This window comes from Ictidomys tridecemlineatus, chromosome 3 (assembly GCF_052094955.1).
Source record: "Ictidomys tridecemlineatus isolate mIctTri1 chromosome 3, mIctTri1.hap1, whole genome shotgun sequence".
NCBI classification, from domain to species: domain Eukaryota; kingdom Metazoa; phylum Chordata; class Mammalia; order Rodentia; family Sciuridae; genus Ictidomys; species Ictidomys tridecemlineatus.
In genome coordinates, this window is record NC_135479.1 from 84,629,655 (window position 1) to 84,751,550 (window position 121,896).

The following is a 121,896-nucleotide window of genomic DNA, read 5'->3' on the forward strand; positions in this document are numbered from 1 at the left end:
ACAGATCTATCTCACAGGGTTGTTATGAAGATTAACGGGTCAATACCTCTAAAGAACTTATATAATGACGGGCATAGCATAAGTGATCCATAAATGTCAGTGGTCACTATTATCAGTGCTCCACATGCAGATCCTCTGGTTGAATGGATATTGTGGAAAGTGAGGAAGAAGCTAAACTTGAAATATGGGTGTGTATGGTATGGGGCAGGAAGAGATGCAGAGAGGCAGGATCCCAGAGGCAAAAGTAATGACAACATAAGACCCTCCAGAAACCTTGGGTGGGACTGTGGAGACCTCTGGGTCATAGAATGATCTCAGGAGGCTGAATGCTCTAGGTAACAATGGCATGTACACAGATGTGACTTTCCACCTCCAGGAGAACAATAAGCCTTTAGACACAGAGCAATTTCATTTCAATCAGAGGATAATCAGGTTCTTTTTCCTCCTTTCAATTTTCCTCAGAAAACAAACAAATATATTCTGCAAAGACACAATTATGACTCAACCATACACCAAAACAGTACACCTTACCCATCAGGACACTTAGATTCACAGCTCACAAACATCTACACTATGAGAGTGGTGACATCACATTTTTCCCTAAAAATACAATGTGGGCACGTACTTGACATTTGTGTAATGATATTGTTAACTTCAGTGGTGCCCAGAACAAAACACAGCTTATCCCAAAGGAGTATTAGAGCATTTATCACTACTGAGGTGAAAAACTACTTATATCTTCACTACTAGTTTTCAGCTTCTACTAATATTTCAAAAATTTGAAATTCTAATTTTTCAAATATCATATTACACAAAAAAGGAAGTATTGAGAATGTAGAAAGGAGACCATTAGAGCAGAGAAAGAGGACCACGGATAGACAGAGAGAAAAATTAGGGGAGGTATTAAGAAATGAAATTTATCAAATTATATTATATGGATATACAAATATGTCACAGTGAAACTTCCTATTTTATTTAATTAATATGCACCATTTCTTCAAAAAAGTAAACACTGGAAACAACCTATACATCCAACGCTAGGGAAATAAGTCAAACAAACATGGTACATCTACATGATAAAATGTATTTGCAATGATACATCTACATGGTAAAATGTACTTGCAATGAGTTTTCGATGAAGTAATAAAATATTTTTATTAAACAAAGTTAATTGAAAATATCCTGATAAAAATGTATGTGCAGTCTGATTTCAATTATGTAAAACGTGTACAATATTCAGGGAAGAAAGGCTAGAGGTAAATAAAGACAAATTTTTAACAATGGTAACTCTTAGAGGTTGAATCACAGTTTATCCCTATGCTTTTTTGACTTGGGGATTTTTTATTCTTCCTTTTAACTTATTTATGCATTTATTTATTTTTGCTAGACTTTTACTGTTAACAGCAAATTGAGATGACGGTATAGAGGTTTCCCACATACAGCGCCCTGACACCCCTCACATTCACAGCTTCCTCCATTGTTTTGGTGTTGTACATTGTATGGGTACAACATAAATAATATATATGTGACAAATACAAAATTACATGTACATATCATTGTAATATCAAACTGTAGTTTTCACTACTCTGAAAAATCCTCTATGGTCCATCAATTAACCCCTCTTTTGAATAGTTAAATTTATTTTCACTTTTCTCTTACCATTTTATATTACTTTTGTAATATAAGAAAAAATAAATACTAAAATTTAAAGGAAATCTTAATGAAGGAAAATGTAGGTTCCTCCATGATGCAGAGACCCCTTATGTAGGTATTCATCTCCCCTGAACAAAAGCACCCAAAGGTGAACATGTAGCTTGGGTGTTGAATACTGGGAAGTGGCAGAAAGCCAAGCAGGCTTATAGCTAGTCAAACAGAAACCAGCCTTCCCTACTTTGTTTGCCCTCTTGCCTCACCTCCTGATTCCTGAGAGCAGGAAACAGATACTGAATGTTGGCTCAGATAAAGCCTGTGCTTGTGGGCAAGTGAAAAACTTCCACAGCCATCAATCCATCTGCTTCCCAGGCAGGGGTTTCATCTCAATGTCGTGTCATCATGAAGTTATTACATACATTAGCCAAAATCATTTAATTTTATACTTAAATTTTTTCCTAAACTAATCAAAAGTCAGACAGAAAACCTTTTTTCAGTTCATGTACACAAATACTTTAGTTTGGAAAACACGATCCTTATACAGGAACTTTCTCAGAAGTGTTTTAAAACATGGCCATCTTCCCTCTCACCAGAAAGTCATGCAGAAATTCCCCAAGAAGGACTGGCAGTATCTCTTCCTTTAGTTTAAACTCCATTCTCCTATCAGAAATTTTGATTTCAAATTCATAAGTTATATGACTTCTCACAGTATGACACTCAGGTATCTTTTCTCCTTCTTGATGTCCTTTGAAACTCAAAATTTTAACCTCAACATAGATAGACCAATTTCTGTTTTTCACTTGTTGCTTATACTTTTTAAAATACTTATTTCTAATTTTTATAGTTGTAGATGGACACAGTACCTTTATTTAGTATTTTTATGTGGTAAATATTCTTTTAATGTCATACTGAGAAACTATATACTTATTCCAAGGTAATGAAAATTTATGGCTGTTTTCTTCTAAGAGTTTCCTATTTTCACCTCTTATATTTAGCTCTTTGATCATTTTAAGTTTATCTTTGTATGTGGTGTGAGGTACGTACAGATCCAACTTCATTCTCCAACTTCATTCTCTCATATATGGATATCCAGTTGTCCCAGCACTAGTAGTTGGAGACTATTTTTCCCTGAATAAAACATCCATTGGCCATATCATGAGGAAATGTTTCTGACTCTCAATTCAATTCAATTGATCTCTATGTCTATTCTGAAGCTGTAAACCACTGTGATATTATAGATTTACAATAAGCTTTTAAATCAAAAAGTCTGACTCCACTTTTCTCCTTCTTTCAAAGATGATTTTAGCTATTCTGGATACATTGAACTTTAGAAAAACTTTTAATTTTGATAAAGATATCAATTGGGTTTTTATGGATTGCAACTAATCTGAAGATGAAATTGTATGATTTTAAAATCTTAACAAATTTTAAATTTTCTCCCTGGGCAAGAAACATTGTTTTCTGGACAGCTACTCAACCCTCCTCTGAGTTGTGAATTATCACTCACCCAAACAACCAAGCCACCCTCTACAAAAATGCCCTCAAGGTTTGCCACACTTTAATAGGGCATAAATCATTGTACAAAATTCAACATTACTAGAACCCAAAGAGAATAGTAATTCCACATGTGTGCATTTGACTTTGATGAAAGTAACAACCCAGAGACGATTTAGTATCTCCAGTCCACAAAGAACTTATGCTCACACTCCTTGATCCCTAGCAGCCACCAGAAAAAGATTTGGGCTATAGAGGCTGCATGGCATAAGGTAAAGGCCACAGCCACCCCTGCCAACAGACCCAACCATGCCCTCTGGCCCACCTCTCACTTGCATGCAAACAGGTATAAGGAAATGATGACACAAAACATTCTTGAGTCTCCAACGCCTTGAAACATGTGTCTTCTCCAACAGCTGCCACCCACCCTCTCCACACACCTCAGAAAGGGGCCTGAAGACGGGAGCAGGATTCCTTATGGCCAAATCATTCAACTTTGGACTTAAGGCAAGAGAGTCCCCATCTACACTGGCCCAAGGTGTTGCAGTCCCATTGTGCACTGGCTCAAGGGGCAGGAGTCTCAAGTACACTGAACAGGAGAGGGAGGCACCTCAGTCCAGACCTTGGACAGGATGGCTGCCCGGCACCTGCTCTTTTCCTAAGGGCTCCCTCTTTTTTCTTCTTCCTCCTCCCTCCTCCTACATTAAATTTCTTTTTCTTTTTCCAATAAATCATTTCAACATCAATCTTATTATACAATCTGTGAGAAACAGAAATTTATTAAGACCAACTCTGCTACAGCATAGAAGAGCAGGGCAGGGGGAAGAGTCTGAGAGGAAAGAGTCTCTGATGTCGCTGGCAGGTGGGGGCAGAGGAGAGTCCCGGTGGATCCAGAGGAGCTCCTGGCTGGAATCGCATGGAGAAGCCTGAGTCAGTGGGCACGCCTCACTTCCGAAGCTGTTGTGGTGTCCGCTTCCTGACAGGTGGCCGCGCCACGATGTCGGGATGCTCAGACCTGCTGGGGTCTTCTGGCTGTGCACTGGCCCGCCTGTCTCACAAGGGCACGTGCCCTGGGGCCACTCTGAAGAGGAACCTAGGGGGTCTGTGGCCTCCAGCCATCGGAGCCACTCTTCTTTGGGCCCCGGGCCCTTGGAATTAGGGCATGCAGCAGCAGAGCTGGCGCAGGCAGGTGGCCATCCTCCTGGTGAGACCCCTCCAGCCCCTGCTTCTCTCCTGTGCCTGCCCAGTGGACAGATCCTGGGAGGCCGAGCTGCCGCCTTCTGCCACCCAGGCTCGAGGGTTGGGCCTGAGGTACATTCGCCACTGGGGCCCCGGGTCCTGCTGGGGGGCTGCACTGGGAGGGGGTGTCCTCACGTGGAGGAAGCAGAGAGGAATGGCGGGCACGCTGGCACTTGGCGCACTGCCATTCTGCCCTGATGGCCAGGCCTCCTTGGGTCGCTGCTGCTCACAGGGCAAGGCAAGGGCAGGCTCACTGGGGCACTTGCTGGGGCGGACACTGGGAGGACCTGCAGCCAGTCCTGGGCGAGGCCCAACCACCCCCAGACCCACAGGCTTCCTGGCCCAGAGCCCGCAGCCCGCCCCCTGGCGTCTCTGGTGCTGGAGGAGGAGGTAGGTGGCCATGGCCTCATCAAACTGGCGATTTGCCAGGGACAACCAGGCAGTACAGGGGTCGAAACCCATGTCGAACATGAGGGTCAGGATGGTGGGGTCTGGCTGCTGCCTGGGGAGTGGCTGGCTGGGACGACTGGGTGAGGGGTCCTCAGCCTGGCTCAGCCACGGGTGCCCCATTATCTGCTCTAGGGTGGGCCTCTGCCTGGGGTCCACCCTGAGAATTTGCAGGATGAGGCTGCGTGCTCCCTGGGACACGTGCCCCGGGATGTGGCAGCTTCCCTGCAAGATCTGCCTCCGCAGACTCTTCTTGGTGCTCGCCCTGAATGGCCTTTTCCCAGTGAGGAGAAAATACAAGGTGATGCCCAGGCTCCAGACGTCCGGGGGGGGGGGGCCTCGAACTCCTTCCTTTTCAGGATTTCGGGGGCACAGTATGGGAGCATGCCCCGGAACTCCTTTAGCTTCTGCCCAGGCGTGAAACTCATGCAAAGGCCAAAGTCGATGAACTTGAGGTGGTGGCCACTGGTATCCACCAGGAAGTTCTATGGCTTGACGTCAAGGTGCACGAAGCCCTGCTGGTGGCAGTGATGCAGGACACGCACCATCGCCCTGAACACTCTGCGGACCTTCTCCTCTGGGAGGCCACCAGGCTGTGGGATGTGACACTGGAGAGGTCCCCCACCTGCATGCTCCATGACCAGGTACATGTTGTCTGGGGTCTCGATGACTTGGAAGAGCTGGATCATGTTTCGGTGCTCCAGAGCCATCAAACCCCCTTCCCCCCCCCCCCCCCCCGTTCGCATAGCACGTGCTCCTTCCTCTCTGTCTTTGGCACCACTTTCACACCACCTCTGTCCGGGTCAGGAGATGGCGGGCTAGTACCACCTGCCCACACCTCCCCTCCCCAATGGCCCTCAGGACTCGGTAGTGGTCCATCAGGGCCCTCTGGTAGCAGGAGCTGGGCCCCTGCACCTCTACTCTATTCTCACTACTCTCTCTGCGCATCCCTGAGCCGAACACCAACTAAGGATGCTAGCTAAAAAGAGAAAATAAAAAACCCACAGGGAAACCAAAAACAACAACCGAAAAGCAAAACACAAAACAAACAAGCAAACAAACACCCAAATCAAAAAAACAATAGCAAACCACCAACAACAACAACCATCAACCACCAAACACTGCTATCTATCTGGGAGTCCCACAGAGCTTCCTGTATTCATGGACAAACACCCACTCACAACCACGCATTTCTATACCGGGTGTTTCGGGATCACCTCACAGTGGCTCCTTCTGAGATCGGAGCAAGAAATGACCCAGTGGCGCCAGGGTATAGCCCCCAGGGGTCATCCCACTTTGGGGTCTCCAGGACCTCTTGACTTCTGTGATAAGAAGAAGAAAAGACCCCAGAAGGCTTTTGTCTCCCTGGGTTCCGCAGGCGGATATTTGCCTGTTTAGGGTCCAACACCACTAGGATGCGTCCATGGTCTTGAAGATCCATAAGAACTTTCAGCTTTTAAAGACCTCATCCTATGGACACTCAAAGTATTCAATTCCCCTTTCTTCCAACTCACAGTGACTGGGGGTCCAAGGGACGGGGTGGCACTTCACCTACACTGGGATGCTGTAACAAAACCCTCTGCTGCCTAAGACACTCTAGAGCTAGGCATTAACACCTATGGGGTTGAGAGGGAGGGAGGGAGCGTTCATCATCATTTCCCCACAAGGTCCTCATCACATTTCTCGATAGAAACTCTGGAATGCAAAAAGCGGTGGGTTGAGTTCAAAGTGATGAGGGATCAAAGGAAGAAGCCCACAATCCTGGAACCAGCCAAAGTGTCCTTTCCACTGGGGGATGCAATGGAGATGTTCCCACACACTGGGTCCCTTCCTGCTGCTGTTATCAAAACCCCTTACACAGGATAGATTATTAACAAATAGAAATACACTTCCCACCATTCCAGTAAGGCCAAAGTCAAGGTGCCTTGCTGCTGTATCCTCACATGATGGGGGGGGGCAGTTTTGATCAGTGAACACAAATTATTCACAAAAATAAGTTTTTCTTGCCATAAGTTTTTATTTTCTTCTAAATAAATATTAAGCAAAAAAGTCTTCTTGTTGGACCAAGGGCTTCAAGTTATTTGTCTGTCGGCTCCTTGATTTTCCTACCTGAGCTGCTCCCTAAAAGCCATGCTTAAGCCAATTTTTCATGTAGTTTGTCAAGATTTTACTATTAATCACTCTGGGCAGAAGAGGCAAATTAAAATAATAATTACACTGGACTAACCAAAATCTGAAATTTCCCAAATCTCTTATTGTAGCATTAGTCATACATTACTATTCATGATTACTTTACCATTAGACAATTGATTTTATCTCTGACCATTAAACTCCATACAACTACCAGTTACCTTACTTAAGGAAGGGCTGGCTGATATGTCTACCCCTTTCCCTATGCATTAAGATACAGAATGAACGATGCCTCTGGATAGGACTACATGTATTTCCTTCTTTCTATGTAATCACCCAATCTATTTGTCAAGACTTCATCAACCAAAAATTAGAAAACTAATTCAAATTGGCTTGAGCAAAGGGTGGAAAGGATGGTAAGGGAAGATAGAGAAATGTTGGTACACAAAACTGAAAACATCCAAGAGCAAAGCCCTCTTCAGGAACAGTCTGGTAGAGATAAACATCATCAAGAGCTAGTTGCTTTCTCCATTTCTCCTTTCTACTTTTCTCCAAGTTGGCTTTATTCAAGATTCCATTTAGTGGTTCCTAGTATCTCCAAGCATTCATTAGACTTACTATCAGCAGTCACAGTGGAACCAGCCCCTTTTCTTTCCTAACTGTCCCAGAATTGACTCTCACCTACATGATTTGTATCACAGGCCCATCTATGATGCAAACACTGTGGCCAAGAAATGAAGGATACCAAGTGGGCAGGCTTCAGCCACATGCCAACCTTCAGAGAGAAAGCTATCTTGATAGAACTAGTAGACTGGATAAGAAGTTGTTCCTCAAAAGGCAAGCAAAGTGTGATGAGATTAATCAGCTGTCCAGTTTGCCTGAAACTGAGAGTTTTCTCAGAACCTAAGTTATAACCAGGACAGTCCTCAACAAACCAGGATGGTTGGTCCCCTGAGTACTATTATCGGATGATTCAAAAAGCTAACGCTTAAATCCTGTGACCTGTATATCAGAATCACAGAATTTTGGCTTTTCTCTCTTCCAGGTTTCATGCAAGCCCTTCCCTCCCTGTCCTCTGCTTTGAGCACAGGCCATCAGTTATCATCTTATGACAGATTAGAGTTGACAAATCATAGACCCAGCATTATGCTGCTCACAAATCTGAGTCCAAATAAGCCTGATCTACTCCAACCAGAGTATCTTGGGTAACCTCTGCCTACAGGTGCAATTATAAGTTTCTTGACCACTCAACTTCTTTTCCCAGCCCCAAACTATATATTTTTCTCTCTTCTTTTTGCTTCATTTCACTTCAGTGTACTTCTTTTCTCTCTTTTCTTTTTGGTTCCAGAATGTGGGCCACTCTAGTTTTTGAGCTCCATGTCTATTCCTCAGCTTCATAATCATCTCTCCCCAAAGCCATCAGCACTCTTACTTATCATTTTCTCTCTCAATTTTCTCACACCTGATTTGGCCAATAATCTCTATAGGGACTATGCACAGCCCAGGATTAGATGAAACAATCCAATGTAGTACAAGAATGTAATTTCAGAACTTCTATTTATAATCATTTTTGTATTATCCTATTTTTAACTTTCACATGATGATATGTTTTATAATTTATGTAATACATAAAATATGAGCACATGTATATAATTCAAAAATAATTATATGTATCTGGAGATAAGGACTGTACCTTATTTATTTTCATATCTCTAGTTCTTAGTATACTGCCTAGCTCAACAATTGACTTCTAGATAAATGCATCCATGAATTAATCAAATTCATCACATAAAATCAATCAAGATGTTCCTTAGTATCTGTCCACAGAACATTCTAATGGGTCTCTTATAAGTTCATGGTCATGGCCATTGGGGATATTTCATTCCTTCTTTTTTCTTCTTTCCCTGATGTGGATGATTTTTCCTCAAACATCTGTCCTCATTTCCATCAACCTACATCCCTACCCCTTCAACCAGATCACCAAGAGTCCTCAAGTTCAGCTATTGTTGTCCACATCTCCCAAATTTAGCAGAGTCACCAAAACTTACAACCTCACCTTCAGCTCAAGAGTCACATTTTTGGCTCCCATACCCTGAAATAAATCTCCCTCAACAAACCTCAGCCATGAGCATCTCACAGGCTGTAGGTCAGCAACTAGCCCTGCAGCTCCAAGATTCTGCACCCATGGTGGTCCATAGATTAGCCAGCTCCATGATGATGGTTTCCCCACCTAAAAAGAAATGAGAAAAAAAATGAAGATGATGTGAAACATAAATATAAATAGATATTCTAACTATTGATTATTTTATTTTATTCTGAGATTGTGGTTTTCTATCTTTTTATATTAAAATATTCTTTATATTATGATTATGGTATTTAGTTATTGTCCTTACTTGACAAAATAATTTTGGCTGTCCTCTGTGGGTCCCAAAAATTTCTTATATGAAAATTTTCTCATTCTTAAAAATATCAAAGTCTGGGGGGTGGTCACCAAACTATCAACAAATAGAAAACTTTGTATTTGATTTATTTTTAAAGTGGAGAGAAGAGAAGTTGATTCCTAAGGTAAACTGCACATAGTAAAGAAGAATTTGCAAACTAAGTCTTTCCAACTAATCATGCCTTAGCATACCTCTTTCTTAATGGAAGTTTTAAAAATGGGAGGGAGCATGAGGAGCCTGGGATTAAGCATCCAGAAGGAAGGACTATCTCAGAGGAAGATAGGTAAGATCCTGAGGATTATCTGGGATGACACCAAACCCTTGTTAAGGGCTGATTCTGTTTTAAAACTTCTGCCCTATGAAGGTCTCCTCTTTTTCAAGTACACCTTGATACAGGCCAGTGCTGCAACAGGAAAATCACAATACCATGGGTAGTGTCCCTCACTCTCGCTTCACCTTGTTTTATCACCTATGGGAAAGGTATGAGTTTTCCAACTGAAACACTGCTTGATGAACAAACACACACCTACTTCTTGTCTAGCCTGAGAGAATACTGAGTCTTTCCTTTTCCAAATAAGCATGAATTTATGAACTCCTTTCAGGCTTTCATTTTACTGAGAAAAAAAAAATATATATATATACACACACCACTAATTATTCAGTTGGGCCTCAACAGTCATAACTAGAAAGCCAATGGATGTGGGGCAGTATATTGGGTTATTCATTCTTTCTGGCTTTAAAATTGAATCTTAAATCAAACAGGGTCAATCACTTGGCCACTGATGCCTCCTGTCTACAGTCAGAGCAGTATTATCTCATTACTCCCACAAGCAAAACCAAGTGGAAATGAGTCACTGCTTGGCTGAACCTATTCTTGGAATGTCCACATTAGGCTGAAACTCGGGCTTCCATGACCATTTTTCTGAGTCATATCTGTCTCAGCAGTATGGGCTCATGAAAAGAATATGCTGAGTTTCTCCTAAAGAATCTATGATAGCGATTTCATCTGGAAAGAACAGATGGGCTCTCTCACTTCTGGAAATTTGAATTTATTTTTTTCAGAGCCTATATTCAGGGCTAAAGACCTCTGAACATAGTGATATTCAGTTGTTTTTTTTTTTTCCAAATGTCTCTATTCTCTAGGAAACAGAAGCCCAGCTTCATGAAACTAATAAAAATCCCACAATACTATTAGGAATAAAACAGGCATTACTTCATGTTTTATCATACTTAATAAGATTGCCTCTGATTGCCAGATTTTTTTAATTTTTTTTTTTTAGTTGTTGATAGACCTTTATTTCATTTATTTACTGTGGTGCTGAAAATTGAACCCAGTGCCTCCCATACAATCCACAGGGACAAGGCATAGTTGAAAGAGCTCATCAAACTATTAAAATGTACTTATTAAAACAAAAAGAGGGAATTGGGAAGGGGTATATATTCCCCAAAGATAAACTTAAAATAACCCTTTTTACTCTAAACTTTTTAAATTTGGATTCATCAGGGCTTAGTGCTGCGGAAAGGCATATGTGTCCAAAAAATGTACATAAGCCCAAGGTACTTTGGAAGGATATTCTAACAGGACAATGGAAAGGTCCTGACCCAGTAATTGTCTGGAGTCGGGGGTCTGTTTGTGTGTTTCCACAGGGAGAACAGCAGCAGATTTGGATTCCAGAAAGATTAACTAAATCGATTTCTACAGACCAAAAAGAAGATGATTTGGCTCAAATCCATAACAGCTCATATCTAAAACTCCAGTTTGGCTATCCTTATATCTGCGACAGAACCAGGATGCTTTTTTCAATATCTATTTTATTATTGCCCTTTCCCACATCATGAAGTTCTATTTTGTTTTTTGAGCTCATACAGACCTAGGTTAATGTTTTGCTGATCAGTTCTATTTTTTGACTATAGAGTTTTTAGACATTGCAATGGAGATTTCACCTGTAAAAAGTTATAAGGCCTTTACTATTATATTATGTGTTGTATGTATTATATTATGTGTGCACACTTGTGTTTTGTGTTGTATGTTTGTATGTACATATGTCCATATATCATATATGATGAGCGCTCATGAAAAATGGATCCAATTTTTTTTTAATTCACATGATTTAAATTGTTTAATTTAAATTGGGTAAACAGCTGTTAAGGATTGTTTTAATATTTGAACAAAAAAGGAGGTTAACAGATCTGTTTGTTTACTTTCACCTTTCCTTTTCATTATATTTAATAATTCTGTTCAAGATAATGTAAATTGTTCAGAAAATTGTTTTCTTTTAGTGCCTTCTGGAATGTTACATAATTTTTTCTTTAGCCATTATTGCCAGAATTCCTATCTTCATCCCAGTGCCGGTGAAGACAAAGATAAAACCAATCTACAGCTTCTGCAATAGCTATCACTGAACTGCTTGCAGAACTTGCCTGGACTATGTATCACTTGTATGCATTGTGAACTCACTTGTATGCATTGTGAACTATCTGTTGGTGCAGCGACTTGTGGTAGTGATGGGGTATTTTTGCTGATGGTGTCATCAGTGGTACAATTTTTCCAAAAGGAGCCATCAATTGGCTTGGTGTATCCTCCTCCCTTCTGCTTGTGATGGTCGTTCAGCTAAAATTTGGGGGCCAACAGAGGTGAGGCAAAGAATCTCACCCTCCCCGCTGGTATAAAGACCTATCCACAACTGTGGCTGTATGCTGGACTGGTAGTCAATGACGGGTAAGATCCAATTGCAATGGTACCAACCTAAGACAGGAGGCTGACGCCTTGAGGTCAGTTCATCCGATGACGGGTAAGGACCATATGTAGTATTGGACAACCTAAGGCAGGCACAGTCCCTAAGCCACATGCTTGTTGTTTAAACAGAGAGGGGGAGATGTTGAGAGCCACAGCTGAAGGGGCCCCAGCAAACTTCCAGCTGCCAGCAAACTTCTAGCTGCCAGCTGATTGGCTCCTCTGCGGTGATGCTCATTGGGCTGTTTCCCTGCCCTTTCAGGCCATGGAGCTGCTCATTGGAGGACTTTTTTTGGCTCCGCCCACACGATCCAGCCAATCAGCCTCAAGAGCAGGAGGAGTGGGGGGGTTGAGAGGCTTGTGGGAAGCCGGTGGTGGCAGTTGGGCTCTGAGGGAATTCCTGAAGAGCTTGTGTGGTGTGGCATGTGTGTTCTAAAAATAAAGTTCGTTTCTGCTTGATAAGTGGCTTGTGAATTGTGCCCAGCCAGACTGCAGCAGGAGGGAATCTTTTCAAACTCATTCTATAAGGCTAATATCACCCTGATACCAAAACCAGATAAAACACATCAAGGAAAAGAAAACTTCAGACCAATATCCCTGAAGAACATAGATGCAAAAACTCTCAGTAAAATTCTGGCAAATCACATACAAAAACATATTAAAAAGATAGTGCCCCGTGATCAAGTGGGGTTCATCTTAGGGATGCAGGGTTGGTTCAAAGTACAGAAATCAATAAATGTAATTCATCATATTAAGAGATTTAAAACATGAATCATACCATCTCAATAGATGCAGAAATAGCATTTGACAAAATACAGCACACATTCATGTTCAAAACACTAGAAAAACTAGGGATACTAGGAACATACCTCAACATTGTAAAAGCTATATATGCTAAACCCAAGGACAGCATCATTCTAAATGGAGAAAAATTTAAAGCATTCCCGCTAAAAACTGGAACAAGACAAGGATGCTCTATTTCATCACTTCTATCCAACATTGTCCTTGAAACTCTAGCCAGAACAGTCAGACAAAAGAAAGAAATTAAAGGGATACATAGGTAAAGAAGAACTCAAACTATCATTATTTGCCAATGACATGATTTTATATCTAGAAGATCCAAAAAATTCCACCAGAAAACTTCTACAACTAGTAAATGAATTCAACAAAGTAGCAGGCTATAAAATCAACACCCATAAATTAAATGCATTCCTATACATCAGCAATGAATCCACTGAAAGAGAAATTAGGAAAACTTCCCATTCATAGTAACCTCAAAAAAAAAAAGAAAGAAAGAAAGAAAAAGAAAAACCTGGAAATCAATCTAACAAAAGAGGTGAAAGCCTCTACAATGAAAACTTCAGAACACTAAAGAAAGAAATTGAAGAAAAACTCAGAAAACACATGCTCCTGGATAGGCAGAATTAATATTGTCAAAATGGCCATACCATCAAAAGTGTAATACAGATTTAATGCAATCCCTATGAGAATCTCAATGATATTTTTCATAGAAAAAGCAATCACGAAATTTTTTTGGAAAAATAAGAGAACCAGAATAGCTAAATCAATCCTTAGAAAGAAAAGTGAAGCAGGAGGCATCACAATATCAGACCTTAAACTATACTACAGAGCTATAGTAACAAAATGGCATGGTATTGGCACGAAAATAGACTTGTAGACCAATGGTACAGAATAGAGACAAACTCATATAAATACGGTTATGTTATACTAGACAAAGGTGCCAAAAACATTCACTGGAGAAAAGATAGCCTATTCCACAAATGGTATTAGAAAACTAGAAATCCCTATGTGGAAAAATGAAATTAAACCTCTATCTCTCACCCTGCACAAAACTCAACTCAAAATGATTCAAAGACTTAGGTACTATATAACAGAGACCCTGTGCCTAAAAAAAGTAAAAGTAGGCCCAAATCTTCACCATGTTGGCCTAGGATCTGACTTCCTTAACAAGACTCCTAAAGCACAAGAAGTAAAATAAAGAATCAATAAATGGAATGGATTCAAATTAAAAAGCTTCTTTTCAGCAAAGGAAACAATCACTAATGTGAGGAGAGAGCCTACAGGTTGGGAGAAAGTCTTTACTACATACACCTATTATAAAGCATTAATCTCTAGGATATACAAAGAAATCAAAAATATTAACACCAAAAAAAACCAAATAACTCAATCAATAAATGGGCTAAGGAACTGAATAGCGACTTCAGAGAAGAAATACAATCAATCAACAAACATATGAAATGTGTCCAAAATCTCTAGCAATTAGAGAAATGCAAATCAAAACTACACTAAGATTTCATCTCACTCTTATCAGAATAGCAATCATCAAGAATACAGGCAACATTAAATGTTGGCAAGGATGAAAGACATTGCTTGTGGGACTACAAACTGGTGCAACCACTATGGAAAGCAGTATGGAGAGTCCTCAGAAAACTTGGAATAGAACCACTATTTGACCCAGCTATCCCACTCCACGGTTTATACCCAAAGAACTTAAAATCAGCAAACTACAGTAAAGCAGCCACTTCTATGTTTATAGCAGCTCTCAATTCACAATAGCTAAACAGATGAGTGGATAAAGAAAATTTGGTATATATATACAATGGAATATTACTCAGCTTTAAAGAAGAATGGAATGATGACATTTGCCAGTAAATGGATGGAGTTGGAGAATATCATGCTAAGCAAAATAAGCCAATCTCAAAAAACCAAGGCCAGATGTTTTCTCTAATATGTGGATGCTAATTCACAACAGGGGGGGAGGAGCACTAGAGAAGAATAGCGTTACCTTAGATTAGGCAGAGGGAAGTGAAGGGAGGGGAAAGGAGGGAAGGGGATATGGGGATAGAAAAGATAGTAGAACGAAACAGACTTTATGTATGTATTACTTTATGAATGTATGTGACTACATGACCAATATGATTCTACAACAAGTACACTCACAAAGTTATATCCCATCTATATATGATATATCAAAGTGCATAAATATATTCTACTGTCATGTATAACTAATTAAAACAAATAAAATAAGTTTTAAAAAAACTAGGTAAAGACACATCAAGGGAAAAAAAACAGACCAATATCCCTCATGAACTTAGATGCAAAATTCCTATATAAAATATTCACAACTTGTATTCAACAGCAAATTGATAAGATTGTACATCATGACCACATTGAGTTTTCCCAGTATTGGAAGGATGGTTTAACATACACAAATCAAAAAATGTGTTCACCACATAAATAGAATTAAGGACAAAAATCCCACAGTCATCTTAACAGACACAAAGAAAGTTTTCAACAAAATTCAGAACCCGGGGCTGGGCATGTGGCTCAAGCAGTAGTGCGCTTGCCTGGCATGCGTGAAGCCTGGGTTCAGTCCTCAGCACCACATACAAAGAAAGATGTTGTGTCTGCTGAAAACTAAAAAATAAATATTAAAAAAATTCTCTCTCTCTCTCTCTCTCTCTCTCTCTCTCTCTCTCTCTCTCTCTCTCAAAAAAAAAAAAAAATTCAGAACCCACTGATTATTAAAAAAACATTGAAGAAATTATGGATAGAAGGAACTTACTTCAACATCACAAGGGTTATATACAACAAAACCAAAGCTAACATCATAATGAATGGGGGGAAACTGAAAGTATTTCCTTTAAAACCCAGAAGAGAACAAGCATGTCCACTCTCATCATTCCTGATCAATATAGTTCTTGAAACTCTATGAAGAGCAATCAGAGAAGGAAATTAAAGTGATACAAATAGGAAAAAGCAGAAGATCTCTGTTTGCTGATAACATGATACAATATCTAGACAACTCAAAAAACTATACCAGAAGATTTCTAGAGTTGATTTTAAAAAATAAGCACACACAAAAAAATTACTCCTATACACTAGTAATGAATCTTCTGAGAAAGAAACTGGGAAAACAATCCCATTACTATAACCTTAAAAACCTTGGACTAAATCTAACCAAGGAGTTTAAAGCTCTCTACGGAGAAAACTATAGAACACTAAATAAAGAAATAAAAGAATACCTCAGAAGATGGAAAATCCTCCCATGCTCACAAATAAGGAGAATTAATATTGTTAAAGTGGCCATATTGCCAAAAACAATAGACAGATTTAATGCAATTCCCATCAAACTATCAATGATATTCTTCACAGAGCTAGGGAAAAAAATGGTCCTAAAATTCATTTTGAAGAATAAAGACCCAGAAGAACCAAAGCAATTCTAAGTCAAAAAAGCAATACTGGAGGCATCACAATATCAGACTTTAAATTATATGACAGAACTATAGTTATCCCTCTTATTGTTATTTCATGTTTTCCATCTCTTTATTTCTCTATGTTTGTGTGTGATTTTCTAAGTTCTGTGTTTCAGTATTCATCTATGTTTGATATATTTTAATTACTGTTATTAATTTTCTATTGCCACCATAATAAACTTCCAGAAACTTAGCAGCTTCAAACAATATTTATTTATTATTTCACAGTTACTATAGGTCAGATTGTGGCATAATGTTGTTAAACAATCTGTGTAAGTTTTTATTAGGCTTAAATCAAGGAATTGACATGTGTATAGTCTCATCTGAATCTTGGGGTTTCTCTTCCAAACTCACTCTTAGCATGTGACCCTTTAATCTTCAAGTCAACAACCATGTATCAAATCCTTCTCATTCTTCCAATCTTTCTGACCTATCTTTCTGTTGTATTCTCTTGTTCTTCGGTCTGTCGTCTTCTGCTTTTCAAGGATAGTATGATTACACTGCACCTCCCTGGATATGTTCAACATCTCTGCAATCAGAAAATGCAAATCAAAACTACACTGAGATTTCATCTCACTCCAGTCACAATGCTACTTATCAAGAATACAAATAATTAACAAAAGCTGGTGAGGATGTGGGGGAAAAGACACATTCATACTCTGTTGGTGGGACTGCAAATTAGTACAAACACTCTGGAAAGCAGTGTGAAGATTCCTCAAAAAAACAGGAATGAAACCATCATCCAGGTATCCCAATCCTCAGTATTTATCCAAAAGAACTAAAATCAACATACTATAGTGACACAGCCACATCAATGTTTATAGCAGCTTAATTCTCACTAGCCAAGTTATGGAAGCAAACCAGATGTCCATCAATAGATGAATAGATTAAGAAAATGTGGTATAAATACACAATGTAGTTGGTTTTGTTGTTGTTGGTGGTGGTGGTGGTGGTGCTATGGATTGAACCCAGGGCCTTGTGTATCCCCTACCAACTGATCTACATCCCCAGCCCCACAATGTAGTTTTATTGAATTAGAAAAAAAGAAATGAAATTATGGCATCTGCCAGTAAATGAATGAAACTGAAGAACATTATACTAAGTTAAATAAGCCAAACTCAGAAAATTAAGGGTTGCATGTCTTTTCTTGTATGTGGAAGCTCAAGCAAAGTAAGGGGGGTTCAGATATAATAAGGATAGAGGGAAGATCAGTGGAATCCAAGAAGGAGATTGAAGGGGAGGGAAGATAGATATGAAAGGAGGGAAATGTACAATGAAAGTGACAAAATTATGCTATGTGCATGTATAAAAATACTTCAGTGAATTACACCTTTGTGTATATCTATAAAGTACCAGTTAAAATTAAATAAATAAATAAATGGAAGACCAGTAGAGTACAGGAAGGGGAATAGGAGAGGGAGGAAGGGAGGGTAAGGGGCGGCACCAAGGACTAAAATGAAACAAATTCATTACATGTCAAAAACAAACCCAACTTCTATGTATAACTATGCACTAATATCTTTAAAAGCATTAAAAGGGTTTTTTGAAAAGGAGGGGGTCTGATGACTAGTAATTTTAAATATATCTGTAAAATCCTATCGCCATGTAACAGAAGTACCACAAAGACCAGAGATTAAATTGTGCTACTGTACTGTCCACTGACTTTTTCTTTCACCTTTTAAAGCTACTTTCTTATGTTAGAGTTCCAAGACCATGATGTGGAGTATGCCAATTTAACCCCCAGTCACATACAAGACAGAAGCTCCATCTCAGTGTTAGGTGGCTAGTCAGGCCTGAATGCATGAGAAAGGGAAGGAAAAGGAAGGATGACTGAAACCACAGGAAGACTTACCTGACAAACACCTGGAAGAAGGGGCATGGTGTGTTAAGGGACAACAATTACATCCCCTTAAGAAACACTACTGTTTCAAGACCTAATCTCACACTACCAGGTGGCCTGGAACCTCCCTTTTCAACAAAATTGTCACAACCCCCAATCACCCTGGCAACCAAAACATCTAGACCCTCACAAATAAAGTTCCCTGAGAGCTAGTTAAAGGGCAATAAGCCAATTAATGGGGCAAAAATGGGGGGATCAATATCCTTAAAGTTTCCTATTCTATGAGCACCATACCATCCTCTCTTGGGGTAGTCCATATAGTTCCTATGCTGTCAGTCAAGAGGCAGACCTGGGAAAGACTCTCTGGAAACTTCCCTGGTACTCCAAATAAACTAGAGCATAGGAGGAGTGAGTACTCCATCCTTCTCCTCTCCGAGAGGACCCATTCTCTCCCTTGAGAGTGTCCCCTTTTCCCTATCCCTTCTAATAGACTCGTGCCTATTTCTCTGAGAAACATATCTGAAATCTTTCTGGCACTATTTCAAAAATTGAGGTGAAGGGGTACCTGTGTGGCTGCCTGAGTTTTGCAGTAGGCTTCTCCTCTGTAAATTCAGAAGATTTTTTTTCCCTTTTTTTTTTTTTCCATACATGAACCAGCTCCAGCTAAGCTTAATATGCTTCCTGGTTTTCTCCCTGGACCAACGAGCTGATTTTTCTAGTCCATTCACTGTATAAATTGCTGACTAGATTATCAAATAAATATCTTCAAATGATCTTTTATATTCCCTGGAGGCTCATGGAATTCTAATAAATCACCCTGGAGGCTACTTCAGAGAGCAAAGGGAAAGTGGGCAGACTCTTCCTTCCATCCTAAACTCCAGAGGAGCATGCCCTCTCACCTTCCTTCCCACTGTCACACAGTACACAAACTACATATGTGAGCATGACACATTAGCCTTTCTGATGGGATTCTTCTTTATAACATTATAAAATTTTGATATTCTGAACTTTTAACTTTAGAAGTAGTGAATTTGAGACATAGAAATATTAGTCAATGACATGCAATATATCTAGAGAAAAGAGTTGACACGTGAATCCAGAGTCAAAATAGGTAGGAATGACATTTGGATAAAAAAAAATATTTAAGATTTTCTTTTTTTTTCTTTTTTTTATTGTTGGTCGTTCAAAACATTACATAGTTCTTAATATATCATATTTCACTGTTTGATTCAAGTGGGTTATGAACTCCCGTATACAGATTGCTGTATCACATCAGTTACCCTTCCATTGATTGACATATTGCCGTTCTAGTGACTGATGTATTCTGCTGTCTATCCTGTTCTCTACTATCCACCTCCCCTCCCCTCCCCTCCCCTTTTCTCTCTCTACCCCCTCTACTGTAAATCATTTCTTCCACTTGTATTATCTTGTCTTACCCCTCCTTTCCTCTTATATGTTATTTTGTATAACCCTGAGGATCACCTTCCATTTCCATGTGATTTCCCTTCTCACTCCCTTTCCCTCCCACCTCTCATCCCTGTTTAATGTTAATCTTCTTCTCAAGCTCTTCGTCCCTACCCTGTCCTTGGTTATTCCCCTTATATCAAAGGAGTCATTTGGCATTTGTTTTTTAAAGATTGGCTAGCTTCACTTAGCATAATCTGCTCTAATGCCATCCATTTCCCTCCAAATTCTATGATTTTGTCATTTTTTAATGCAGAGTAATACTCCATTGTGTATAAATGCCACATTTTTTTTATCCATTCATCTATTGAAGGGCATCTAGGTTGGTTCCACAATCTTGCTATCGTGAATTGTGCTGCTATGAACATCGTTGTAGCAGTGTTCCTGTAGCATGCTCTTTTTAGGTCCTTAGGGAATAGACGGAAAAGGGGAATAGCTGGGTCAAATGGTGGTTCCATTCCCAGCTTTCCAAGAAATCTCCATACTGCTTTCCAAATTGGCTGCACCAATTTGCAGTCCCACCAACAATGAACAAGTGTACCCTTTCCCCGCATCCTCTCCAGCACTTGTTGTTGTTGGACTTCATGATGGCTGCCAATCTTACTGGAGTGAGACGGTATCTTAGGGTGGTTTTGATTTGCATTTCTCTGACTGCTAGCGATGGTGAGCATTTTTTCATGTACTTATTGATTGATTGTATGTCCTCCTCTGAGAAGTGTCTGTTCAGGTCCTTGGCCCATTTGTTGATTGGATTATTTGTTATCTTATTGTCTAATTTTTTGAGTTCTTTGTATACTCTGGATATTAGGGCTCTATCTGAAGTGTGTGGAGTAAAGATTTGTTCCCAGGATGTAGGCTCCCTGTTTATCTCTCTTATTGTTTCTTTTGCTGAGAAAAAACTTTTTAGTTTGAGTAAGTCCCATTTGTTGATTCTAGTTGTTAACTCTAGCGCTATGGGTGTCCTATTGAGGAATTTGGAGCCCAACCCCACAGTATGTAGATCATAGCTAACTTTTTCTTCTATCAGATGCCGTGTCTCTGATTTAATATCAAGCTCCTTGATCTATTTTGAGTTAACTTTTGTGCATGGCAAGAGAAAGGGATTCAGATTCATTTTGATGCAAATGGATTTCCAGTTTTCCCAGCACCATTTGTTGAAGATGCTATCCTTCCTCCATTGCATGCTTTTAGCCCCTTTATCAAATATAAGAAAGTTGTAGTTTTGTGGGTTGGTTTCTGTGTCCTCTATTCTGTACCATTGGTCCACCCGCCTGTTTTGGTACCAGTACCATGCTGTTTTTGTTACTATTGCTCTGTAGTATAGTTTGAAGTCTGGTATCGCTATACCGCCTGATTCACACTTCCTGCTTAGCATTGTTTTTGCTATTCTGGGTCTTTTATTATTCCATATGAATTTCATGATTATTTTATCTATTTCTACAAGAAATGTTGTTGGGATTTTGATTGGCATTGCATTGAACTTATACAGGACTTTTGGTAATATCGCCATTGTGATGATGTTAGTTCTGCCTATCCATGAACAGGGTATATTTTTCCATCTTCTAAGGTCTTCTTCAATATCTCTCTTTAGGGTTCTGTAGTTTTCATTGTATAAGTCTTTCACCTCTTTTGTTAGGTTGATTCCCAAGTATTTTATTTTTGGGGGGGACATTGTGAATGGAGTAATTGTCCTCATTTCCGTTTCAGAGGATTTGTCACTGATATACAGGAATGCATTTGATTTATGAGTGTTGATCTTATATCCTGCCACTTTGCTGAATTCATTTATTAGCTCTAATAGTTTCTTTGTAGACCCTTTTGGGTCTGCTAGGTATAGAATCATGTCATCTGCAAATAGTGATAATTTAAGTTCTTCTTTTCCTATTTTTATGCCTTTAATTTCTTTCGTCTGTCTAATTGCTCTGGCCAGTTTTTCGAGGACTATGTTGAACAGAAGTGGTGAGAGAGGGCATCCCTGTCTTGTACCAGATCTTAGAGGAAATGCCTTCAATTTTTCTCCATTCAGAATGATGCTGGCCTGTGGCTTATCGTAGATTGCTTTTACAATGTTGAGGTATGTTCCTGTTATCCCTAATTTTTCTAGAGTTTTAAACATAAAGGGATGCTGTACTTTGTCAAATGCTTTTTCTGCATCTATCGAGATGATCATATGGTTCTTATTTTTAAGTCTATTGATGTGGTGAATAACATTTATTGATTTCCGTATATTGAACCAGCCTTGCATCCCAGGGATGAATCCTACTTGATCATGGTGTATAATTTTTTTGATATGTTTTTGAATCCGATTCGCCAGAATTTTATTGAGGATTTTTGCATCTAGGTTCATTAGAGATATTGGTCTGTAGTTTTCTTTCTTTGAAGTGTCTTTGTCTGGTTTAGGCATCAGGGTGATGTTCGCCTCGTAGAATGTATCTGGAAGTTCTCCCTCTTTTTCTATTTCCTGAAATAGCTTGAAAAGTATTGGTGTTAGTTCCTCTTTAAAGGTTTTGTAAAACTCTGCTGTATACCCATCCAGTCCTGGGCTTTTCTTAGTTGGTAGTCTTTTGATGGTTTCTTCTATTTCCTCTATTGTTATTGGTCTGTTTAGGTTGTCTATATCCTCCTGACTCAATCTGGGCAGATCATAAGACTTAAGAAATTTATCTATGCCTTCACTATCTTCTATTTTATTGGAGTATAAGGATTCAAAATAATTTCTGATTATCTTCTGTATTTCTGAAGTGTCTGTTGTGATATTGCCTTTTTCATCCCATATGCTAGGTAATTTGGGTTCTCTCTCTTCTTCTCTTTGTTAGCATGGCTAAGGGTCTGTCGATTTTATTTATTTTTTCAAAGAACCAACTTTTAGTTTTGTCAATTTTTTCAATTGTTTCTTTTGTTTCGATTTCATTAATTTCAGCTCTGATTTTAATTATTTCTTGCCTTTTACTTCTTTTGCTGTTGTTTTGCTCTTCTTTTTCCAGGATTTTGAGATGAAGTATGAGATCATTTATTTGTTGGTTTTTTCTTTTTTTAAGGAATGAACTCCAAGCAATGAATTTTCCTCTTAGAACTGCTTTCAATGTGTCCCATAGATTCCGATATGTTGTGTCTGTGTTTTCATTTAACTCTAAGAAACTTTTAATTTCCTCCTTGATGTCTTCTAAAACCCACTGATCATTCAGTAACCTAATGTTCATTCTCCAAGTGACGCATGATTTATCCTTCCTTCTTTTATCATTGATTTTCAGTTTCATTCCATTATGATCAGATAAGATGCATGGTATTATCTCTACTCCTTTATATTGTCTAAGAGTTGCCCTATGACATAATATATGATCTATTTTTGAGAAGGTTCCATGTGCTGCTGAGAAAAAAGTGTAGCTACTTGATGTGGGTGGTATAGTCTATATATGTCAATTAAGTCTAGGTTGTTAATTGTGTTATTGAGTTCCATAGTTTCCTTATTTAACTTTTGTTTGGAAGATCTGTCCAGTGGTGAGAGAGGTGTGTTGAAGTCTCCCATGATTATTGTATGGTGGTCTATTAGACTCTTGAACTTGAGAAGAGTTTGCTTGACGAACATAGTTGCACCATTATTTGGGGCATATATATTTATAATTGTTATGTCTTGTTGGTGTATGGTTCCCTTGAGCAGTATGAAGTGTCCTTCTTTATCAGTTTTGATTAACTTTGGCTTGAAATCTATTTTATTAGATATGAGTATGGACACTCCTGCTTGTTTCCGCAGTCCATATGAGTGGTATGATTTTTCCCAACCTTTCACCTTCAGTCTATGTATACCTTTTCCTATCAGATGCGTCTCCTGTAGGCAGCATATTGTTGGGTCTTGTTTTGTGATCCATTCAACTAGCCTGTGTCTCTTAATTGGTGAGTTTAAGCCATTCACATTTAGGGTTATTATTGAGATATGGTTTGTTCTTCCAGCCATATTTGTTTATTAATGTTACTAAACCTGATTTGTTTTCCTCTTTGATTACTTTCCCCCCTTTACTGTCCTACCTCCCACTGTTGGTTTTCAATGTTATTTTCCATTTCCTCTTCCTGTAATGTTTTGCCAAGGATTTTTTGAAGAGATGGTTTTCTAGCTGCGAATTCTTTTAACTTTTGTTTATCGTGGAAGGTTTTAATTTCATCTTCCATCCTGAAGCTTAATTTTGCCGGATACACGATTCTTGGTTGGAACCCATTTTCTTTCAGTGTTTGAAATATGTTATTCCAGGATCTTCTAGCTTTCAGAGTCTGTGTTGAGAGATCAGCTGTTATCCTGATTGGTTTACCCCTAAATGTAATCTGCTTCCTTTCTCTTGTAGCTTTTTAAATTCTCTCCTTATTCTGTATGTTAGACATCTTCATTATAATGTGTCTAGGTGTGGATCTCTTATGATTTTGCACATTCGGCGTCCTGTAGGCTTCTAGGATTTGGGATTCTGTCTCATTCTTCAAGTCTGGGAAGTTTTCTCGTATTATTTCACTGAATAGATTGTTTATTCCTTTGGTTTGGAGTTCTGTGCCTTCCTGTATCCCAATGACTCTTAAGTTTGGTCTTTTAATATTGTCCCATAATTCTTGGATGTTCTGCTCATGGTTTCTTAGCAGACTTGCTGAGCTGTCTATGTTCTTTTCAAGTTGAAATACTTTGTCTTCATTGTTTGATGTTCTATCTTCTAAGTGATCTACTCTGCTGGTAGTATTCTCAATTGAGTTTTTAAGTTGGTTTATTGCTTCCTGCATTTCTAGGATTTCTATTTGTTTGTTTTTTATTACCTCTATCTCCCTGTGAAATTGATCTTTTACTTCCTGGATTTGTTTATGTAGTTCCTTGTCTATGTGATCTTTCATTGTCTGATTTTGCTGTCTCATGTCTTCCTTGAGACTCCAGATCATCTGAAGCATGTATATCCTGAACTCTTTATCTGACATTCCATCTGATGCAGCTATTACCTCTTCTAAAGTTGAGTTGACCTGCATTGCTTGTGGTCCTTTCTTTCCTTGTCTTTTCATACTGCTCACATTTCTTTCTGCTTGGTGTAACTGTTGTGTTTTTGAAATTTACCCCCTATTTATTTATATTGCTCTTGTATAGTTGGGACGTCTCCCTTGCAGGGCGAGTAGTGGCTGTGCTCCTCCTCTAATTAGGGTGGTCTGTCTACCACGCTGGTCGGTCGCAGGTCTGCCCCCACCCTGTGGGCGCGGGTGGCAGCTCTGCTCTGCCCCCACTCCAATTGTGGTGACGTAACTACCACGCCCTCGGGTCGTTGGTCCTGATCCGGATGTGGGCGGCGGCTCTGCTCAATCCCCACTCCAATTGATGTGATGTGTCTACCACGCTGGCAGGCCCCTAGGCCTGTTCCGACAGTGAGTCGCAGGTCTACCCTCCCTGCAGGCTCGGGCGGCAGTTCTGCACAGCCCCCACTCCCAATGGGGGTACCTGACTGCCTCTCCAATGGGTCGCAGAGCCCCCTCCGGACACTGGCGGTGGCCCTGCTCCACCTCCACTCCAACCAGTGTAACGTGACTGCCTCGGTGCTACGTGTCCCCCACGCTGGCAGGCTACCGGGCCTGTCCTGCCAGTGGGTCGCAGGTCTGCCTACCTTGCAGGCTCAGACGGCGGCTCTGCACAGCCCCTACTCCAAATGGAGTGACTTGGCTACCGCGCCGTCGGGTCGCTGGTCCTATTCTAGGCGTGGGCGGCTACTCTCTTCGGCCCCAGCTGCAGTTGGGGTGTTGTGATACCACGCCGGTGGGTCACTTGGCCTGCTCTGGGCGCAGGCAGCAGCTCCACTCTGCTCCCCCCCCCCGGCCCCCACAGCACCCAGCAGGACCCTGACCAAGAAGCAGTCACCGCAGGTTCCCCAGCCCTGGGCCAAAGCAGCTTCGGGAGCCATAACCCGGCCTGTCCAATCCCGATGCGCACTCTGCTGGGGGCTGGCTCCAAGGAGCGCCCCCCCCCCCGCAGGTTCCCCAGCAGCAGGCCAGAGCAGCTCCGGGAGCCAGAGCCCGGCCACGCCAAGCTCTCCAAACTCAGTGCACGCTCCTCTGGGCGCAAGCTCAAAGATGCAGTCCCCACGGGCTCCCCAACCCCGGGCCAAAACTGTTCCGGGAGTCAGAACCGAGACACAGGCAAATACCAGCCTGAAATCACCTGTTCCATAGCTGAATGCGCTGAGATCAGTAGAAAACAGGGATGATTACATCATCTCTCCAAGATGGCGGCTGCTGTCCTCCTCCATGGTCTGACCGGTGTTGGGAACCGAACTGGACCGCTTCTCTCCTCTGTCTCAAAGCCGGAACTCAGCACTAAGCGCGGCCATTGTACCACTGGCGGGAGCTCCCAGAATCCGCATCGCTGCACCCCCGCTCAGGCACCTCGAGGCTTCCCCGAGCGCGCCGGGGACTCCAGCTGCAGGGCATTCCCCCCATCAGGCAATGCGACCTTCTGTGAGGAGAAATCGCCCTCAACCGGGCTCCCGCAGCCAAACCTCGCGCGATGGAAATCTGTCCACTAGATTCTGGAGCACCTCAATTTCACTGGAAATTCCCAACAAGATAGCCTTCAGCCGTTTCACCTCGTCTTTCTCCCACTCAGTGACGGGGCGCACTGGGGTGATGCACTCCCTTCGCCACCATCTTCCTTCCCCCCTAAGATTTTCTATAACTAGAAACACTTCATGTAAGGAAGTTGGGGGTTAATTTTCTGACTAATGTGAAGAGAAACAAGGTGACAATTGCTAAATCTTTTGCTTATATTATCAGTCTGCCTTAGTATTTAAATATTTGCTAGTACCTTCTGAGTACTGTGCTCTACATACAACACTTAGCCTTTTACTTGTATTCCACATTTAATCTACAAAACAATCCAGGTATATGAAACATTATTATTTCATTTTGCAGATGAAAACAATGAGACTCAAAGAGGTTAAGTGACTTCACTGTCAGCTACAATTAGGCCAGGAGAGGTGGAATGGAGACTGAACCAAGCTGTCCAGCTCAGAGCCAAAGGCCTTCCAGTTATTTACCTCTGCTCTCTCCTCTCCTCTGTGGTCTCTGTAGATCAAGGCAAAGTGAACACCACAGAAGCTGCAGCATGACTACATTAACTGATCAGTTCCATCAAATCTCTACTACAGTTGGTTCTCATTATTCAGGTATTCCATATTTGTAAATTTTTCTAAAACCAATACCCATTGCACCTCTACAGTCAAAACTGAACATGCGCAGGGGGAGAGAAACAGGTTCCTAAATTACATGTTCTCAGTAGAGGTCTAACAAGTTGAGGTTCTGCCTCCTTTTTTCAGCTCTCATGCTGTAAACCAGTATCCTTTTGGAATCATATTTAACGCCACACACTTTGTATTTTCGTGCTTTTTATTGGGTTCACTATTTAAAATGGTCCCTGTGCACAGTGATGAAGATATATCTATTGTTTTATCAACAATAGGAAGCTGTTTTGCACCTTATGGAGAAAACTCATGTGTTAGAGGCACAAACTACACTGCTGTTGACTGCTAGTTCGATACTAATGAATCAACAGTGTATGGTAAATAAAGTGTCTTTAAATAGAAACACAAAAGGTTATCTATTGATGAAAATGTGGTGACCAGAGGCTCATAGGAACCTAACCCTATATTTGCCCCAATGAACAAGGATTCAGTATTTACTTACTCAGTGTCCTTTGTGACTTTATAGAACATAACTACTATGATGAGTAAGAATCAATGCTGATTCCTCATGCCTCCTAACCAGCTTTGCCTACATTTTTTGACTAAGATGGCAGCATGTATCTCAGTCCCTTCACTTGGGAGGGCCACATGAACAAAGCCATTGTGTCTCCAAGGATTTTCTGGCTTATCCACTGCAGTCCCCGCAGGACCAACCTGCAGTACCTCCCATGCAGCCACCTCTACACTTGCTTTACCCTCTACAAAGGGGAACCTGGCTAATCAGGAAAGAAACTCCCTCAAAAGGTAAACAGTGAGTAGAGTGTACATATGGTGGGAAACAAATGGCTCTTGGTACCATGTTATAGAAATTATCTCACTTAGGTAGATAAAGGAGCAAGGCAAGCCCAGGTGGCACTGGTGAGTCTCCCCCTCCATTACATGACCTATTTATGACGTGTGCACCAGCCTCTGCAAGAAAACACCATCCCTACGCTCAGCATTCTCAGAACTGGGCTGTCCTTTGTCCCGTGGCACTCTGTGTCAACGCTGTACCCCATTATGTCTGTGACTGCCTGCCAGGGCTTGGGATTTGTAGTTTCAATGATTGGGTTTGCAGGCATGATTGCTGCCACCTGCATGGATCAGTGGAGTACCCAAGACTTGTACAACAATCCAGTGACAGCTGTATTCAACTATCAAGGGCTGTGGCGCTCCTGTGTCCGAGAGAGCTCTGGCTTCACCGAGTGCCGGGGCTACTTCACCTTGCTGGGACTGCCAGGTAAGAGCCGGGTTCCTGGCTGGTTGGTGGGGAGGCTGGGGTGGTGAGGAGATGGTAGGTGTCCCAGACAGAAGGACCATGGGATGGGGGAAATGACATTTGTTTCTGACAAAGGTAACTGCAACCATCATAAGGGTTGAAACAGAAGTATAGGCACCTTAGGGAAAGAAACTTTCTGGAGTTGTTGGAGCTCCTGTTTCCCTAGCTAGAATATGCCTCCTTTTCCCCAGGGTCACATTTTTGTAATACCTCCTATGTGAGCAAAGTCATAGTCTTAATCATGCACAAGACCAGGACTCAAGAGATTAAGACTTTAGTCACTTTTTTCCTTTAGTCCCAAGATTCCCCTCACCGAGTTGGGGACTGCCTGTCTCCTGAACGATTCCATCTCCAGCTCCCAGCTTTCAGGGATGCCTAAGCAAGAAGAAACCATAGAATTGGGGCAGAGGGAAAGATCAGAGAAAGAGAGCTAGGGTTCTCTGGAGTGTGCTGAATAAGCCGCTGCTCTGGACTCCAGGTTTCTGACCTCCTGAAAAGTATGAATTACAAGGGATGAGATGCCAGACATCCCACCCAGGCCTTTGCATGGCAGATGAGCTCTGCCATGAGGGGAAAGGTGTAATAACCATGGTGTCCCTTCCCCAGATTGGCATGTTAGCTACACAAGGATTGTGTGTTTGATTGCTAAGTAGACTGGTCATTTCAACTTGAAAAATTCAAGTCATGTTAAAAGTGTCTTTCACTCAGAATAGAATAAGACAATGAACAAACTTGTCATTTTTATTTTTGCTTATTTATTCCTTCCATGAATAAAATCAAAGTTCAGACAGGGGAATTTATCATGTTGGGCATTGTAGGGAGAATCAGAAATAGAAACCACAGGGCTTCTCCCACCTAAAGTTGCCATTTGACTGTAGGGTCAAGATTGAGACACATAAGAAAGGTAACAAGTAGACCTTGGACATACGTATTCCTTTATGCATTCAATATTTATTTATGGAGTGCTCCCTACAACTTCAAATTCTGAAATATCATAATCTTAATCAAAAATAAAACACTCCCAAAATAGGGAACCATACTCCCTGATGGGTAATACAAGGTGCCAAGTGAGGAGGACAGAGGGTCAGTGCGAGAAAACATGAGATGGCAATGAATCTGCTCAGAAAAAAAAAAACAACTCAACCAAGGGGAAAAAGTCACACAGAACCTTTGAAAGGTGATTAGGATTTGGAGGGAGCAGCATTACAGAAAAAAAAATCATGGGCAAAGGCCACCCACATCTCACTCAGGAGCAAATGAGAGAATGACCACAGTGGAGAGGGTTTATGTGGGACAATTATAAAGATTATTGAGTGCCAGGCTATGGTGTTTGAAAGCCCAGTGAGAGGTTTGTTTGTTTTGTTTTGTTTTGTTTTTGTTTAATATGATGGTATTTCAAGAATATTAATCTGTAAGAGAATGCAGAATAGATCAAAGCAGGAGAACAGCTGAAGACAAAGGCCATTGAACCAGGGTGAGAGGGAAGGACTGAGGATCAACAGGAGAATGTGAGCCAGATGTGACCAGCTACCATTCAGTGGGTCTCTCTTCAATAGGGGCTAGAGGGAAGATGAGCTACTTCTATGTCTCTATGTCCTGTTGACCCCTTCTAGCTCTGGGTCTAGCCACCTGCTCTTGGGATCCTCCCTCACCTCAGACTCAAAATGCCCAAAACCTATCAGAATGTAGGACATGGGTCCATGCAGATCTAGAGACCACAGGGGAGAAAAATCAGCCTACAGCTGACCTCATACCACAAAGCTCCTATGAGTACCTGGAAAGCTGCCACACTACTTCACAAAGGGGAAACAGCAATGGATAACTGTATACTAACACTGAATAAGCCTTGAATATTTTGTATGGTCTCTACAAATGCCTTGTGATCTTGATGTGATTGTTATAGTACCCTAGTAGACAAGGAAACTGAGTTTAAATAACTTGTCCAAGGTCACCTACATAGGTAGCCAGGGCTCTAAACCTTTCCTGTCTGAGCCTAAGCTCCAGTGCATAGGCCTAATAGGAATCCCCAAAGGCTCTAAGACACAAAGCAGAAATCTCTCCTGACCCAAAGTGGAAATCTCCACCACATAGGTACCTTTCTATCCTCATCTCCAGCCTAAGTCTGGTTCTGCAGCCCCACCCAGACTTCCTCCTAGACTAACAGCAGCAGTCAACATCCCCCATATTTATGTTACAGATGAAGTATGCAGACTCACAGGGTCAGGGTGACTTGCCCATGCTCCAAGAGTTGAAAACAAGGCAGACCAAGACTGCCTATTATACCTTGTGTGCATGTGTGTAAATGTGTGTGTGTATAAATCCCATGACTAGATAGTTCAATAAGGGTTTTACAAAGAAAGTATTATAGAAATCCCATTTTAAAATCATTCTTGCAGACACTCAAAGTTGATTTAAATTATTAAATGTTATTTATTTTAATTATTATTAATCTATTTATTTCAAAGTTACTTTATTACAACTGTAACAATAAATTTAAATTCCTTATGCATGAAAGTGTTGCCCAAGAACCAAACCAAACTTGCAAATATAATATAAATTAAATCAAAACTAAGCTCAAATTTAAAACTTAATTTGGGTGAAGCATGCTGTTAATTTCCACTTAGGTATAACAGAACAAAGGATCTGCCTCAAGTCTCCTCTGGATTTCACCTTGTTTCAGTATTTTAACTTCAATATTACTGATGCAAATTCTCTATTCACATAGGTTTGCATTACAAAACAGTATTAATAACTTTGATGAGATCACATCTCACACTTAGCCACACCCTGGCAAGGAACCATCCTCTCACATCTGTGGTTATAAGGTATCTGTGACTCCATGGTTCCCTACAGTGGTCATATTCATTTGAGGAAAGGTTGTTTTGGGGAGCTCCTGAAATCTGGCTTTAATGGCCTTCTTGACCAATTACTTCTGGAATTGCACAGAGAATGTTCCTTAATGTGTATTTCCCCCAGTAATCACTGTAATCAGCTGTGTTCAAAGACATGATGGTGAGCGGCTTTTGGGTGGTGCTAATGAACTAACCACCAAGGCATAAGCCTTTGAACTTGCAGTACCACTGGATGGGGAGAAATTCCTGCAGCTCTGTTTTCTATTTGAGCTACAGAGAGGCTTTGTTTGTTAGCAATTGAGAACTTCATTTGGCTACCCCTGGTACAAATCTAAGCACCAACATAAACATAAACCATTAGTGACCAACAAGCAGATCTAGAACATTTGTTTTAATTTGTTTTCCATTGCCACTGAAATGAAAGCTCAGAATTTTAAATTTTCCATTAAGAAGCTATACACTCAAGAATGCAAACACAGATTCTCAGGCTCAAAGAGAAACAACAAGACACAATCAAACCCTCCAGAAAAACTCTAGGTATAGGTCACCTTCCTAGAAGTTGTCATTTACTAGCCTCATAACCAGCAGTCAACCTGTTCTGAGCTGACTAGGTATAGACAGGTTCTTTCATAGGGCACACAAGGAAGAAAAAGCAAAGGCCTTTGGTCTTCTCATATGCAAAAATAATTGAGAAATAAACAATAACATGGACTTGTAGCATTAGAAGAAATGTTTATTCATTCAACATTGTTGAGCATCTACTATATCCCAGACTGTCTACATATGGGTAATATAAATGTCACAGGGACATTTAGTAAACAGTCATTGCAATACAAGGTTTCTCAACCTCAGCATTATTGACATTCAGGGGTGGGGGGATCATGTACATTGCAGGATATTTAGTATCATCTGATCTCTAGGCCCTAAGTTAGGAGTAGCATTGCCCCCTTCACTCCAGTTGTGGCAATCAAAACTGTCTCCTGACTGCCAAATATTACCTAGGGGGCCAACTCATCCAGTTAAGAACCACAGGAATGAGGGGGTAATAAGTACCATGTCTAGTACAGGGTAGAGATCATGAAGAAAGGGAGGCTGCCAGAAGGAAATGGTGGTGAACTGAGTTCATAGCAACATGGTACCCAAGAGGATGAAGAAAAAGAGAGAGGGGTAAATGAGAAGAGAAAGTGAGAGGTATTCAGGGAATTGAAAAAAACTCAAGTCTATGTGTAATGGGCAGGGAAAGGGGAGGCAACACAGTACAGTGACGTGTTAAATACTTAATAATAATGTATGGACTGGGTGTGGCTTAGTGGTAGTGGGCTTGCCTAGCATGCACTAAGACCCTGGGTTCAATCCCTAGTACAAAAAAAAGAAATGAAAAAGGAACAATATGTTTTAGCATTTTGCAAGAATCAAAATGAAAAAAAATTTAAAAGCTTTGAGAAATTTCTAAAATACCTACATAGAAATACATACTGCAGGTTCCTTCATGAGAAAATTATAAAAATGCACATTTGCCTCTAATAAATATATAATAATAATAGAATTTATTGAGACATTTCTATGTGCCACTTTTCTAAGAAATTAACATTTATAAACCAACAATGTATACAATTATATAAGTTTAAGTAAACTGCCTAATCTTCACAACAACCCTGTGAGATAAGGACTATTATTATCTCCATTTTATACACATTTTATACAAGGAACTTGAGACACAGAGAGACTGAAAAATTGCCTGGCTGGGTGGAGTGGCACACATCTGTAATCCCAGCGCCTCGGGAGGCTGAGACAGGAGGATCACGAGTTCAAAGCCAGCCTCAGCAAAAGCGAGGTACTAAGTAATTCAGTGAGACCCTGCTCTAAATAAAATACAAAATAGGGCTAGGTATGTGGCTCAGTGGTTGAGTGCTCCTGAGTTCAAGCCCTGGTACCCAAAAACAAAAACAAAAAAATAATTATTGGCGGCACTGTAGGAGTAAACGGCAGGGTGAAGATTCAAACCAAGAGAACTTCTCCAGAACCTGGGCTCTTCTCCATTGTGAAAATTTTAATCTGGGCTTGGGATGTGGCTCAGTGGCAAAGCACCTACCTAGCATGCTCAAAGTCCTGTGTTCAACCCCCAGCACTGCAAAGAAACTTTAATGAAACTATCAGTAAAAGTTCTCTGGGAACTTGACAAAGTGAATACCTCTAAGAAGCAGTAGATAAGGAACTCTTAAAAGTTTTTGTTTATTTGTTTAAGAATAATGAAGTGATGAGCTAACTCTACCAGATGTTCAACTAAATTTTAAAGCTTTGATAATTAAAAAATGTGTTTTGGCACAAGCATGAACAAACAGATTATTAAATAAAACCTAAAATGACACGCAAAAGTGAATTTCGTGAAAGTTACAGAAAGTTTTACAAAGCAATGGGGAAAAGGGAAGGTTATTCAATAAATGCTACAAGATTAATGACTAGCTTTTTTTGGAAGAAAAAAAGAATGATAGTATCAACTCAAATGCATACCAAAATAAATCCCAGGTGAATTAAATGTAAAACACATAAAATTATAAAAATTTAAAAATATATAAAAGTATTTTATCTCCTAAATGGAAAATAATTTTCTAAGCATGAACACAATGCTTAGAGAAGGAAAAGTAATTTTGTTTGACTACATCATTCAACAAATATTTATTGAGCACATTTTATGTACCAGGCACCAAGAAGTACACAAATGAGACACATTGCATGTTTTTTCTTTCTAAAAACACAAATGAAACTAAAATCAAACAACTGAGCTGTTTTTATAAATATAAATAAATTTTATAATTTATAATTATTTATGATGTCCTAAGATCCTTAACAAACAGTTTATATAAGTTGATAGGAAAAATACTGAAACTCTAATGAATAACTGAAGTTTTTAAGGAAAAAATATTCTTAAATATCTGTTTAAAAAGTTCTAATTCAGGGTCTGGAATTGTGGCTCAGCAGTAGAGCACTTGTTTAGCACATGTGAAGCTCTGGGTTTGATCCTCAGCACCACATAAAAATAAATTAATAAAATAAAGGTATTGTGTCCAACTACTTCTTAAAAAAAAGTTCTAACTCAGTAATCAAAAAATGTAAATTAAAATAAGTAATCATGTATAATATCAAATTCACAATGTAGGTAAGGGTGGAGTAAGAGCTTTCAAATACTGCTGCTAGGAATAAAATTCATAAAAAGCAACATAGTTCTATGTAAAAATGAGTTTTTTGAAATTTCACACTTCTAAGAAACTATCCTAAAAGAATCAGAGCTGGCCAGGGGAGTGCACACCTGTAATCTCAGCAACTCAGGAGCCGGAGGCAGGAGGACAGCAAGTTCAAAGTCTGATGTCCTTGTTTATGGCAAAGGTTTTGTTGAAAGGAATCAAATGTAATGCTCTTGCACTAACTCGCTGTCTGATTCTGTTTAGTATAATAGATTTGGTACAATTTTGCAACTTAGCATGACTCTCTCAAAATAAAATTTTAAAAATGGTTGGAGTATAGCTCAGTGGTACAGTGCTCCTAGGTTCATTCTCCAGTACCAAAAAAAAAAAACAGTCACCAGAAATGCTGGCAAAGGGTCACATGTAAAATGTTCATCATAATGTTGCTTTCATACAGAAGAAAACTGAGGGAAGATACAATTTACCTATATAAGAATGGACACATGCTGGGCACAGTGGCATATACCTGTAATCTGAGCAGCTTGGGAGTCTGAGACAGGAAGATAGCAATTTGGATGCCAGTTTCAGCAATTTAACAAGATTCTAAGCAATTTAGTGAGACCCTGTCCCAAAATAAAAAATAAAAATGGCTTGGGATGTAGCTTAGTGCTAAAGTGACCATGTGTCAAATCCTCAATACGAAAAAGAAGAAAGAAGAAAGAAGGAAGAAGGAAGAAGGAAGAAGGAAGAAGGAAGAAGGAAGAAGAAGAAGAAGAAGAAGAAGAAGAAGAAGAAGAAGAAGAAGAAGAAGAAGAAGAAGAAGAAGAAGAAGAAGAAGAAGAAGTAGTAGTAGTAGTAGTAGTAGTAGTAGTAGTAGTAATGGTGGTGGTGGTGGTGGTGTAGGAGGAGGAGACACTGTTTAGGTGAATAATAATACCTTTATATATTAATACACTCATACTAAATTACATCTACAAAAGCTTACATAACTACAATGAAGTAGAAAAAACAAGACATCAAACCATATAATCCCTTAATCTCATAAAAAATATAGAAAGAGAACAGAAATGAAAGAAGTCTGGTAAATGTTTTGTATAGAGTTAAAATTATGAGTGATTTGTTAAAATTTTCTCTAACTTTTCTATTATGAACACCAAAATGTAGAATCAGAAATTAGGAATATGTACATTGTGGTAATCTATTGAAAGAAAAATTAATGTGTCAATTATTTCTAGTTAGTATAATTAGCTTTACTCTTTCCTAATTCCTGGCTATAATATTTTATATTGCTATTTGTACACCATTTTTGCCTAATTACCACAAAAGGTATTCTATTAATACTCCTAAAATATTGTTAACAGAAATAGTGGAAATAATTTCTCCAATGTCAGTAAAATAACATAAGCTCCCAGAAACTTACAATCTGGAATGATACTACTACAACCATAATTAAACCTGAGTGCAGGGAAGGTTTCCCTGAGGAAGTCAGAAAAACATTTTGTTCCATTTTAAAGGTGATTAAACAAAATTGTACCAAACCTATTATACTAAACAGAATCAGACATCGAGTTAGTGCAAGAGCTTAACATTTGATTCCTTTCAACGAAACCTTTGCCATAAACAAGGACATCAGATTTTCTTCTTGGATCCCCAACCATTCTTTGGCACAGACAACCAACACAATGGTCCACTCATTTCAGGGCACAAACATTGACAAGAAAGTAAAAACTCCCACCTTATATGTGTTTTAAAACACAGAAGTATGTAGATTTATAATTCTTTCTTAATTCAGTTTTCTTCCTGGGTTAAGACAGCTTTAGTTTACCCTTTAAAATTAACTTTTCCTTCTTTCAAAAAATAAATAAATAAATAAAGTCACTGCCACATTTCAACCAAGAAGAGAAACTTAATTCATTATTAAGTTATACCTGAATAACTTTTTTCTGATTTTAAAATTTGGCATAAAACATCTACATAAGGAAATTGGAGAAGAAACTGCCATGAATAAGAATACATAGCTTATAACAACCTATTTCTTTATTTTTCTGTTTCTGACTTGTTGTTTTGGTGGCATTATAATCAACATATGGGAAGAGGTTACGGATAAATACCATAAACTGGATAGCTGGAAACCAAACCAATAAGTTTTTTTTTTAATATAAAAGCCTGCCTTGCCAGGCACAGTAATGAATGCCTATAATCCCTATGGCTCAGGAGGCTGGGATTGGACGATCATGAGTTCAAAACCAGCCTCAGCAACTCAGTGAGGCCCTAAGCAACTCAGCTAGACTCTGTCTCTAAATAAAATACAAAAAGGGCAGAGGATATAGCTCAGTAGTTAAGCATCCCTGGGTTCAATCCTCAGCACCCAAAAAAAAAAAAAAAAAAAGACTGCCTCTTGATTCAATGAAAAGTAAGATGGCCCTGACCATGGAAAGAGTAGCAAAATAATTCCTGAATTATTCCAACAACACTTAACCAATTTAACTGGTCAATCCCTGTCCACCAGCAGAAACCAGTGTCATTTCTGGTTGCCCCTTCCCTGCCATTTAGCATTTTGTAGCTCAGCTCAGGGAACACGCAGACATCAGCACAGTTTCACTTTTAGTCATATAACTCTTCCTTGTGCCCTTATTTGGGGTCTTTTGACTCATGCTTCATTCTCTATCAACACTGATCACAGGTAAGGTGTGCAATCAAGGGTAATGTTGCCTCCACTCAGATTATTTGCCTTCTCTGTTTGCTGGGAATAAAGTCATGAAAGTAATGGCTGGGTGCAACCAAGATAACATTGAAATGTCCAGACAAAAGGGCTCATTTCCTGGAGAATCTGTCATGGTTAGAGATTGAGGGAAGGGGGCATGTATGTGTACATATATTTCAGGGCCTTGAAATCCAGATTTGCAGAGATCTAATTAAAATGACTCTGAATTCAGAGACCAGACATACATGACCCTCAGGAAGCAGCCAGTTGATCAATTCTCTTAAGAGAATTGTGTTGTAGAGACAGAACCCAACATCTGATCTCTTCAGCCACATGCTCTTTACTGGGATTTTACAGTTTCTATTATTTGGACCACTAAAGTGGAAGTCTTTCTACAAATGTAAAAGACAGTGTATGAGATCTGAAAGTCCTCAGTTACAGATGAAGAACCTGACCAACAAGGACTAGACCACTGACACACCAGGCGCTAGTGACATTGCCAAGAGTAGATCTTAAGTCTCTCAGTGACCAGGTCAGGGTCCTTAGCCCAATTATCCTTGGCCCCTCCTTGGACCTTCATAGCACCTTCTCTGTCCCTTTCTTGACCCTCACCTGATTCTTGTGACATGAGTGACAGAATAAGATGGAGGTCAAGGTATTTCTGGCTTCTCATTTCAGTTCCAGTACCTGTGAAGAGAGCATATCTCTAGGCCCTGGTTTCCTGTTCTCACAAGTAGAGATAACTTTGCATGCCCCCTCTCCACTGCTCATAAAAACAGAGGAGAGCTAGACTGGAAGTCAAAGTGGGAACCCCACCTTGGCCATCCTTCAAGCATCTGTGCATCAAGGCACTTGGACACATTCCTTAGCCTACTTTCACTTCATTTACTCATCTAAAGAACATATAGGAATAATAACACTTGGCCTGCCCATTTCTGTAAGATTAAAATGGAAAGATGTAAGTGAAGGGTAATATAGGAGTGGCCAAGCTCTGGTTTAAGATGGAGCTAGCTGGGAGCTTCCTAGGTCTTTTTTATTTTAAATGAGGTCAGACAGAGTGGTCTCAAGTGATGCTCTCAGTGGTAGTGGGCATGTCAGTGTTTTCCATAGAGTGGCCTATTTGGGGTTAAGCCAGAGCTGGGGTTGGGGAGGCTGGTACTACCCCTGAGGAGGGAGTCCTGTCCAATCAGCCCACCCAGTACTCGAATCCACTGGGGCTGTGTGGCTCAGCCAGACAAGTGCCTCTTGGGGCTGCTTCTCTAACAAATAAAAAAATAATGCCCTTGAATGAGGAGTGAAACTGAACTATCTAAGGAAAACAGAGTGAGCAAACACTGAGAGCCAAGGGAAACCATCTGATTAGCAGAGGTCCCCTCAGGCGCAGGTCGGTGCACAGCTTGGGCAGCAGGAGGGCGACAGCTTCTCTCTGGTAGCACCACAAGGCGAGCGTGCTGAGGCCATGTCCGCCACCACGTGCCAAGTGGTGGGGTTCCTCCTGTCCCTCCTGGGTCTGGCGGGCTGCATCGCTGCCACGGAGATGGACATGTGGAGCACCCAGGACCTGTATGACAACCCAGTCACTGCCGTGTTCCAGTATGAAGGACTCTGGAGGAGCTGCGTGAGGCAGAGCTCTGGGTTCACCGAGTGTCGGCCCTACTTCACCATCCTGGGCCTTCCAGGTAGGCACCATGCACCGTGGGCAGGACCCGGCAAGCACAGGCCAAGCAGCTATCCATCCTGCTGCCCAGAGTGAGCCACACTCCTGCCTCTGCAGGTGACCCTGGCCACTCTGGCCCAGGAAAAAAGGTGTAAATAAGAGAAGTTGACTCTCTGTCAAAGAGAGCAATAGGAAAAATGAGGGAAACCATACCAAGTTGAAGGAATTGCAAGTAAGAAGGCAGGCCACCAGAAGAACAGGTCTATTGTAAGAGCTGGCTGGTGATACCTAGAATAAACTGTTTCTCCAGGTGAAAATAAATTGTTTGCTTCCCTGTGCATGTGACTCACTTCTGCCTGCACAGACTGGGAGTGGGGAAGGAGGATGTTAAGTCTTTTATTAGAGAAATAAAAGTTTATCAAGGACTAATTTAATTATATTCAATCCAACTAAATTTTTCTTTGAAAAGGTGAAGTCTCTATAAGTGCCCAAAATATTACCATTACATTATAATTTCCTTTTTCTGCATTTGAAATTAAGAACATCGGGTATGTTCTTCCTAATAATCAATGTGTCAGAAGATAAAATTATGATTATAGTGATGTCAGCATGAAAATATAATTACAAATGTGATATCCTTTCATCCTCAAGGATAGAATAAGTTAAAACTTTGTTTCTAATGAAGATAATTATTTCAAATATATGTCATAGCAACTTTGCATTCTGGATATTATAGTTTGTCTATTTGTATTCATTTTTTAAAAAGCAAATAAAAAAATAGGGCAACCTAATCAGTGGATCCAAGCAGTGGCCAAAATATGTGTCTTTGAAACAAGTACCTTATAACCAGGTAGATGGAAATAAATTTGCAAGAAATTGTAAAGAGAATGTGGAGTCCTTGAAATTGAATTTCAAAAAACAATTCAACTAATTCATGTTCATTTTCAGAAAGAAGTAGAAGATAGGTGTCAGACTATAAGAATTGAGTTATTTAGTCCATGTGTGGAAGCCACTCATTGCAGAATCAATAAGATCACTGACTCCATGAAAGCAAGTGGGGTAGAACCTGGCCAGAGGCAAGAAAGCTAGAGTCACCAGTGATTGTGCTATATAATGAGGGGAGAGGTCAGAGGGAGGACATGTAAGACATGGATGGCTATGCCTAATTTTAATTACTAGGTGAAGAAAAAAGATTGACCTCATATTCAAAACTAAAGCATAACATCCCATGATTTCATGCTCAGTGTGACCTTTTCCCTAGGCCCCACCAAACATTACTAATCTCTCACTTTCTCTGCATCACAATTTCACACATGGAAGCTTCCAGATACTCCCATAAATGGCCAAACCTCATTGCCACTACCCTACCTTGCCTTATTCCATGGAGGGAATCCTATCCTTAGTGAGTCTACTCAATCTCTCTCTGCCTCTTGATAATTCTACTGTGTGGAACTAGACCCCCTCCCCTCTCCAACCCAAGGCCAACCCTCCACTGGCTCTGTAGGCCCCATACCACGCCACCTGGATGCATGCCCTGTTGATGGGCCTCTTTCCTTCTCCCTCCTTCTTTCTCCCTTCTCCCTTATGCTCTATCCTCCTTTCCTGGAAAATATACTCTTGATTCTGATCATTGTCAAGTTCTATGTCCCTCCTGGGTCACTGACAACCAGATTCAAAGACTAAAATTTTCCATCACTTCTCACTCATCACCTTTCTCAATCTGTCCTTCATCTCTTTAAAGCATTTGCTCCTTTGACTATGGCTCAAGGTTGGGGGAATCTTCAGTCACCAACTCTCAGTCTCTGTTCTCACCTCCTCACACATTTCAAAGTCCAAGCACCTTTCATGATTCTTGGTTCCCAGATTAACTGGGTACAGACATGACAGCCTAACACCAGTGCCATCCCACTTCCTTCACCTATCTTCCTTGACTTCTCTTCCTAGACCCATTGATTCCACTCCCCAAAATGCCCTGCTTCACCACTGCAACTGCCCTCTCCACCAATCTTTCCTGAAGTCTTCTCACATTCTCAAATTAAATAGAATCTCACAAATCAGAGAAAAACCAGAGCACTCTTACAGGATTGAGCATATGCACTCCTCATGCCTTTGCTCACTAATCTAAGAGGCATTTATTGCCTACCTGCAGAATGAACACAACCCCAAACCAGCCCTGTCAGCACCTATAAACACTAGTCAAGAAGACAGGCATGAGCATGTCTTAAAAGTATATCAAAGCAAAGAAAATACCTGTTATAATGTATGGAGCTCCAGGAAGAAAAGGTTAACCATAGGAAGTGTCAGGAGGGGAATGTCAGGATGGCCTCACTAAGGGGGTTCTGCTCAAGTATGAACCTTAGCTACTAACTTGGTTATTGAACATTTGTCTCTTCAGCTTCTGCTTAACAGGGTCTGTTAGCTAGACAAGAATTCTTTCCCCAGTTCCCAGCATAGGGCTGAATGGATGAGTATTCAGCAAATGACTGTTACACTAAGTTGAACTAAATAATAAGAATAGTTTATTTTAACTAATAAACTACTATGTGAAATAATAACAGGTAGAGAGTTTCCACCAAAACAGGACTTTGTACTACAGTTTTTGCAACTATGGTTCCATGTATAGAAAGGAACTTGGTCCTCATCCTGCCTAAAACAAATTCATTATTAGTTCAATCATTTATTAAACAAATATCTTTGGGACACCTACTACATTACAGGAACTAGAATGTCAGGGACTTCATTAATCAGAGTAGTTAAGGTCAGCTACTGCAACAAATCTAAATATCTCAGTGGCTTAACACACACACAAAAGTTTACTTCCTGCCACAAGTTTATTATGGGAAGAGCAACCTCCTGGTATCTATACTATTCAAAGAAAGTGGAGCAAGACCAGAAAGTCCTGAAGGGGGCACAACTGCTCCTAATCACCTTGGCCTGCAAGTGACACCCAAACACAGTACATTGTCCAGAACTAGCCTTGTGGTCCTGGAAATTGGGAGACATAGCAGCATACAGCTATTTGGTGCACATCAACTGCCCATGCCACAGGGACTCTTTGAATACTAACTGCCTAGGCTGAACTTTATCCACAAGGCTAATTTCAGTTCTGCAAGAACTTCCTTGAACATCAAATGATCACCACCAATGACAGTGCAAAAGAGGACATGCATTAATTTATATTAATTTTTTCAGACAAATGCTGTTGAATTCTGCTATGTGTAAAATATCATCTGATGCAATAAACTATGTGTGAATGACAGACATTTTGATGGGTGTGGCCTGAAATAAGGAAGAAGGTAGGGTTTGAGATGAGTTTCTGTATTATAAAAATTCCCCAGCTCTTAATATCAAATGAATACAATCACAGAAAAAAAGCACAATTTTTCTTAAAAAAAAAAAAAAGGAAGGAAAAGAAGGAAGATTTGGTAATACAAGGTAATTTTATTACAGTCAGGCCAAAGAGCTTACAGAGAAGAGTCACAGTTGCTCCCCAAGGAGTCTTGAAATGTTTCAAATCCACAATGGGAGATAATCTGGGCTCTTTTAAAAGAAATTTAGGACACAGTGAGATAAGAGGAAGGACTTCCCCAATTGTATTTTGAGGACAGCAAACATGAATGTAAGGTCCTGCTACTATACATGTAGGGGCTCTTGGAAGCTGTTGGTCTTCTATCAGTTAGTGTGTGACCAGAGGATCCTGGGTACCTGTCTTGCATCTCCTATAACACCTAGCATGGGGCACAACAAGTGACAGGGCTGGGGTGGGGAAGATGTGTGCTGCTCTACATCCTACCTCCTGGTTGTACTGTGAAAAGTTTGGCTGGAATGGGTCATTAGAACAGGGAATGATTCCCAGCAGCCACTCAGAGGTATACCCCAGTCTCACTTGTCTGAGTCACAGGAACAGGATTCTACCAAAATCCAGGAGAAACATTTCTAGGGACTCAGTTTGTATAAAAGGACAAACTTTAAGTCACTGATAAGTTGTGGCTAACACTGCGTCACCATCAGCTGGCTCCCCTGCTCATCACTAGCCAGATCTTGTGGCTGATTATCCTGATCCCCTCCTGGTGCCACTAGGTCCAGCCTTCTTCTTCCTCCTCTTCTCAAACTTCTTCCCCTCTCAATCACCACAATCCCACACCCATAACCGTTTCAAATACTCAGCCTGATTTTATCACCAAGTGAGAGGATTAGGTTTGTGTACACTCATTAAAAGGCAAAGGCAAGGGTTGGAGTCATGGCTCAGTGGTAGAGCACTTGCCTAGCATGTGCGAGGCAATGGGTTCGATTCTAAGCACCACATAAAAATAAATAAATACATAAATAAAGGTATTGTGCACACCTACAACTAAAAAAAATAAAATAAAGGCAAAGGCAAGAGGTTTGGAACACGTTCTTTTAAGAAACAGGAAAAAACGGATACTTATCAAGCCTGGCTGAAGTGGCATCTGATCATCACAACATCTTAAAGCAAGACATATCTTCATTCCACTCCGGAGTTGAGGAAACAGACCTTGGTGGGGTCAAATGGCTTGCCTAATGACATTCATGTGGCATCACATTATTCTACAGGTTTTCATGAGATATGAAGGACTTCCCTGTGGGTTCCTTGGGATCTCTAGAAAGTCTAAGCTCTTCCACCTTCTTCTGAAGGGCCAATTCTCTAGGGTCAGCCTCAGACTCCCCTCTTTGTTCTCCTTCCACCAGCCCTCCCTGCCTTTACTCTGAGGCCAAGCTGCCTGGAGATGTGGGTCTTCTCCCTGCCCCACCAAGGCCCCAGCCCAGACCTCTGGCTCCCAGTGAATGGCTACCTCATCAACCCCAATCTCCGCCAGCTCAGTGCTGCCAGCCCTGGAACTCATTCCTCTCAAATTCCCACTATGACCCCTTCTTTTTTCCTACATTATTCCTTGAAATCTAATATTATCAAACAACTAAATGAAAGTCTCTAAGAGTGAGGTCAAACATTACTATTTCTTTAAAGTTTCTCCCAAAGGATGCTCAGGTGCGGCCAACACTGAGAATCACACCTGAGTGCACCTCACCTGTTAGTCCACTGCTACTTTAGCAGAAGGAGATATTTTGCAAGAGAGAGGGAACACTGAGTTCCCTTTTTTCTGTTTACTCTTTTCAGCCTGAATCCTGCCCGCCCTTCAGGTTCGATAACACCTCCTTACTCACTGGGAATGCAGGAGTCACACCTTCGGGCAGGGAATCAGGCTCCAGAGCCAGTTAACTCCCTTGTTATCAGCTGATAAGACCAGCCCTCTTGATCAGAATATCAAATAAGAGACAGAATGCTGAAAAGAGAAACCTACCTGTTCCAGGGCAGTTTCTCTGTTTATCTATTAATGGAGAAAAATTTGAATCCCAGGTGGCAGAATCTTCCAGCTGGTAGGGAACTTCAAAGCACTATGCTGCAGCTCTCCAGGATCATTACTATTAGGATTAAGGGTCTCTAGCAATGATTAGCAGGGCACATTTCCCCCCACTTCCTGACACCTGTTCCCAGCAGAGTTCCCATTCCTCAAAGAACTCTTCGAGGGCCTTGATTTCCAAAGCAGGTAAGATCTTGGTCCATCTGCCCAAGCACACAAGCACAGACTTCTGGTTCGAACCGTGGCCACACAAGTTATAAAACAATGTTGCATCTTTTCTAACCACAGACTTACAATGGGACAAAAGTAAGCTAGAAAGAGTTTCTAAAATGAAAAGGAACTCAGGATCATAGTGGACCTCTGATTCAAAGCAGGATTCAGGGTTCATGAGAAATTTAGAGGTCTAAAGAGAACAGGAAAGCAATGAAGTCTTATTCATACTTGACCAGAAAAGGCAGGAGAGCACCTAAGAGTCTGAGACAAATGCTAATCAGAATAAACTAGCCAGGGCTCCAGTCCCAAGGACTCCTGTGGCACACCAGTAGCCAACTCTCCACACTGGCAAAACCACAGTGCTTCACTTCCCACCTACCAGCATCCCCACTAGTTCCCATCCAACAATGTCAGGGAATACCAGATCCCTCGGCCACAGCCACAGCATATACATGTTGTGTTCTGGAACAAATGTTAAAATCAGGCAATCAATAGAGAGTCCCTTGCCGAGGGTGGGCATAAGTGTAATTTCCCATAGAATGAGAAAAAGATACCTCACTTGGTTAGTTATTTTTCGTTTGGCTGGTTACTTGCTTATTTGCTTGCTTTTGGTTGTTTTATTTTAACCAGATACCTTGACAAGTGCTTTTCAAAAGGAATAAATTTTTTTTTCGCTGAATAGCTTCAGGCTTAAAAATATTAAAACTAGAACAGATTTTTAAACTTCTAACAGGCTCATGGGTAGAGTTGAAATTTGTAAGAGGCCTATGGAAACAAGATGGAGGGATGACTACATTATTTCTTTTTCCAAGTGTCCAGTTTCATAAGAGTAACATATAAACACAGGATAGCTCTGAGGCTGTTTCCTGAAGGGGGGGGGGCTGTGCCATAAATGTCCTCTACATCTCTGTCCTGAATCATAGGGCTGATATGTAGTTTAACCGAGTATGTTGAAGAGAACAAGGACCACCCCCTTAGCTACTGTCACCAAGTGGTTCTTTTGGGTTACTCAGCCAAGGTACTCTCAAGTTGAAAAGAAATTTGAGGTTAATACCTACAGTAAAAATAAAATCTTCTCAGGTTTTAAAAGGCATGAAGGCAGAAATTATTTCTCATGAAACTTTAGACCCTCTACAGCATCTGGCAAAAGGCACTGAAGAGTATTTGAGCTTTAAAATACTTGATGAATAAATGAATTCATGGGTGAGTGTATATTAATTGATAATATGAAGAGTGTGCCATTGTGTGCTATCTTGAACACACAAAGATATAAATGAATACACAAGTAAAAGATCCATGCTTGCATTTGCAGAAACCACTTCAGCAAATTCTGCATGATCTCCCTCTTCTTTTTCAATATATCTCATTGACTGCCAATTCCTACATCATGACACATTGCTTTGTGATACACACCTTAGAGTTTATGACTACACCACTGGCATTGGCTGTTGCCTGAGATGGAAATCTTTCCAAGGTGATTAGTCAGATAGGAATGCCCTCATCTTGAGTACCACATTTACAAATTATCTCCCAGGATAGGTTATTCCCTGAGATGATTCTGGGAGAATGTCCTTTATACATTTTTAGCATTGATTTAGATTACGACATTTTCTGGTCACATCTCCAACTTTGGAGAATACATTCTATTAGTTTTGTGATCCCTGTACCAGGACTCAGTACCTGTTTTTCCAGAGTGAAGTACCTCAAAGTCATGTGCTGTGATGAGAAAGAAAGATTTGGAGACAGCTCTGCAATTTATTTGGAACCCCAGATCAGCCTTTCCCTTGGTGTGTGTCCTTGAACAAGTGCCTTCACTTCTGAGTCTCAACTTCTTCAACTATAAAATGGAGTTAATATTATTATCTGCATTACAGGGTTTTTTAAATGTGGATTGAAATTTTTAATGTCTGAAAAGCTCCTAATAGTTTTCAGTCAAATGTAGCAATTGGCAATGACAATGAGGGCAGGACAGGGCCTCCTGTTCAGTTTACAGCATCCTCTGAGTCTTTTGCCTGCAGCAGTGTGGCCAGGTCCCCCAGTGTTCCCAAAGAGAAAAATATTATTAAGTATTTCTCTGGGTTTTGTTTGTTTGTTTTTTCTATTCCCAAGTTGAATTCTGCCAGGGTATCATTAACTGGGCTCACTGAGGGCAAGAAAGACACCTCCTTTGGATATACCCAACAGCCCCCTTATTACTACAGTTTTGCAAGGTCTTTAACCATCTGCATTTCTACTGGGTCTGAGTAGTAGTGTGACCTTCACTGGGCTTTTTTCTTCTTTTTAAAAAACGCCTTCCTGGAACACTACTTGCCAAGATATTAAAAGTTATCTCCAAGAGGTGAGATAAAGAGGTTTTAGGTTTTATCCCAGTTTATGGTTTTCTATAGGTTCTTCAATTTTTATAATCCATTTACTGCTTATGTAATTGGGGGGAAAATCAGCTATTTCAAATAGAAGAAAACCAATTCCTTTACCCTTCTCTGACTCCACATTGTGGGATTGGTGCATTTGTGGCATTAAGACTAGACACAAGAACCTGTTCCCAAGAGGTTTCAGCAACACTGTGCTCACTGTGACCCTTGAGGGGTGCAAACTCTCCATTGAAGATAAGGTCTTATAGGTTAGCATTTCTAGATACTGAGGAAACTATCTTTCACAAGTTAGAACCCCAACATAAATTAGTTTCAACAGATAAGGGGATTTTTAAAAATAATGATACCGTGATAGCTCTTGGATCCCAAGGAAAGAATGTGCTTGGATTTCAGGAATTGCTGGATCCCAGAGCTCAACTATCAGGACTGTACCTACCTCTTGAATTTCATCTGGTTGTCATTATACAACAGCTTTCTCCATCTGATAGAAACTCTGGGTTCCCAGCCCCATGCATTAGTTCTTCAGCCCCTGGAGAGGGACTGACCTGATGCTGTCTGTGTCCAAAGTACACACATCATGCATAAGGGTCTCCTATGTGCAGTTTGAGTCAAATGCCCATGCTGAGTTACCTTACTGTGGTCAAGGGACAAGATACTATGTTGTGGCTTGAAAGATCAGGGTCAACAGTACTATTCAAAATGTGTCCTGTGGACCACACTGCTGCACAAGTTGTTGTTATCCATCCCCTCTTGGGGACAGGTTCTTGTGTCTAGTCTTAATGGCACAAATGAACAATTCTGTTACCAAAACTGAAAATAAACATTTCTAAACTTTTACAATAATTTGACATTTCTGTGACACTCAAGCAAGTAATTTTGTATTTTGCCAAGGGCATCAATTTGTGACAGCACAGAAACTAAAATTTTGAAAAGCACAGATGTAAGACTTGGCAGCTCCTTCAGGAGTCATATGCTTCAGGGAAGAGAAAGGTATATCCTGGAGTGCTAGAACAATTGGTGTTCAGATCATTGTATATCTACACAGCTCTGTGGTCAAGTCAAGCAGACTGACCCAAGTTAGCAGACCTGCCCTCTGGAAGACACCAAGAACTAATTTGTCTTCCTTATAAAATTCATCAGACCTGTAACAGACATGCATAATGACTGTCGTTCCACACTTTTGTCAAAAACTCTGAGACCAGAGGCGGATCTGACCTGTTAACTACTGTCATCCCAAGCCCACCTGTGGGGATTCACTAAATAAGTGTTGTGATAGCCGCTGCCGTTTAAAGGATGCACTAGAAACAATATTGAACATATCTGGGGTGTAGTCACTATGGGAGGATCCAGCAGGATTTACAGCTTTAAAAAAATGATTTTTAGAATGGGGACTACTGATAAGCTGTGGTAAACATATTGAAAGGCCTGGTATTGATATACTGATCTTCTTTACATATATCTGAAACCTACAGCTTACCATGACCTTCATAGTTGTTTTTAGAAATAGACAAAATTGGTGTGCTCTTGACTTCCCATTTAGTAACCTTGGCTTCATACTATACTATAAAGTAATAGTGAATTTTCCTCAAGTGGACACAACTATATGACACTTTGAACTCAAATGGAAAGACAAGAGAAGAAAGAGATTCTGGTTAAGAGTGAAAGCAATATGGTTTCACTGTAATCTCTACAATAATTTAACTACTACTTTAGACAAATCATTTTCCCTTTCTGGACCTCAAATTATCAAGTTTGAAACTGAAGTAGATAAATTCTAAGGATCCTCCCAACTCTAACCATCCATAATTTTCTCCTTTGATACACATCTGTGTCCATATCCTTCATCAGTCCACTGTGCTCACTGTGACCCCTGAGGGGTGCAAACTCTCCATTGAAGATAAGGTCTTATGGGTTAGCATTTCAAAACATGTGACATGTTTTGCATTTTTTTTTTTTACAGTTCCACATCTTTGACAATGATGGGGTTCCTAGCTAATGGACATGCTATTCCTCAGAGGTGCTGGTTAGTTGTGGTTGCTGTTTTATAAGCCCAGAGCCTAATCATCTGTGTAGGGGTGGTCTAATTTATCTACTTGTGTCTCTCCCTTGTCCCACAGCCATGCTGCAAGCAGTGCGAGCCCTAATGATTGTGGGCATAGTACTGGGTGTCATCGGCCTCCTGGTGTCCATCTTTGCCCTGAAGTGCATCCGCATTGGCAACATGGAGGACTCTGCCAAGGCCAAAATGACACTGACCTCCGGAATTGTGTTCATTATCTCAGGTAAACATGAATTCCCGGTCTCAAACACACTTCTGAGAATGTAAAAAAAAAAAAAAAAAAAAGAATCATTGTGGTAGAGAAAATGTGCCTCCTCCCTCCTATGGAACATGGTTCAGACCCTTTGACACTGGGATTCAAGATCTGAGTGTGGAAGCCTAATTATACTTTACAGAACCATCATGAATGCTAAGATCCTAGCATTAGTCAGCTTTTCATCACTGTCACAAATATTGAGGAAAAACAACATATAAGAGGAAAGATTTATTTTCCTCTTGGTTTTAGAGGTTTCAGTCCATGCCTGTTCTGCTCTATTGCTTTGAGCTTGAGGTGAAGCAAAACATGGTGGAAGGTATGGTAGAGCAAAGCTGTTTACACCATAACAAGCTGGAATCAGAGCGACACAAAGAGAGAGACGAAGGGCCAAGGACAAGATACACCCTTCCAGAACATGCCCCCAGTAACTACTTCCTCCAACAAGGCCCCACTTCCTGAAGTTTCCACCACCTCCCACTAATGTCTTATTAATCCATCAGTGGATTAACTTACTGATGTCGTCAAAGCCCTCATGGTACCAATCACTTCCCAAATTTGCTGCATTGCTGACTAAACCTGCAACATATGAGAGGATCTTCAGATCCAAACCATAACTGTCTCTCTTAGCCATCACCCTAACCCAAACCTAATAGGCTCAACCCTAAGGTAGTCACGTGACTGGATCCTTAAAAGGCTTCTTTTTGAGGCTCTAACAAGGGACAAGCTTTTAACATTATCAAGATCAGATCCAAAGCATTTGAACTATTATCCTTGGTTCCAACATGCATGGAATATCTCTTTCTGTGCATGTGCACGTGCACACACACACACACACACACACACACACAAACACACATCCTTCCAGATAAGCACCTAGCCCATGGTCTAGCACATAACAGGAATTCAATAATCAATGGTTGGATTGATCATTCTTTTTTAGGAGAAAAACAGTCTGCAGCCTGCTCATCTAAACTCATGTAAGCATAAACTTTCTCAGAAATATTGCATTCTCTTAAAGCTGACTCTGGAGCTTTCTTGTTCTTTGCCCACAGGTGTGTGTGCAATTATTGGAGTGTCTGTGTTTGCCAACATGCTGGTTACTAACTTCTGGATGTCCTCGGCTAGCATGTACGGCACCATGGGTGGGATGGTACAGACTGTTCAGACCAGGTAAATTCCTAATCCATGTCTCCAAATTCCATGGTGAATACTTTTTAAGAATCTGATTAAACACATGTGCCTAATGTGACTGTCAGTGCCTGAAATAGCAAAAATTTATCACAGGCAACCATGCCATATCATAAATCAAGAATAATCTGTAAATTCATAAACTTCATTTCAGTGAAATATCCTTGGTAATATGACTTAAGGCTGATCTGACATTTGCATTGAAATACAGTGACAGTTCACAGTATTTATCTAACACTCTTACACAGGCCCCATTGTAGTGGCAATGAAACAGGCACTATTAACCCAGGCATGTAAATGAACACCAACTTACATCTACAGTCCATAATGAGAACCTGACTAGGGACAGGTAAAAGCCTGAATAGAAATGAGCAAGGTAAGAAAAGGGATGTTTCTTCCTTATACAACAGCCTCTTTACCTCATTCATTCATTCCTTCTGCAAATGTGTTGGGCACCTATGAGCCAGGGAGTGTTCTCAGTGCTGGAGATACAGACAAGTCCCTACTTTTATGGAGGTCAGAGTCTAGCAGAGGGAATTGAAACCATTCTATAATTTGGGGCCCAAATAAGGGTAGAACTTTAAAAGGATGGAAAAGCAATACCAACACCTATATTCACTTAGCCACTTCAAATGAATATGCTGTATAACAAGAAACAATGGTGAAATCCCAAAGGAGAAGATCTTGTTAGGGAAGAATGATATAAATAGTACATCAAAGTGATCTCCCCTCTCTGCAGTAGATGCACTTGGTATCTCTCCAGCCACACCAACATGAGGTACAGGTAGGGTGTGAGGAGGTGATAAATACACTACTCTCTGGCTCTCTGGAACTCCAATCCCCACCTATGCTTCTGCTTTGCTTTATGAATAAGAAACTTAGTCCTTGTAAGTTGCCTTGTCCTCCTCCATGTTCTTCAAGGTCTCTTGATTGCCAGGATAACTTAGAAATAGGCTAACTAATTCATTCCAGTTCTCCTGGGTCTTTCCCAGTTTTAGCCCTAGAATTCCCACCTCCTGGGAAATTCCTCCATCACAGGAAAAACAGAATGTTTGACCATCCTACTTAGAAAAGCCTACCTGCTTGGAGCCACCCACCACTCACTCTATACCCACAGCAAACACCTGACACCACTGCTCTTTCACTTTCACTGCTCTTTTCTGGGCACCTACCTTGTCCCCTGGGCAGGCCACTTCAGTCCTATAAGTAAGATTGGCTTCTGAAAGGCCTTCTGAACTTCTCTCTCCATGGTTGGGCAGCTATCTTTCCCCTTTCTTCTTTCTCCTCACTTTCTCTATCCAGAAGTCACACAAGACCACCCAGTTGACAAGAAGCATCCTTGGAGCTCATTTGATGGGACTTTGGGTTCAATGCCCCATTTATATATCCCCTCCTTCACCTGTCCCCCAACTCTGTTGATGCCACATTGCAACACTGGCAGAGCCTAAGCCCTGGAGCAGAGCTTCAAACTGCCTACTCTCATACTGCACAGCACACATTTGGTTTGAGGGCAGCTGCCTTGGAATGAAGAATTCTATCCTACCTCCTTGTCCTACCTAGTGTTGTTGGGGGATGAAAGGCAGACCTGTGATGAATGGCATGCAGGTATTTTGTATTAGCCTAACTCTTTCATCTTATAATCTGAATTAATCATCAACTTTTAAAACTCAAAGCATCTCAGGTTAGGATCCTCAAGAATGGATCCTGAGAAGATGCCTGTGCAGTGTTCATGGAGAAAGGGAAGGTTGGTTAGGAAGGGAGCAAAGCAAGACAGGAAAGGGGAAGCCAGGCATGAGTCTCAAGGTCAGGCTGATCCTCACAGGAGCTCTGTAGGGTAGGCACACCTCAGGATGGTCTCCACCCCAGACTAAAGAGCTGGGCTTCCATGCCTCAGTACTGTCATAAGGGCAAAGTGGCCTCAGGAGCTGACTCAAAACCACAACTCCAGGAAGAGCCTCAGGGACCTGCAGGTTAAGGCAAAAGCATGCACAGGCTGGGAACAGACACACAGAGTGATTGAAGAGGCAAAGCACCATGAGCACCTGGACAGATTTCACAGCACACATGTGCACATTCACGTACACACACCTATTTTTCCAGCTTTCTGTATTAAAAAAAAAAAAACTAATATCTGGCAGCACTGGATCCTCATTCTCAGAGGGCAGCCATCTCTGCAGCTGAAAGGCAGTTTTCCTTTTTAGTGAGGTATCACACTCTCAGTTTACCTAAGTCCCCAGTACCTCATTTATTATCATATTTATGGGGCTCCTCCCAATAAGAATCAAGAAAATTAAATGTTTTCTTATATCCAACTACTTCACTCATTTAATTCCTCACCTAACCTAGGTGAATACTTAAGTTTGCTAACTTTGACAGAGTGTGTCTAAGATGAGGAAAGGAACCTTGTTCCCATCACAGAAGAGAATATAGTTTAACAATTAACAATGAGGACTTTGAAGGCAGAGTGACCTGAAATTAAATCCTGACAGTTCCAAGTCCTTCCTGAGTCTTTGGAGGAGTTATTTAACCTCTCTGACCCTCAATCTTCTCTTTGGTAAAATGAGAATGATAAATCCTAATACATTGACTCTTATGAGAATTAAATGAGATAGGAGTAAAATATACACTTATCACAATATCAGTAAGGGCTCAATAAATGGTAGCAATTATTGTTAGATTATTAGCATTATGTTGCCATTCAGCCAAATTATAGGGATAGCAAGGACAAGGGCTCTGTCTATGTTAGGGCAGAGAGACCAGGGCTGCCTCCATGAAAGTCAACAAGGTCCCCCCAGGAGAAGACTACAGGTCTGCCATTCAACCCCCAGAAACACTAGGTAGGATAAGGAGGTAGGACAGGATTCATTCCAAGGCAGCTGCCCTCAAACCAAATGTCTTTTTCATAGTCCAAAGGAAATTAAATAGCTTGTGTGTAAATTTTCTCCCAGAACTTTTTCAAGATCCGAGCTCAGTTTTGCCCTACATGTTACACTTGCCCACAAGTCTTACATCATTCATCCCCTATATCTCAGCATCAAGGAAGTTCTGTGCACATAGCAGGATCTCAACAAATACTTGTTGAACAAAAGAGTAAACAAATGAACAAAAAAATGAGCAATCACTTCAATCTAGTTCTTTCAGAAGATAATACTCCTACTTGCATGGAAGATTGTAAGGTATATTAGTCAGCTTCCCATTACTATAATGAAACACCTGAGATAATCAACTTATGGAGAGAAAATGTTTATTTTGGTTCATGGCTTTGGAGATTCCAGTCTAAGATCAGGTGGAGCCACTGCTTTGAACCTCTAGTGGAGTTGCCAGATAGCAATGTAGGAGAATGTGTGGCAGAGCAAACTGCTCACCCCATGGCCAGGAATCAAAAAATAAGCAGGGGGCCAGGATCCTATAATCCCCTTCAAGGGCTCTCCCCCAATGACCTAAGGACCTCCCACTAAGCAGTACCTTCTGAAGATTCCACCACCTCTCAATAGCACCATCCTGAAACCAAACCTTTAAAACATGGGCCCTTTGGAGACATTCAACACAAAAACCAAAGCATAAGGATTACCTAGGGTAAGGTAAGATGAATACTTATTATCCCATAGTGAGAGCTCAAAGAATTAAAATTCCATACCTTTCAAAGTTCTCTTGCCAAACCTCCTAGTCTCTCTTTCCCAGCAGAAAAGGGAGGGGGACCCCCCAAAATGGGGACAGAAAGAATGGGCATGGCCAGGGGCAGTGGGCAGAGCTTGGAGAGTCGAGTCAGCTTCATTCACACTCACCATTTCACCACCTAGGTACACCTTTGGTGCAGCTCTGTTCGTGGGCTGGGTCGCTGGAGGCCTCACGCTAATTGGGGGTGTGATGATGTGTATCGCCTGCCGCGGCCTGACACCGGATGATACCAAGTGAGTCTTCTTTTTCCAATGCAATTAGACACCTCATTTGTTCAGAATCCCTTTTAATGTATAATTTATAGCCAAAATGATTAATCCAGGTACTTAGAAGAACTTTATTGACTTAAAGTTCATTACAACTTTCCTTCTCCTAAAGAAGAGAACAGAAAGACTTCAACTGGGAAGATTTAGGAATGATATTATTTTAAGGAAAAGAAAAACATCCCTCTAGGTTGCTTCTACCTCCAATATTCCACAACTCAGTAGTTCTCAGCTGGGAAAGAATTTGTACCACCTCCCAGGATATTTGGCAATATCTAAAGACACTTTACATTTATTTAATTTATTTATTTTAATTAAGTATATATGCAGCAGAGTGCATTTTGATTCATTGTACACAACTGCAGCACAACTTTACATTTCTATGGTTGTACATGATACAGTATCACACCATATATGACACTTTACATTTTTGATTGCTGCAACTTTGGTGAGAGGCAGAGGGGAAGTGATTTCTATACCCTAGCACAGGCCAGGGTAACTATCCTACAAATTCACAGGATGGTACCTCACAACAAAGAAGCATACAATTCCAAAGTGTCAACAGCACTGCTATTGAGCAATCCTACTCTAAATCCACAAAAGACCTGAAGTTGGTAGAGCTGAATTCTGATGTAGTTCTACTTCTAACCAGCCCTGTGACCTCCAGTGGATCATTTGTTCTCTCTGGGCCTCTGTCTTTGTCCATTTGGGCTGTTATAACAAAATGCCACAGAGTGGTTCATTTATAAACAATAAAAAATATATTTCTCATGATTCTGCAGGCTAGGAAGCCCAAAATCAAGACACTAGCCAATTTGGTGTCTGGTAGGGCCCAGTCTCCATTCCAAGATGGTGCCTTTTTGCTGCCTTCTCTGAAGGGAAGGAGCACTGACCTCACAGGGCAGAAAGGTAAAAGGCCAAGAGAGAGCTTCTTCAACCTCAATCCCTTTTTTAAGGCACTAAATCCTCCTGATTTAATCACTCCCAAAAGGTCCAACCTCTTAATACCATCACAGTGGTGACTGAGTTTCCATGTGAATTTTGGAGGGTACAAATTCAGAGCATAGCAGCCTGCATTAACTTATCCATAAAATAAGCAAACTGGAGGAGATGGGTTGCACATACCTTCCAATTCACAAAGTCTATGATTCTTTGTCAGAATAGTGTTCCCCTAGACATTGTTTCTGGTTAACCTTCATTTTAATTAACAGAGAGAACCCATTAGTCACCCACTACTAGCACAGTGAAGCTCTAATATAAAAGCAAGAAATCCTGCCCCAGGAAAAAGCAAAAAACAAAAAACAAACAAAACAAAACAACAACAACAAAAAAACCTAGTATCACAAAGAACAGGATCACCAGACATCTTAGTTTGCTCCTAATAGGTCAGAGACATCCAGGGAAACAGGAAGTCTGTCCTACAAACATCTGTGATCATGGAACAATTCTTTTTTTTTTTAGCTACAGAGCTGTGTCTTATCATGCCTCGGGTCACAATATTGGCTACAATTCTGGAGGCTTCAAGGCCAGCACTGGCTTTGGGTCCAACATGAAAAACAAGAAGATATATGATGGGGGTGCCCGCACAGAGGATGAGGGACAATCTCATCCTTCCAAGTATGACTATGTGTAATGCTCCAAGATCCTTTGGAACGGACAGAAGAAACCCTCCCCCAAAACCCACTGCAAAACAAGAAGATTCCACCTTGATTCCTTATTGTTTTTGACTCAGAGTTGAAAGTTAGAAAATCTTGATTTCATCTGTCCTGAAGCCAGATGATCTTTGACTACATATCTCTGTCTCTAAATATTCCGACACAAAAATGTTGAGTTATCATTTGTAAAGTATTTGTAAAGTTATCATTTGTAAAGGCTACACAGCTTAAACTTTCTACACTTCTTTCAATACAACTTTTTAAATCTGAGGATAGAATGTGGTTTGACTCCCTGACACTGATAATTTAAATAGACTCTTCTTGCTCCTTCTGTTTAATAAACCCATTGACCATTTATTTGCCAGCTTATCCCCAAGAAAAATTTTTAAAGGAAAACAAGGAAGTAGATCCAAAGACATTATTTTCTGCTATTTGATTTTTGCCTCTCCCATTCCCAACTGGCTACTAATAAACATTAATTGGAGAAGAAATGATAGGGAAACACATGTGTGATCTCTCCAGCCCACTCTGAGTTTTCTTACACTGTAACTTTAAAAATTACTAGACCAAAGTGATTTCTACTTGAGGCAACCAAAACTTTCTGCTTCTGTTGGCATTTGCTAATTCCAGCAAGGTTATCCAATGGGGTTTCTTCTTCCTATTGCAAGTCATAAATTGTGTCTAAGGGGCTGAGAAAAGACTGTTTTATAATCTAAGTCCTAAATATAATCAGAAATTTATTAGCAAAATTATAGCCTTCCCTCTCTTCTCTCTCCTCTCTCTCTTCTCTTTCTGCCCCCTGGTGTATAGTGAATTGGCTTCACCCTTGCACATAGGAAGAAAATTGAAAAAGTACTTGTCTTTATTGTATTACTTTGTATAGTCACATATAAGTCCAAATTCCATAAAAAGCTCTCTGATCCTAATTCTTCCCTTTTGAAGCCTCCAAGACCAATTATACATAATAAATGCAAACCATGTAAATGACAAATAATGGAACACAGAAATGCCTAGGAAGTGGCTAAAAGCAAGTTCTTTAAAAAAAATGGTAAGGCCAAATTTAATATTTTTTATCCACACTAGCAGTTGATAGTAGCACTTACTGAGAGCTGTTCCCTTCACTAAATTCACCTGGAGTGGTTGAAATATTTGAGTTGCAGGCAGAACTGCAAGTTCTTTGCAGCCACACCCCTGCCCAGTGCTTGTATCACTCTGCCCTTTTGAACAGAAAACCTTAACTCCTTCCAGGGCACTAGAACCTCATCCTAGCACCAAAGCCAGAATAGACTCCCTGGGAAATGGAAGTAAAGGCAATCTGAAAGCCACCAATCCAGGGAGCAGCAGTGTCACTGGAAGAATCTGATTTGGGGATTATTATTTGGAGGAAAAGAAAATCCTTACATCAATAGTGCATAAGAAAGTGGCCCCCGGGACTTGGTAAATACTGAGGGGTTTTCAGGTTAAATGGACCATGCTGAATAAAGACCAGATCACGGCCCATTAAAAAGGAAGGAGAGTTCTCACCAAGAGCCAGAGCAGTGAACTCAGAGAGGTTCCCAGCAAGAGTTTTAGGCCAAATTGGAGAGGACACTCCTGGAACTCACTGCTTACAGCAGAGTAAAGAATGAACAGATAAACCAGTTTAGTTGGTAGGGGCGGGGAGAGGAAATGAGAGATCTAAGGCATGGAGACCTCTAAGGTTCTCAAGAACTGAGTTGAAGGCACAATTTCTGATTTGCAATATCAAATTGCAATAGGAAGAAGAAACCCCATTGGATAATCTTGCTGGAATTAGCAGGTCCATCCCTACAAGATGAAGGCCATGGGTACAGTGAGCTTTCCCCCATCACCAGAAAACCCCTAATCAGGTCTGAGGCTTAAGGCTCAGTTGAGTTTTCCCTTGGCATATTCTCTATCATTTAACTGTTTGAAAGCCTCCATTAGTTAGATTGTGCTATATAATTTTTTGTTGCTCTGTCTTATTGTATATGCATTGAGTATTCACCTGCACGTTTTGTTACTTAAATATTAATAAACACTGTTATGTTCCATTTGAATATCTTCTGTTCTGTTTTCCTGAGCTTTGGGAAGTAGAGGTGGGAAGTCTCAGCATCTCAAAACTGAATCCATCTTTCCAACAGCAGCTTGGCAGCTGAGGGCCAACTTGGTGTGGGTCCAGCCTAGTTAGTGAATTCTGCAAGTTGGAAAGCCTTAATGAAAGGGGGTTCCCAGAGCAAACAGGCTGAAATGTTGTGGATCTAAGGACTATTTTAGTCTGTATGAACCTGAGCACAACAGTCTGAAGTATCCAATGTCATTGGCCTGTCCCTGGGCCAATGCCTGCCCTCCTGATGCTGTCAATGGTTGGGCTGACCAGCTCAATAAGCTGGTTCACTGAGTCTGACTTAAGCTATAGCAATGATGTGAGCTACGAATTCAGAACAACCCACCTTCAACTCCAGGTCATATCCCATCCTAGCTGTTAGCTTAAGTAAAGCATTTAAACTTCCTGAGTTTCAGTTTCCTCATCTATAAAATGGGGATAATTACAATAATTGAATAATGCAAGTAAAATATATACTTACGTGATAGGCCCCCAACTACGACAACTTTAATACAAACAGGGTATTGGCTTATGTAACTGGGAGATATGTGGCCAGGGTTGGCTTCAGGCACTGTTCAATCAAGAAAGACTCTACCTTTCTCTGCCCTCACCTCAGTTTTTCTTTCCCCTCTGTTGGTTTGTTTCTTTTAGCAGTTTGTTGTTGTTGTTGTTGTTATTTTGGTATGGGGGATGTGGGGCTTGAACCCAGGGGCATTTAACCACTAAGCCACATCCCCAGCCTGTTTTATTTTTGTTTTGAGACGGGGCTCACTAAGTTGCTTAGGGCCTCACTAAGTTGCTAAGGCTAGTTTTGAACTTGCCATCCTCCTGCCTCAGCCTCCCAAGCCACTGGAATTACAATTGTGTGCCATTGTGCCCAGCTTGTCAGTTTGCTTCTTGAGAAGATTGTCCCACAGAATAGCAGTGATAATTGCTCCTGTTTCAGTGACGGAACCTCACAAAAAGAAGCCTCTCTTTTCTGATATCTGCAAGAGAAAACAAAATCCTGATACAACTCACTGGACTATTTGAGTATTATACCCATCCCCAAAACTCTTCCTATAGTCAGAGCAGTGTTATTTAACCACAGGAAGAGGCTGAAACCAAATTCCAAGAAAAGCTGCAGAGGTCTCATCTTTGAGCCTCTGGCAAGTTACCAAACTTCAAGGAAGAGATGGTTCTACTTGACAACCAAGGAACATACAAGTTCCTACCACAGAAAATATTATATTTTGTCCTGTCTTTTAACTTAGATTTGAGGTAGCAGGAGATATAAAGATAATATTATTGTTGTACCTAATGTGAAAGAAAGCTAAAAATGTTTATCCCTTTTTTTAGTTTGTTCTAATTAGTTATACATGACAGTAGAATGCATTTTGACACACTGTACACATCCTTTAATCCAGCAATTCTCCTTCTTCAAATTCTCCTAAGGAAATAATCCCAAGTGTTTATGTCCAAAGATATGTATCAATTGTTGAAAACAGTATAACTGGATCATCCTAAAATTCTGTCATAATAGTTTTATAGATAAGTGAACTAGTATGCAGCCATTAAAATTATTAAAATCTTTTTCTAATATTGACTCTATTAAAGAGCACTTTGAAAAATGCCCCCAAAACAAATATGTTCCAAAATATGTTTAAAGTAGTTGTTTCTGGATAAAGATATGATATTTTTCTTCTTTATTTATGCTTTTCAGTATTTTTCAAATATTCTTCAATAATAATATCTTTGTTCTCAAGAAAAAATAAAACTGAAACTTAAGAGCAGAATATTAAAAAAAAAAAACAGAAAAATCCATCTCAGGCAGCTTGGAAGAAGGAAGTTATAAAGTCATGGCTGCATAAAGGTCTCTCTTATTCTGAACCAATAAAATACAATGGTCAGCCAGGTGTACTACTACTCAGCCTCCTGAGTAGCCAATCCCAGCTACTCAGGAGGTAAGAGCATTGCATATTCAAGGCCAGCCTGGGCCACTTAGTGAGGCCTAGTTTCCAAATAAAAACTTTTTAAAAGGGCTGGGGATGTAGTTCAACAGTAGAGCATTTGTCTAGCATGTATAAGGCCCTGGGTTCAATATCTAATACTGAAAAATAAAAAATAAAAAGTACAGTGGTCATGAGCCCAGAAACTGACTTCACACTATGCTGTTTTAATTTTCCTTCCCATTTGGAAACCCTCTGCCATTCACTTCTCCATTTGAGCATTTCTACTCACCTCTAAAGATGGCAGAGCAGAGGCCCCTATCCCTTTTGTTAACAAGAACCAGAAAGGAGAAAGGACATGCTCGGGACCAGAACAAAGACTAGAGTCCAGACCCCATTAGGCTTTTTCTTGCTCTGAAAGGCTACCCAGACCTCACCTCCTCTCTTCAGGATTGGCAGATAGTCTGGGCCAACCAAACCCTCCTGTGTGAGGAAAGATCCAGGTCCCCAAATATTTATCAACAGGAACTCATCACCTACATCTTATAAAGAAGTGGCTCAGCATGAGCCAGTGTATAGAATATTCAGATCTAAATAAGACTTTGGGGATCTCAAAGGGTTTCTCAAGTTTTCTAAAAGATGATCTCAAAGGGCTGTGGTTGTGGCTCAGTGGTAGAGTGCTTGCCTAGAATGTGTGAGGCACTAGGTTCGATCCTCAGCACCACATAAAAATAAAATAAAGATATTGTATCCACCCAAAACCAAAATATAAATATTAAAAAAAAATTTTAAAAGACGATCTCAATGTCAACTGGAATGGTAGCATTAGATTCTACTCAGAGATTTTCACATTCAGGGGAAATTTGGCTTTTTCTTAATTGGATAAAGCAAAACTTCATGAACCCAGTATTACGTGAAAATTAGAAAAACAAACTATGCCTCCTAGAATAGACAATAGAAATAAAGAGAAAGCACTAATGGCAGAAACAGAAGACTAGTGAAAGATTACTTTGAGCCTTGAAAAAGTACAGATAATTATTAATGTTAATATTGCTATCAATATCATCTATTGAGAATCTACAAGGCCCAAAACAGGCCCTTTCTGTACACTCTAACCCTCAAACAAGCCCCCATTAAATAGGTGTTATCTCTGCTTCCCAGGAGAAGAAACCAAGATTCAGAAAGGTCAAGAAGAATCTTGCCTAAATGAGGTAACCAACCATCCCACTCAAAGTCCTGTGTCCAAGAAACCTTACAGCTCCAAGAAAACCAGGACAGCAATGCCAAGCCGCATAGCTGATGGATAGAGAAGCCTAGATCCCAACCAGGGTTTGTCTGGCTCCATGTCTCACTCTCTTCCCACAATGCCAGAGGGAATACCAAAAAATGGGCAAAATAAATTTATAAATACATACAAAGAATTGAAGAAAGGAAGAACAGGAGGGAAAGAGGGAGGTAGAAAGAAAGAAAAAAAGAACAAATAAATGAAAAAGAAAAAGGAAGGAACTAAGAGCAAGGGGAGAAATAAAGAAGGGTAGAAAGAAGTTGTAAATGTACTACAAAGAGAAAAATTTTCCTATGAAGCCAAGAAGCATGATACTTAAAACAATTTAACTAAAACTTCAGTTTTTAATTTCTATTTTCACAAAGTGCTAAAAGCATGTCTGTTGTAAGTAGTGCACTGACAGATGAAGAGAGTGGGAGAGGATTTGGGGCTCCCTGAACCCCTCTGGAGCCTACACATTCAGCCTTTGCAAAACTCTCAGTGTGCTCTGTATTTAAAGAGAACAGCAATGCTCTCAGTGTGCTCTGTGTCTAAAGAGAACAGCAATGTGTTGCCACCCAGAAAGCCAGAGAATGCCCCAGGACCCCCAAAATGTACTATGTGTAGAAGTATCTGTCTCCCCAAGCAGTGCCAGCCAAAGCTCCCGGGCCCTCCTAAATCTGGTTTGGGATGGGGCTCCTTTTACACCAGCAATCCCCTTAGACTAGAGCTACCCCCGAAGTATCTGGGATCCATGTTAGTTCCATCTGCACTGAGAGGTTTCCCATTCCTTTCTTGTCTCAAGTGATACTTAAAACAATTTAACTAAAACCTCAGTTTTTAATTCCTGGACGTGACCTTCTCATTTGGTTTCAAGTTGTTGACCAGAGTAGGCTTCCCCTTCATGATCAAAGCTGCCGCCCCAGCCCTTGCTAACAACAAAAGCTTATTTATTTTGTTCAATGAGCCAACTTGAACTTTCCCCAAAGAATTTTTTGAAAGTTTAAAATATCAAACATATTAAGCACGTAGGACTTTGCCACCCACACTTATGGCGCAAAGGAGGGAGGTTGCCATGGCAATACCTCTGGTAAAGAGGATGGAGTCAGCCTGAAGGGTGAAGAAAATACCACAATGGGACACAGGCCGCCCAGCTAGCCAGCAGGCCCCTTATGATGGTAGAGTGTTTGCCTAAGTCTTAGGAATTAAGTCATAATTGAAAGAAAAAAAAAATGTCCAACGGCAAACAAACATATTAAGAAGTGGAGGTGGGGTCAGAATGTAGGTAGAGGAATTTTGAAAGTCAATAGTGAATGGATGTGACTCTGTTTTCTTACAAAAGCTTTTGTGCAGAGAGACCAGTCCCCATCCATGAGCAGAGGGGCAGAGCCAATGGGAGAGAAAGAACCCAACAGGAAGGTCACCAGAGTTCATTTGGTGTCAAATGACCCTCATTGGTAGCATGTACCAAGACCCCACCTGTTCATTCTCTGTGACCCAGTCATCCCCTAGTATTCCTTAACAACCTGCCCATAGAAAATCTTCTTCACTCCAAAAAAGGGATGTGGTAACAAAGAAATCAAGTGCAAGATTATTGTTATGTCTGTAGAACTAAAAATAGAAAGGAAAAATTTAATTCTAACAGTAGGAGAGGCATTAAACCATGATGCAACACCATAATGAAAGATGATGTAGACAATAAAATCAATGGTTAAGAAACTTTCACAATACATGGAGAAAGTTTCATTCTTTTTACATAAAAGATAAAAATCATCATTGCAAATACAACATGATCTAAATTATGGTGAAAACAGAAGAAAAACTGGAAGGAAATGTGTCAAACAACTAGTAGTTTTTGTCTTGAGACTGAAATGAATTTATTTTCTTCTTCCTTAAGTTTCTAAAAAGGGCATGTAATTTTTATATTTACAATAACAATAATCTTTTCTTTATTTTTTACATGTCAACTGTTTACTTAAAAACAGTTTCCCAAAAATATTAAAACAATTTACTTATAAATCACAAAGATGAAAAGTAGAAAAGTTAAGTAAAAGACATGAACAGGTAAGTCCTAAAAAGGGCAGTAGAAAAACTAAATATCCACAAATACTGAATGGATAGACAGTGACCTATTCACACAATAGAATGTTAAACAATGAGTATGAACCAATTATAGTTACATATATTCCAGTATAGGTGAACTTCACAGTGGAAAGAGTAAACAACTTGCAGAACAGCCTACAACTTCCAGTTAGCCTGTACATTACGTATATATAATCTTAAAATATTGCTTAGAGAGCTGTGACAGAGCTGATAACTCACCAGAGCAACTGGGAATGACTGGACCAGTTGTTTATGGCCAGTATCTGTCATGAGTGGTAGATATTTTGAAAGTGACCCTTACCATTCTCATGCAACAGAACCATAAAAAAAATGCATTTGTATGATAAACACCAAATTTAGGATGGCAGTTACCTCTAGGGAGGAAAAGGTCACAACCACATAAGTAATATTTTATTTCTTAACTAGGATGCTAAAGCACTTGAGCACTTAACAGTAATCTTTTCAAAAGACCCAACATGTGTTGTTCCACCTCATAACCATTCCCAACTCTTGCCTGCACATAGAGGCTTTTATAAAAGCTCAAACTGTCACCTTTTCAGCAGCTTTGGCAGATATCAGAAGCCACACAACACAATACCATCCAAGCAGATGGATATGAAGTCCAAGCCCTGCCCTTTCCCCCTCCTCCTGTCTGGGAGGCAGACATAGACTTGGGCTGTGTCTGGGAATGAGCTGGAAAGGCCAAGAGGATGACAGAGATGCTGACCTTAAAGCTGTCAAGGATCTGCCCCAATGTTAGCAACTGGCAGTTGTTAAGAGTTTGATGAAAAAGAGGAAACTGCATGAAGGAAGGCCAAGGGCAAAGGTTCTCAACCATTTGGTCCATGTGGGGAGATTTTGGAAATACCAATGCCCAGGTTTTGACTCTCCAGATTCTGATTTAATTGCTCTGGGATGTGGCCTGAGCATTAGGATTTTTTTCTTTTTAAAGTTTCCCAGGGATGAAACCAAGTTCTAGGGGCACACTGAGAACAACTAATGTACCCACTATCCAGTGATTCAGATTTCTTATTATGCACAACCAAGAAATACTACCCTAACTGATGTAATTATACTGTTTCTAAAGGCTGGCCCAAGAATATACATACATAAAAAATGGTGAATTTCCACAGCACGTACTAGGCACGTATATGTCTTTATTTCTCAGAGTGGAGAAACTTTTCTCCCTTTGAGACCACACCTGGTCAAAGACCAAGTTTATGAACTATGTAAAAGTACAATTTCATTGCCAAAACAGAATTATGCCCAAAATAATTCCATATCCTTTTGTCCCTTCTGTGCTTTCACTGATATTTCCCTGTAGTGGCAGAGACCATGAACTATTACAAAACTTCCACACTGCACCTTGACCCAAATCTCAGGCTCCTCCCCTTCATGTTAACACTTTGCTACAGCTCAGAACTCTAATCTCCCTGCTCAGAGGGCAGCCCATCAACCAGAACTGGGAGTTTGTTAGAAATGCAGAGCCCTGATGCTAATCCCAGGTAAATTCAATCAGAATCTGCATTTTACCAAGATTTTTAGACAATCTGCATGCTCATTAAAAGCTGAGAAGCTCTGCTATTAAGAAATAACAAGAACTAACTGAGTTTAAAGCAGTGAGTGCTCTAACACATTCCCTTTTTGGTCCTCTTCTGCTGTTGGCAAAAAAAAAAAAATGATGAGGGAAGGGAGAAGGAAAGGGCAAGAGGAAGGCTGGTTGCTCACGAGGGCTGTGGTGCAGTATGTCCACTTGATTGCCTTATGCAATCAGCAGGCTTTATCTCCTCTCTCCAGACAAGGGCCGGGACCTGGAGCACCCACCCCGAGTCTCAGCCCTTTCCCCATGGGCATCACTATTCCAACCAGCAGAAACACCTACAAAACTAAAGGTCAAATATAGCCTTCCCATAAAAAGAAAGCAGAGGAAATCATTGTCAACAAGTCTGCCCTACTATGTGGCCCCCCAAAAACATTGCTAAAGGAAGTTCTTCAGACCAAAGGGAAATAATAAATCAGGAAGAACTAAAGAGCATCATAAACAGACCTTGTTTAACAGTACCCTAGCTATCACCATGTAGAATGCTAGCCTGAGAACTGGAGGCTATCAGGTGCTGGACCTTGCTTCCCCCATCACACAAGATCTGAGCCTGTCAGCATTCCCACACTGCCTCATGTATAGAAATGTATATGGTCATCCCTCCCTATCCACAGGCTCCACATGCAGGAGTTTAACCAACTACTAATCAAAAATACTCAAGAAAAACAAATAACATGTATTAAAAATATACAAATTTTTTTCTTATCATCATTCCCTAATAATAAAGTATAACAATGATTTACAAAGCATTTACATTGTATTAAGTATTATAAGTAATCTAGAGGTAAGCATACAGGAGGATGTATATCGGTTGCATGTAAGTTCTACACCATTTTACATGAGACTTGAGCATCCAAGCAGTTTGGTAGCTACAGGTATTCCCAGAGCCATCTCCGTTGAGGATACCAAGGGGTGATTATATCTGCTTATGTACAAAGAGGAAGCATGGTATAACTAAGTAAGAACTAAGCCATAGGTAAATCTTGGCAGCCTCTAAACCCAATACAATAAATCTGTAGAATCTTAAATGATATTTTTGAAAATATTACTTTGCACATATTTGATGTAGAATTGGAAACTTCTAGATGAAAATTTCCTCACAACCCCATAACTCAAAGGCATCTTTTAGTAACTCTCCAGATATTAAGTGAAACCAGTACCAAGAACAAAGAAGTAGTCAATGGTTATTCCCTGGTTATTATCTCATAGTAGGAGGTAATACCATATCATTCTTTCAAATTATTGCAATTCATATTCCTCATCAACCTATCAATTTATTAGACATTCATTTTTATGTTTTGATCTCCCATTTCATGAATATTTTGTGTGCAATGTGTGTCTCTTTGTTTCATGTTTATGGAAGCACTGAATGTCGGTAAGAATAAAATTAATTCCATAATCCTTATTTCTCAAAATGTACTAAGGAATAAGAGTACTGGACTTAAGAATAATAACAAAAAATTAAAAATGTAACATTATGCCTAGTACACTGAGCTGATCCAAAAACCTTTGTTAAACTTTTCCACAGTAGGGTGGTAATAGGAACATTTTGTGTAAATATGAAAGGAGAGAGATAATACTTTAAAGGGAATGAAACTAACTCTACTGTTTGCTTTTAATCACCTAGAAACTGTTTTACAAAAAGATTGCAAAGTATCAATTAGTCATCATTGAAGTTCAACTTTTCCCTCCCTTTAGGCATATTTTCCTCCATATGTGGAAGAAGGCTTTTAGAAGCAGCAGATCTTAGGTGATCTTAGGCCAGATCACTAAGGGGTTTATTGTGGTCTCTGTTGTGCAGTTTTACCCCAGAGCAGCTAGTGAAGAGTATATGGTTAACAGAAGGAGGGAGAGAGCAAGAATATAAAGGTACCCCTGTGAAACCCCGGTATCTCTATATTCTCTATATTGCTACAGGGTATCTCTATATTCTTCTCTGCCCTGTATGAGTACCTTCTTTATTGCTTAAGTTCATTTCAGTCAGGATTCATGACTACTTATAGCCAATGAACCCTAATCAAGCATGGACATCCAGGCCAGGGCTTCATTGCATATCGTGGGCAGGAGGGTATGGCTCCCACAGAAACATCGGCTGTGTCAAGTGTGTTTCGTGGACTTGGAAAGCTTAAGGGAAGAAGAATGTCTTGAAAAGCCCCATTTCGAAGGAAGAAAAGTGAAAAAGAACACACTTACTTCAAGGATAAGCAGGGGCAATTCTGGATGTGGTGGGATGACCATTGTTGTAATTGTCCTCTAATGTGCACAGACTCATGTGTGAGTTCAAGGGAAAGTCCACTGCAAAAAGAAGTGAAAAAAATATTAATAATTGCTTCACTAAAATCTCCATTGCATATTAAAAGGTGCCAGTGCTGTGACCTGGCCATTTCAGGAGTGTCAGTAAAAACACAAAAATGTCCTTTTTTTTTTGAAGCAAGGGACAACAAGCAGTCAAATCATAAATGCCAAGGACTCAGGCATAAAAGAATGACACAATTAGTTAGCCATATCTGACATAGAAGTGGCTGGGGACCAGAAGTACACATGCACATCTTGAATCTCTTCCTAGAGAGACCTTGATCAACCATTCCTGAAACACAAAGGACACATTCTCTCCAACACCCATGTTACACATTCAAAAACCCTTTTTCTCTATTCTCAAGTAAAGATACACTTACAAAAGTGCACTGTCTCTAACCAATCCAGTCATTGTTGAACAATCCACCAAACGTAGGAGGTGTTCTTGTCACATTTGTTATCTCTTGTGCTTTAGGATACTTGACAATCCTCAACTACTGCTGCTTCTTGAAGAGCAACAGCACTCCACCTAGTGAATCTTACTTCAGAATTTTAGTGCTATTGTTAATTTTTAGCATTATTCTTGTCTCTCTGCTTCATCCTAAAGATTGTAACCATGAGTAGCTTTGACATGCTTCAAAACTTTTGTTCTTCCAGGGAGGTTTTGAAGAGGGTCCAACTTCAGGCTGTCCTTCTGAAACAAGGCCATGGAGAATCCTTTGAATTTATTTCATGGATATTTCTTGAGTGCCTACTCTGTGCCAGATGCCACAGCAAGTACAAAGAAGAATGAGGAAGAAAGGGGAAGTATCATTTGTTGAGATTCTGACTGCTATACAGTATGCCAGTACCTAACTGGGGACTTTGAAGTGTTCAGCTCATTCCATTCCCAAAACACTTCTCAGAGCATCATTATCATGATAACAGCTGAGGAAACGGAGGTTCAGGGAGGTTACATGACTTGCCCAGTCACTCATCTAGTGATTAATGGAAATGAGAGTTGAATCATGCTTGTCTGGCTCAAAGCCCATGATGTTTTAATTCACCATAATGGAACCAAATAAAAAGTATGTTTTGCAGGAAAGTGGGGGTAAGAAATTTGGGGTCTAGGCACTTCCTAGGAAGCAACAGGAAAATGAGCCAATTACCAATTCCCTTAGCCTCAGTGGCCCAATCAACATGGGTTAATATCTAGGCCCAAGATTTTCCTAAGGTTGAAGATGATGTGTGTAAACTTCCTCCCAGATACTAAGTAGTCTATGAAGAATGAATGTTGCTATTCAGAGCTATATAAATTACCATTTCTCAAAAGAAACAGCAGCCATTTTCCTATATATCAAATCTTGGGTGTAAAATCTAGGATCTAAGCTAACAAGATTTTGCTAGATGACTTTGAGAAAGTATGTGGTTGTCTCAAAAATCTCAGGAAAGTCAGCAAGAAAATTTCAAATCAGAGGCAAGTTCAGAGATGTGCTTTCCTCTTCCCAAGCCCTTGTTCAGCTGTGCTACTGGCCAGGAATGACAAGAGGACTTGCCTTTGTTTGAGAATGTTAGTGAATTTGCATAAAAAGTGATAAACAACATAACCACTGGATCTGGCCCCCTGGAATAGCCATGGTATCTGCAGCCAGTGGAAGGCCATTATCTAAAGTGCCTGGAATCCCACCGCAAATCTTTACAGAAAGGCACAAACTCACATTGGATCAGGCTTTTGTTGGCCTCTGGGGAATGCTGACTTTGTTTGTTAATGCCACAACAAATGTGTCTCTGAATAAGGGAATTGACAGGACACCTGTCTCTGCATTGAAACCTGATTAAAAGCGAGGCCAACCCTTTCTATTCTCTTAGGAGTCTTCACAGTTTCTAAGCTGTTTAGTCCTTTGTGATTCAGTAATTTCTATGGCAGGAAGACTCCATCCTTCTTCTAGTGATAATCTACACAGCACACATGAATATTCAAGTTCTCACACTGAGCAACAGTCCACCTCCCAAAAGGAAAGGAGGACAGTTGCCTAAGAAAGAAGGACTCCATAGGAAGTGCAGACACAGCCCCATGATGCCCAACCCACTCACAAATAAAAGACTTTGGGGGGGCATCCTAGGCTGGCAGCAATTCCAGAACTTTTTCAAGAAAAGATCCCTTAAAAATGAGAATAGTGGAGGGCTGGGGATGTGGCTCAAGCGGTAACGTGCTCACCTGGCATGCGTGGGATCTCTGAGTTCGATCCTCAGCACCACATAAAAATAAAATAAAGATGTTGTGTCCACCGAAAACTGAAAAATAAATATTAAAAAATTCTCTCTCTCTCTCTCTCTCTCTCTCTCTCTCTCTCTCTCTCTCTAAAAAAAATGAGAATAGTGGAAATGGTTGACAACCACTAACTTCAACAATTTTAAGTGCTGAAGTTGTTACATGATGCAAAACTGAGGCAACATGGAGAACCCCTCTTTAAACCTAGATACTTGAAATTGTGCCAGAAAGATATCAGACATGTCACTCAGAATAACAGGAATGCGTTTATCAGAAGGGATAGAAAAGAAGAATAGGGATGCTCTCAAAGGAAAAAGTGGGCTCTCTCAGAGAAGAGAGGGACAGCCTACCCCTCCAGTTTTATTGTGGGTCTCAGGAAAATTTCCATAGAGTTCCATCCAATTCTACCTCTTGACTTTTGATTGACAACAGGATGACATCAGATTCTCAAGTCCCCACTGCACATGACAACTCTAGGTCATTTTAGCTATTTCAACTGGTTCCAATTAGAATAGATTTTGTGGTAGGAGAAATTATCCTTTCTACCCAAGTTCTGGAATATGGTCTGTGTAAAGGTCACAAGAATCTTCTCCCTCGGCATAACTCATGTTCTTTTTTTACAAGCATTTGAGCCCGAATTTCTTCTGCAGATAACAGGTAGTTTACTAAGGAATGTAATATATCCTGTTGACTTAAGCCAGGCAGGGCTATACGTACACTGCTTTTTAAAAGAGAAAGTCTGTGGGGGTTCAGCACAATGGGCCCAGTTTATAGAGTTATTCCCTTAACCTCAGGTTTCCACTGCTTGTATCTGTTCCTTATCAAAGTTACAGTGCATGAATATAGCTCCACACTAATAATAACACAGATAACTCAGCTTGTGTTCTCAAGAGGCCTACCGGTCACAGACCACAGTGGACAATGCTAATTATGAATTCCCTGTACATATTACCTTCTGCTCCACAATATAGCTCTATGTTGTGTTTTGGGGGTTTTTTGGCAATCTTTAAAGGTATTTTACCAGTTAAAACTTTTGTCCTCACAGTGGCTAAAATGAAAATCAATACCCCAGGAAGATGTACCTTGGTTTTCTTACCAGCAGCCTATCCCAGGGAGCCTCCCTGGATGCCAGCTAGCTGAATTTGACCAGCCAAATAAGATGGAAAATTGAATAGTGAACTGTATGCAATTTGATCAAACTGGGGAGAAGCAACTAGATTGCTCTGACAAGTGACTTATGTGATTCCCCCCCCCACAATCAGCTTCCTTTTTCAACAGAAAGAATATGTTCCTAATTCGTGGAGAGGAAGGGTACAAATTCGGTCTGTTTCAGTTTCTAGAGGGCTTCTGGAGGAACCCTATGGAAGCACCACTCCCTACTGACTTGAGAAACATGGAAAGGAGAAAGGCTTAGCAGGATGGCATCCTGGGTTGTTGATCCCAGGGTGTGGTCCCTAAAATGGTGCTAAAATGCTAATTTAGGGCAACACACATTTTTCACAGAATAAATTCAGGGACCCAGCTACCAAAGGCCCAAAACCATGTGTGTGTGGGCCCATGTGTCAAATCTCACTCCTCCACATCCTGTTCACCATGCTGCCTCAGGCCTACAACATCCAATGGTACCAGTTCTCCACTACCCCATGGTCCTCCACTGCTAGCACCCAGGGCAATCTCCCAACCCCTCCCAGGCTCCATGCCACAGAGGACCAGCAGTCCTTAGAGAGTGGTCTCACCTATATTCTCTGAGCAGTGATATAACCTGCATTACATGTGAAAGCCAAGTGTCCCTATATCTACTGAGCTGTGAGTCATTGGTAAGGCCTGTTTTCTCCCAGAGTATCTCAGATATAAACATGACTATCACCTGTGGCCTCTGCTTTCATCTGTTCTGTGCTCTGGGACCTGCTGCCCCTGATGACTTCACTAGATATACTTCACCCATCTCCTCTCTAGGATTCAGACTACCATTTTCTGGCTCCCATCAGGCCACCTTCAAGCCATCATCTACATCACTATGGATCTGCCACACAGCCCCTGCCTCTGACTCCAGTCGCTTCTTTCTGTCTCCCCAGAATGGGACTGCTTCCCCTTCTGAGACACAGTTCTGTCATAGAACCACGTGGATCCTAATGATACAGCTGTGAACTCCATAATTCCTAAAGGGCTTTTTCAAAAATCATTTGTTTCTGCTGTACATTAACCACAAAAGAACTAATTCTAAAGCAAAAAGGAAAAAAAAAGACAATTATGTGAAAACAGCTCAGAACCATGAAATAGATTCTGATTATAAATACAGGCTTCAGGCATTATGAAATGAGGCAGCTCTAAACTTTCAAAGAACAAAGAAAAAGCAAGAGACTTTTTTAAATATCAAAAGGACTTTCAGGTTATAATTAGTAAATTGACTAACCTTTTTAAAAGTAAAAGTGAATTTCTAAAGCCTGCAGCATTCATGGAGTTATAGAGTATTGTAAGTCTAGGGGACCCTCTTTGCCAACCTCCTCACCTCATAGAGGTGAAAACAAAAGTTTCCCTGACTTTCCCAAGGTCATAAGACGTGATCATAAAACTGATGAACTTCCTCAGGTCTTTTCCTCTCACTCAACAGTGGGAACTGCTTTCCCATGTGGTGGCAATCCTCAGATTATTTGGATATATATACAGCAGTGATGTTTGTGGAGGTGGTGGTAATGCTTGTTACTATGATTTGGACTAGATTTGTCCCCCAAGGGTCTATGTGTTAGAGGACTGGTCCTCAATGTGGCAGTGTCAAGGTGATGGACCTTTAAAGGGTGGGGTCTTATAGGAGGTGGTGATGAAGGTAGCAATGCTGGTGGTGGTGGTGGTGGTGGTAATGAAGGTGGTAGAGGTGGAGGTGGAGGCAGTAGTGGTGCTGGTTGTAGAAGTGGTAATGGTGTGGTAGAGGTGATAATGATAGAGGTGGAGATGATAATGCTGTTGACAGTAGAAGTGGCACTGGCAAAAGTAAAAGCAGAGATAATGGAGACAGTGACATGTGCATATACTTGGAAGCTGAGGAGTAGGTGGTTAGTTCAAAGACAGCTTAAGAACATAGCAGCCAAAATTAAAATTTCAGTTAGGACTGAATATAGTCTAAGAAATTGTTGGAATGAACAAAGGGACACAGCAGGTAGAGAAAAAATTAATTAGACAGAGCTATAAATAAAATGGAATGGTACACAACTAAGGAAACAATAGCATCAGAAGGATTTTTCAGTGTAGAATTCCATGTATGTTTGATAGTTCCAGGCCAGAGAAAAGCCCCAACAGTGAGGCTCCTCGAATGCAGGTACGGGTTGAAAAACCCATCAGGGCTTGTTTTTGGTTTTTGTGAGTCTATTATGTGGTGCTAGGGATTGAACCTAGAGCCTCATGTACACTGGGCAAGTGCTATCCTGCAGCCCTGACATATGTTGGTTGCTTTATCTGTGCAATGACCTCAGCTAAGCTTTGGCAACACAAGGTGAACAGGAAAACCACACTGTCTGTTCTGTTCCCTATCTTTAAAGGTTTGGGAGTTGTGTTTTGTTTTGTTAATTGCAGTAGAGTTGCCTGGCTGAATAAGACAGTTTGCCACATCCTTCCCATCCTGCCCAATGAAGGTGGTGATGTAGGCTGGTAAAACCCAGCATCTCTTGCTGTGAAGTCCATGTGTCATTAAAAAGCACTCATGTAGCTTTGTGGCCCACACTGCCACCATGTGGAAGGCACCTGTCCGCTGGTCCTGCACAAAATAAAACTGAAGTTGTAAAAGCTTTTAAGCTAAACTATCACCTTTGTCAGAGGACCAAAGCACTTCCTTTACGTGGTTATTGTGCTCATTTAATGCAAAGAAAGTGCTGCTGAAACTGAAGGCTGAACAAATCCCAATGTTATGGTTTATATCTGAGGTATCCCCCAAAAGCTCATGTGTGAGACAATGCAAGAAGGTTCAGAGACTGAATGATTAGATTATGAGAGCTACAACTTAATCAATGGATTAATCCACTGATGGATTAGCTGGGTGGTAACTAACTGTAGGTAGGTGTGGTGTGACTGGAGAAAGTAAATCATTGGAGGTGTGCCTTTGGGGCTCATATTTTGTACCTGTTCAGTAGAGCTATCAATCGCCCTTGCACATGCTTGCTCTCGCGAGCTCGCTCTTTCTCTTTCTCTCTCTCTCTCTCCCTCTCCCTTTCCCTCCTTCCCCTTTACCTTGTCCTCAGCTGCTTTCTTCTACCACACCCTCCCAGCATGATGCTCTCTCTACCTCAGAGCTATGGAGTCAGCTGACCATGAACTGAACCTCTGAAACCATGAGCTAAAATAAACTTTTCCCTCTAAGTTGTTCTTGTCAGGTATTTTAGTCAGAGTGATGCAAAGCTGACTAAAACATGTAGTGTTAATTTATCAGGTATATGTCTGCCAGGATGTAGAAGCAGGTACCATTGTGCACTGTTGGTGAGAATGCAAAACTGTACAGCTACTATGGAAAACAATATGGTTTCCTTAGAAAACAAAAAACAGAATTGCCATAAGATCCATCAGTTCCAATTCTGGTTATATAACTCAAATAATTAAAAATAGAATATCAAAGAGATATTCACATACCTATGTTTACAGCAGCCTATTCACAATAGCCAAGACTTGAAAGCAACCCAAGCATACATGACAGATAAATGGATGAAGAAAATGTGACATACTCATACAAAGGAATATTACTCAGCCTTAACAAGGAAGGGAATTCTGACACATACTACAACAAGCATGAACCTTGAGAATGTTATGTTAAATCTTAAACCGGTCACACAAAGACATTTAGAAGTACTCAGAATACTTAAATTCACAGCGTTAAAAAGTAGAAGCCTGGTTACCAAAGCCTGAGGACAGTAGGGAATGGGCTATTCTTGTTTAACAGGTACACAGTTTTCCATTTGGGATAGTTTTTGTAAAAATGCCTCTATAAGGATGGTGTTCATTATTTAATAGTGATGAGAACATCTAGAACTGTAGACTTTAAAATGATGAAAACAGTAAATTTTATGTTCATATATTTTGTTACAATAAAAAATGAGAAACCTAAAAAAATGCAATACTTGGGTCAAAATAGTCAGATTAATGGAATAAATAGAAAGTATGGAAACATACTAATCAATATAACTTATATTTGAGAAAGTAGATATATCTTTAAAGTAAACAGAGGATAAATTGTTACATGCAGTTGAGATACTGCTAACTGTAAAAATAAAATAGATCCCTAATTCATAGTCAACATCCACCCCCCAAAAAAATCCAGATATGTTAAACATTCAATTTTTAAAAACTTTTTAACTAGGAAAATAGAATATAGAAGAATGTATATAAATCTTGAAATAGAGGTACCAGAAGCAGAAATCAATATGACAGATTCTTTCCACTGTCTTTTGCTTTTTCCTGTCCGGGGCTTCCTTTCATTCTCCTTTACCTGCTCCACTGACTGTCTCAATAAAAATTTAAAAAAAAAAAAAAAAAACAGTAAAGAGGGGGAAAAAATGAATGACATCAAAAGCATAAATTATAAAGTAAAACTGGTTAATTGGATCCCTCTACAGCAAAGAACCCCGTGAACAAAATTAACACTTAACCAAATAAAAAAGGAGAAACGTAACATACATGGCAAAGGATCAATATTTTCAATACACAAAGAACTCTTGAGGAGGCTGCCAAAGATGGCGGAGGGGCAGGTTCTGGTGCTGGATGACCGAGGCCTTCTCCTAGGCTGCCTGGTGGCCATTGTGGTTAAACAGGTACTGCTGAACCGCCAGGTGGTAGTGGTGGGCCACGAGGGAATCAACATTTCTGGAAATTTCTACAGAAACAAGTTGAAGTACCTGCCCTTCCTCCTCAAACAAACGGAAACCAACCCATTCCAGGACCCAAGCCACTTCCGGGGCCCCCAGTCTCACTTCCGGCCTCCCCCCTCACTTCCGGCGGACTAGGCGGGGCCGCTGCCTCGCTAGACAGACTGAGCCACTCCAGGCTGCTGTGGGCATCCTCGAGGTGTTTGATGGGATTCCAACGGCCTATGCCTATGAGCGGAAGGAGCTGATAGTGGTTCCGGCTGCCTCACGGTTGTGCGTCTGAAGCCTACAGGAAAGTGTAGGCCTGTCTCCTGAGGTTGACAACCACCCTGGAGAAGAAGAGAAAGGAGAAAGCCAAGATCCATTACAAAAAAAAAAAAAAAAAAAAAGGACCTAGCCTTAGTCTCTTGCTCCTGTTTCAGAAGGTCTTTCTGTGAGGTTTCTAAGATTTGTACGGTCAGAATGTACGTCTTGCTGATTCATGAGTTTTAGAAAATTGATAGAACCACCAGTTACTTGCAGTATTCAAAAAAAAAAAAATGACCTGGAACACTAAGGGGTGGGGGAGGCTGGCCTGACTGCAGGAGTGTTCATCTGTCTTCCCACGTGGCCATCCTTTACTCTGTAGCTAACAAAATGGGAGAGCACCTGCTGAATGGGACAAGTTTTAGAGGTGCAAAAACTGGAAGATGTGATCAAGGGAGTATACTATTGCCCTTGCTCCTTCCCTCTGTTTTGTGATCAAAAACAAATTATTTTTGAAGAAAAAAAAGAACTCTTAAAAGCAATGAGACAAACTAATAACAATGCAAGCTCTAAAAGTCAAGAATTAAATAAGACATTCAGCAGAAACACCACAGAGAGGGACTATACCAATTGACATTAAAATGCAGCAATTTAACTGGGCAGCCTTAGTGGGATAAGTTCTAAGGACAAGAAGAACTTCAAAGATTTTTAATAAATTTTAAGTTGTTTTCAGTATTCATATTGTCGGCAATAATGTTGTGATTTAGCTATTCTGCCTGTGTCTGTAATGTTTAGAGCCAGAACTTTTGGTGTGGAAGAAAAGAGATACAAATGTTAAATCAATGAGATAAAGTAAAAATCTTATAGTAATGAAATTAAACAGACACTGCAAATGCATACTGTATGAATTCATAATGTATTTTTCAATCATGGTATTTCTTATCTCTCTGCACTAGAAAGACTTAGAAACAATGATATGTCCAGTAGCAGTGGGCACCCTTAGCACCTGGGTTGTGTCTATAAATTTCTTCTAAAAGAAACCAGGATCCCTTATATAAATCACTAATTTTACATCTGGGCAAGAAATGTATGAGAGGAACCTGGAAGATCCTCTCATACATTTCTAAGGTCAGAAAGATCTGGGAACCAACTTGAGAGTTGGTTCCCCAAGTTGATTCCTGGATCCAACTCCCACTGGCCAAAGACAGGATAATTTCATCATCAGCAAAGGTAACAGCAATAGTGGACTTAAACAAGTCAAATATATTTAAATATATGATGAGGTCATGCAGTACCTATACAGGAGTCTAGGAAACCAACTCATTATTCAAAAGGAAAAAGAATCAAGCCCTGAACTGCCTGTCCTATATGAACTGTAGCTTCCCAGAAAGCAAATGTCAAAAGAATTAGAAAACCAAAAGTTTAGAGATACATAATCTACAGATGGATTTAAATAATTATCATCAATGTCAATCATCAATGTTATCATCAACAGCATAAGTGAACTCTTCTATGTCTCCTCATGAAAGGGTACACCAACCACCTGTGAAGAGTCTTGAAAAAAAGCTGAATCTGATGAAATATTTAGATATAACAACAAATTTACAGATAGTTCAGGGGAAAGAGGACTACACTAAACCCCACCACAGTAATCAATCAGCAAAATTCAGATGAAGGGTAATTCTACAAGACAAACAATCTGACTTCTTTGGCAACAACAAATATAACACAAAGTGTATGTTAGTTGCAGAGCAGGCTGAACAAATGTTAGCTGCAGAGTGGGCTGAACGCTCGACCCTCACCCTCACCTGTCTGGTTCCTTACCATCAATCCCACTCAACCCCACTCAAAGTTGAACACTCGACACCACTCAACCCAACTCAAGGTCGAACACTCGACCCCCACCTGTCTGGTGCAACATAAAACCACATCTGACCCCTACCCCATCTGCCTGAAGGCAGAAGATGACACCCTTAGCAACTACTGTGTGATCCAATGACTGTATGCCAACAAGGCAGCTTGCAGACCCAAAGACTTCATTCGATTTTGGCTATAAAAACCCTCTCCTGTCAGGTGTCCCTCTCTTGCTCTCTCTTTCTTCTCTCACTTTCACTCTCTCCCTCTCCCTCTCTCTCTTTCTTCTCTCTCTCTGTCTTGTGCTTTGCTCTCCCCCCTTTCCCCTCCCTCCCTCCCTCCTCCTTCTCTCTCTCTCTCTCTCTCTCCCCCCCCTCTCTTCCTCTCTCTCTCTCTCTTCTCCTCCTTCCCTATTAATCAGACACTGCCGCAATAAAAATCTCTTGGTCACTCCTAGTGTCGTGGTAACTTTCCTTTCAGTGTAAAGGGAGGAAAGGAGAGGTAGGAAGGGAAAGAGGAAAATGGGAAAGGAATACTTATTATGAAATGTATAGAAAAATAGAGAAATCAAGGATGCTGAATATTTGATGATATTTGTATTGATTTTTTGTTGTAAGGTCATGGTGTATAGTGTTTGTGTAAAGGGAGAATCTTTCATAGATAAATAAAGAAATGTTTATTGATATAAATGATATGATTATTTGGGAGGAAGTTGGTGAGAGACATACAGGAAACAAGACTCCCTACATTTGTTGACATTTGTTGAAGCTGAGTAATATGGACAGCAAGGTCATTATATAATTCTATTTTTATATATACTTGATATTTTCCATAATAAAAAGATGAAGAAAACAGCAACAAAGAAAAGTCAACTACATCAGGGCTGGGGATGTGGCTCAAGCGGTAGCGTGCTCGCCTAGCGTGTGTTCTGCCCAGGTTTGATCCTCAGCACCATATACAAACAAAGATGTTGTGTCTGCTGAAAAACTAAAATATAAATATTAAAAAATTCTCTCTCTCTCTCTCTCTCTCTCTCTCTCTCTCTCTCTCAAGTTAACTACATCAACTAAAAAAGGTGGGGTTAGAAATATGATCGGGCAATTCATAAAAGAAAAAACAGAAATGATCGATGTGAAAAAGAATGAAAGAGAACCCCATTTTATAAGAAATCTTTTTTAAAAAACTAAGTTTTTTTAAAAAACAAGACTTATTCTTTTCATGTATCACATTGTCAAACATAGTGACAAGAGAAGGCAAAAATGATCTCCCTGAGGCAGTGAGAACATGAAACTGGCTCAAGTTTCCTGGAGAGTACTCGGTAGTGTGTAAGAAAGTACAAGGGAGCTGCAGGCCAGAGCTCCAGGGCTGTTTCCCAGTCAATTCCCAGTGGCACCACTCATGAGAGGCAGACCTCAAAGCAAGTTTCTTAACAGCTGTGGGTCCTCATTCCTATACAGTAAAATGCAAGTCAAGTGGCCCCACCTCAAAGGATTGCTGTGAGATTCAATCAGTTATGTTCAGGAGGAATCTGGACCAGAGCCTGGCTTAGACTGCTGGCTCTTGTTGTGTTGGCCCAATGACCTGATTTCTAAGAAAAGCTTAATCATGTGCACAAAGATGTATGTCCACATTTTTTTAAATCACCTTATAATTTATAAATGGCAACAGATGGAAATGACTGATTAATTAGAATTTTTGGTAATCTGCCTTAAATTAGCATGTGACTATTAAATAAATAGTTATGCTGATAAATAATTATGCTGATCTATCTGTATTAATATAATGACATTTCTAATCTATTTTTTTTGAGGAAGAAAATCAAGCTAGAGAAGAATAAATATACTTTAACCCTGGATGATTCTTCTTTTCCTTTTTAATCAGTGCATGTACATCTAAATGTTAATAATAGTTGACTCTGACCTTCCTCATCATCTTTGCTGGGGGCAGCTCCCAGAATGGAATTCTAACTGGCCAAGTATCATGTTTCCCCTCTCCCCAGCAGCTGGTAACCCAGCACAGTAACTGCAATACAAAACAGCACTCAGTGGGATGGATGCGCAGTGTGACCAGGGCGCTGCCTATGATACCCCAGTGACAGAGGTCTCTAGAAGGAGAGGGTACAAAGGTTTGAAGACTAACAGAGAAACCAGGAACTGGGAAATCTTCAGGCAGGACAGGGAGATAGGACCAGGCACTCAAGTCATACAAGCAGACCCAAAAAGAGACACTTTAGGTGCTGAATCCCTTCAGGGACTGGCAGGTGCCACACTTCACTTCCAGGTGCCCTGCACCAGGACCAGCCTTCCCACCCTGGTTACCTTCATCATCCTGAAGGCGGAGATATCAGCTAACAACAGACAACCCCATCTGTTGGATGATAAGGGAAGCAGGAAAGATACTGATCTCCAACACAAACAATTAACAATCCTGGTTTCTTCCTTTGATTTTTTCTCTTTTTCTTCTACCCCTCTATTCTCCCACCCTCACATCCCCAACATATGTGAAACCAAGTACATTGCATGAATTATGATTATGAGGACTGGGATGTCTGAATAGTGAATTAAAGTTGTGTTGTATATGCCTTTTTTTATTTTTTCCTCTAATTTTTACTATTTTAACATCCTTTATTTTTCTTAATACATTTGTGTGTTTGTTTTATGTACTATCCTGTCTTCCCACATACTTGTCTACCCAAAATTACTTCCTATTTATTCTCCTGCTACTAACCCTTTTCATTAGATTTGTCTTTCACGCTTCCTAAGATATGCTAACGCTATATCCTCACATCCTGACTCCTCAGAATATCATCCTACACCTCACTCCCAGTTCCACCATCAAAAACTGTAAATCCTTTACAAACATAGTGATAATGTTATAGATAGTAATAGAATTAAACATTCCTGTACATTGTGAACAAACTGTAAATGTCTTAACAGCAATATATTGTTTATAGGTGGTATATTATTTATATTGGAATCTGTTAACATTGTCCTTCCCCACAAAGGAAAGATATTGGAACCCTACAGGAGCACCATAAGCCTATAGGTAAAAAACGATAATGCCTCAGACCCACAGTGCTAGAAGGGAAGACACATAAACAACATGAAAAGACAAGGGAAGAAAGTGCCCCAAACAAATAAAGATACAACATTATTAGAATTCATGGCTAGCACAGCAGAAGAAATTACAGAGAAGGAGTTCAGGATGATTAAAATGTTCTGTAAATTAAAGGATGATATAAAAGAGCAAATACAGTTAGCAAAAGATCATTTCAATAAAGAGTTACATAAACAAATACAGGAAGCAAAATATTACTTCAATAGGGAGATAGATGTTCTAAAAAATACCCAAACAGAAATGCTTGAAATGAAAGAACAATAAATCAAATTAAAAATTCAATTTAAAGCATCACCAACAGAGTAGACCACTTGAAAGACAGGACCTCAGAGCAACGAAGACAAAATATATAATCTTAAAAAGAATGTAGACCACACAGTGAAAATGGTAAAAAAAAAAAAAAAATGAGCATAACATTCAAGAAATATGGGATAGCATAAAAAGATCAAATTTAAGAGTTATTGGGATAGAGTAAGGCACAGAGGTCCAAACCAAAGGAATGAACAATCTTTTCAATGAAATAATATCAGAAAACTTTCCAAACATGAAAAACGAATTGGAAAACCAAATTCAAGAAGCATACAGGATGTCAAATGCACAAAATCACAACAGATCCATACCAAAGCACACTATAATGAAAATGTCTAACATACAGAATATTTCAGGAAATAGAAAAAGAGGGAGCACTTCCAAACTCATTCTATGAGACCAATATCACCCTGATTTCAAAACCAAACAAATATTAAAATCCACAAGAGAAAGGAATCAGATTAAATATAGGGAGAAATCAATTAGGATAACTGCAGATTTTTCAACCCAGACCCTGAAAGCTAGAAGATCCTGGAATAACATATATATCAAGCTCTGAAAGAAAATGGATGCCAACCAAGAATCTTGTATCCAGCAAGATTAAGCTTTAGATTTGATGATAAAATAAAAACCTTTCATGACAAACTAAAGTTAAAAGAATTTACAACCAGCACTACAAACATCCTTGGCAAAATATTCCATGAAGAGGAAACAAAAAACAACAACAAAAATAAGAATAGAGGGCCTGGGATTGTGGCTCAGTGGTACAGCATTTGCCTAGCATGTGTGAGGCACTGGGTTTGATTCTCAGCAACACATACCAAAAAATAAATAAAATTTAAAAATTCACCCAGCAACTAAAAAAAATATTTTTAAAAAATTAGAAGAGGGAGGTATTACATTAAAGAAAAAACTAATCAAAGGAGAAACCAAGTCAAGTTAAATAACAAAAATAAACAAAAATGGCTGGGAATACAAGTCATATCTCAATAACAACCCTGAAAGTTAATGGCCTAAAATCACCAACCAAAACACATAGGCTAGCAGATTGTATTAAAACAAAAAGACCCAACAATATGCGGCCAACAGGAGACTCATCTGATAGGAAAAGACATACACAGGCTGAAGGTGAAAGGTTGGGAAAAATCATACCACTCACATGGACTGCAGAAGCAAGTAGAGGTCCCTATCCTCATATCAAATAAAGTAGATTTCAAGCTAAAGTTAATCAAAAGACATAAAGAAGGACATTGCATACTGCTCAAGAGAACCATACACCAACAAGACATAACAACTATAAATACATATGCCCCAAACAATAGAGCATCTATTTTCATCAAATTCTTCTCAAGTTCAAGAGTCAAACAGACCACAACACAATAATTCTGGGTGACTAAGACACCTATTTCACCACTGGATAGATCTTCCAAACAGAAGCTGAACAAAGAAACTATAGAACTCAATAATAAAATCAATAACTTAGACTTAACTGACATATATAGAATATTTCATCCTTCAACAAGTGAATACACTTTCTTCTCAGCAGTATATGGATCCTTCTCTAAAATAGAACATATAGTATGCCACAAGAAAACTCTTAGCAAATACAAAAAACTAGAGATACTACTATGCATTTTATCAGATCATAATGGGTTGAAATTAGAAATCAATGATAAAATAAAAATTATTCCAACACCTGGAGACCAAATAATATGCTACTGAATGAACAATGCTTTGCAAAAGATATCAAGGAGGAGATTAAAAATTCTTAAAGGTAAATGAGAACACTGACATAACATATTGAAATCTCTGAGACACTATGAAAGCAGAGGAAAGTTCATTGCATGGAGTTCATTCCTTAAAAAAAAAGAAAAAGTCAATGAATAAATGACCTAACATTACATCTCAAAGCCCTAGGAAAAAAGGAACAAATCAACTCCAAAAGCAATAGAAGATAGGAAATAATTAAAATTAGAGCTGAAATCAATAAAATCAAAACAAAAGAAATAATTGAAAAAATTGACCAAAAAAAGCTGGTTCTTTGAAAAAATAACTAAAATTGACAGATCCATAGCTACACTAATGAAAAGAAGGAGAGCGAAAACTCAAATTATTATCATACATGATGGAAAAGGTAATATCACAAAAGACACTACAGAAATACAGAAGATAATTAGAATTTATTATGAAAACTTGTACTCCAAAAAAATAGAAAATATTGAAGGCATTGACAATTTTTTTAAGTCATATGATTTGCCCAAATTGAATCAGGATGATATACACAATTTAAACAGACCAATATCAAGCAACAAAATAGAAGACACCATCAAAGCTTACCAACCAAGAAAAGTCTGGGATCGGATGGATACACAGCCAAGTTCTACAAGACCTTTAAAGAAGAACTAATACCAATACTCTTCAATTTATTTCAGGAAATAGAAAAAGAGGGAGCACTTCCAAACTCATTCTATAAGGCCAATATCACCCTGATTCTAAAACCAAACAAAGACACATCAAAGAAAGAAAACTTCAGACCAATATCTCTAATGAACATAGATGCAAAAATTATCAATAAAATTCTGGAAAATTGAATACAAAAATATATCAAAAAGATAGTGCACCACAATCAAGTGGAGTTCATCCCAGGGATGCAAGGTTGGTTCAACATACAGAAATCAATAAATGTAATCCATCACATCAATAGATTTAAAGATAAGAACCATACAATCATCTCGATAGATGCAGAAAAAGCATTCGACAAAATACAGCACCCCTTCATGTTCAAAACACTAGAAAAACTAGGGATAATAGGAACATATCTCAACATAATAAAAGCTATCTCTGCTAAGCCCCAGGCCAACATCATTCTAAATGGAAAAAAATTGAAGGCATTCCCTCTAAAAACTGGAAAAAGACAGAGATGCCCTCTGTAACCACTTCTATTTAACATAGTTCATGAAACACTGACCAGAGCAATTAGACACACAAAAGAAATTAAAAGAATACGAATAGGAAAAAAAGAACTTAGCACTATTTGTTGATGATATGATTCTATACCTAGAAGACCCAAAAAGCTCCACCAGAAAACTTCTAGAACTAGAAAATGAAGTCAGCAAAGTATCAGGATATAAAATCAACACCCATAAATCAAAGGCATTTCTGTATATTTCAGTGAAAAATCCTCTGAAAGGGAAATGAGGAAAACTACCCCCATTTACAATAGCCTCAAAAAAATAAAATAAAATGCTTGGGAATCAATGAAAGAGATGAAAGGTCTATACAATGAAAACTACAGAACCCTAAAGAAAGAAATTAAAGAAGACCTTAGAAGATGGAAATATCTACCTTGCTCTTGGATAGGAAGAATTAATATTATCAAAATGATCATACTTCCAAAAACACTATACAGATTTAATGCAGTTCCAATCAAAATCCCAATGGCATTCCTCATAGAAATAGTAAAAGCAGTCATGTAATTCATCTGAAAAAATAAGAGACCCAAAAGAGCTAAAGCAATCCTTAGCAAGAAGAGTGAAGTAGGTGCCATCACTATACCAGATATTAAACTATATTACAGAGCAATAGTAGCAAAAACAGCATGGTACTGGCACTAAAATAGACTAGTAGACCAATGGTATAGAATAGAGGACACTGAAACTAATCCACATAATTACAATTATCTTATGTTAGACAAAGGCCCCAAAAACATACATTGGAGAAAAGATAGCCTCTTCATCAAATGGTGCTGGGAAAACTGGAAATTTTCCATATGCAACAAAATGAAACTAAACCCCTATCTCTCACCATGCACAAAACTCAACTCAAAGTGGATCAAGGACCTGGGAATTAAACCAGAAACCCTGAGTCTAATAAAAGAAAAAGTAGGCCCTAATCTCCATCATGTTGTATTAGGCCCCAGATTCCTTAATAAGACTCCTATAGCACAAGAATTAAAAACAAGAATCAATTAATGGGATGGACTCAAACTAAAAAGTTTCTTCTCAGCCAAAGAAACAATCTGTGAGGGCTGGGGTTGTGGCTCAGCTCAGGGCTGGGGTTGAGTGCTCGCCTAGCACATGTGAGGCCCTAGATTCTATCCTCAGCACCACAGAAAAATAAATAAGGTATTGTGTCCAACTACAACTAAAAAATAAATATTAAAAATATATTTAAAAAAGAAAAGAAACAATCTGTGAGGTAGAGAACTTACATCTTGGAAGCAAATTTTTACCCCTCACACATCAGAGCACTAATCTCTAGAGTACATAAAGAACTCAAAAAGCTAAGCACCAAAATAACAAATAACCCTATCAATAATTGGACCAAGGACCTGAACAGATACTTCTCAGAAGAGGATATACAATCAATCAACAAATATATGAAATAATGCTCATCATCTAGCAATTAGAGAAATGCAAATCAAAACTACCCTAAGATATCATCTCACTCCAGTCAGAATGGCAGCTATTAAGAATACAAACCACAATAAGTGTTGATGAGGATGTGGAGGAAAAGGTACACTCATACATTGCTGGTGGGACTGCAAACGGTGCAGCCAATATGGAAAGCAGTAAGGAGATTCCTTGGAAAACTGGGAATGGAACCACCATTTGATCTAGCTATTCCTCTTCTCAGTCTATACCCAAAGGACTTCAAAACAGCCACTACAGAAACACAGCCACATCAGTGTTTATAGCAGCACAATTCCCAATAGCTAAAGTGTGGAACCAATATAGATGCCCTTCAGTACAAGAATGGATAAAAAAAAAAAAGTGGCATATACACAATTGAATATTACTCGGCAATAAAAGAGAATAAAATCATGGCATTTGCAAGTAAATGGATGGAGTTGGAGAAGATAATCCTAAGTGAAGTTAGCCAATCCCAAAAACCAAATGCTGAATGTTTTCTCTAATATAAGGAGGCTGATACATAGTTGGGTAGGGAGAGGGAGCATAGGAAGAATAGACGAACTCTAGATAGGGCACTGGAGTCGGAGGGGAAGGGAGGGGGCATGGGGTTAGAAATGCAGTTGTAATGAGATGGACATCATTACCCAAAGTACATATATGAAGACAGGAATGCTGTGAAGATACTTTGTATGCAACCAGATATATGAAAAATCGTGCTCTAAATATGTAATATGAATTGTAATGCATTCCGCTATCATATATAACAAATTAGAATTAAAAAATTAGAGAAAATAATAATAGTCGAGTCTGAATTGGGGAATTATTTGAATTTGTGTTCTTTTTGCCTACCTGTAGTTTCTAATTTCTCTGCATCCATTTTATTGTTTGTATCATTTTAAAATAATCTATTACATATGTTCTACAGTCTTTTCAAATCTTTCTGTAATGATTAATTTTAGTGGTTATTTTGATGAGATGAAGGGATACCCAGGAACCTGGAAGAGCATTATTTTGGGGGTATGACTGTAAGGCTGTTTCCAGAGAAAAATAGCATTTGAATCAGTAAACTGAGTAAGGAAGACCCATCCTCACCCAATGTAAAATGTGTTTTCTCTCTCTCTTCCCCCACCCCCATCCCACATCCATCTTCTCCTGCCCTTGGATGTCAGAACTTCAGGTTTTCTGACTTGGATCCTAGGAGATGCACCATCAAATCCCCAGGTCCCCAGGTCTTTGGCCTTTGACAGTTAAAGGATTAGAAAGGATCAGCTCCCCTGGTTCTCAAGCCCTCAGGCTTGGACTGAGACATACTATTGCCTTCCTTTCGTGTCCAGCTTTCAGATGGACTATTCTGGGACTTCTCAGTCTCCATGATTGTGTGAGACAATCCCCTAATAAATTCTCTTTCCTATATCTACATCTATATCCATCTATATCCAAGATTTAGAACTTGTTGGGTCTGTTTCTCTAAAGAAAACAGGCTAATTCCCTTGCCAACGAATTTTAAAATGTATTTGAAAATGAAAAGGGATGAACAGCATAGAAATGGCAAAGTCTCCAAAGTGGATAGAAAATCCATTGGGAAATATTTAACATAATAATGAGCATTCAAGAACAGTCATCTGTGTTGGTACAAATCACACCCCCTTCACACACACACACACACACACACTCACTGAGTTCCCCTTAAAAGCAGAGCCAGAGACAATGACTTGGGTACAGGTTTGTTTATGTCAGAGGTGTTCACAAGATGCAGAAGTGACAGAGTGAGAAAAATGAAAAAGAAGGGACAGACACCATCAAAAGTGCACTAATAAGCAGCAATGGCTAGGTGAAGTAGGACTTAATCCCACAAGAACTCTGAGAAAATTTGCAGATCAAGTTCAAAATGCCCCCCAGACACATGGGAACCTGGAACAATGGCTCACCAGCTCCCATTCCACACAACTGTGGACTGTCTTGGGAGTGGTAGCTCACTTCCAGGTTGTACCTCCAAGCAGCCTGTGTGACCTCCCACTGCCTCAGAGACAACCCTGAGGCCAAACAGCAGTCTCCCTGGGAACACACATGATGCAGGAGACTGGCAATGGAAGTGTGCCCAGAGCCATGTGGAATCTGGATGTTTTGGAAGAGACAAGCATCTTTTTGCCCAAACCCAGTGAATAGGACAATGTGATTTTGTTGGCAGAATTCTCAGCATCGTTGAACCTCACCATCACTCCCCACTTGCTGCCCTTTCTTCCTCCCCACATAGTTACTGGGACCATCCATCGCCCATTTTCAGCTGTTTGGTGATATGAGCTACACAAGGAGTTTCCCCAGTGCCCACATGAGGCTCCACATAACCTATGCTCTGGCCTCACTGAACAGCTTCCTTCATATCATGACACCCCCAAACCCCCCCCTACCCCTGCAATGCCTTTCCTTCACCACTCCTTTCTGGCTCCTCCTATAAGAGCTTCCAAGTCTAGCCCAGATGTCAGGATCACCCAGAGGTCAAAAGAAGCCCAGTGAGGGCTGGTAATGGATGAAATAGGACTGGCCACAAGTGGAGTTGATAATAGCTGACACCTGGTGATGTGGACGTGGGCCCAGGACGACATTCCCTCTACTTATACATACATATATTTGAAAAATTCCTTAACTGAAAATTAAAAATAGGACTTACTGTGCCAGACACAAAGGAACTGAGTTTCCTTTAAGAAAAATAATTGCTGTTCAACTATGAAGAATGAAGCTGGCCAATAGGGTTCACCTCAGCATTCAGGCAGAGGTCTCACAAACTTGGACTGCCCCAGCCAATGGACAAGCCCAGTGCAGGTATGAGACCCAGCGGGTTCTGCCCACTGGGGACTCCCCAAGTGAGTGGTTCTTGCTTTGGAGCTTCCCGGGTGTTGGTGGAGACCTTGTCAGACCTGCATTGCGGTCAGGGGCCCTCCTTGTTCCTTTCTGTCACTTCCTCTCTTTTCATTCTGCATTGCCCTCTGCAGCCTTTCCCTATCCAATCCCACTTCCGACACCTTTGCCTTTCCCAGGTGTGACTCCTCAATAAAACTTTGACCCTCTAACCCCACCTTGGTAATGGCATCCCAAAAGACTTCACTTGACACAATGGAGGCACAGATTGCTTGATTCCCTCTTCACCAACCCAACCCCTGCAAAGCCCCCAAAATAATAAAGAAATAACAAATATACACATCAGGTTATATATAAATTTTTGCATATAATAAACTAATGTTTTGTACACTAAAAAAATACAGTGGCTATGTATATAATGTGATTTGGGAATGTTATCAAAAAATTTAATTTGTGGTCCTTTGGGGAAATGAAGCCCCTGTCAGGGTTCTCCTTTCATCCCACCCATATGCTGGTCCTACCAGATATCACAATCCTGGGAAGTTCTCCAAAGATCACCCCAGGATGGGTTGGGTAGCCTCTTCTATGCTCCTATAACACCCTAATCTCTGCCACTAGATAACCATCCCATGGTGGTCCTGGCTGTAGATATTCTGCCTACCTACTTCTGCTGTGCCCCAAATCAGCTGTGAGCAGCTGGAGAACCCAGCATATAGTAGGGTGCTCAATAAGTGACTCTGGGTCAATCATTGACAGGCATAAGGACCCTATACAGGACCCATCTCCACAGTGGTCCTGCAGATTTATAAAAGGCTTAGGAAGAGTGACTGGATGACCCCTTTCAGTTTGGAGTTGACATGAAAATAGAGGGAAGAAACTACCGGGAGGCCTTGTTATAATGCTTTCTCAAGCCCTGGGATTCAGGGAAACCTAAAACACCTCTGGCCCTCTAGGGCAGGGCACCTCACAGGTAGAGAAGGGAAGATCATATCTGTCCCCTATTCTGTTTCTCAGTGAAGGGAAGACCTCTTAGTAGCTAGTAAAGGCAAGAGACCTAGCAGCAGCCTCTTTTGTTGAGGTAGGACCCAAGCTGGCTTCAGCCAGGTGACAAGGCTGGTTTTCTTGCCAGCCAGACTCTGGTCAGGATCACCAGCCAGAAACCCTGGGTCTGCCAGAACTCCAAGGACTGGCATCAGACTTCTCTGGTGGCTTTGAGCAGGACAAGGGCATTGGTTTCTCTCTTTGGTCCAGGTCCTGGGGAAGATCTTCCAAGGAAGAGATCTCTAAGTCGCTCTCATCTTCAGAAAGCTGTGGGGTGTAAGGGGAGAAGAAAATGCATTTTGATAAATTCAGGAGGACAATTGAAAGGTAAGCACCATGCAGGACGGAAATGGGGACAAATGCAGATTTGGAAGACACTACTCCTGCCTTCTCAAGAGAACCTGCTCAAGAGACCACAGAGGCCACAGTGACTTCAAATACCTCTGGAACTCTACTAACCAAACCTTGGAAAGACCTGTGTATATATGTGTTTCTCCCACTTTCATTCAAATTGTGCAGATTTTTAACTCCCCATATGAACAGAGCTGGAAATCAGAATCTCAACCTCTGCAAGTTCTAGAGCTTAATACACCATGGGAAGCTCAGGGGCACAGGACCCTTCAGTTTGGAAGGGGTTCAGCCGCAGCCAATGAGGGTTCAGAGTTCACAGAGGAATCAGGCAACTCCAGACCACAGCAACAGCCCAGGCCAGGCCTTCCCCTCTTGGTGCCCCTGCTGATCACCTGGGCTTCAATATTAGACACTCTATGTATTTCTCCTGGCATGTAAGACCAACCAATCAGAAACCACCTGGGACCCTGAGCTGCAAGTACGCTCTGATCAGCGCCTCCATCTGTTTTGGACAGTTGGTCCTCTTTCATGACCTGGGAAAAGGGATATGATAAACCAAATACACTAAGTAATAAAAAGAATGAGCAGGGGGATGCTATTTAAAAAAAAGAAGAAGAAGAAGAAGAGGCTGGTTGTTCAGCTCAGTGGTACAGCAGTTGCCTAGCATGCATGAGGCCCTGGGTTCAATCCCCAGCACTGTTAAAAAAAAAAGAAAAGAAAAGAAAAAGAAACAAAGAATGTTTGTCCACTACTTCTGGCTTCAGGGCATTAGCACTGAGCATTCCAAAATGCAACTCTTTGACTTAGAAGATGAGAAAGGAGCGTGGAGTAAGTAAGGTCTAAGTTTTCTTACCTAAGAAAATAATAGGAGTGTGGAAGGTGATGAGGGGCTGGTAATGGTAGGGGAAGTGCCATATCTGAGTCTAAAAGTCTGATGGCAGCTACAGCCTGATGGAAGCAAAGCCATCAGGACCTTTAGTGATGAGCCATCGCCTTGAATAACAAAATTATCTAAATATTGCCATTTTACATTGTCGCCTCTGATGGTACCACTCTAGGCCCACCCCTGCAGGGAAGGGTTCTGCTCTGTATACAGCCTTGAGTTATGATAGAGTGAGGGCTTGGGAGGAGCCCACTATGGAAGAGATGATACAGGAATAAAGCAGCCACAACAGAGGCCATGTGTGGTCAGTTCCCAGACTCTTAGAGGCAGATGACTAAGAATTAAACCTATTGAACGGATGCTTGTATAATGAACCAAAAGGATTTTTTTTTTTTTGCATGTGTGGTACTAGGAATTGAACTCATGAGTGCTTTACCACAGAACTACATCCCCAGCCTTTTTTTTATATTTTATTTTGAGAGAGGGTCTAACTAAGTTGCCTAGGTTGGCCTTGAACTTGTGATCCTCCAACCTCAGCCTCCCAGGTCACTGGGATTATAAGCATGTGCCAGCCATTGCATCTGGCTCAAAAGGATTCTAATGTTAACATGGACACAAAAAGAATTCTAAAGTGGCCATCTCTCCACATGTGTAGGGGTAGAGAGAGACAATGTCACATTCAATGTCCTATGAAGGTCAAGGCTGATACTTGTGGGACCCTCCCCCCAACTCTCACCCACGCCCTTCAAATATCAGGGCTACCCCAAGCATCCTGCATCCTACCTGAGGCTTCCCTCTTGGCGTGGAAGCCCTCTGCGGCCTTGTGTTGGACCTCAAGAACAGACTGACCCCTCCAGCAGGCTTCTTTGCAGGAGTCTCAAGCTGCTTCTCAAGGTTTTTGACCATCGACTGGACCAGCGTTCCTGGAAGGGGGACAAGTGGTTTGTCACTGGAAAGAGCTGGAGAGTGAATGCTTCACCCTTATGGGTCACATCCAGACTACAACGTGATAGAGGAAGTGGGGAGAGGGTCAGGAAGAAGAAGGTAGGGCAACCACAAAGAAAAAAGGCAAGGAGAGAAGGCCCAGGCCCGCATATGCCCAGTTCCAAGGGGCTTGGAATATTCTGAATGTGTCACTGTGCTAACTTGACATTGCAGCTGATGGTGGCTCAGGAAGACGTCCTCCCCTCTCAGGAAGGGCTGAGGTGGACCCCTGATCAGTGCGATGCAAGAACTAACATGCAGATGGGCTCTTCTTCAAAACTTTCACACAGAGACAAGAATAAATGTTAATTATGAATTAGCACAGGAGGACTGAAGAAGAGAAAGGCTTTCTGTAAACTCCATGTAGGAAACAGGAACTGAACAGAGATGGAGATCATTATCAGGCCCTGATGCCTGAAACCAAGGTGATGTAGAGATGGAAGGCTGACCAGGAAGCAGGGACCTAACTCCACACAGTCTTCTAGGACTCAAATGCCTGGGGTCTGAGAAAGTGTTTTGAGCTACAATAGTCCCTGGCTCATTGACTCATTTAATAAATATGTGTTAAGAGCCTACTATGTGTTCCTTACCCTCTTACTAATCATGTTGTCCAAATACCTCATTTTACAACAAAGGAACCAAAATCTATGCACCAGGACAAGCAGGTAGCAAGTGACAGAGCAAGAGCTGCCTCAGAAGATCCCTGCCTCCTTGCCAGCCTATGGCCCTGAATGGTAGGACATCGAGACTTCTCCAGGGATCCAGTTCTACTGGATTCTCATGGGCTGACAGGCTTGACTTATGCTGAAGTACTGCAGAGTCCATTAAAGGCAGGGACTTGCAGATTGCAAACTTAAGCGTATGGGTCAGTCAGCTGTGCATCGCTGTGACCAAACTTCCCGACATGCACAACTTAAAGGAGGAAAAGCTTATTTTGAGCTCTTGGTTTTGGAGATTAAGTTCATGGTCAGCCAGCTCCATTGATTTGGACCCAAGATGACACAGAACATCACGATGAAAGGGTACAGTGGAGGAAAGCTGCTATGCTCATGGTGGCCAGGAAGAGTGGGTAAAGGGAGTGTCACAAGAAAGATGAACTCTTACAGTGTATGTTCCCAGTAATCCACCTTCTCCAGCCTCACTCATACCTGCCTACAGGTACCATTCATTCAGTCTGTTCAAACTACGATGGATGGATTAGGTTACAGCCCTCAAATTCCAATCATTTCACCTTTGCATTAACACAGGAGCTTTGGGAGGATACCTCATATCTAAACCATAACAACACAAATCCAAAAACTTTCTTGCTGACCCTGCAAACATAAAATTCTTTACTCTTCAGCTCAGCTATGGAGAGAAAATGCAATTGAAGCTACAGTCCTCTGTTAGCAGTTTTATAAGAAAAACTTGCAAGAATGGAAAGGATACAGGTGTTCTGAGAAGAAGAATGCTCAACTAATCATTATAGCCTGTTAGACAGGAGACTGTAAGTTTAAGGAATAGTTAAGCATTCTAATTACCATACTATTTAATTCACATCTGTATAATGCTCTGTTCACCAACAAGCTGAATTCCTATCTGTCTCTTTGCCATAAAAGGCAAAGACCTTTCCTGTAGGATTGAAGGGCTGCTGTGCTCCACAGGCTGATGGAAGAGACTGAGGCAGCCCGTTGAAAAGACTTCCTGTTCATTTCTGTGGTCAAAGGCTCCCCCTCTCTGCCTAGGAGCTTGGGTTGGACCCCTCCTGAGGAACTTCTTGTTCACATCTGTCTCTTCTCCCCCTTTTGTGCAAAAGCTTGTAGGAGGCCCAGGACAGGGCTGCCTGAGGCCATGGTAAGTCAGGGTGACATCTTTCCCTTGTCAGGGCTGTGAGGAGTGAACAAGAGTCTCCTGTGGACAGATCTACACAGAGCTGGGTCCGTGGCGAGTACTCAGTAATAAATGTAGAGGGAAACCTTTTCTCTCTGCCTCAAGCTTCTACAGAAGAACTTCTTCATCCACCCAGATGGGTAAGAATGAAAGAGGTGCCCACTCAGTTTCTCCCAACACCAACCTGTTCTCTCCTACCCACAGAAGAAGCCAAGAAGAAGGGAGGAACGACAAAATCCACTGGGCGGTGACAATGCCACTCTTTCTGTCTGACCCTCTCCCTGCACCTGTGGCTGGGTTTGGAGATCAGATGGAACATTCCCCACAGCTGTTTAAGATTCTGCCCCTCAGGTCTGCTTTACCAACTCAACCCTTGGCACAGGCACAGTCGGGATCTGGATTTGGGGAGCTTGGAGGGGACCCCACTTAGGCCTCAAATACTGGCTGTTTCTTCACTCTAGCCCTAACAGGAATGCCTTAGATATTATCTAATGCCTTAGATATTCCTGGACCCTATCATCCTTAACAGAATGAGGCTTTGATCTCAATGTATCTGGTGAAAGTGTTTATTCTCTACCTGTAAGAATGTGGAGGAGAAAAGAAGTGAGTTCCTCCAACATCCAACAGTTAAACAACTCAGTGACGACACAAGGTACCAAATAAACCTACCAAATAAACCTCACCCATGTTCTAGCTTTCTCCTGAGATCTCTCTATTCCCCCCGCCCAAAAAAAAATATCTGAGGGGAAGGAGGACCTCACTTTCCAAGTTAAACAAACAAAGAGATGCCAAGTCAGAAATCCCAAGAAATTTGTCCTAGAAAAGGGCTACCCGAAGTCCCACTCACCCGAGGAAGCCAGGCCACCTGAGCTCTTGCCAGGGGACTGGGCATTCTCCTCTGAGGTCTCAGTGTCAGACCAGTCCCAGGAGTCCTCCAGCTTGGGCACTGTCCTGGAAGGAGTCTGTGGAGGCTGGAGAGGCACGTGATGCCCAGTGTCCCCCTCCAACTCCTCTTCAGAACTGAATGGGGGCGTGCTGCTGCATGAAGGGGAAGAAATGAAGGGTACATGAATCAGAAAGAAAAATTTAAAATCCAAAGTTCACCACCTTGCTAGCTGGTTTGGTCTTCCTAGAGCTAGCCCTCTTCTGTCCCTTGGGCTCTGATGACATCCAGGAGCTGCACAGGAGTGGACCCATCACACCAGCTTCTCCTTTAGAAGGGGCTCAGAAGGAGGCAGCCCTAGTGGCCTGAGGACCCTATCCTCCCGTGTAGCAACCGGGGTTGGAGGAAGAGTTGGGGAGAATAGGCCTGTCTTGCCTGGGAGCAAAGGATCCCCAGCTTGGGTTGGACCCCACCTGAAGCACCTCCTACTGACATCTGTCCCCCGCAACCCATTTTCTGCAGAAACCTGTAGGGAGCCCTGGACAGGGATGGCTGAGGCCAGGGACACCAACAGTAAGAGGCCTGAGCTCAGGGCTCACCTCAACCCAGGCCCTGGAGAAGCAGGGATGCTGGAGGGTTTGTGTAGCCTGGGGCGTGGAGTAGGGGTGGACACCTGGGCCAGGCCAAGGCCACGGCTGCTGCGGTTCTGAAGGGCTGGTGTGGGTGGCTCTGCCAGCTTGGATGGCAACACCATGTGCAGGGTCCTGGTCTTTGGCTGGGCCTTTCCGGTATCCCGTGGGCTCTGATGGCTTTTGACTAGAAATACAGAAAAGAATGACTTTTAGAGTATGCCTGTGCTGGGTTCTCAAGCCTGAGAGGATATAGAAAGAGGGTCCGACACCCTGGAGATGGGCAAGGCCCTCGGTCGCAGTGGGCATTAATAACCACAGCAGATTTAAGTTACCCTACTCCAGGAGTTCCTCTGAGGGGAGCACAGTTCCACAGTTTCATCAGACTAAGAGAACAGCAGGATGTCATCACAGGAGACCCACAGGAGTCAGCAGGTCTGAGCACCCTGAGCTATCCTAGAGCTGGACCTTGGTCTTGGCAATGTTCCCTCCCTACTTGCTGCTGGAATATAGGCAACCTTGCAGGAAGGTCCTGCTGCCACCAGAGGTCGCCGCAGGACTACATGGGCCATCGAGCCACATGCAACCTCCTCCCACATGCAGCCTGGGGCCACAATACGCCTGGCAATTAGATAGACCCCTCTGTTTTCCAAATTGCATCAGGATTCGCTGTTGTGGGGCAGGTGGCGGGGGAGGACCCAACAATTGTTTATGGAAAATGAACAGGACAGAAAGGGCATCACAGAGAGTCCAAGTGCTCTCCATAAAACTTATATGTTTGAATAGAGTTTCTTACTGCAGTAACTCAAGGTCAAAAACATTTGAAATACACTGCCTTCAGAGAATGCATTTACTCAGAAGTGGACCTAGGAAAGAGTGAGATGAAGAGAAGGGAAAAGGTGAAAATAAACTTGCTGAAGGAAAACAACAACTGCTCACAATTATTGTGTACCAGGTCCAAACAAAGCACTTCATACAACATCCATTTGGTGCCCAGAGCATCTTCAGACAGCATTGTTCTGCCTTATACGGGCTCTGAGAGATTAAGGAACTTGCCCATAGCTCCATGGAAGAAAGTGATAGATGCAAACCCTGGTGGTCTGTCTGCTCCTGATGCCAGTTTTGCTGCATCCCACAATCCCGCTCCCAAGCAAGAGAAGAGGCATGGTCGGATCAGAGACAGGAAGAGAGCATTGGCAGAGCATCTGGGGGGCCTGGGAGGAGAGTTTGGGATCAGAGCTGGAAGAAAAGGATTACAAAGTGCCATGAACCAGTGCCCTCCTCTCACACCTCAGTTTTCTGGACCTGGAGCCAGGGAAGGAGAGAGGACAAGAGAAAGCGGGTGGCACCTAGAGAGGAAAAGATACCTTTCCTTTCTCTTGGAAGCTGGTACTCTGAGGATGTTTCCATTCATCTTCCCTTTACTGTCCCACCACCCCTGTGCCTGGCTCCATTGTATCACCTAGTCCTGGCTAGTTTCCCAGGTAAGGGGACAGTCCCGGCACTAAGTCAACCTCAGCAAATACTGTACTAAAATGAAAACGGGGGATGGGGGGAGATGAATTAATGAGTGGACATTTGTATAAATGAGCAAACCAAAGCATGAAAAGCATGTTAGTAACCAGAACAAATACCAGAGATGTCTATGTACGGCAAGATCTGTCCTTTCCTTAGAGATTTGACAAGACCAGCAGTTTACACTGAATAGGATAGTTTCCCCGATCATCACATAATTTTTATCACATTCTCATACCAACTATGCTGTTATTTAACATTTTTATATAAAATGACTGCACTTGTAAACATAAAATACCCGTTTTATACTTGTCCAAGTAATAATTTGCCATGAGCTTACAGGATTGCTCTATTGGAAATACTCTTTTTTTTTCTAATTCATGTGAAGAAAAATAAAGCTTAAATTTTAAAAAGATTGGTTTGTGAGTGCTAAAATCTTCCATCTTGTCCCCAGAAATATGCAGACCACACTTTACAAAATCTCTTTGCCCAGGGAGCTCAGATTGGGTCCGTCCAGACATGAGATCCAGAATTAGCCTCCTTCTGGGCCACATGTGTCCACACCTAAGGAGATGATATGAAGGAAGCTGAGCATCGTCTGCATGAATAGACCTAGGCCCACAGAAGCTCTCCATAGAGCCTCCAGGTCAGCAGCAGCACAGTGGACCTGGGAATCCTCTAGAAATAAAGCCTATCAAATCAAGGAAGGAAAGTTTCCCTAGTCCACAAGATCTTTGAGGGAAGATACCCGAGTGTTGTTGTCCATATATTTTAATCTTCCACCAAAACACAGAGTCTCGCCTTGTCAACCCATGGGAACAGGGACAATTGGCAAAGCAATAACTTTGACTTGAGCAGGGAACAAAGCTTGAGACCTGAAGATTTGTCTGAAAGCAGCTCAGCCCAGCCCAGGTTCTGTGCCACTGCTCAAGGCAGAGAATCGCTGCACTATGAGGAAGTTTTGATTTGACTGATACTTGCTCCACCCTGCTACCTTAATGCTTGTCTCCCACATTGGCATGCCTGGTGTGCAGAGCCAGATACCAACTGGGCTGCTGTCTGTTGGAGCAAAATTGAAACTATGATCAAAGCAAGTTGAGCAAGGCCAGAAGCAGCTGCAAGGGAGACCTCATGTCTGAGCAGGAGGTCAGACTGGCCACAAGCTCCAGCTCTGCATCTCCTCCAGCTGGAGTGACCCCTGGACAAGTGGCCCCCAACCCAACTCCTAATTATTTTCCCAGAACAAGACTTTTGGACTTATTAGCCCTTGAGGATCAGCTCAGCCCTTCATGGCAACGCCCCATGGGAGGAACTGCACACCCTCTTCATGTGCCAACAAGCCTTGGTGAGAACAGGATCCTCCCAGGTCACAGTCCCAAAGCAAGCCCTGTCCCCAGCATACCTGGAGGCTGACCATCCTGATGAAACACGGAAGCCTCCGTCTGTCTCTCTTTCACTCTGCGGATGGTTTCCTTCACAAGCTTTTCCCTCAGGCTCAGAAATGCAGAAAACTTCCGGGCCCTCTGCTCCCGCTGGGCTCTCAGTAGGGACTCCAGGTGTTTGAAGGTCTGAACTGAGATTCCCTTTGCATCCTAGGGGAGACAGAAATTCACCTTTGCAGACAGAAGCTGCCCTTCTTCTTCCCCTATTCTCATGCCTGTGGCGGCTGACCTGGGGGTCGCTGTGATTGGCGCCTGGTATGTTTTAGGTGGCAGATGGGGAGTGAAATGAGGTTCAGAGGAGGGAGAGCAGGGGCCTCACAGGTTGCTCAAAGGGTGGTGATTTAGGGCTTGGGAGCCCCACCAAAATGTGCATAGTAGCAAAACTGCAAAGGGTAGTGTCACAATTCCATGCACATCACAGCATAAGGGGCTTCATTTGGGATAAACTTTTTCATTATCCACTGAATCCCAAGATGATTGGTCCCTTGCTTTTTTTTATACCCCCACACACTACCACCATTCAGACATGCTGTCCCCAGATAAAGATGTTTGAATAACTAAACTGCAAAAAATAAAACTACTGGAAGTTTCCAAGGGTTTTGGCATCTACCCAGAGCCCATAAGAGCATCTTCAGAGACTTCTGATTCCAAGACAGGGATTCATCCCAGTTTAGAAATATTTTAAGTCTGAATATAGGAGCAAGGTTAGATTAAGCAGTAGTTAAAAAAAAAAAAAAAGGTCCAAATTAGTGAGCATCCTTCCTGAATTAAACCTATTTTTTTCTCTAATCTCACTCATTGAAACACAAATGGCATTTTCAATAACACCATGCTCAGCTATCTTAATAACAAGATGTTTTTACTTAATAATAGATTTCATTGGTGCCATTAATGATAATGTAAATGCTCTGGCTAAACACAATGGCATTCAAATACTATCTGGCAGCAAATGCAGCTTTCAGTGCCTGTCCCACCAACAGGCACAAGCTGAGTGGGCATGGTATGTTTGTCACAGGTGATGGACTCACAGATGAACATTTATCCAAAGGGGACCTATCCATAGGCCAAACTGAGCCAATTAAATTCCCTCTGTCAGACAATTTGGAAACCCAGAAGTTGCCCATGAGTGGAGAACACTAAGGGGTCAAGGTGTAGGGGCCACCAATAGCCAAATAAGGCCATTCACAAGATGCCATTGGAAGGCGCGTGGATTTCCCTTCACGGATATCAAAGGAGCCCAGGTCAGAACAAATGAATGGATGAGTTTACAAAGAAAAGAACAACTGATCACTTGTCAGTTTGAGAATACTTTGTGACTCAGTTGTAGGTGTGGCCCTTTAAATGGCGGTCCTAGAACCTACCCTCTTTATCCCCATGTCTTCCATCTTCTCTTGCAGGGTGTCCTCCAGGATGGGCCGGAACTGCTTCAGCAAGGAAGGGTTTTGCCTCAGAGCTGCCAGTACCTTCTGCTGCTCGAGTGGGGAATCTTCTAGCTCTGTAGCCCAAAACAATCACCAAGGTCAGCGTGCCCACCTGAGACCCCCATTTGCAGAGACCCATGCACCTGCCAGGCCCTCATGCTGCCAGTAATCCTGGCATCCAGCCTGGGAGCCCAGGGCCACCGACTCCTCCTCCAAAGTGACCACCTGCGCCAGAAGCTGGGATGTTTCTGCTCCTGGGTACCACTGTCCCAGACCCTCCAGTATGCTCATTCCCTCTCTGTCTGGACCTCCCAAATCTGGGCTCAGTCAATCCTGCCACAGATTAACTCGTTTGGGCTTTGCACTTGAACCCCAAAAGTAACTTGTTCCTGAGCTCCATTCTGGTCCCAAATTCTGGGCTCTTGTTCTGCCAGTTCCATAATCCTCCACCTGCCATCCTCATTCCAATGCCAGGTTCAGTTCTGTTCTGGCTCAGAAGACAAATTGGTGAGCAAGATAGACAGATCCCTGCTTTCTTCAAGTTTGCTGTCTAGATCAGGGTCTCCCTCCAACTGCAGCATGTATCAGAATCACCTGGGTTAAAAATACCTATTCCCTGGCTATACTCTGCCCAGAGTCTGATTGTACAAGTCAGGGGAACGGCCCTGAAATCTGTATTTTCACAGGCCCTGATTCTCATGGAGATGAGCCATGGGCTGCACATTTATAAATACAGATCCACAAGGTAACAAAAAAAGCAATTACAATAAAACATGCTAACTGCTACAAAGGGGCAGTACTTAGAGCTGGAAGGCACGGTGCTTAGAGTTGAACCAACCCCTGAAATTCACTCAACAGACATTTACTACACAAGTAGAACAAAGGTATGAACAGGCCAGAGTGGATGCTGGGGACAGAGAAGAAATCCATCTCCTCTAACAGAGCTCAAGGTCAGGGCTGATGAATCTCAACTTCAACAGCATATTGAAACCAACCCAGGTTAATTACTTCAGAATTTCAAAGGGTGGGTTCCCAACCCTGGATGTTTATTTTTAAAACTTCCTGAACATTCTAACAAACACCATCACCCAGTGACTTGTAAGATATGCAGATTCTTAGCTCCTATCCCAAACCTACTGAATAAAAAATTCTGCATGTGGGGCCCAACAATCTGCGCGAAAACAACCCCCACCTCATGATCACCAACCCCCCAACCCAACCCAACCCTCCAGGGCTGATTCTCCTCAATGAAGTTTGCACTGGGACAGGCACCTCAACCATGGCTGTGCATCAGAATCACCTGGCAGCTTGAAATGCTTCTGGTGCCCACAGCCCATCCCCTACATGGTGTGCTTCAAGAAGCAGGGGACCAAAAGCAGGGGACCAAAAGCTAACCTGTGGCAGGACTGACTGAGCCCAGATCTGGGACAGTAGTACCCTGGAGCAGAAATACCCCAGCTTCCAGCCCAGGGGGACACTTAGGAGTAGAAGTCAGTAGGCCTGGGCTCCCAGGCTGGAGACCAGGTCCTGGTGATTCTCAATGTGCAGCCAGTTGTAGAGAGCCACCGGTCTCACAATGAACCCCAAACACAAGCAGGAATCAGAATGCCCTGGAGCACATGAAAACACAGACTGCTAGGCCCTGCCCTTAAGATCTCTGTAGTTTATCTAGGATGGGGCCTGAGAATTTGCAAATTTGCATTTCTAACAAGTTCCCAAGTCAGGCTTCTGCCTACTGCTCTGGAGCAGAGCTTCCTCTCGCACTGTTTTTCCCAAGTGCATAGACTACTATCTAAAAAAAATATATATATATATATATATATATATATTTTTTTTTTTTTTAAATAAAATAAGGCCAGGCACAGTGGCAAATGCCTGTATTCCCAGCGACTCAGGAGGCTGAGGCAGGAGCATAAGGAGTTCAAAGCCAGCCTCAGCAACAGCAAGGCACTAAGCAATTCAGTGAGACCCTGTCTCTAAATAAAACACAAAATAGGGCTGAAGATGTGGCTCAGTGGTTGAGTGCCCCTGAGTTCAACCCTTGGTAAAAGAAAAAAAAAAAGCTGTGATGAACTCTGGTGACAGAAGTCTAACCCTTCCTGGAGGTACATCTATTGGGTAACTTTGGAATTGTCCTATCACAGTCTCACTGAGTGCCCAGGCCTTGGTCAGTAGGTTGCCCTGAAAGAGTACATTCTTGTTCCCCCAGGGAGCTTCCTCTCTCTGCTGTGCTTTAGAAACTCCTTTTGGTCAGGAAGCATGTCTATTTTTTTTCATCTCTCTTATGTATCCCCTCACAACATCTGGTTGAGAGCTCTGAAAACCAGAATCAGTCAGTAAATGAGGTGTGTGAAAACAGCAGGTACTCAGTCCTTTAAACAGGGAGCAAAGCAGATTCCTGCACATAGTCGGGCCCTGTGGGAACCATCCGCACGCAGCACACTCACAATGCAGAGTGAAACAGAAAAGGCCATTTTTAAGTCGATAGAGCAAGCCACCAACTTTGTCTGAACCCGGGTTTCCCCATCAGTGAACCAGAAGGTTGCATGTGAATGCATGCATGTGACATAGCTGGCACACACAGGTGCTAAAGACATTATTTCACATTCTTAATTCCCTCCACCCCTAGCTTCAATGTCCAGAGACAGCTAAGTAGAAACAAACTAAACAACCAAGACAGCAGCAAAGCTGTTTTCTGCACTGAACACCCAGAAAAGAAGAAGCGCCACCTTCCTCAGGAGAGTCCTCCTCTGTGTCCATAGCCTTTGGTACCTCTTGGGTCCCTGAAAAGAATAGATATAGTTAGTGGCTCCAGTACCCTGTACCCCATCCCAACTTTAGACAAAAGGGAAGCACCTCAGGTGACTACTGGTCAGAAGGAGCAAGTCCTCCAGTCAATTCATCTTTATTAGAGAGAGGCAGGATGGAGCAGTGGTCACAACCACGGACAGTGGAGGCAGAATGATTGGAGTTCACATGCCAGCTCTGTCCCTCACTAGCACAAGATAGAAAGTCCTTGAACCTCCATAAGCCAAAATTTCCTCATCTAGAAAATAAAGATAATGCCCACCCTACAATAAATTGTGGAGATAATATGATATAGTGTAATTCAGGCAAGGTGAGTTTAAAAACCTACTCATGAACCCTAGTCCACCAATCACTGCCCCCAAGATCCTCGCCCCTCCCCTTTGCCTCCATACTCTTACAGAGAAGAGAAAGCCTGCCAGCGGGTGGAAAGCCTTCAGTTCAGTGTCGTCTGCCCCAGGAGCTCCCTGGGAAAGCCTAACACGACACGTCCCATGGACTGCTGTCACCAATCCTCTGCCTATAAATTGATGGAGGTTGCGGGAAGAAGAACCAAAGACTGGTAAAAACAATTCCCTGAAGACTTACTCTCCACCTTCCTGAGGGACAAGGTCTGGATCTGTAAGAGGTAGAACAGAGCAGGTTAGAGTCTGGTAAGAATGTGTGGGGATCCTGCTCTGAGCAGTAGACTTGTCTGGAATGGTGAAGAAGGGACCGCCACTGTTGTCAAGCCACCCACTGAAACTGGAAGATACTCAGATGCACTGCCCCAGCCTCCTGGCACACCTCTTACAGTCCACATGTGAAAGGGAATGGAGCTCAGGTGGGACAGGGACAACCCAGATGACATCCCACTCCATTTCCCCAAGGTGGAGAGGTAAGAATGACCCCTTTTCAGAGAAGGGACACTTTTTCAGCCTGGAGGGAAGGAGCTTTGTGCCCCTTATGCCAAAAAAAATGAACCTAAAGACCGCAGAGGAATCCAAAGCAATCCTTGCAGAAAAAAAAGGCCTAGGGGCAGCAGGGCCTGGTGGGAGGAGGAGAGACCTACCATCTCCTCCTGGGAGGCAATGAGCCTGGCTTGTTCCTGTAGTTGGGCCCGGAGGGAATTGATCTGGCGCTGAGACTGGGCGGCTGCCTTCCTCTGGTCTTGAGACAGGGAGGCCTGGAGCCTCTCATTCTCCTCCTGCAGCTGGTGGACACAAGGATGGCTGGTAGGTCAAATGTCTGCAGAGACTTCAGAGTGTCTGGTGCCCACAGAGTCTGTTTCTGGAGACAAATACTGGTAAAGGGTTCACTTGAACCAGGGTAGAGGATTTCTAGAGCTGGGCAGGTGGCTTTCTAATAACATTTGTGGGGTGTTCCTAAGGAGTAAGAATGGAACACAGGTCCCTAAGACCAGAAGAGAAAGGGCCCTCCTACAGATGTGATTATCCATTGAGGGTAAATTGAGACCATTAAAAAAAAATCATTCAATGCCATGATTTAGGTGAAGAAAATGTGTTAATATGTAATTTTTAAAGTAATAGCAGAAGCAAAGTGAATCTATTTATTAATATTTGCATAAAAAAACTCTAGAAGAATATACAAGAAAGCAATAGAAATCATCACCTGTGAGATGGGCACAGGTAGAATGACTTCTCCGTGTACCTTAGTATATTTCTTCTGCTTTTGGAACCAATTTGAGTATATTTTCTATTTTAAAGTGCTTCAAATAAAATAAAACCCATCACATGGCCACCACACACAGCTCTATGATGAAGTGGGGAGCAGCATCAACCATGGGCCGGGCTCTGACCTGAGCCCTGTCATCTCCTGAACTTTCTACGGCAGAACCTGGGGCCCTGGCTAACCAGTGACCTCCTCAACTGACCTCCTCCTCATGGACGTGTATACAGAAGCAGTTCTCATTACCCTGAGGCCTGTACTGGGCTCAGAAACTGAACTCTACATTTGGACCCCCAGTGTCATATCACTAAGGTCTGTTGTCACCTGGTTCTCTGGGCTTGGGGGCTTTTAAGGAAAACCCCAAACATGGACCAGGTGACTGATCTGAGGTTTGTAAGACAAGAAGGCCTCAGCACGGAATAGGACTTTGTTGGGCTCACAAAACAAAGCCTGGAATCCCCAGCCCCTGGCCAGGAAAACGACTGACCCATCAGCTGACCAATTCTTTATATTGATAGCAACCAGCATCTGGGAACAATATCAGCAAGAAAATATCTGCTAGCCAGTTACAGGTGGGATTGGGTGGAAGAGGTGGAATGGAAAGGATGTAGAATCATGAGAGGAGGTCACGGGAACCATGTCCCCAGACCACCCAGGGACAAATACCTCTCTCCTCTCAGCCATACGCTCTTCCTGCAGTTTCTTCATTTTTCTCTTCCACTCTGTATTCTGAAAAAGATTAAAAGCTTATTAAATGGGCCCCTCTAGATATTAAATATATATCAGAAAACTACAGAAATTAAAAAGTACTGGCTCATGATTAGGCAGACAGACTAATAGAAAAGAATAGAAAGCCCGGACAAAGATGGGGGGAAAAATGGAAACTTAGTTGGTGAGGAAAGGGGGAGATGGATTATTGACTAATGATGTTCAAATAAGTACTATCTGTCTAGAAAAAAATATGAATGTGGATCCATATTTAATATTTTAAACTGAAATAAATTCTAGATGGGTCAAAGAATTAAATGTAAAAATTAAAGCCATAAAAGTACTGAAAGAAAAACCCAGAAATCATTTCTTTTTAAATCCCAAGAGTAGGAAAGGCCATAAAGAAAAGATTGATAATTTGATCATTTTAATGACATAAAACATTCTTCATTTTTGTATGGCTAAGCCATAATAAATGGAGTTGAAGACCAAAGAGAAAAACAGTGGAAAATAGCCACAACTAGAACAATAAAGAGCTGGGCTAATTTCCACACACTACCCAAAAATGGGCAAGAAAAACATCAATAATAGAAAAATTGACAAAGAAGTTCGTAGAAAAAGAATGGCTGCTTTATGATGGGAAACTTGTGAAGTATCTATGGGTGGAAATGCCGCAATGCTGAGAGTTAAATTTGAAGCTCTGCCTCAACCACCTTGGAGAGCAGAAACAGAAGCACTTGTGATTTAATGACTGTCAACTGTCCTTCCCTGCCATGGAATTATCAGTGACACAGACCACCTGTAACTGGACTGGAGTAGGATTCACCCACCAGCCAGAGCCACCTCTTACAGCTGGGTCAGAGCAGATGGTGCATAAGTTTACTCAGCTTCATTCAGTGACGTCACCTCACCTTGCTACCATGAAATCATCCATAGTGGGAGTATTTACACCACAGCAAATGGCAAATGCTACAAATCAAAACTGTATTTTAGCTCCAGAGAGCTAGTTTAGTTTCTCATTTACCATCACACCAGTGGGTCCATCCTAAATATCTTCAAATCCTGGAAACCATCACACTTTCTGATAAAAATCATGACAAAGGCGTCACCCCATATATGTTTGTATATATTTTGGAAATATGTCAGTCAAGTCAGACCTTGGACACCTAGCACCAGCCTTGCCTGAGAACCTTGCTCTACCCTCTCATGAGTTGGCACAAGATCTGAAAATACAGACCTTTGATGTCTTGCAATTCCCCTAAATCCATATGGAAAAAAAAAAAAAAAAGAGGCTTTGTTGGAGATAACAAGGTTCTGGGCTTGCTCTAGAACCTTGGACTGCACAGAGCATGATCACCTGAATCTCCATCTTCTCTCTCAGGGCCTGGAGCTCCTGCGCCTGCCTGAGTCGCTCCTCTGACTCCTCATCCCGCAGCGATCCGAGGTGGGACTCTGTTGCACTGTGAGACCGCAGCGCCTGCAGTTTCTGAAAAGGCCAGGGCATCATTTCATTCAGAAGAAGGTCTAGTCATCACATTGACTTTTACACTTTATGCCGATACAGTGTCAGAAGGGCACAACTTACCCCAACCACGAACCCCCAAATAGTCCTTACTTTAGTCCTTACTAAACACCCACGTGCCTGCAAATGTTCACATGAATCAGCATTGCTTTTTGCAAGGGTTATCCTGAAGGTTCAGCCCTTGCACAGGGGAAGCAAGCTCCCAGGGAAGGACAGAACCCAAGAGAATCCTTCCAATTCCACTAAAATTCTGCCATACTCAAAACCCTGAGCTCATCTGACCACTGCCCATTTCTTCCTCAGTTTGGAATATGCTGTGGAGAACCACACTAATAGAGTCCAGGGGAAGGACTCAGGCATCCCAGGCCACCCCCTGAGGCCTCCTTCCCCTCTTCCACAAAACAAAAAGGTCCTGACTGTCACCTGAATGGCTGGTTTTGCACACCAGAGCCCAGTCCACTGATTCCAGAACTAGCAGAGTATGAGAAGGAAAAGGCACAGAAAATTAGATCAAAGAGGAAATACCAAGGGCTGGGGTTTAGCTCATTGGCAGAGCACTTGCTTAGCACATATGGGACTCTGGTTCAATCCCTGGCACCAAATAAATAACAACAAAGACCTGGGGTTGTGGTTCAGCGGTAGAGCGCTTTCCTAGCATGTGTGGGGCCCTAGGTTCTCCTCAGCACCACATAAAAATAAATAAATTAAATAAAGGTATTGTGTCCAACTACAACTAAAAAAATAAAATAACAACAAAAAGACAGAAATGTCCTTCCACCTACCTGTGGTTATTGTGGTTATATACACCACTACTGCACTAACAAAAGCAACACATACCCATTCATATACTGTATAAAAACAAATAAAAGTAATGTAAACTAAGAAATGAATTTTTGAGAATAAACAGGTTTTCAACAAAAGAACTTTGAAATGCTTTTTATGTCGGGCACCTCTTCTAGCGTAGAGTTCTGGTTGGCAACGGTTTTAAATTCATCCCAAAATAATTGCTTTAGCTTGTCTATTTCCCCATAAAGCTTGGTCCGCTCTTTTTCTTTCCATTCATCAAAGTGCTTCTTAGCTTCTATTTCCCTCTGACGAGTGAACTCTGCTTCCTACCAAAAATAAAAAGGAAAGAAAGAACAAAGAGAAAAAAAGGAAGAAAAGAAGGAAGAAAAAAGCAAGAACAATGTAAATCATTAATTCCACAATATAGCAAATATTGCTGAGAATTTGCAAAGGCCCCCATTCATGCTTGTCACCATGGAGACAAAGGGTATTTGTCCCATTGTTGTTTGGATCTAGAACTGGCCATTCTAAATCAGCCAAACCTCAATTGTGAAGTCCCTTGAGAACGGGACTCGTCTTCTCTTTCTTTATACTCCTGGCAATGCCTGGCATAGTTGGTGCTCAATAAATGCATGCAGAGAAAATGAATGATGAATGAACAAATGAATAAATGAAGGAATGAGCAGCAAGTTTGTCTTTTCATTCAGCAAATATTTACTAAACATTTCTTCCAGGCTGGGTTCTGGAACTTTCGGAATCAAATCCAGTCTTTGTTCTCAGAAAACCAACTAAGAGAATAGAGTAAGGAGTTAAAATTCAAGATCAATGGCTTCAGGGGGTTCCGACTAATGCAAGAATTCTGCAACTCTCCACTCTACTTTTGGCCACACAGGTCTGGCAAAATAATTTGATTCTCCCTTCCAAACTACCTAAAATCATTTGCCACATCCAAGAAGGTGCTATTCTAGCTCTGACTCCCAGCTCTGATGACAGCTGAAATTTCAGCTTTGTGGGATTCATGTGCATCAGAGGTCTAAGTAGCCAATAACCTAAGTCTCCCCGATTCCTGTGCCCACCTGGAGCTGCCGCTGCCTCTCAGCTTCCCTCTGAGCTTCCAGCTCCCCTTGGGTCCATTTTAGCTTGGCCTGTAGCTCTTCCAACATCTCCTCCACAGGCTTCTCTTGCTTCTGTTTTCCTGGGGTTTCATGACAAGAGAGGGTAGAAAGGTAGTTTCTTGCCTCTGCAGTCACACCTCAGTTCAGGACCAGTTTTGCCACCTAGTTCATTGACTTTGGGCAAATCACATAGTATTCCTGACCCTTTTTCCCAAACTGCAAAATGGAAATCACAACAGCACCCAATTCAGAGGGGGTTAGTGAGGATGAAATGTGATAATGCAAATGCTCAGCATAGTGCTTTCATGACAGCTCAATAAATGTGAACTATTATTGTACTGTCATTTAAAAAAAGCATTCTGAAAATACTGTCACATGGAAGCACAAAATTACTAGAGTACCAGAAACAGAATTCGAGCATGCATATGCCATCTACTGATGGAAACATTTCTGTATATCATTGCAGCAGAGGGAAACATAAAGAAATTAAACATAATTGTAGTTTTAAGGTCTTTTTAAAGTAATATTATTTAAAAGTACAGTTTTAATTTTCAATTTAAAAAAAGGCAGCATGGAAAAAAATTTAACCAACATTGCTTTAAGTGTCTACTTTAAAATTTTTAATTGACAGACAAAATCGTATGTATTTATCATGCACAATGTGATGCTTTAAAGAATATACACACTGTGAAATGATTAAATGTAGATAATTTAACTATGTATTATCTCATTGGGGCACCAATTTGTGTGAGAACTCAGAACAGTCTCTCTCTTAGCATTGCTTCCAATTTTTTAAGTTAAAAAAATAATCTCGAATGAATTATAAAAATTGCAATACAGGGGTGCAATTGTAGCTCGGGGTAGAGCGTTTGCCTCAATCCTCAATACCACATAAAAATAAATAAAATAAAGGTATTGTGTCCATCTACAACCAAAAAAAAATGTTTTTAAAACTGCAATATATACAAATAAATGCAAGAGTTAAGGATTAATAAAGACACCAATTATGTCTAATCATTTGTTAGGTTTTAAAGTATTACTAGTGATCTCTAGATAGATAGTACTTTATAAAAGTTTGAATATTTTTCTTTGAACAGAAGTGGTTTTCTCAGTTTGGATTTTTTTGAAAACAAGTGATTTTTAGAAGGAGTATAAATTATTTTGGTTCAGTAAGGAGATTTCTGGCAAGTGTGGAATAGCAGAGCTGGGCCTCTGGGGAGCCCACTGCTAGAGAATAATACGCCATGAATATTCGTGTAGAAAAAGTGGCCTCAAGAACATATTTCCCTACTCCTTTCATCAAGGAAATATTAAGAGATATGCACAAAGATTTACATATGAGAATATCAATCATCCTGTCATATATAATAGGAAAAATTTTAAATAACCCACATATTCAGTGGGAGAATATTATGAAATAAGTTATAATAGCCACATAATATAATTTAGTCATCAAAAATTCTATTTTCAAAGATAATTTAGTATACAAAGCTTGATATATTCTTAAATGAAAATAAGTAATAGTCAAAATTGCATATTATGAAGCTGGGTGTGGTGGCACATGCCTGTAATCCCAGCAGCTCAGGAGGCTGAGACAGGAGGATTGCAAGTTCAAAATCAATCTCACCAAAAACAAGGTGCTAAGCAACTCAGTGAGACCCTGTCTCTAAATAAAATACAAAATAGGGCTGGGGATGTGGCTCAGTGGTCAAGTGCCCCTTTGTTCAATCCCTAGTACCCCCCCCAAAAAAATTGCATATTATGATTACATATGTAACAGAAAAAAAAACCTGACAGTATATCAAAATATTAACTCTTGATGATATTGTCCATGGTCTTTATTTTCTCTTTCCTATATTCTTATTTTTAAAGTTTCTATATCAAAGACATATACTTTTATCAACACACCAGTATTTAAGACATGGAAATCTGTTTTTCTTTAGCAGCCTGCAATGCACCAACAACTAGACACATAATAGAGGTAGAGGCTAGGTATATGATACTATTTTAAAAATGGAATTCAAATAATAGAAAATAAAAACTGTTTTCTTTAATGGGATTTTTATATTTATGTTACATATTTAGATTTGTCTTACTTGTACAGCTAGCTATGTCTGTTGAACCTCAAAGAGTAGATATATGTATGACGATCTCTCTGTTGGAACACAGTCTTGGCACTCATTTGGGAATTCAAATGGTAAAATGTTTAAGTGGTTAAGTCAAGATAAGCTCAAGTATATGGAAAAGTCAAAAATCTGGTCTGACTGCTCCTTTACCCCATTTAAGCTCCTTCCTAGCAAGCCTCATAGAACTGCATATTCACAGACAGCTGGGAGGCAAGGGTCCTTCAAAGTCACCCCATCTGCCTGTCTCATTCTCTGGGAAGTCCACAGAAATCCAGAAGGGGAGCAATGACTAAGTGACATCACAGATAGGGACAAAGCTAAGACTGGAATCTACCCATCCACTCCCATCTCATCTTCCCCATACAGGCAGCCAACAACTCATCTTCCTCCCACAGCCCCCTGTGGGATCCCCTTCTGTGGACAGTAGGTCACCCCATCTGCATCTGGATGGTGAGACTCTAAGGGCCCAGATGGGTGTATAGGCTCCCCCTGTCCACTGAATGCCAGCCTACGCCCTTCCTCAGTTCCCTGCGGGTGGTGGGGTCAGGGGGACTGCACCTTGACTCACCTCCTTCTGCCACTCCTGCATGCCTGCGCTGCATGTGACCCCGGAGGAAAGTGGCATTCATGAATGTCTTGTCACATAAGTGGCACTACACAGAAGGGAAGCAATTGGGAGTGTGGCATTAAATCTCCTGAGACATCTTCCACATATCAAAACACCCCTTCCCTTGGGACCCCTGGGCTACTTCAGAAACAAAGAATTTGAGGAGCTGGGAATGCAGCTCAGTGACGGAGCACATGCTCAGCACATGCAAGGCCCTGGGGTCAATGTCTAGCACTATGAAAAAAAAAAAAAGGCAAGAAATTAAGAATTTGATTTACTGGGTAGAAGAATTTTATTTAGTGGGTGACATCTGCCTATATCAATGCTCTGGGGATCTCTGAACACTGACTGGTACTGAGGAATGATACTGAGGAATTTCTGTTGATTTTTCAGGATGTGATGATAGGGATGTGTTTATCTTTCAAAATAGGGATTCCTCGCCTTTAGAGATACATACTGAAACATTATAGATACAAGCATATGACCAATACACTTCAAGGTAGTTCAGGAGTGGGGGAAAGTGGGTAGAGATACACATGGAATGGCATTGGCCACAAGATGAGAACTTCTGAGCTAACAGTATGTAAATGAAGGTTCACTATATCATCCTCTCTGCTTTGGTATGTTTCAAATTTTTCATAAAAAAGTATTCATTAAAAACAAATGCTGAATGTTTTCTCTGATATAAGGAGGCTAACTCATAGTGGGATAGAGAGGGGGAGCATGGGAGGAATAGAGGAACTCTAGACAGGCCAGAGGGGTGGGAGGAGAAGGAAGGGGGCATGGGATTAGAAATGATGGTGGAATGTGATGGACATCATTATCCAAAGTTCATGTATGAAGACATAAATTGGGTGTCAACATACTTTATATACAAACAGAGATATGAAAAATTGTGGTATATGTGTATATTAAGAATGCAAAAAAAAGTACATGTATAATGGCATAAATTGATGTGAACATATACAGAGATATGAAAAATTGTGCTCTATATGTGTAATGAGGACTGTAATGCATTCCACTGTTGTAGTGTATTTTAAAAAATAAAATAAATTAAATTAAAAAATAAAACATAACTGAAATATATGTGATTTTAAATCCTAAAAAAACAAAAAGCTAATGTCGGGCTAGGGTGTGGCTCAATGCTAAGCACTTGCGTAGCATGCTCAAGGCCCTTATTTTGATTCTCCAGCACCACCAGGAAAAAAAAAAAAAAAAAGACTCTCAGCTGTTATTGAAGAATTGATGTGGGTCTGGGTGCAGTGGTGCATGCCTATAATCCCAGCAGCTCAGAAGGCTGAGGCAGGAAGATCGTGAGTTCAAAGCCAGCCTCAGCAACAGTGAGGCACTAAGCAACTCAGTGAGACTCTATCTCTAAATGAAAATTACAACAGAGGGCTGGGGATGTGGTTCAGTGGTTGAGTGTTCCTGAGTTCAATCTTTGGTACCCTCCCCCTGCAAAAAAAGAATTGATGATGTGGGGACGAGAACCTAGTGTCAAAAAGTATCATCGAGAACTAAAAAAAACAAGTCACCCATCACTCCCAAACTTTGAGTTTCTTGAAACCTAACCAACATAACCTGTGTCCATACCTTCAGAGCTTGGCCACTGTGACAATTTATTATAAGGTCAAGATCTCCAGTCTGCATTTTCCATGGAGACATATTCCAATGCTCAAAAGCTGCTCAGGGTAATGAACCATCACCTGGGTAAACAGTGGAGCCCCCTTCCAAAAATGAGGCCTACTATTCCCTTGCCACACACTGATTCTACACACATACATCTTTACACAGTGCACTCTCTACACACATACACACACACACACATTCACACCCTCCATAAATACACACATATCTAGGTACGTACACTACATGTCCTTCATTTCTTCACATTTACATCCATACACACATCCTCCATAAGTACAAACACACTTCCTTACACACTTATACACCATGCTTTCACACAAAATACATCTTTATATATACATTCTTGAGTTGTACCTTTCATGATAAACCAGACCAAAAATTTGTGACATGCCACATACTCTCCATAAACACAAATATCATTTGCTGAAGTACCTCCAAGATTCACAAACACAGATTAAACACACATATTCACACCATCCACACACACACATACACATATCCTGCATACCTTCACAAATACATACACTAGACATGCACCCTGTATATGTGCTTATACACATACATACTCCGTGTACACCACCTCCATACATAGCTCTCACATGTGTACAACTACCACACATACATAAACATACAGAGTAGAATCTGATCAGACACGCTCAGATCTCAGACCACAAGCAACATCTCTCAAATCTATTCCTAACCAGTGAGAATGACCCATACTGGCCTTATGGCCCAGGACTGTGCTGGCCAGGTGGCCTGGTGGCTGGGGCACACAGACCCCACCCTCCCACCCTGTGCACCATCGTGGTTCCTCACCGTGTGGTAGCTGTGGGCGCCTGTCTGCATCAGCAGCTGCTGCAGGGTGCTGATAATCTTGCGACGTCGGCGACTCTCCTCCCGCACTCCCTTGAGCTCATCGGCCTGGCGGCCCAGCTCCTGCTGGCCCAGCTGCTGCTGGCCCAGGCTGGCCTGCAGCCGTGCCTCCAGCTGGGCAACGCTGGCACTCAGGCAGTCCTGGCAGTGCAGCAGGTACTCTATGATGAGCTGTGCCAGGCGCAGCACCTTGAGCAGCACCACGTCCACAGGGTGCCCACAGCGGCTGCACACCTCCCGGTCCAAGTTGCAGAAGGTGACGCCAGCAATGTTCTCCTGCAGAGTGGCCACATCCAGCTCCCGAGCCACACGGTCCACATCCAGGGCGCTAATACGCCTCCAGTCTATGCTCTCATTGCGAGGCTGGAATTTGAAAGTGGGGAGTGTGTAGACCCCATAGTGGGGGCTGCTAATACCTTCAGTAGTAGTGGCTGTGGACTGCATGGAGGGGAGAAACCCTGGACTGACCACCGGGCTGTGATGCCACCAAGGCCACGGCTGCTGGCCAAGGAACTGAAAGAGAGCCTGAAAAATGAGAAGAGAGTCTAAGTTAAGCAAGGTGTGTGTGGCTGCATGTACTGTGCAGCTGGTCAGCACAAGACCAAGTGGACAAGAGGTTACTATATGAGAGGAACACACTGACGTGGCAGGGTGTGGGCCTTGCAATTAATTGCATGGGTATAGATTTGAAACCTCTATTTGGGCAAGATCTCTCCACTTCAGCCTCCTAAATACATCAGGGACCAGAAGACCCATTTATCAGAATTGTGGTAAGGAATGCGGCAGGTGAAGCACCCAGCCTAGTACCCGGCACACAGTAGGTTCTCAGAGAACCCTTCCAGACCTACCGCAGGAGTTCCTGGCAGAGAACTTTGTCAGGTGGAGCTGTCAAATGTATAACTGGGTCCTTCTGCAACCCTACATGTGTCTCAGGACAACGTCCAACCACTTGCCATGGGTGGCAGAACCATCTACTAACCACCCAATCCTTGCCTTCTGTCATCACAGGATTCCAGTGGAGCACGGTGGATTACATTTCCCAGCTTCCCCTGCAGTGAGGTGTGACGACATATCTAAATTCTCTCCCATGGAATGTAAGTGAAATGATGTCTACCCTTGCCAGGAGGGGCTCAAGAAAGCTGCCATGTCTCTGCACAGATTATGTTCAATCCAGAAAGAGCTTTTTTCCTTCAATTTTTTGCTGTGCTAGGAATTGAGCCAAATGGTAGTTTGATGATACTGGAAGGAATTTAAAGTGAATACTGTAAATTTTGATTTGTAGCTCAGAGGTAGAACACTTGCCTAGCATGCACGAGGCCCTGGGTTCTACCCCTAGCACTGTAAAATAATAAAATAAAAATCAGTAATTTAATTTAAAGTAAGTAAATAGGGGCTGGGGTTGTGGCTCAGTGGTAATGTGCTCGCCTAGCATATATGAGGCACTGGTTCGATTCTCAGCACCACATAAAAATAAAGACAATAAAGTCCATCAACAACTAAAAAAATTTTTTTAAATAAATAAAGTAAGTAAATAAATAAGGTAGGTTGTTAGAAAAAAAGAACTACAATATACTCTGTAGACAAACTCACATTGCTTGAGAAAAAATTGTCATTGTAGTATCATTTATAAAAATGAAGTAAAAGGAAATAAGGAATTGTTATAAAAATGAAGTACAAGGAAATAAGGAATTGTTATAAAATAAAATACTGCTATTGATAAGTATAAGGCAGCTTCACATATACTGATATGTAATAATAATATCACATATTAATATATACTTTCATTTGGTTTAGTTATATATTAATATAATCATATTTACTAGCTCACAAATTATTTATTATTAATTACTAATAATATTTATAAATATTAATTATTTACATATATGTCACACTGGAATAATCACCTATGAGAGGAGGGCAACGGGAGTACAAATTAATAAATAAATGAATTGATGAAAATGGCATGGATAGATAGGAGATGGTCAGATAGATAGGCCTTACACAAACCAAAGATAATTTGAATAATCTGTATCTGTTATAATTATATAAAATATATAATTATTATTCATACATAAATTCATTTATCTACAGGATTTCATGAGCATGGACAATTGGGTTATATATAATTTTTTTTACATGTTGATGGACCTTTATTCTATTCATTTATTTTTATTTGGTGCTAAGAATCGAACCCAGTGGCTCACACATGCTAAGCAAGCGCTCTACCACTGAGCCACCACCCCAGGCCGCATGGGCAATTCTTGAAAGATGGACAAGACACTGTCAGCAATGCCTACCTCTAGATAATGGAAAGGCAGGCTGGAGGACATCTGTTTTTCATTTTCCACTTCTCTAAGTTATTTGCAGTTCCCTTGAGGTACATGTTACCCCATTTAATCAAGTTCTTTCTGGATTCAGTGATTCAGACATGAAAATATGGTAGAAAGAGAAGAAAGGCCATTGACCCCAGGAAGGAGAAAGGCCTTGAGGAGAGGAGAGTCTGGGCTGGCACAGGGGAAGGACCTCCAGGAAAGCACCTGGGCTTGCTGAGCTCTTCATCTGGGAAAGGTAGTGACAGGCCACTGTACAAAGTGGAAGAGAGGCGAGGGCATGGCACTCACAACTCAGGGAGTCTACACACGAACTTACAAACAGGCACAGGATTATTATTCTCATTTCACAAACAAGGAAACTGATGTCTGGAGAGGTTGAGTGTCTTGCCCCAGCTAGAAAGATCAGCATTGAAGTGCTAGTACACAGGCCTCTGGTTCCAAAGCTTGTGAACTTTGAACTCCTAAACACTGATTCTTGGGGTTATTACTTTGATTAGAATCTCAGTCCTTTTCCCTCAAACTTCCAACTCATTCATTCATTGAAGGTATACCTCCGTGGGCCCAGCCCTGTGCTAGGCACTGGGGACTTCCCAGATGTATCAACCACACATCTGCTCCCCACTGTTCAGCTCAGTGTGGCTCCTTCTTGTCACAGCACCAAGGGCAGGCCTCTTCGCCAGGTCTTGACACTGCCCACAGGATGCTGCAGATCCACCTTTTCAGTTTCAGCTCCCATCTTTCCTTCTTTTCTCGGATCCTCTTCCTTAACATACTCCCCCACCCCACCCCGTGGCCTACTTAACCTATCACCAAAAAAAAAAAAAAAAAAAAGAGCTGGGTGACATGGTACTCACCATGCTTATCTCCAAGCTCACTGCACCACTGGAGCCCGGGAGACAACTGCTCACAACAAGCGGTGCCTCAGAGCAACAGCAGGTTACCAGGCATGTTGCAGGCAAGGGTAACAGGACACCTGCTTCCTGTCCTCCCATAGACCATGAGCTCACCTGAGAATTTCACTGCTTAACTATTTAAGCTTTGGTCTCAGCTGCTTCCCAGCAGTCCTCCCCAAGAACAAGGCCAATAACTGCCCATCACCAACTCTCCCAGCTCCCCTCCCACCTCTTTGCCTCCTCTTTAAACAGGAGGACTGAAAGCAGGACTGCTAGTGTAACCTTGAGATTTTTCTGTTCACCCATGACTCATTCTCCCTGCACACTGTCCTGGGGATGAGTTCACACATACAGCTTCAACTACGACAGGCTTGCTCTCGTATGAGCCTCAGACACCCCCAAATCTCTTTCTCTCTGGCCTTTCTCTCTTGTGACCTTAAGGCCCAATCCTTCTAAACTGATTATACCTGGAGTTGCAAACCCAAGTGCTACCAACACCAGGAAAGTAGCATTACATGCCTGAAGTGCCAGGTAAGGGAGAAGCCACAGCACAAGTTTGATGATAAATGGCAACTGATTCCCCACCTTAGAGTCCAAGATAAAGTAAGGCAGTGGTTCTCAAAGTATGTTCCCTGAACCATCAGCAGCAGCAGCACCCAAGAACTTGTTAGAAATGTAGCTTCTCACACTTAGGGGTTCAGAACCACCATAGTAGATAGTGCTGGGATAAAGGAAAAGGAGGGAGGAGGGTGTGTCCTGTTTAAAAAGAGCAGTCGCCACTGAACTTCAGCCATCTGGAAAAGAACGGTGTTTCTTGTAGGCTGACTGCAAATTCATTAAGAACGACATCCCAAGACCACGTCTATGACTCTTTCCAAACCACCTTTCTAAGTGTACCTTCCACCACCGAGTTACTTTCTGTACACACTTTCACACCTCTGGGTGTTTATTTGAGTCTCAGGCACTGTTTTTCTGTAGCTTTACAGAGTAGAATTCATGTAATCCTCAGAACAACCCCTTGGAGAGGTATGCTTATTACCTAAGCCACAGAGAAGTAAAGACCCCTGACCAAGGTCCAGAGGCTGGATTCAAACCTAGGCAGGTAACCTCTGGTCAGGACTGTTGGCCATTATTGAGCACCACCTCTTGTTATAGGGCTTCAGCCACCTCCTTCTGATCCTATTGAGGGTGGATGCATGCCTGAAAGCCCTGCTTATCATGATTACCACCAGAAAGCCCTTCCAGACCCACAGTCAAAATATCCTGGCCCTCCTGATGTTCCAGAGCACAGAGTGTACAGTCTAGTCCATGTGGGGTGGCTGTGTAATATTCATTCATCCATCCATCAGCACAGGATTCCTGAGCCCCTGCTAAGTGCCAGGCACCATAACTCACATTCAGATTGGATAGTGACCCAGGCAAACAGTCCCTGCCATTGTCAATAAAAAGAGTTAACATCTGTGGAATCCAACTATGTTTTACCCGCAGTTCTAAAGTTTTATGTGTGTTATCTGGTTCAATTCTCACAACCCATCATACAGTCGAAGAAACTGAGAGAGTGAACAGAGAGGAAATGACTTGCACACAATGCCAACTGCAGTGTCTGGCTCCAGAGTTTGTTCTCCAAAAAGGCAGAAAAACACAGAAATTACTCACAGACTGGTAGGTGCCAGGGAAGGAGTTAAGAGAGGGTGCTGTGGGAGCACCAAGGAAGGTCCCTTACTATAATATTTCTGTTTCTCCTCCTCCAGCTCCAAGCTTTCCAGGACCTTCACCAGGATTCATTCCTATCTGTTGTATTCCAGCCCCTGACCAATTTTCCTGAGCTCAGATTGCTATAGAGCTGAGTAACATTGTTCAAATCTTAGAATAGCTGCCTACATTCTTGGGGTCTTGAAGAAATGAAGCTATGAACCACCAAGAATTAGGGTAAAGAGTAAAAATGAAGTTAGGAGTCCTTCATTTGAACTCACTGGAGTGAAATAGCAGAGTAAAATGCTAGATTTGTTGACCGCCTGGGTCCACAGGTTGACTCCAATGGCTACTAATGAAAGCAGAGAGTGCAGGAGCCCTGTGGGTGGGCTCAGGCATCCCAGTACCACACTGTCACTATGTGCCCTTGGTGTGATAGCTTGCATCCTGGGCCACTCTTAAACCTTTGCCTATTCCTTTAATATAGAGAGTAACATTCTCACTCCCAGTTATGCAGGATTTTGAATTAGTTTTTACTGTACCCCCAAAATACCATGCCTCTCTCCCTCTGGAACCCCAAGGGTCCAATTCTCAGAAGTCCTAGGGCTCTGGCATTAAAAGCAGAACTGTGGGAATTGGAAGATGATGATGATAGCAGCTATTATTTATCAGACATTTATATTCCAGATCTGTACCAGCCTTTAAAAGTGTTATTTCCAGCCCACACATATCCTTGTTAAGAAGCTATGATTTGCCTCATCTGACAAATGCAACCAAGGTTCAGGGAGACTAAGAGACCTGCCCCAAGTCACTCAGCTACTAAGCAACCAACTTCTGTCTAACTTGAAAGCTTTTGAATTACGCCAAACTAACTCCCAATAATGGAATGGGGGCGGGGAGTGATGATGATGATATATAAATTATTTCCTATTATGGAAATTACAGTACCTGAGACTTCCTGACCAAAGTGCAAGGGCTGACAGGGTTTACAGCAAATCATGACAGGATCAGCGTTGGAGATCTTAAAATCTCCCCGTGTCTGCAGGGCTAGTCTGAACACGACTCAGCTCTACAACTTGCTTTCTGGCTACAGTAGACAGAAGACAAAGCCAAATGAAAGTGTGTAAGGTTACCTGGAAACCACATGCTCCAGGGACAAGGACACGTGCTTTCTCTTGACTGAATTATCAGCACAGTGCTTTCTCCACATCTGGGAATAGACACTGAAGTAGATGTGACTAACTGTCATTAGGAAATCTGAAGCTGTGTCATCCACCTCTACATGTTTTGATGGGGCTCTAGGAAACTTCCCTTCCCAATCCCAGTCCAATACCATGAATTAATAACCCCAAAGAATATTTGTGCTAGCACTTTATTGTTGGAGAGTTGGCTTCTACCCATGGCAATCCCACACCCAGTAGGGAAAACCTTTCTACCACCCTTGCTTTGCACACCCCTGGTCACCACCCAGCAAGGCAGCCATCACACTGTGAACAGTTCCTGGAGAATTTACATTTCTTCTGAAATCTTCCCACCTAAAATCGATCAAAGATAACTTCCACAAAATTGGCCAAATGCCTGGTTTTTTATTTAACTTGACAGCAGGACACAACATTGTACTGTCTTTTCTCCCTCAAGAAAGCCCCCATGAGGAGATTCTGGAGGGTGCCAAGCTTCTAAAGGACTGCCAAGCAATCATTTACAAACCTGCCCTGGCTTCCAAACCTGCCTGGGGGAACTGGGGCACATCATTAGTGCTAATTGCTATGGCTGCCAAGGAAACCTTCCCACAGTTTGCAAACAGGCTCTGTACACAGCACAGGCAAGGGAGTGCAAGGAGACTCCATAGAGATCAGAGGGACCTAGGGGCTCTCCTGGAGCACTACAGTTACAGACTTTAGACTTGATCTTGGATTCTGCCCTTTTCAAAGGAGTCCCCCTTTCCTGCTCTTCCCTGTTTCTCTAGGGGCTACATCCAAGGTCACAAGCTACAAACAGCAAGAAGGAGAAATCCATTCCACCAGGAATAGAGCTCTGTCCCTTGCAGCTGGCCTTCTATTCCCAGCAACTTTAAGGAGGTAGTTTAATTTTATTTATTCACTTTTTTATGTGCACTGGTGCTGTGGAATGAACCTTTGGCCTGGCACATGCTAATCTCCAACTCTTCCACTGAGCTATAACCCCAATCCCAAGGGGGTATTTTTTAAAAGACAGTGTTTACGTTTATTGTCAAAAGTCTATTGTAAATTTTCTGCCACGCAAAGATTCTCTTTAAAATAAAAGTAGGTGTGGAGATTTGACTGATGTCCCTTGGAAGTATTTTAGACATGAGGACTGAATGCCCTATCTTCCGAGTTGCAGAATTGTCAAAAAACAAACCAAAAACCAAAATTCTGCTTTTTACACCTTTGCCCGGTACTAAGTAAATCTCCTGTGGACTTTTTTCCACCGCCACCTCAAATCAACAATCCTGTTGCTGCCGCTGCTAAACTCCAGTCCAGGGGTGGAACCGGGAGTAAATAGAGATGCCAACATGTTTGTTTAAAAAGTCGTCTCATCGCTAACAGATCTCCCTTTAACTACAGAACTCAAATCATCAAGCCCCCTAAATCACATTTTTTTTTCTTTTTCTTTCCTTTTCCTTTTTCTTTCTTTCTTTCTTTTTTTTTTTTTTTCTTCCAAAATGTAAAAGGGCAAGGCCTCCCAGGGAAGCCGAGGCCTGGGGGGATCAGTCGTTCCCACTCCGCGCCTCCAACGCCGGGTGAGTCCTTCCCTCCCAGGGTACCTCGGTCCGGAGCAGGCCAAAGGGGCTGGCGCGGAGTGCCCAGCGGAGCCCGGGGAGCCGCTGGTCGGGAGGCAGAGCTGGCAGTCCCGGAGCCGGGCTGGACCCCTGCAGGACACCAGGGCAGCCAAGGTTTAACCTCCTTCCGCCCACGGTCCGGATCGCTCCGACTGCAGCCACGCCGCCTTCCCGCTCCCCTCCCGGGCTGAATTCCTGGCATAGTTTTCCCAGGCAGCCAGGCTCACCAGGGGGTTCACGCGGGGCTGGGGGCAGCGGGTAAAGATCTCGGGGTTCTAGCTTTCCTTCTCGCCCCAGGCCCGCTGCCTGACTCACTTTACCGCCCAGATATCCCAGAGACAGCCCGGAGCCCTGCGCAGCCCAGGGATGCTGCTTCCCCAGCCACCACTAGCCGGGCTGCGCGCACTCCGCGGCGGGGAGAAGGCTAGCCCCGCTACCCCAGGGCGGTCCACCCGCAGTGGTCAGGGGCCGAGATCGCCTCCTTACGCTAGGAGCTCCAGGCTTGGGGTCTGTGTAGCCTCCGCAGCGTCCCAACCATTCCAAGGAGAGGCGGAGCCTATTCCCAGCACCCCCGGGACGAGCTATTTTTAGATCTGTAACGGATGGGAGGACGGAGGGAATGCCACGTTTAATCCGTTAAGAAAATCCAAGATCCAAGTCACTAGTTCCCGGGCCTTGCTGAAAGTTGGGAGTGTTGAAGCCCAGGGCGGCTGGAGTGCTCCAACCTTCTCCTTCTTTCACTCCCTACCACCCCAGTCCCCATCCCCGCCCCACGTGCTCCCTTTCTCCCCCTCCAGGCCCACAGCCATGGGCCTGCTGTAAACTGGGGCGACTGCAGCTCCGCCCCATCTCCACAGACAGCTCTGCTCACCCGCCCAAAACTAAGGGGAACTTTCTAGATTTTGATCCTTTGAATCCTTTGGGTGTGTGCTTTAGATTGATCAGATGGCAACCACCTTCCCCCCACACACCTCATTTTCTCTCCCTGATCCCTTGCGATTCCCAAAATTATGGGCTCTTGTTTTGTTTTGCTTTGCTGTTCTGGTTTTTTTTTTTTTTTTTTTTTTTGCTTTGTTTGATTTTGTTAAGGCCTTCCTTCCACAGCAGCCTCAGTCCTCTGCATCTTGGGACAGTCAAGTGTTACTGCTGTTTATCAGTGCTTCCCCAAATCCTCAAGTATAACAGAGAAGCACCCAACCAGGCAAGTGTAAAGTAGAAAGTAGAAGGCTTTATTAAAGGACAGCAGAAAAGACTTCTCCCCAGAGGAAGAATCTGTTAAAAGGAAAGGAGAGATCTTCCCTTTTTTTTATAGCTAAGGTCTTTTTTAGCTTTCCCACACTCATGTCCTTTGTTTCCCTTTATCTTGCAGTGATAGAATGCAGGTGAGAAGGCCTGCATGGGAGGTGGGAGATAGGTGGGCTGAAGGAGTAATCTGTTTGCTGG

The 121,896-nt window shown here is 41.6% G+C and overlaps 2 protein-coding genes and 1 pseudogene across 8 annotated transcripts; 2 read left to right on the forward strand and 1 right to left on the reverse strand.

Annotated features, from left to right (window-relative positions):
* Positions 1-38,415: 38,415 nt before the first annotated feature.
* Cldn18 (claudin 18) lies at positions 38,416-55,969 on the forward strand. The gene is made up of 5 exons (XM_005328003.4): positions 38,416-38,635; positions 48,697-48,861; positions 49,947-50,064; positions 53,883-53,993; positions 55,485-55,969. The coding sequence occupies exons 1-5, from the start codon at positions 38,416-38,418 to the stop codon at positions 55,654-55,656; spliced, it is 786 nt and encodes a 261-aa protein (XP_005328060.1). The 3' UTR covers positions 55,657-55,969.
* Positions 55,970-74,934: 18,965 nt separating this feature from the next.
* LOC101967849 (large ribosomal subunit protein uL13 pseudogene) lies at positions 74,935-75,449 on the forward strand (annotated as a pseudogene).
* Positions 75,450-88,207: 12,758 nt separating this feature from the next.
* Dzip1l (DAZ interacting zinc finger protein 1 like) lies at positions 88,208-121,207 on the reverse strand. Of its 7 annotated transcripts, XM_078043376.1 has the most exons (17): positions 120,940-121,207; positions 120,439-120,543; positions 112,679-113,260; positions 110,177-110,261; positions 107,444-107,568; positions 106,532-106,693; positions 105,417-105,545; positions 104,018-104,080; positions 102,735-102,875; positions 102,272-102,302; positions 101,608-101,661; positions 98,819-98,952; positions 97,418-97,607; positions 94,471-94,687; positions 93,836-94,026; positions 90,919-91,058; positions 88,208-89,168 (listed from the first exon to the last, which is right to left on the reverse strand). In XM_078043376.1, exons 3-17 carry the CDS (start codon positions 113,177-113,179, stop codon positions 89,007-89,009), a joined length of 2,325 nt encoding a protein of 774 aa, XP_077899502.1. In that variant the 5' UTR covers positions 113,180-113,260; positions 120,439-120,543; positions 120,940-121,207; the 3' UTR covers positions 88,208-89,006. The 7 variants fall into 7 exon arrangements, with proteins under 7 accessions (XP_077899502.1, XP_077899501.1, XP_077899506.1 ...); XM_078043375.1 differs by lacking the exon at positions 120,439-120,543; XM_078043380.1 differs by lacking the exon at positions 120,940-121,207 and having other exon boundaries at positions 93,836-94,023; positions 107,444-107,562; positions 120,439-120,932.
* Between the last annotated feature and the right edge of the window lie 689 nt (positions 121,208-121,896).

Excerpts from the sequence above, each read along its gene's own strand:
- Cldn18 (XM_005328003.4), top strand. The coding sequence starts at position 38,416 with ATGTCCGCCACCACGTGCCAAGTGGTGGGGTTCCTCCTGTCCCTCCTG. Across the intron at positions 38,636-48,696 it reads CACCATCCTGGGCCTTCCAG|CCATGCTGCAAGCAGTGCGA; the intron begins GTAGGCACCATG and ends CTTGTCCCACAG. Across the intron at positions 50,065-53,882 it reads GTACAGACTGTTCAGACCAG|GTACACCTTTGGTGCAGCTC; the intron begins GTAAATTCCTAA and ends TTCACCACCTAG.
- Dzip1l (XM_078043375.1), bottom strand. The coding sequence starts at position 113,179 with ATGCAGTCCACAGCCACTACTACTGAAGGTATTAGCAGCCCCCACTAT. Across the intron at positions 101,662-102,271 it reads GTCCCTCAGGAAGGTGGAGA|GGACCCAAGAGGTACCAAAG; the intron begins GTAAGTCTTCAG and ends TATTCTTTTCAG. Across the intron at positions 94,027-94,470 it reads TCTCCAGGGCCTGGGTTGAG|CAGCACGCCCCCATTCAGTT; the intron begins GTGAGCCCTGAG and ends CCCTTCATGCAG.